Source organism: Schistocerca americana, chromosome 1, assembly GCF_021461395.2.
Source record: "Schistocerca americana isolate TAMUIC-IGC-003095 chromosome 1, iqSchAmer2.1, whole genome shotgun sequence".
Lineage (NCBI taxonomy): Eukaryota > Metazoa > Arthropoda > Insecta > Orthoptera > Acrididae > Schistocerca > Schistocerca americana.
This window is the reverse complement of record NC_060119.1, coordinates 918,664,250-918,808,428: the sequence shown is the minus strand read 5'-3', so window position 1 is coordinate 918,808,428 and position 144,179 is coordinate 918,664,250.

The following is a 144,179-nucleotide window of genomic DNA, read 5'->3' as shown; positions in this document are numbered from 1 at the left end:
TATGACTGTTATGATGCAGTCGGCCACGAATTCCTGTCCTGCGCTAACCTCTTACTTTCAGGGTATCAAAATCAAATGTTCAAATGTGTGTGAAATCTTATGGGACTCAACTGCTAAGGTCATCAGTCCCTAAGCTTACACACTACTTAACCTAAATTATCCTAAGGACAAGCACACACACCCATGCCCGAGGGAGGACTCGAATCTCCGCCGGGACCAGCGGCACAGTCTATGACAGCAGCGCCTGAGACCCCTCGGCTAATCCCGCGCGGCTTTCAGGGTATCGGTTCACCCTTTTTTTCCATCAGTCTTCTGCCTGGTTTAATGCGGCACGCAAGGAATTTCTCAATACCACTCCTGCGCTAACTTTTTCATCTAAGATTAGCACTTGCAACCTACGTCCTCAGTTATTTGCCGGATGTATTCCAATATCTGTCTTTCACTTCAGATTTAAACCTTTACAGCTCCCTCTGGTACCATGGAAGTTATTACCTGATGCCTTAAAAGATGTCCTACCATTATGTCCCTTCTTCTTGTCGTGATTTTCCATATATTCCTTTCATTGCCGATTCTGCTGAGAACCTCCTCATTTCTTATCTTACCAGTCCACCTAATTTTCAATATTCTTCCGTAGCACTTGTAACGTCACTTAGCAAAAGACATATTATGTAATAAAGAGAAAACATTGTGTGTCATGTTTTGTTCTTGTATAGAATTATGTACTGTTTTTTTTTTATTTATTTAGATAATATCTGTGTCGGCGAGTACTGAAACCGCCACAAACGATACTTATTAAATATCAAACAAAGATGAGAATAGGTGACTAGTATAAATAGTAAAAAACGAACATTAATTTCTCTGTCGTCTTCTTGGAGTTACGTGAGTAGGATAGCCTGTGACGTTATATTGTACGCTTGCGTAGCATTGTTTTGTCAAGATTGTGAGGTGGACGCCATTAGACATAGCCTTGGAAAGGTGTGTAATTAATTGATTTGTTTAAATGTTTTGAATAGAGTTGCTTAGTGAAACCTTGCATTATGATTTGTAATAAGCTTGCCTGGTATTTTATCCCATCCCTTTAAGACATTTTCAGTTATTTAAATATTATTCGTAGTGCAGAGCTGCGCTACGAACGGACGAGCCGCTGCCGCGGCGCATTCAAACTGCATTAAATGAAATCTATCATACTGCAAAGAAGCGGGCAGGTAGTAGTAAAGTAAAATTATTTCTTTCAGCTTTCGGAATTGCAGAGCAGAGCAGCAGATTTTATGATGTGTTTTACAGGTTGACGTGGGCTGCTGATAATATATTACTAACAGTGCAAAAAGATAATTTACCTTCATAACATAAAAGAAATCTTGCTGTGCGTAGTTCTGGTCTGGCAAACCTGATAGCAAAAACATCTTTTTTCTCCGATAATAGTCTCATGTTCTCGTGTTAGTCGTGGTACTTATTGGTGTATTACTGTTAACAAAAATCCACTGCAAAATTTTGATGTTGAGCAATCATTGCGTACTGTAACATCAGTATTGATAACAAAGTAATTTTCATTAACCTTTTCAATAACTATAAAGTAAGGAAGACATGTTGAACTTCATAGTGAGTTACAGTAACGAAAAAATGTTCCTTCCATAGAAAGCCAGATCCAGAAGAATAAGAACATAATATATTTTGTTTTGTTGAAAATTAATGATCCAAAGAAAGTCACAGCACAGCATCACCAAAAGGTATTTCGGGGCTCTTTTCGTAGTAACATATTTTATTTCATATATTAATTGTTACGCGAGTAATAATAAAACAAAGCAAATAATAATAGAGCCAGCGAAACACTACATCTGAAATGCTTCGATTTTTTCCCATTCTGTTTTCCAACAGTCCATCTCTCACAACCATATCTCAATACCATACTATGCTGTATTCCCAACGTACATTCTCAGCCATTTCTTCCTCAAATTAAGGGCTATGTTTGGTACTAGCAAAGTTCTCTTGGCCAGGAATTCTCTCCTTGACAATGCTACTGCTTTTTTTATCTTCCAAGATCAACCTGTGGCAGATTATTTTGCTGCCTAGGTAGCAAATTCCTTAATTTCATCTACTTTGTAATCACCAAACCTAATGTTAAGTTTTTCGCTGTATTCATTTCCGCTATGTCTCATTACTTTCGTCTTTCATCGATTTACTCTCACTCCATTTTCGGTACTCATAAGACTGTCCATTCCATTCAGCAGATCCTGAAATTCTTCACTTTCACAGAAGACAGCAATTTCATCAGCGAATATTATCATTGATATCCTTCCATCTTGAATTTTCATTCCATTCTTGAATGTTTATTTTATTTCCGTCACTGCTTCTTCAATATATAGGTGTGCCGAAAGACTGTAGCTCGGAGTATCAGGTTTCTTAATTCCAGCATTTCGTTCTTCGTCTTTCAGTCTTATTGTGACCTCTTAGTTCTAAGATTTTCTACGCCTTACACCATTTTATATTCTAGAGCGCTTCTTTTAGGTCGACAAAAGCTATCAACGTTTCTTTATTTTTCTTCAAACTTGCTTCTACACACATCAAAAAAGTTTTGCAGCACCCTGGTTGCCAGATAGACGTTGTCCCTTGGACTGTTCTGAGATGTCACTAACCCGCCCAAAGATGTAAACAATCATGCATGAGCAGCGCCTATTAGACGGAGGGGCCGGAGAGCCGATCAGTTCCAGTCATTTCACCAGCTCGTGTTGTCTGTACGCTCAATACTGCGGTTCGATCGCGTCCGCATTATTAATTTGTGCCAGGAAGCTCTCTCAACAAGGGAGGTGTCCAAGCGTCTCGGAGTGAACCAAAGCGATGTTGTTCGGACGTGGAGGAATGGAGGAGATACAGAGAGACAGGAACTGTCGATGACATGCCTCGCTCAGGCCGCCCAAGGGCTACTACTGCAGTGGATGACCGCTACCTACGGATTATGGCTCGGAGGAACCCAGACAGCAACGCCAACATCTTGAATAATGCTTCTCATGCAGCCACAGGACGTCGTATTACGACTCAAACTGTGCGCAATAGGCTGCATGATGTACAACTTCACTCCCGACGTTCATGGCGAGGCCCATCTATGCAACCACGACACCACGCAGCGCGGTACAGATGGGCCCAACAAAATGCCGAAAGGGCCGCCCAGGATTGGCATCATGTTCCCTTCACCGATGAATGTCGCATATGCCTTCAGCCAGACAATCGTCGGAGGCGTGTTTGGAGGCAACCCGGTCAGGCTGAGCGCCTTAGACACACCGTCCAGCGAGTGCAGCAAGGTGGAGGTTCCCTGATCTTTTGGGGTGGCATTATGTGCGGCCGTTGAACGCCTCTGGTGGTCATGGAAGGTGTCGTAACGGCTGTACGATACGTGAATGCCATCCTCCGACCGATAGTGCGACCATATCGGCAGCATATTGGCGAGGCATTAGTCTTCATTAACGACAATTTGCGCCCCCATCGTGCACATCTTATGAATGAATTCCTGCAGGATAACGACACCGCTCAAATACAGTGGTCAGCAAGTTCTCCAGACATGAACCCAATTAAACATGCCTGGGATATGAAACTTCCTGGCAGATTAAAACTGTGTGCCCGACCGAGACTCGAACTCGGGACCTTTGCCTTTCGCGGGCAAGTGCTCTACCATCTGAGCTACCGAAGCACGACTCACGCCCGGTACTCACAGCTTTACTTCTGCCAGTATCTCGTCTCCTACCTTTCAAACTTAACAGAACCTCTTCTGCGAACCTTGCAGAACTAGCACTCCTGAAAGAAAGGATATAGCGGAGACATGGCTTAGCCACAGCCTGGGGGATGTTTCCAGAATGAGATTTTCACTCTGCAGCGGAGTGTGCGCTGATATGAAACTTCCTGGCAGATTAAAACTGTGTGCCCGACCGAGACTCGAACTCGGGACCTTTGCCTTTCGCGGGCAAGTGCTCTACCATCTGAGCTACCGAAGCACGACTCACGCCCGGTACTCACAGCTTTACTTCTGCCAGTATCTCGTCTCCTACCTTCCAAACTTAACAGAAGCTCTTCTGCGAAACTTGCAGAACTAGCACTCCTGAAAGAAAGGATATACCGGAGACATGGCTTAGCCACAGCCTGGGGGATGTTTCCAGAATGAGATTTTCACTCTGCGGCGGAGTGTGCGCTGATATGAAACTTTCTGGCAGATGGTAGAGCACTAGCCCGCGAAAGGCAAAGGTCCCGAGTTCGAGTCTCGGTCGGGCACACAGTTTTAATCTGCCAGGAAGTTTCATATCAGCGCACACTCCGCTGCAGAGTTAAAATCTCATTCTGGAAACATCCCCCAGGCTGTGGCTAAGCCATGACTCCGCTATATCCTTTCTTTCAGGAGTGCTAGTTCTGCAAGGTTCGCAGAAGAGCTTCTGTTAAGTTTGGAAGGTAGGAGACGAGATACTGGCAGAAGTAAAGCTGTGAGTACCGGGCGTGAGTCGTGCTTCGGTAGCTCAGATGGTAGAGCACTTGCCCGCGAAAGGCAAAGGTCCCGAGTTCGAGTCTCGGTCGGGCACACAGTTTTAATCTGCCAGGAAGTTTCATATCAGCGCACACTCCGCTGCAGAGTGAAAATCTCATTCTGGAAACATCCCCCAGGCTGTGGCTAAGCCATGTCTCCGCTATATCCTTTCTTTCAGGAGTGCTAGTTCTGCAAGGTTCGCAGAAGAGGTTCTGTTAAGTTTGGAAGGTAGGAGCCGAGATACTGGCAGAAGTAAAGCTGTGAGTACCGGGCGTGAGTTGTGCTTCGGTAGCTCAGATGGTAGAGCACTTGCCCGCGAAAGGCAAAGGTCGCGAGTTCGAGTCTCGGTCGGGCACACAGTTTTAATCTGCCAGGAAGTTTCATATCAGCGCACACTCCGCTGCAGAGTGAAAATCTCATTCTGGAAACATCCCCCAGGCTGTGGCTAAGCCATGTCTCCGCTATATCCTTTCTTTCAGGAGTGCTAGTTCTGCAAGGTTCGCAGAAGAGCTTCTGTTAAGTTTTGGAAGGTAGGAGACGAGATACTGGCAGAAGTAAAGCTGTGAGTACCGGGCGTGAGTTGTGCTTCGGTAGCTCAGATGGTAGAGCACTTGCCCGCGAAAGGCAAAGGTCCCGAGTTCGAGTCTCGGTCGGGCACACAGTTTTAATCTGCCAGGAAGTTTCATATCAGCGCACACTCCGCTGCAGAGTGAAAATCTCATTCTGGAAACATCCCCCAGGCTGTGGCTAAGCCATGTCTCCGCTATATCCTTTCTTTCAGGAGTGCTAGTTCTGCAAGGTTCGCAGAAGAGCGTCTGTTAAGTTTGGAAGGTAGGAGACGAGATACTGGCAGAAGTAAAGCTGTGAGTACCGGGCGTGAGTCGTGCTTCGGTAGCTCAGATGGTAGAGCACTTGCCCGCGAAAGGCAAAGGTCCCGAGTTCGAGTCTCGGTCGGGCACACAGTTTTAATCTGCCAGGAAGTTTCATATCAGCGCACACTCCGCTGCAGAGTGAAAATCTCATTCTGGAAACATCCCCCAGGCTGTGGCTAAGCCATATCTCCGCTATATCCTTTCTTTCAGGAGTGCTAGTTCTGCAAGGTTCGCAGAAGAGCTTCTGTTAAGTTTGGAAGGTAGGAGACGAGATACTGGCAGAAGTAAAGCTGTGAGTACCGGGCGTGAGTCGTGCTTCGGTAGCTCAGATGGTAGAGCACTTGCCCGCGAAAGGCAAAGGTCCCGAGTTCGAGTCTCGGTCGGGCACACAGTTTTAATCTGCCAGGAAGTTTCATATCAGCGCACACTCCGCTGCAGAGTGAAAATCTCATTCTGGATGCCTGGGATAGATCGAAAAGGGCTGTTTATGGACGACGTGACTCACCAACCACTCTGAGGGATCTACGCCGTATCGCCGTTGACGAGTGGGACAATCTGGACCAACAGTGCCTTGATAAAATTGTGAATAGTACGCCACGACGAACACAGGCATGCATCAATACAAGAGGACGTGCTACTGGGTATTAGAGATACCGGTGTGTACAGCAATCAGGACCACCACCTCTGAAGGTCTCACTGTCTGCTGGTACAACATGCAATGTGTGGTTTTCATGATCAATAAAAAGGGCGGAAATGATGTTTATGTTGATCTCTATTCCAATTTTCTGTACAGGTCCCGGAACTCTCGGAACCAAGGTGATGCAAAACATTTTTTGATGTGTGTATGATCAAGCGCAACGTGAGAACTGGCCCTCTTGTGCCTTTACCTTTCCTAAAGCCAAACTGTTCGTGATCTATCTGATCCTCAGGTTTCTTTTCCATTCTTCTGGAAATTATTCTTGTGATCACCCTATATGCATGAGCTGTTACGGTGACTGCACGATCATTTTCTCAGTTACTTACCCATGCTGTCTTCGGAATCGTTTGGATGGTACTTTGCTGAAAGTCTAATGGTACTTTGCCAGTCTCATAGATTCTATACGCCATCTTGAATAGTCGTTTGGTATCACTTCCCTCAGTGATTTTAGACATTTCAGTGGGATGTTTTCTGTTCCTTCTACCTTAATTTATCTCAAGTCGTATAGAATTCTTTTAAATTTTGACTCTAGTGCTGGATTTCCTTTGTCATCCCTTTTCACTAAAGTTTCCTCTTCATCAGACAAGCCCTCCTGATATAGGCCTTCAGTGTACACTTTCGACCTACCCACTCTCTTTACTGCGTTTAAGTGTGAAATTCCCACTACGGTCTTAATATTATCGTCTTTGCTTTGATTTTCACCGAAAGTTTTGTTTTAACTGCTCTAAACGCTGAATCAGTTCTCCTAATGATTACTTTGTTTTCTGTTTCTTGACATCGCTCCTGCAGCCATTTCGCCTTGCCTGCCCTGTGTTTGCTCTTTGTTTAATTCCTGAGGAATTTATGTTGCATTATTCCTGCCTTCTCCTGAACATTTTTGTCCCTCCGTCTTTCATCGATCAATTGAATTAGTTCATCTGTTACCCAAGGTTTCTTCGCAGTTACGTTCCTTGAACCTAAGTTCGTCTGTACAAAATCGGTGATTGCTTTTTTTTTAGACATCTCCACTCCTCTTACTCTTACTCTTCGCAGTACGTATTCCACTTCCTTCCACATTGATTCGGTAGGAAGTTTCTGATCAAATCAAAACTAAAAAAAATCCATGCTATATTCTCTGTACCTCTCCCTAAGTACACAAATATGTTTAATGTAGCCCTTGTCGGGTCTATAGTGCTGAATAAGTTTGGATTCGAGGATCTATGAGACAAGTGAAAAGAGAAATTGATGTTTTTGCCACCCACTAACGATGAAAGAATAACTTGCAATGCGGAAAGACTTGAGGAATAGGAATGTGATATACTGCTGCTAAACATCGATGCTGAATTTGAAAAAAACTACGGGCGAACTACGTTCGAAGCATAAGATATAAATAAGGTAAAATTTCTATGAGACAAATCTTTAATGCAAAAACCAAGAAACTTTTAATTTCTACAGAGACTAGGCATATTGATAAATGTGAAGCTAAGTTGCTGCTACAGGAGAATGTGATGGACTAGAAGGGAATTCAATGAGCCAGGGAAAGACTCAGAGAAATCCAGGTTCATCTTCCATTCTGTAAATCTAAGACTCTGAAACTCCTTTATTTACATGAGTGTGTCTGTACTTAAATTGCAGAATGCCTGAGAAGATGAAACGTCTACGTTACTTGATTCTGAAACAGCTGAGTAAAACTGAACGTACTGAGCCTACTTCCTCTTTACTTTTTCTTATCATGTCATCACTGACACACAATATTCTAGCACAACGCATTCTGACTGCACAACAAAATTACAACCCGATTTCAAATAACTATTTTGAAAGAATGGCACTGACTAAAAAGAAATCTTAACAATAACCTATACATTTCATTAAGCACTTACCTCACAAAAATCTTCATTACACGAGCTACTGCAATGCAGCGAGCGTCAATACTGCGAGATAAATAAAAGATTCTAACTACTAAAGCCACTAACTACTAACAGGCATGTGGTTAGCAAAGGAAAGATTTTGTTGCAAACCAAGTTATGTGTTGTTTTTTTTTTTTACCTTAATAATGTGACATCCAGTTCAGACACGAATTGTCATTGACATCTAGTACGAAGGTATATAATCATGAATAATATTCAATCTCCAAGTCGAACATGTACAGATCTTTAGTCTACGCTAACACTTCAGACCTCTACCCTCCATCAACACTAACTTCTCACATGTAACATCCATCACTGCTGGCTGTTCACCTCCAACAGCCCAACAGTACTTTCATCACTGCTGGCGACTAACTTCCAGCTGGCCAACACTACTGGCGATTAACTTCCAACAACGAATCCAGCCAGCCACGGAGTCTCTTACAAAGAAAGCGCAGTCAGAGATCCAATGCAAAACGCTACACAGCGCTGCCAACACAGAAGCAGCCCACTTACAACTTCCATCTACCATGGTGGCGTCTACATACGCTGAGATGTCTAAAGTCATGGAACAGCGATAAGCACATATGCAAATAACGTAGTATCGTGTACACGAGATATTGTGCAGGTGTGTGTGCGTGTGTGTGTGAAATCTTATGGGACTTAACTGCTAAGGTCATCAGTCCCTAAGCTTACACACTACTTAACCTAAATTACCCTAAGGACAAACACACACACCCATGCCCGAGGGAGGAATCGAACCTCCGCTGGGACCAGTCGCACAGTCCATGACTGCAGCGCCTAAGACCGCTCGGCTAATCCCGCGCGGCTATTGTGCAGGTGCATTGGCGGAGTTGTACTCAGGTGACTCATGCGAAAATGATTCTAGTTGGAGCTAGACACACGGGACATTCCATTCCGGAAATTCAATAGTCCGAGATCCAGAGTGTTAAGAATGTGCCGAGAATACCAGATTTCAGGCAGTACGTCGCACCACAGACAACGCAGTGACTGAAGGCCTTCACTTTACGACTGAGAGCAGTGGCGTTTGCGTAAAGTTGTCAGCCCTAACAGACAAGCAACACTGCGTAAAATAACCGCAGAAATCAGTGTGGGACGCACATTCTTGACACCACTCCTGCAGCCATTTCGCCTTGCCTACCCTGTATTTGCTCTCTGTTTCGTTCCTGAGGTTCCCGGGTTCGATTACCGGCGGGGACAGGGATTTTCTCTACCTCGTGATGACTGGGTGTTGTGTAATGTCCTTAGGTTAGTTAGGTTTGAGTAGTTCTCAGTTCTAGGGGACTGATGACCATAGATGTTAAGTCCCATAGTGCTCAGAGCCATTAGAACCATTTTGAACCGTTCCTGAGGAATTTATGTTGCTTTATTCCTGTCTTTTCCTGAACATTTTTGTGTCTCCGTCTTTCATCTATCAAAGGAATTAGTTCATCTGTTACCCAAGGTTTCTTCGCAGTTACGTTCCTTGAGCCTAAGTTTGTCTGTCCAAAATCTGTGACTGCCGTTTTTAGACACCTTCACTCCTCTTAGTCTCACTCTGCGCAGTATTTATTCCACTTCCTTCCACATTGATTCGGTTTGACAGTTAGGACAGTGCTGCAATATTTGACGTTAATGGTTTATGACAGCAGACAACCTCTGTTAACAGCACACAGCCTTTAGAGCCTATCTGGACTCTTCACCTTATCCGGTGGACCCTAGACGACTGGAAAACCGTGGCCTGGTCAGATAAGTCCCAGTTTCAGTTGAAAAGAGCTAATCGTAGGTTAGAGCGTGGCGCAGACCCCAGGAAGCCATGGACTCACCTTATCAACAAGGCACCGTGCAAGCTAGTGGTTGCCCCATGATGGAGTTGGCTGTGTTTACATGGAATGGACTGGGCCCTCTGGTCCAACTGAACCGATCATTGATGGGAAATGGTTATGTTTGTCTACCTGGAGACCATTTGCAGCCATTCGTGGACTTCATATTCCCAAATAACGAGGAAAATTTTATGGATGTCAGTGCGCCATGTCATTGGGCCACAGTTGTTCGCGATTGGTTTGAAGAACATTCTGGATAATTCGTGCGAATTATTTGCCCATCCAGATCACCCGACATGAATCCCATCGAACATTCATGGGACGTAGTCGAGAGGTCAGTTGGTCAGTTCGTGCACAAAATCCTGCACCGGGTACACTTTCCCAACTGTGGACAGCTATAGCGGCAGCATGCCCCAATATTTCTGCAGTGGACTTCCAACGACTTGTGGAGTTCATGGCACGTTGAGTTGCTGCATTATACCTGGCAAAAGTGGGTCCGTCACAATATTAGGAGTATACCATGACTTCTGTCACCTCAGTGCATTATTTCCCTCAGAACTGACGGACTGAAAGAGTAATGTCTCAGAAGAAAACACGAAAACGACATGACACACAAGCCTTTATGGCAGTTTGTCTGGCACTCTCTTCTTCTTTGCCGACTGATTACACTACAGGAAGGTGTGTGCCAAAATATAAAAATTGTATATCTGAGTACCGTAACTGGTAGAGAAGTGTTTTTCTCCGGGTCTCGTTTACCAACCTTTTGTGACCTTTAAACAGACTTTTTATAGTGCCAGGTATTGCCTTCATTGATTACAAGCGAGATGGGTGTGCGCTGTACTGGCCACTACTACGCGCATGAGGTGCGAGCCAGCAATTTTCTTTGGCGTGATTGCTGCTGGCGTGTAGGCGCGCGATCGTAAAGGAACGAAAAATATCAGCGGGCCTGACTGTAAGTGCCTTGATACGGCATCCGTAACATGCAAATAAAATAAGACGAAGAACGGTTCTGAAAAGACCCGATGCCGTAACCACCGAGCTAACTCAAAACAGTCGTCACCGCTCCTTTCACTCGATTGTGAAGTACTCAACATTGTCACGCTTAGTAGTTTTTTATCACGCAATAGGATTAGTTTTATCACTTATTTGTTCACTTTTTTGTTATTCCACGACATTAGACCTCTATAACTTTGCATTCCTTAAGCTCCCAACTGAAAAAAATTGAAAACGTTTCGGAAAGGAGGGTTTCCGTTTCCTTTCACATTCAAACTTCATTTTATGACTGCGTTTGAGACTGAACTCTGCATAATGTCGTGTCACATGACGTGCGCCAGTGATCCCCAGCTGATAATTTTCAGTCTGAATCAAATTTTGAACTGATTTCCCTATAGAGTAAAACTTGAGCTCAAGATGTAAGAAATTCGAGATTTTATGAGTCTTTCAGTAGAGAGCTGTAAAAAAAAAAACCTTGACAATTTTTGGAAAAATTTAAGACTACTCAGAAGTGAAAGCAGCACTAATTTAGCATTTCGGACTGTTAAGGCATGCTCATTCACCACTTCCGTGCTACTAGATATCAAACTTAAGGAAATATCAATTGTGACGATTTTTCAGTCTTTTGTGATTGCAATGAGTTCTGAACAAAAAGTATCTATTTAGTGCCGTCTATTAGTTCCCCAGAGAAGTTGCTTGCAATTAATTCTAATTATCTACAACTGTTATTAGCGGTTATTCTAGAAGTTATTAATAAGTAAACAAGTTATCAAAATCTTTTATCGAACTTTTTGCACATTCTGATGTCGAATTGTTAAGCATTATTACCTCTCATAGTCTTCATTTCCTTCTAGACATAGTTTAACAACGAGGTTGAAAATGCTACTATCAAGTAGATACAAGAGGATTTTGTATAATAACCTTAGCAGTATTTTTATGGTAATTACATTCATTAATTTAACTATAAAGTAGAGATCTTTTTGTCGCTTTTACTAATAGTAGTTTCTTGAAACATTTTTATTCTTGCTAAGTTCGCAGACCTCAGAAAAATATGAAGCTATGTTAACAAAAAGGATTTTTCCCTTCTTCTTGCCAGGCAATGCTACTATAATCGCCTACAGTTTAAACTTTGCTGGCCGCGGTGGTCTAGCGGTTCAGGCGCTCAGTCCGCAACCGCGCGACTACTACGGTCGCAGGTTCGAATCCTGCCTCGGGCATGGATGTGTGTGATGTCCTTAGGTTAGTTAGGTTTAAGTAGTTCTAAGTTCTAGGGGACTGATGACCACAGATGTTAAGTCCCATAGTGCTCAGAGCCATTTGAACCATTTTTTTTAAACTTTCCAGCTCCTGGCGATTCTGGTTGTAACATCAGAACCCAACTTCCGCCGGCCGGAGTGACCGTGCGGTTCTAGGCACTACAGTCTAGCACCGCGCGACCGCTACGGTCGCAGGTTCGAATCCTGCCTCGGGCATGGATGTGTGTGATGTCCTTAGGTTAGTTAGGTTTAATTAGTTCTAAGTTCTAGGCGACTGATGACCTCAGAAGTTAAGTCGCATAGTGCTCAGAGCCATTTTTGATCAACTTCCTGAAGAAACTGATAACAAGTGCAAATTTTAGAATTTGAAGAAATTTGCATTTTTTACTTCAGTTCACTCAGTATATCATAACACTCAACACAGCACAGACCTTGCTGACCACTGGGGTTTCGCTTTTGAGAAGTACTTCTTGAACACAGCAGATATTGCAATCTGCCCACAAATGTTAATTTGTACGTGACAAATCATTCATTTTATGTAAACTTGTGACTTATTTCGAGACTTTCTGTAATGTTAGAGAAGAATAATCGAGACATGATGCCTCTGAGAAGGGTGACGAAGCCGCAAGTCTCTTCTCGGCTTCAATTTTGGCAAAATATTTGAGATTTCTTAATTCAGTTACTCTCGCTTGATAAAGAATACATATAACCTTGTTACTGACGTAACTGTTTTAGATAAAGATTGCAGTGGTACTTTTGCAAATACTCAAACTAAATGAGAACGAGGGTACTTATCAGAAGCGATATCTGAATCTGTTTCAAGGACACAGCCAGAGCATAGTTTCGGCAATCTTCTTTGATCGTGTCGGAGTTTGTTCAGTGATTCTAGTAATTTTTTATAATTACTGAAGAAGTCCTTTTGCGCTCTTCATTGTGCCCGATGGTAAACCAGGACCAATATCTGTATCAGTCGCAATGGAGCAGAGGCTCTAAAACAATTGTTCACGATATTCTCCAGAATGGTTTGAAGAAGAGAAAAGTGTGTGCAAAGTACACGTTGATTCTCTAGTAAAAACAATGATGCTTTGACCCCTGCCACGAACTGACTGAAACTCAAAAGGCGAAAAATTACTTTCTGCAAAAATCATCATGGGTAGTGAAATTTGGTATCAGTGCTAACCCATCACGAAACTAAATTTGTTTTACAAGATAAATAGTCTAAGATGCTCATTTCAACAATAAAGATACGTATGTGCCATTTGCTTCTGCTTTGGCACTGTCCCCGCTAGATCTTCATATTTCGCTGTGCTCTTGACGCAAACTTCTTCACGTTTCTTTCTTAATCAAAGGCATATGTTTGACCCATTCAGTTTCTTTCGTTAAATCAAGCTTTTCTCCCTTGCTCTATAAGTTTCACTTCCGACAGTCACGCAGTTTGCTACTCGGACAGTCTAAATTATCAAAACTTCTTTTACTGCAGCTTTACCAGTCTTTATTTGTGGAAGGCCGCTTCTCTCATTCATAGTTATCCTCATTCTAGCCCTTCCTTTAGTTTATTCTAAAGCCTAGTTGATTACTAAATTGTCTCTACAGCCTACCGGACAATGTTTGTGTCTTCGCGATTTACGTTTTCTTCTACACTATGAATTCTGCTCTGAATTTATCTTTCAGTGGTTTAAATGGTCCTTAAACTGTGTAATACGGTACGCCAGTTGTAAAATTTTGACGAACAACAAGTGCAGTAATTCACATAATGAGTCAACGTTTGGATGACATAATACCGTAGATAATCAAGCCAGTGTGGCAGGAGAGCTGTACAACATTTCATAGACGGACTTTCCTGACATTTGGACATGGTGTACAATCGTTCTGTGTGTTGTACACAAATGGGAGAGAGTATGTAGAACACTTGAGGCCTTAAAACCACCAATTTGACTTCTCTCTATTTGTTATTAATCCAGTATCAGAGCTTTTTGGATAAATGTAGTTGTTTAGTTTAGAGACACAAGTTCAGACAGCCTTTTCTAGAGCCGCACTGGCTGATGTGTACCACGTTTTAGTTATTGGTCCAGCCACTAATACGTGCTGTGTTTTAGTAACGTAAATGTCATTTTGAGTTTTCAACTACCTTACCACCATCTTCCGTGGCTGTAATAGATACGTGTCTACTAGGCTGAACGCTTCTATTCCTGTGAATGAACAGCTTTTACTAGGCCTATAGTCTTATATAAATGAGTATCATGCCCCATTAAGGTGGTGCACAGATACAGTAGAAACAGGATTCAGGAGATACGCCCTTAATGGACGTAACAATAAAGTTTGAATCAGCGTAATTCTGGAAACGGATAGTGTAAATCCACACTGTGGCAATTATTACAAAAAAAAAGGCTCTGAGCCCTATGGGACTTCTGAGGTCATCAGTCCCCCAGAACCTAGAACTACTTAAACCTAATAACCTAAGGACATAACACACATCCATGCCCGAGGCAGGATTAGAACCTGCGACCGTAGCGAATTATTACACATTAATTAACTTCTGGCTGTTAAAATTTTAGCTCCATGAACAAACGTCAAACTGAAGTGTACTATATTCTTTGACGTGAAAAATATTCCGAAATTCTTTCACAGAAGAATTCGAATCAAGAACAACTTCCAACACGAGTAACTTACAAGTAAATATCCTAGGTGTAACGAAGCAGCTTAAAACCAGTCACGTTCCTTTCAGAGTATGTTCATACAACAGCTGCAAGTCATATTCAACCGCTCGCTCGTAGAAAGTTCCGTACCCAAAGACTTGAAAGTTGAATGAGTCACACCAGTACCCAACAAAGGAAATAGGGAGAGTGCCACGGTTATGATGCACGAATTGGTGTGGCAGTCATTGCAACAACGGCGGTTTTCGCTGCTACAGGACCTTCTGAAGAAATTTCATACACCGACTTTCTCCTCACAGTGTGAAAATATTTTGTTGGCGCCCATCTACATAGGGAGAAATGATCAACATTATAAGATATGAGAAACCAGAACTCGCACGGGAAGATTTAAGTGTTTGCTTTTCCCGCGCGCTGTTGGAGAGTGGAACGGTAGAGAAATAGCGTTAGGTGGTTCGATGAAACCTCTGTCAGGCACTTGATTGTGAGTTGCAGAGTAATGATGAAGAAATAGATTTAGATGCATACGATTAGCATTTCAGTGCAACCGCATGAAGAAAGTAGGCGCTACGTCATGTGCATTCTGCGTATAAGGAGACATTATGCAAAAATCACATTTCGTTGTCGGTTGTGTGCTAGAAGATCATGACATGCCTCGTGTAAGAAGCAGAAATGGCCACCGGTCGCAGGATCATGACCTTTAAAGACTGTGACTGATTGCCGCCCGCTTAGCTCCGGATTCCACGTGATACGTGTGTATCGGCTTCGCTCCGTCTTCCAGTTAACTGTACTGTGTGTACTGTGCCAGACGGGACCCAGAGGGAGCTCTCGCCGCGCAAGGAAGAAGGTTTTAGGTGGTGTGAGTCGACAGGCAGTTGGCATGAGGACGTGGTCGAGAGAGGTGGCTCTCCTAGATAGCGCTTTAGTCGTAATCACGCTCTGTGTGCACCGTCCAGTACTATTTTTCCGGGAAGTGTTTTTGCTTCGTCCTGTTTGCGCTGCGCCATCGATAGCGACAGCGTGGAGTCGGGTGTGTGCGCACAAGCGGTCGGAGCCAGCTGTGGGAAATGGCCACGGTTTCATGCTTTGAGTAATACCACTTCATCTCCTTGTGTGGGAACTGGTGTTCAACGAATGATTTGCTTGTCTGTCAATTACCTTGTCCGGAGCGTGCTTTCGGAACGTTGGAATCTTATTCTACATCTGCGAAACCAGCTAACTTGCTTTATTTTGTCATGGAAACTTGTGGGTCACGCTGCTAAGTAAGATCAGTTTTGGACGTGAGTGTGATGATGTGCTAGCTGGCGTTATCACGTTGTTGTTGAACACTCGCTCACGCCACTCATTGCTCTGCCGATGGCAGAATGTTTATCTGACGGCCGTTCATTATTTATACTACTTGGCGTGGCTAATGGTGCAACATACTGTGAGTAGTGTGTACTTGTTGTAATAAGACGGTGCATTCTGTCTAAGAATTCTCGGCACGTGAAGAATTTGTTTATTGCAATGTTTACTTGCCAGAAACTAGTTGTTGAGTACTAAGTCCGTCCCCAATTACTTTATTATCACTGCTTAAAAAGAAAGAAATTTTCGTTATTTCAGATCGTTAATTTTAGTGGACTAGTGCCCCCGGTCTGAGCAACAGTATAAAAATCTACTACCACTAAACGGGCTACAGTTACCTGTCACGTTACCCAAACATGTGGTTAAGGCCTACGTGCACCTTTATCTTGGTTAAAGATTACTCTTTACAAATTGCCTTTTGAACTGGTTAACTTACGCCAGCTAGTGCTCTTCTTATGGACTTAATCTTACGCCTTTAGCTTGAGCAGCTATTTAAATATTTTACTACTGCCTGATACTTTCTTTCAGTAGCACCGAATCTGGTTGCTGTTTCACATTAAACCTCCATAATTAATTGCGGTAGACTAGGTCCGTGATTTTATTGATTGAAAGTTACTACTTTATTTATAGCCTTTTAAATCTGTTAATTCATCTAAGAGCTCCCAACTGACTTTCAGCTGTTAACTTTAGTGGGCTAGTGCTCTTAGCTCGAGTATCCATTTGCATTGTCCTAGCACAGTGCGCCGTTTGGGTTTACTGACTATTCGGTCTGATTAGTTGCGGCAAACTATGTCCGCCATTTCATTGATTAATAGTTAAAGTTTAAAAACTGTCTCTTGGCTGCTACATTAGGTGGGTCAGTAATTTTAGCCTGCCAGTCTGAGGTAGTGCTGATGATGTATACAAGTACAAAACTGTTTTCCGTCAAATTTAATTTATTGAGCACAGTATACAATCACAGAGTTAATGGTGATCCTAACAGCTATTTGAAGTGTAAGAATATACAGCCTACAGTTGCAGGTTAACTTTGTCGTGTACCTAGGTTTCAACGTTAGTAATAACGTCTTCTTCAGAACATAAAATATTATTTAAATGTTTGTCTAAAACAAGCCTGTCCTAAGTTAACTTTATAAACCTTGATGCATAACCATAACGTTTTGTCACTTCTATTAAAAACCTGTCTTAAAATGACAGCTTGCACGGGCTATTTTCGACAATAATACTTTCACTCTGTGAAAGCAGTTAAAAAGGCGGCCGCAGCTTCTTATAAAAGAAACCTGGGAAACCATGAAAAAGTAAGAAACGAATCAAGAGCACAGTTTCATCTTTAAGAGTACATGGATGTGGTTTGAGATAGTGTGATTCTCTGGAGTGCAACTGAAGAAAATCACGTATTTCGAGAACAACTGTAACATATTTTGTACATGCTGCCGACTTTACGCTCAGCGACACGAAAGAGAACTTAAGCCTAAGACTTGTGAGGCCGGGATCAAACCCAGCCCCCTCCGCGCACGGTTGGAAGCTTAGCTGCACTATCCGTCGAGGCAAGGGAGCTGGCAGGGCAGGGCAGAGTTGGGAGGCGCACCTGCGGCTGCAGAACTGCTCTTCCGATGCTGAAGTTGCGAGCCGCAAACACTCCGAAACTAGCGCGGGCGGAATATCGCGTTTCGTTGATCCTAATGGCAGAGAGGCCTGTCACTCCACGTCACACCAAGTAAACCCGACGCGACGTACAGCTGCGGCCCGCTAGGTTGAAACGCTAGTGTGACACGTTAGAGGTAGTACTCGCTTCCATGATGGCAATGTATGCATCAGAGAGACTCATCAGCACTGTAACGTTAGCTGACGTCGCGGTCGTGTACAAGAAAGTATCAATTTGTACCAATCCTAAGAAATGACAGGAATAATTTTCCACTTGGTGTAACGAACCGCAGGTCTCTTTAAATAAGGAAACAGTTAAAGAGAAACAGCCCGATAGTATCTGATTTTGCGGTTAGACTATCAGTGAACATGCTGAGCACCTCAAATACTGTCAAGCGATATTAAATGCGGCTATCACATAAAATAAGTACTAGAGAAGACGAATGGAAGACTTGGATTTGTGAGACGTGGGACTTAAGGAAGGCAGGAAATGGTGTGGACGGGGCCGAACCAGTTACCGTTGGTTGCACAGTAAACACGTACACTTCATACAAGGAAATAATTTGTTTTAAAACAATCATTTTAAAAAAAATTGACTGTAACACAAGCTACACTGACGACTGAAGGCCTTATTAAGAAGAATTCAAATTATTTGGTCGGCTGAAGGCCAGAATCAATAGGATTAATTTAAACATAATATTATTTTTAACAATTGACACAATCAGACCAAATAAAGAAGGGAGTGATCCACAGACAGTACTCCAAGGATCGACCTGAGAAAAGTCCCTACAACTACGTAAGCGGTGAGACAGGCAGTGGAGTGTTATACTCACTTAACAAAATGACAACTCAATCAGTTACAGTTTAAACGCAAGACCAACACTCTCGCAAAATCCACCTAAGGTGCGATAACCAATACCACGATAGAATAACAGTTAATATCGTCAAATGACAAGCATTTAATTACACAAGTTGGCTCCACCAAATCCTAGTACGCAGACAGAGTTAAAACCAAACTGCCTATTCAAAATCTGACTAGATGTACACGGAAACGCAAAAGACAATTCCACAAACAACTCAAACAATGCTAAAACAGTCACTGTACAACAACAAGACGAACTGCACGTAGACCTTAAGGCTAAGAACACAGAAACGGTAGAAAGGCCAGATACACTTCGTCCACTGAGACGACCGACCGAACGACCAACCATCGGTCGTTGCCAATCAAGTCAGGCAATGCAAACGTCGGAGTATAAAACCGCCAATTGACAGCTTGATGGCATGAGGTCACTTCGACGTAGTGGCGCCAGTGAACGGACTAAGAAACCGAGGGGTCACAATCCGAATACACGACGCCAACCTGTCAACGGTACAAACACGAACCGGAGCACGGCTCAATTTGTTGGAAGGCTTCTGGGAGAAAGCAACTCCTCCGTGAAGGTTATCGCATACAAGATGCTAGTGCGACCAATTCCAGAGTGCTGTTCCAGTAATTGGAGTGCTTATCGGACAGACAGGACGACAAATATCGGACAAATTCAGAGACTCGCTGCTACGTTTGCAATAGGTTGGTAAACCCCTACAAAAGCGTAACAGAAGCACTTTGGGAACTTAATTTGAAATTCTTGGAATGAAACCGATATAGCTCCCGCTAAAAGCAGTCTGGGGGCTTGGATAACCTGTATTCTAAGGTGACTGATTGACCATTAAGCATTTGTCATAATATATCTCGCGTAGGCATTGTGACAAGAAGGGAAGGGAGATCACGGCATGTACAGAGACATTTACAGAGTCATCACTCCCTCGCTCCATGTGCGAAATGGGAAAGAGGAAAGATGATACTGGTACTATGTGGCCTCCAGGACGCAATGCACAGCAGCTTGTGAAGTAAGAGGGACGTTCAGTACGTAATGAACACATTTTTTCTTGGTCAGTTTCGCCTGAAAAAGTGCCGAATTAGTCGGGTGGTATTGCGGAATATTCTCACTTCAGCTCATACAGTTTCATCAATTTCCGATAGATGATACCACTATACGTAGCCTTCAAATTGGCGTCTGTGGCGGATGTCTGTTCTAGGCAGAGTCCTGTCATTGAGTTTTTTTTGGCAAAAAATCATAGCATCACAGTTATTCATAGGCGTCTGGAGAGAGTCTGCGGAGATCTGGTAGTGAACAAAAGCACGGTGAGTCGTCGGGCGAGGCGTCCGTCATTATCACCACAACGAAGAGCAAATCTGTCCGCGTGCCGGCCTCCGCACAAATATGACTGCTGCGATGTTGGAAGGTGTTGACATTTTCATTCAAGGTGATCGACGGATTACAATCAAACACCTCGCTGCTCAACTTGACGTCTCTGTTGGTAGTACTGACACACTCGTCCACCACTGGGTCAATCAAAGGTGAATGCCCGCTCGATTTCTCGCAGCCTGACAGAAGACCACAAAGAGCATCGAAGGACCATATGTACAGAATTGCTTGCGCGTTACGAGGCTGATCGTGACAACTTTTGTCGAACATCGTCACAGGTGATGAAACAATGGTTCATCACTCCGAGCCGGAAGCAAAACGGTAATCTATGGAGTGGAGTCACACCATCTCTATTCCGAAGAAAAAGTTCAATGCTCCACCCTGAGCCAATAAAGTCGTGACGACGGTCGTCTGGATTTCTGAATTTTTAACATCAAACGAAAGTAATTTCGTATCTTAAAACGTACATTAAAAATCTCTACACAAACGTACCAGTACTCGCAATCCTAGACATAATAAAAAAATTACGTTCATTCAAAAATGACTTACCTGATGAGAAAATCACAGCTTTTATGAATTTACTTCGTATTGTAGTGAAATACAATTATTTAGAATTTAATGGAAAGCTATAACAACTAGACGGCCTTGGGGAATCCCTTCGCAGGAATCCTTCCAGATGTGTTCATTAATTCCTTAGAAGTAAAATTTTTAATTAATTTCTCAGCATCAGCTGTGGATATTCTTTCATACGCTATATACGTTAACGACATCTTAATCATTTACAAAGGACCTAACGACGGTATTGATCGACTCTTCAAAACTTTTAACGAGTTTCACGAAAATATTTCATTCACTTGTGAACTTGAAAAAGAGTTTCGGCAGTTAAACTTTCTAGGCCTCACTCTTACGATAGTAGACGACAAAATTAACTTCAATACCTTCTGTAAAGAAACCAGTTCTGATCAAATTATACCTTTCACTTCAGTACACTCACATTCTCATAAGAAAGCCTTTTCAATTAGGTACCCATAGAGCTCCCTTTCTAGTGAAAATCTCAAATCTGAAATCAGTCTGAGTCAGTGATGGCTATGACCCTTCCATAGTAGATAATATTTTTAGTACTAAAATCAATAAGAGAATCCCAACCTAGGAATTTCTAATAACGAACCTAATTAAAAAGAAAGAATTTTTCTCTATACCATTTCTGGGCCAGTTTCTTAGAAAATACAGCGCCTGCTTCAAAATAAGTGTGACTGTAGAGTAGGCTATTGTACTAATAATTCTTTAAAAATAGTATCATACATAACTTGAAACCTACGCTTTCCCCTTTGAAAAATTCTGGTGTTTATAAAATTATTTGCAACAATTGTCCCGTCTATTACATTTGGCAAACAGATAGAGCTATTTCGATAAGGTTCAAGGAACACCTTCTAGGAAGAAATGGCACCAGTGTTCATAATTCAACTTTCGCCGATCATTTATTAATCACAGGGCATACTCCTAAAAATTTAAAAGACGTCCAGATCTTGTGCTCAGCGAAAAAAGGCTTTAGGGTTAACATCTTAGAACAGCTATAAATTTTTAAACACCTATCTCTGAAGGACGGTCTCATTCTTAACGAACAGTTGCAATTACGCAAAAAAAACTTTTTCAAGGTATAGAGCCGCTAATTAAAATTGTCTGAATGGCGATACTCTCCTCAATGTGCAGTAGTCTCCTAAACTTCGTTTTTCTTTCCTATCTTATGTTCAAATGGTTCAAATGGCTCTGAGCACTGTGGGACTTAACTTCTGAGGTCATCAGTTACCTAGGACTTAGAACTTCTTAAACCTAACTATCCTAAGGACATCACACACATCCACGCCCGAGGCAGGATTCGAACCTGAGACCGTAGCAGTCGCGCGGCTCCAGACTGTAGCGTCTAGAGCCGTTCGGCCACCCCGGCCGGCTATTTTATGTTTTCTCTGTATATTACCTGAACCGTATTTTCTTTTGTAAAAGAGACTGTTCCGTTATGTTGTAACTTTCATACAATGGTTCCTATTCGTTACCAGCAATGTTTAAAATTTTCCTTGCAATGCCTCATTTGCTCTTAAGTTGTCTGTATGTCGACTTCTTCCTGTTAGACGCCACGAATGACAATTATGTTATGTTTTTACATTTTAGTTTTTATTCCTATGAAATTTCTGTTTGACGAGAGCACTTTTGCTCAGAAGTTTTAAACCATGGTCTGATTACATGTAGGTACATTCTGTTTGTACATAATTTATGGAAGTAATAGTATTAATTGTATATTATTTCAGTCCATGTCATTATATTTTTAGATATTCTTTGTAACTTTTTATTCTGATGAAGACTGCTCTAGTGCAATCAAAATCATGGTCAACTGACAAAATTTTGTGCAATCGAAGTGGCTGTACATACGTTTCTGTAATTAAATAGCGTACTGTTGCTGAATCACAGCGAATAAAATGTTTAAAATTTCAACATTTTACATTGTTGTGTACTGCTTACAGTAGCGGAACAGTACGGAGACGACGACAGTTTGCACTAATACGACAACGCGCCCTGTCGCAAACCAGCGTCTATGAGGCAATGGTTTGCGGAAAATAACATTCCTGTGATGGACCGGCCTGCCCCTAGTTCTGACCTGAACGTAATGGAACTTCTTTAGGGTGAGTTAGAGCTTCAGCTTCGTTCCAGAAACCAGTGCCTACACTACATTCTCTGGTTTCGGCTTTGAGGGACAATGGCCAGCCTCTCGACGAAATTCACGCCGTACAGGTGTAACTGAATTGCCCCTGCTGAACCCATTTTATTCCAATGCTATCGCCTACCCCCATGAACCATGGACCTTGGCGTTGGTGGGGAGGCTTGCGTGCCTCAGCGATACAGATGGCCGTACCGTAGGTGCAACCACAACGGAGGGGTATCTGTTGAGAGGCCAGACAAACGTGTGGTTCCTGAAGAGGGGCAACAGCCTTTTCAGTAGTTGCAGGGGCAACAGTCTGGATGATTGACTGATCTGGCCTTGCAACACTAACCAAAACGGCCTTGCTGTGCTGGTACTGCGAACGGCTGAAAGCAAGGGGAAACTACAGCCGTAATTTTTCCCGAGGGCATGCAGCTTTACTGTATGGTTAAATGATGATGGCGTCCTCTTGGGTGAAATATTCCGGAGGTAAAATAGTCCCCATTCGGATCTCCGGGCGGGGACTGCTCAAGAGGATGTCGTTATCAGGAGAAAGAAAACTGGCGTTCTACGGATCGGAGCGTGGAATATCAGATCCCTTAATCGGGCAGGTAGGTTAGAAAATTTAAAAAGGGAAATGGGTAGGTTGAAGTTAGATATAGTGGGAATTAGTGAAGTTCGGTGGCAGGAGGAACAAGACTTTTGGTCAGGTGAATACAGGGTTATAAATACAAAATCAAATGGGGGTAATGAGGGAGTAGGTCTAATAATGAATAAAAAAATAGGAGTGCAGGTAAGCTACTACCAACAGCATAGTGAACACATTATTGTGGCCAAGATAGACACGAAGCCCATGCCTACTACAGTAGTACAAGTTTATATGCCAACTAGCTCTGCAGATGATGAAGAAATTGATTAAATGTATGATGAGATAAAAGAAATTATTCAGGTAGTCAAGGGAGGCGAAAATTTAATAGTCATGGGTCACTGGAATTCGAGAGTAGGAAAAGGGAGAGAAGGAAACATAGTGGGTGAATATGGATTGGGGCTAAGAAATGAAAGAGGAAGCCGTCTGGTAGAATTTTGCACAGAGCATAACTTAATCATAGCTAACACTTGGTTCAAGAATCATAAAAGAAGGTTGTATACATGGAAGAATCCTGGAGATACTAGAAGGTATCACATAGATTATATAATGGTAAGACCGAGATTTAGGAACCAGGTTTTAAATTGTAAGACATTTCCAGGGGCAGATGTGGAGTCTGACCACAATCCATTGGTTATGAGCTGTAGATTAAAACTGAAGAAACTGCAAAAAGGTGGGAATTTAAGGAAATGGGACCTGGATAAACTGAAAGAACCAGAGGTTTTACAGAGTTTCAGGGAGAGCATAAGGGAACATTTAACAGGAATGGGGGAAGGAAATACAGTAGAAGAAGAATGGGTAGCTCTGAGGGATGAAATAGTGAAGGCAGCAGAGGATCAAGTAGGTAAAAAGACGAGGGCTGGTAGAAATCCTTGGGTAACAGAAGAAATATTGAATTTAATTGATGAAAAGAGAAAATACAAAAACGCAGTAAATGAAGCAGGAAAAAAGGAACACAAATGTCTCAAAAATGATATCGACAGGAAGTGCAAAATGGCTAAGCAGGCATGGCTAGAGGACAAATGCAAGGAAAATTAAAGAGACCTTTGGAGAAAAGAGAGCCACTTGTATGAATATCAAGAGCACTGATGGAAACCCAGTTCTAAGCAAAGAAGGGAAAGCAGAAAGATGGAAGGAGTATATAGAGGGTCTATACAAAGGCGATGTACTTGAGGACAATATTATGGAAATGGAAGAGGATGTAGATGAAGATGAAATGGGAGATAAGATACTGCGTGAAGAGTTTGACAGAGCACTGAAAGACCTGAGTGGAAACAAGGCCCCGGGAGCAGACAACGTCCCATTAGAACTACTGACGGCCTTGGGAGAGTCAGTCCTTACAAAACTCTACCATCTGGTGAGCAAGATGTATGAGACAGGCGAAATACCCTCATACTTCAAGAAGAATATAATAATTCCAAACCCAAAGAAAGCAGGTGTTGACAGATGTGAAAATTACCGAACAATCAGTTTAATAAGTCACGGCTGCAAAATACTAACGCGAATTCCTTGCAGACGAATGGAAAAACTAGTAGAAGCCGACCTCGTGGAAGATCAGTTTGGATTCCGCAGAAATGTTGGAACACGTGAGGCAATACTGACTCTACGACTTATCTTAGAAAATAGATTAAGGAAAGGCAAACCTAAATTTCTATCATTTGTAGACCTAGAGAAAGCTTTTGACAATGTTGACTGGAATACTCTCTTTCAAATTCTAAAGGTGGCAGGGGTAAAATACAGGGAGCGAAAGGCTATTTAAAATTTGTACAGAAACCAGATGGCAGTTATAAGAGTCGAGGGACATGAAAGGGAAGCAGTGGTTGGGAAGCGAGTAAGACAGGGTTGTAGCCTCTCCCCGATGTTGTTCAATCTGTATATTGAGCAAGCAGTAAAGGAAACAAAAGAAAAATTCGGAGTAGGTATAAAAATTCATGGAGAAGAAATAAAAACTTTGAGGTTCGCCGATGACATTGTAATTCTGTCAGAGACAGCAAAGGACTTGGAAGAGCAGTTGAATGGAATGGACAGTGTCTTGAAAGGAGGATATAAGATGAACATCAACAAAAGCAAAACAAGGATAATGGAATGTAGTCGAAATAAGTCGGGTGATGCTGAGGGAATTAGATTAGGAAATGAGATACTTAAAGTAGTAAAGGAGTTTTGCTATCTGGGGAGCAAAATAACTGATGATGGTCGAAGTAGAGAGGATATAAAATGTAGGCTGGCAATGCAAGGAAAGCGTTTCTGAAGAAGAGAAATTTGTTAACATCGAGTATAGATTGAAGTGTCAGGAAGTCGTTTCTGAAAATAGTTGTATGGAGTGTAGCCATGTATGGAAGTGAAACATGGACGATAAATAGTTTGGGCAAGAAGAGAATAGAATCTTTCGAAATGTGGTGCTACAGAAGAATGCTGAAGGTTAGATGGTTAGATCACGTAACTAATGAGGAGGTATTGAATAGAATTGGGGAGAAGAAGAGTTTGTGGCACAACTTGAGAAGAAGAAGGGACAGGTTGGTAGGACATATTCTGAGGCATCAAGGGATCACAAATTTAGTATTGGAGGGCAGCGTGGAGGGTAAAAATCGTAGAGGGAGACCAAGAGACGAATACACTAAGCAGATTCAGAAGGATGTAGGTTGCAGTAAGTACGGGGAGATGAAGAAGCTTGCACAGGAAAGAGTAGCATGGAGAGCTGCATCAAACCAGTCTCAGGACTGAAGACAACAACAACAACATCGCCATTTTTATTCGACGTACATTGCATAATGCTTGGAAAAAAGCGACACAATATTGTCTTGTGATTCATAGTTATTACGACCGATTTCGGTCGTTGACCATTATCACAGCAGGAAAAATTACTATCACACAGTGAAACGCTTCCAGTACCAAAACAATATGGCTCGATCGGTGATAAGCAGTACACTGGCTAATCAAGTAACATACGTATTTTGACTAAGATCAAGTTATTCCTCACATCTGGAGACATGTATAACATGTGATGTTGTGATTGTAATTGTTTCTAATGCAGAGATAGTCAGTAACCGGAAACGTTCGCAATATGTAAGAATCACGAGAGAGCATTATGCCATGCATTTTTCCAAGCACTATTCAGTGTCCTCCGAGTAAAGATGGCGATAACATTGGAATAAATCGAGTTTAGAGTTCTCCGTTTCAGCAGGGCAATTCAGTTACACCTCTACGGCGTCAATTTAAGCGATATGGCTCTGAGCACTATGGGACTTAACTTCTAAGGTCATCAGTTCCCTAGAACTTAGAACTATTTAAACCTAACTAACCTAAGGACATCACACACATCCATGCCCGAGGCAGGATTCGAACCTGCGACCGTAGCCGTAGCGCGGTTCCAGACTGTAGTGTCTAGAACCGCTCGGCCACCCCGGCCGGCTTTCAGCGATAGTAAGGGTATGCACGTCTCACAGTTCAAAGCGTACAGCGATGGCACCATGAGTGTATGCAAAAGTGGAGGGGGGGGGGGTGCGAAGGGGGCAGAGGTGGCGGTGTGGGGGAAGGATTGGGGGTGAGGGGGGTGGGAGAGTGAGCACTTGCCCCCTCCTAGTAGTCCGGGATGCAGACATTATTCATTACATACTCCTCACGAATTTCTGGAAACGGCTGTCTGTGATTCGACTACAACGTTTAGCATCACCAAATGCACGGAGAAGCCTTGTGGCTTTAGCAAGCACTGCATAACTTTTGTATGTTTCCTTGCAAGATTGTTAACGGTAAATTATACCGTTTTCTTGTCGTGGCGGCTGTTTCGGCTCTGTTTTCCATTCATGATGGATATTAACCGCTACAGAAATCAACAAAAATAACGTCCCCAGAGTTAGTTGTGTCAGTTTCTCGTAAATCGCTCATCATGTTCTGCCGCAAGGGACAATTCAACACCGTCCACAAAGTAAACATGGCTACTGCTGCTCTTCCCTTCCTGCACAACTTAACAGTAATTTGCCACTTGTCTGCGGACAACCTCCTCGACGACTGTTACCTTATCGTGGCGAGGAGGTTTGTGCAGTCCGCTGTGCTGGAGAGGGCGAAAGGTCTTGGCAGGACCACCCATGCTAGACAGGTCTTTCTGGCGGGAGTCAGGCGAAGAGCAGTCCACAAAAAAGGAGGCCGGTGGTGGTTCTTTGGCATAGGGAAGTCTATCCTCCTAGAGAAGACAACCTTGACTAAAAACAGGGAAGGACACCCTAAAAAGTCGGCCGCCGTGGCCGAGCGGTTCTAGGCGCTTCAGTCCGGAACCGCGTGACCGCTACGGTCGCAAGTTCGAATCCTGCCTCGGGCGTGGATGTGTGTGATATCCTTAGGTTAGTTAGGTTTAAGTAGTTCTACGTTCTAGGGGACTGATGACCTCAGATGTTAAGTCCCATAGTGTTCAGAGCCATTTGAACCACATGAATATCCTACAAAACCTAAAAGTATGGAGCCATAGCCGTAGTGGAAGCAACCACCTAAGCACAGACAACCTCAAAAGGAAAACAGATGTGTTGGGTTAGCTAAAGGTGGCAGCCCCACCACCTAGCTACCCTGGCTAAAGATCGGTATTAGGAAAATGTTGAAAGCTACATGATACGTTAGCACTACAGAAGAATAAGCACTAAAGAAGAATAACTAGAAAGGGAACTAAACACTGCAAAAATTGATATAGCTGTAATATCAGAAACAAAAAAGAAATTAAAAGGTTTTAAAGAAATTAATGGTTATGTTATGATATACAGTGCAGTAAGTAGAACTGAACGGGAAAGAGCTGGAGTTGCAGTTATGATGAAAAAAACACCAACAGAAAATGGTTGCAGTCATGTATTTTCATCAATCAATGATCGATACATATAAGGTTAAAGATGTTGTGGAAGCTGGTGAATATTACTGGTGTTTATGTGCCAGAGGAGGCAAAGAGAGAAGAAACGCATCCAACCTACGTATGCATGCAAACGGCGACTAATGGAATACCTAAAGCAGAAGACTTAATAACTGCTGGAGATTTCAATGCTACAATAGATGAATCTACTATCAAAGGAAAAGTGGAGCCACAAGGAGAACATACTAAAAACTATAATGGAGGTCAGTTAAGAGATTTTTGTGTCTTCAATCACTTAAGTATAACAAATAAACAAATAGTTTTTCCTCATAAACATATTCATAAATTTACATGGAGTGTCAGGGGTATTAGATCTGTATAGACTATGTTACTGCAAATGAGAAAGCCATCCCATTTACAGAAGACGCCAGAGTCTGCGGAGGATATGACGTTAGCCTTGACCATTTTCTGGTACTATCAAAACTAAGAATCCCACTGTATAACATTAAAAACACAATCAAAAAACAAACACTAGAGGTCTATAGAATACATTTGTTATAAGATCCAAGCATTAAGTGGTTATACAGAAAACGTTTAGATAAAATACTAAAACATGTACAAGAAAAACAGAACATTACCGGAGAGTGAAAAGAAATAGCAGGAATGATACACATAGCTTCCGGTGAAGTTTTATGGAAAAGAACGAAATACAAAAGCAAAACTAGATACCCATCTGGAATCAAGAACTAGCAGACATGATAAAACGTAAGAAACAAGCTCACCTAAATATCTACAATCAAAGAAACAGTAAGACTACATCGCGTATAAGCGACACATAGCAATGATTAAAAGAGAGATAAGAAAAATATAACAACAAAGCTGGGAACGGAAACAAACTAAAGCCTATAGGATTCTGAAACAATTTAGAAAAAGCGTGAAAGTTCAAGGTTGGAAAGACGAGATGTCTAACAGCTGGAATCTTTCCAGTTGTGAGGGATGCAACACAGCGCAACACGCAATCGTACAGAGAGAAATTTTACAGTCTGTTAGGCATGGCTTCATAATATTGAGTCAAATTGGGGAGGCGAGGGCCACCTTCGTTCAGGCCTAGGCCGTTGAGAGTCTGTTCTGCCGACCAGTTAAACAGTTGTTTTGGAACGTGTCCAACATTCATCTCCTCGAAAGCTGGCCTGAATTAAACTTCACCCAAACAAGCTTTCAAGAGACATTTGGGTCAACTTTTATTGTGTCAGTCAGCATTAAGAAGTATAAGAGATGGACATATAAGAGATGAAAGTAATACATCAGTCGATTAACATGACCAAATATCAAGTTTTGTAAGAAGTACATTTGGCATCAACGTTTTTGAGATATCCTGTTTAATGGTGGTGTCTTCGGATTTGCCAAATCCTAAACTCAGCGGGAGTCAATATTTCCGCGATCCATCTGTCCCTCATATTCAGGATATCTTTCCTGAAGATGGCTGACAGATGTATCGCGGAAATATCTAGCCATGTTGATAGTAGGACCCGGCAGCAAACCCGAGGAGACTACCGTAGTCTGCCAGGAACGGCATTTTCCTTTCTCCTACTGACTTCCGAGAAACAAGTTTTTAATCCTGGCTGCCTATGTCGTGGCGCGGCAGCCAGGCGTCACGTAGCGAGAAACCAGCGACCGTGATGCTCACGTGGCGGAGAGAAGCGTTTACCCCGAGCAGCTCCAGAATGTCCACGTCTTTGCCTCTGGTCTAACACGTTTAGAAAGTGGACTTTTTAATCCGACTCTCTCGGCCACAAATACAAACAGCTACCCCTTTCTCGAGTAAAAATGACAACAAATGGAACTGCAGTACCGCGAAAAACGACATTTTACACGGACGACAGAATATATTTCCATACTACTTTTGTTAGATTGGGATAAACAAAAGCAGGAGAAATGAAGACAGAAGGAAACGTAAGTGCATTACATCGTGCTTCAGGGAATCTGAAGCAGCACACACATATCCGTAATTAACTGACAATTTACTCTCTAAAGGAGTTTATTAAAATATGGCAGCTGTTATTGTTACAGAGACATTACGCATGCCAATTTTTTGTGAAAAAAGTGATTACAATCTGGAAATGCGATTATTAGCTTTCCAGCCAATAGAAATATTCGCACGTACACTGCATATTGAGAGTTTCCATAAGTCGCGCGGGATTCTAATGCCAGCTAAGAACATGTTCTTTGTATTCGATGCCTCTTCTATTGTATGTTTTAACTTCGTCCGAAGGCGTATAAGTGTAAGAAATACACGTACCGAATTTTTGAAAGCATTCTAAGACGAAACGAACAACTCACCAAAAGAGGAGTTATCCGAATGGGACGGAAACCGGTAGATGTGATTACAAGTACAGACAAACATTTAATTACAATTTCGGAAAAAGAGGAAGAGCTTCTCAAACTAAGCGAGTCAATACCGCGTTACTCCACCTCCAGATCTCGTTCAAGCAGTTATTCGGCTCGGCTTTGATGGATAGAGTTATAGGATGTAGTCTACTGCTGAGGGATATTGTGCCACGTCTGTCCAATTGGCGCGTCAGATAGAGTTCCGAGATGGTTAGAGGCTCCCACTCATAATGCTCCAAAGGTTGTGGAGAGATCCGGCGAGGTTATTGGCCAAGGCAGGCTTTATCAAACACGAAGACAAGCAGTAGAAGCTCTCACCGTGTGAGGGCGGGCATTATCTTGCTAAAATGTAAGCCATGAAGGGCAACAAAATGGCGCTTAGAATATCGTCGACGTACACCTGTGCTGTAAGGGTGCCGTGGATGATAACCGAATGGTTCTGCTACGAAAAGAAATGACAACCCAGACCGTCACTCCTGGTTTTTGGTGTACTGAATGGTGGACGACAGTCAGGTTGGTATTGCACTGCCGTTCTGGGCATCTCGAGACTTGTCTTCGGCCTTGAATCTCATTGACTGGAGTAGAATTGTCTTCAGTCATGAATCCCGTTTCTAATTGAGCCCCGATGGTCAGTGAAGACGAGTCTGAAGAGGCCCCAGTCAGAGGTGGGATACCAAACAGACTGTTGTCCACCAAACCACCAGACAAACAGGTGCCATCGACATCCGCGGCACCCTTACAGCACACTGATACGTAGACGATATTCTATGCCCCCTTTTGTTGCCCTTGAAGGCAAGTCATACTGAGCTTGCGCTTCAGCAAGATAATGTCCGCCTGCACATGGCGAGAGTTTCTACTGCTTCTCTTCGTACTTGCCGTATCCTTCCTTGGCCAGCAAATTCTCCGGATCTCTACCTAATTGAGAACGTTGGGAACATTATGGGCAGTGCCCTCCAACCAGCTGGAGATTTTGACGATCTGACTCATCAATTGGACGCAATTTGACACGATATCTCTTAGTAGGCTATCAAACAACTCTTTCAATCAATGCCAAGCCGAATAACTGCTTGCATAGGAACCAGACGTGGACCAAGGTGTAACTGACTTGATCAATTTGTGAAGCTCTTTCTCCTGAATGAATCATCCAATTTGTTTGAAACTGTAATTATTTGTTTGTATGTACACGTACATCACATATACCGATTTTCATCCCATTCTGATAACTCCTTTATGGTCTTTTCTTCCTCTTAGAGTGTATTAATATCAAGTTGTGTTCTACTGTAGTTGTATGACAGGAAAAGTTATATAAAAGTTTAGGCACACATGCGAAGTATCTGATAGGCATGAACAGTTGACGTTAAATAACAGAGACAGATAACAATCATGAATGCATATTGCTATTGGGTAATGGTAACCTCGTCACTGAGCGCCCATAAAAAAGGATGCAATTATTTTTGCGTCAACTGATCTGATACAGAATTTTAGTAGAACTATCAGATGCATGGAGAAACTATTATACACAGTTAATAATGCACTCCCAGGTGCAAAACCATAGCGTATGTACCGCTAAAAAACTGAGTGCAACCACTGGGAAGAGACTGGGCTGTGAAATGTGTCAGCTATCGGAAATGAAACGAATACTTGTTTGCTGTGAATAATTGGAGTAACATTCTGGTGAACTGTTTGTATTGCTGACTCCCACAGTAAAGAGAAAAACTGTTAGACTATAACATCTGATCAGTGTTATATAGCTTCAAAAATTAACTGAAGGCGTTATATATATACTTAAATCCTCGAAGTTAAGATTCCAAAGAAAGTTTATTGTGATTGCTAGTTTCAGTTACACAAGAGCCATCTTCAGATATAAAAATATAAAATTACATATACGGATGCAGCAATCTCGAATTTTCTGCATACAGAATGTGTAAATATAATAATTTGACATGACATTCATCCATAGTCAAAACGAAAGTCGTAAAACTGGAACATTGCAAAACAAAATAAGAAAGAAGCAGTTAAAATGAAAAACACGTTTTTTACATACGTCAAAATTATCCAGGGGAATAAGAATATATGTAGTGAGGCATCGTCTTACCAAAAGCATTGTCTGGTTAAAGATTAGTAGGTGACACATTTAATCTGTATTTGTGTTGTCTCATAGCAGAGATCATCGTGAGTACATTATTAAACCCATTGAGATAGTATTACAACTGACGAACAGTACAGCGACCAACTAAAAGCTTATTTGCATTAAAGTAGTAATAAAAAGTTACCATGATTTTGTTCAGATAACCAATCCAGGTTTCACGTGAGGCTTTTCAGAGGTTTCATGGACATTTCACTTTGGTACGATCCCGTGAGGTCTTGAACCCAGTCCCTCTCGAGGTCGAGCTCTTTGTCATAATTAATGCGTCGCACAGCTCAGTGTGCAGGCGAGAGGTGGTTTAAAAGGTAATGATTTGAGGGCAATATATTTCAGACAAGGTTACAATCTGAAATGGAACAGGACTAATAGCTATGTGTCCTATAATCGAACAAGAGAAGTATCCTCTGCCACGCGCTTCACAATGGTTTACAGTGTATTGATATATATGTAGATGCAGATACACGAACGTAAGATAAAATAAACTGTGGTAACTAGTGGTAGGTTGAGAACGCATTGCCTCTTTCAAAGCACTTTGCAAATACTGTGCGTCGCTTCAAGAATACACATCAGCAGAACGCTCATCGTTGACACGAGAACATATCCTTCATTACATCTCTGTAAAGCTATTAGAGAAATGTGAACAGGCGGGCAAGGTGTGTTGCTATCGATTCTGTTCTTTTAGTCCATATAATTCGGAACATAAACTGTTTTCGAGATTCCTAGAATCTCCAAAAGCTTCTCAGAAGACAAGACTACCGTATCGTAAACATAAAGATGGCGATAACCGTAAAAGAAGGCGTTTGCCGGGTCGTCAGAGCCAGCGATCGGCCGTTTAACTGCAGTAGCGTGGAGACAAGCTGAAACTTTTATTGCGCATTTTCCGACGGCGGAGCGTTGATGCAGAAGAAACACAAGGACGTTGTGTTAAATGTTTTTCCCCACGTTTATGGTGTAAAATGGAGAGTGGCAGATACTATAACGTGGAACAAGTAAGTACCATCTGAAAGTGAAATAGCGGGGCCCCTAATTTCGAATCAATGAATTTCGAAGTGTGAGTATATAGTTCAGGTGCATACTGCAGACATTGTTTTAACAACTAGCAAGAGTGCTTAGCCATCCCAAATTTGTTTGCGTTGTTTAACCTTTGTCGCTGTGCATAAAATACAGCGAATTCTGAGCCTAACATGTTTGTTTCTTCGTCAACTACAAAACGTATTTCCTTACGGAAGTATCCTGTTCGAAGGAAATAATTAATCACAGCACAAAGACATTCGAGACTAAAGAAGATCACACCAGAAATTGTGTTACACATTCCGCTGATCAGGTGCAAGACAACAAGCTATCTGAATAAGACGATTGCTGATTTACCAGATGAACGTATTCTCCAGGTGGTTGTGAGATGACACCTTATTTTGAGAGCAGTGGAGCTTATGGACAACCCCTCATCAGCGGCTGTCATCATTAAGGTGCTGTTTTCGAATACTTTGGAGCGAATTCGTCCGATATACTGTGGTAGCGTCAAAGCCTTGACATAATGTGTCATGACGCAACAAGATGGCTACTGCCAATCCGTTGGGGAGAGCCCGAAGGAGGCCGTGCAAAAGTTAAGGCACAGACAATTCTACTCCTCAGAAAGAGATTCCAGGCCGACGACGCGTCTGGAGACGACCCGGACAGCGATGGGATACCAACGTCAACGCCGCCCTCCCGACAACCAGGTTTGATGGTTTCGGGTGCTATTTTATTTCATAGCAGGACCCCTCTGGTAGTCATCTGAGGCACCCTTATAGTACCACGGTACTGCGACCGTATTTTACACCCCATTTTGTTGCCCTTCACGGCAAGCCATCCTAGGCTTTCATTTCAGCAAGATAATGCCCGCTCGCACACGGTGAGAGTTTCTACTGCTTGCCTTCGTGCTTGGCCGTCAAGTTGGCCAGCGAAGTCGCGGGAGCTCTACACATTGAGAAAGTGTGGAGTATTATGGGCAGCGTCCTACAACCAGCTTGGGATTTTGACAACATAACGCGCCAATCCGGCACGATATCCCTCAGGAGCACACTCACCAACTCAGTCAAACAATCAATGCCAAGCCGAATAACCGTTTGCACAAGAACCAGAGGAGTTGTTTCTCCTGAATAACTAATCCAATTTTTCTGAAACTGTAATCATTTGTTTGTACTTGTACATCACATCTACCGATTTTCGTCCCATTCGGACAATTTCTTCACGGTGCGTCTTTTTTTCTCTCTTAAAGTGGATGTAGGCACTGTCAGACACATACGTGTACACACACACACACATATAACACTAACACCCACGGACCAGCGCACTCGTACATATATTAGTGCGACACAATAAGTATCTATCTGAAACAATATTATTTTGAAATTTAATGTGAATGTATCCTGAACATGGCTCAGAATGAAGTTTTATTCTTGCTTTCTCCATCTGACACAATGCTTATAAGGCATAGTACAAGTACGACAGTACAAAGCAGATACACATAATCGTGAATCGTCTTCATTATGCTAGTGGTATATCATACCCTCACGATTTTGACAAGTTAATCGGAATTTATCAGTGTTAGTGGCAGAGGCTGGCCCATGTCTTACCTGTCGCCACCACTCCACTCCCATCCCTCCGCCAGCTCCCCTGTCCCCCTCCCTGCGTCGGGCTGCATTTATGTACACCTTGTAAGGTGGTCGTATCACTTTGATTTTTATATTTTACCTATGTGAACGTCAGAGAGAGAGGGAGTTACGCTACTGTTAAACAGTCTTTTATCTTGTCGTGACACAGTGTTTTCCTCTGTGCAGTCTAATACATTCCTAGTAGAAGTGTGGTAGGTGATGGACGTATTCTGTAGTGCTGTGCTGACTTGTGATTGTATGTGTTAGACGAAAAGAGATTGATTGTAAAGGACAACAATGATGAAAAAGATGTATATGTTAGAAACCGAGGAAAGTATGAATTTTGAATAACGTTATGGTATATATATTTCTTTTTAAGAGGAGAAGTTTGAGGTAAACTTTATATATGTGTGAAAACAATATTGTCCATCAGTCTAGGTGTTTGGGAAATTTTAAGTTTTGGATGTGAAGATGAAATTCACGATTCGTGAGGTGTGACATCAACAGACAATATGCAGTAATAAAGATGATGCATTTTTTATTTTTCAGTTATAGTTCTTTTCTTTTTGCGTTGTGTAGGATGGGATACTTCTATAGATATTTTTCTGCTAACATGTGTGACATTGCAAACTATATGTCTTCTTGAGTTTACATGTGATGTAACATAATAACACGCACTGCTTTAGCTTAAGGAAATTCCAGGTTGTATTTGCCTTCTATATTGATGCCATTTATTTATACGAGGGCCGTTCAGATAGTAATCTCCGGTTGATTTAAAAAAATACACCAAGTTAAATAAAAAATATTTTAATATATACATCTTACAACTACATCTTTGCACTATTTTTCTACATAGTCTCCATAGCGATTGCGGCACTTATCGTATCTCTTCACAAGCTTTGAAATTCCTTCTGCATAAAAATCACCCGCTTGTGCCTGGAGCCAGCCTGTGACCGCATCTTTGAGCTCTTCGTCGTCATCAAACCGCTGTGACCCGAGCCATTTCTTCAAATGCATGAAGAGGTGATAATCACTTGGCGCCAGGTCTGGGCTGTAAGGTGGATGGTTGATAACGTCCCACTTGAAGGACTCAAGAAGGGCCGTTGTTCTGCGAGCAGAGTGAGGACGGGCGTTATCGTGCAAAAAAACGATACCGGAAGTCAGTATACCACGGCGTTTGTTCTGTATAGCCCGTCGTAACTTTTTTATTGTTTCTCAGTACACGTCTTGATTAATGGTCGTACCACGTTCCATGAATTCAACCAACAACACCCCTTTGGCATCCCAAAACACCGTTGCCATCAGTGTTCTGGCAGAAAAATCTTGCGAGGCTTTTCTTGGTTTCGTAGGCGAATTTGAATGTGCCCACATCTTTGATTGTTCTTTTGTCTCAGGTTTCACGTACTTAATCCAGGTTTCGTCACCGGTCACGATTCTGTTTAACAATGGTTCTCCTTCGTCCTCATAACGTGACAGAAAGTCTAATGCAGAGGCCATTCTTTCAGTTTTGTGGTGGTCGGTAAGAATTTTGGGCACCCATCGTGCACAGAACTCATGGTAACCCAATCTTGCTGTCACTATCTCGTACAAGAGAGTCTTAGAAATCTGTGGAAAACCAGTAGACAACTACGACATTGAGAAACGTCGATTTTCACGAACTTTTGCATCAACCTTCTGAACGAGTTCGTCAGTCACCAATGATGGTCTACCACTCCTCTCTTCATCATGAACGTTTTCTCGTCCACTTTTAAATAAACGTACCCATTGACGGACAACTCCTTCACTCATAACTCTTGGTCCGTACACGGCACAAAGCTCACGATGAATAGCTGCTGCAGAATATCCTTTGGCTGTAAAAAACCTTATGACAGCACGCACTTCACATTTGGCGGGGTTTTCTATTGCAGCACACATTTCAAACTGCCACAAAAACTAAACTAGCGCAGGTACGACGTTCACTCGACCACGGCTTGATGCCGACTGACCTGTTGAGTGCGTGAACGCACAGATGGCGTCGCTACTCCCCCCACAACCCGCACTGTGACCAATCGGAGGTTACTTTCTGAACCGCCCTCGCACATACACTCTGTATAAATTGTTACTATAGGATGCAGCGCCATTAGTATAATAATTAAGTGTAGTACTGTTGGGAGCTCGCATAAGTCATGAAAGATGTGTAAGAAGTCATGAAAGATGTGTGAGGAGGAAGCAAAGATAAAAAGGCATGAAAGAGCAAGGAAATGGCTACAAAGATGAATGTGAGATTAAATACGAGAAATGATTAGGTAGGGCAAGTATGAGAAATCGTAAGTGGGCCAAGGATGAGAAATTAGCTAGGGCAAGGATCTGAAATGGGTAGGTAGGGCAATGGAGCTAAATAATATGAACTTATGAGAATGTATGAAACATATGACAGAAAGAAGCAAAGAGATCAAGTAAACAGTAGTATTTGTTGAAGTTTGGTGAAGTTATAGGCAAAATGATTAAAAGGGGCACAAATTAAAGGGTGAAATATGATTAGATAGCATACTAATTAATGATCATATTAGTTATAATAATAGAGTTACATTTGACTGACTGCATTAAGTATTCTTTGATGTGAAGCTTGGTTACTTCATAATCCATGTTTTTCCAAATTATATATTTGTGTTATGCTTATTTTTGTGTGTGACAACTATCCTCATGTGTCTATCTGTTGTGTGTGATCACTATCTTTATGTGTCTGCTGATGCCTTATTCGCTATACTTTTGCGTATTTCACTGATGTCCACACAAGCATATTTATTTGAATAGAGTTAGAATTTTCTGTTGGTCATTCTGTACGTACAATAATTGTCTTTTATCATGTCCATTATGTAGTCTGTTTCACACGAGTCACTTGTCCGATCTTTCTGTAATTCATTATCATAAAACCATGATGCCATTTGTTCTTACTTTTGTTTCAAGCATAGAAATAAAATCCCATTACTCCTGTATTAACAAAAGTAATTGTATATTGGAAATTTAACAAACTGTAACTGACTGAGCATTCACTACAAATAATTGAGACCTGCCAGGCCCCAAGTAATATGTCTACTGATTATATACTGGAATATTGTCTGTCACATGTCGGCATACTTAATTGATACAAGCTGCAACCGATTTTCGTAAGGAAATCTTCGATACTACAAGATGGCTTTGAAGTTATCAATGGATCTACAGTCTACTTCAAGCAGATACTACTTCATTCTACTGTTTGTATATGAGCGGAATTGTCAACTGATAACTGTACTTAGTCTCACAGAGTATGCTTCCACACAACTTCCCACAACAGTGACATAACAGCAACAAGCGGTCGTTTGTGACAAGGACACTCTTCTACCTACTTTCATTGTGCAAATTACAACTGCCGTATACGACTGTGCTTAAGAAATGTACGCCTTGTATGATATAGACATTCTCTAACCTACTTCCTGTGTGCTATAAAAAACAGTGCAGGTCACCAATAATACTGCAATACAAAATGGGCCATACTAACTTTCAAAACACCTTTGTGCCGAACGTTCGCATAGACGTCATGAAACACGATAATCTGTATGTGGTGAATTCTATTGATTAATCATTGACTTGTTCTTCAGTTTTGTAAATATTTTTTTCCTTATAGTTCTTTAACTCACGTCCTTGTAAAACTATTTTTCTCTTTAATTTGTAACATGTTTTGTATATTACTATCCATAATGTTTAGAATTTTGTTCTCATCCCTAACCTGCCTGAAATGACCATAAAAATTTCTACTGGAGTAAGTTGGAGGATGTAAGGTGGTCATGTCATTTTGATTTTTCTATATTATCGATGTGCACTCACAGACGGAGCAAGTTACGCTACCGGTACACAATCTTTGGTCTTTTAGTGTCACACTCTTTGCCTCTGCGCAGTCTGATACTTGCTTCGTTAAAGTATGGTAGGTGATGGACGTATTCTGTTATGCTGTGTTGTCTTATGATTGTATCTGTTAGACGAAGTAAGATTGACTGTAAAGGGCGGCAAGGATGAATAAGTTGTAAACATTAGAAAGCGAAGAGAATATGACTTTTGAATAACGTTCTTATTATTATTATCATTATTTCAAAAAGAAGAATTCTGAGATAAACTTTACATATGTATGAAACGATTTCATCACAATATTGTCCATCAGTCTAGGTGTTTGGGAAATTTTAAATTTTGAAAGTGAAGATGAAATTCACTACTCGTGTAGTGTGACATGGCCAGACAGTATGCAGGAAGTATAAGGAATAATAATGATGATGCTTTTGTTTGATGTTTCAATTTTTTTCTGTTAACATGTGTGACATTGCAAATTAATTGTCGTCTTGTGTTACATATGACAGAAAGGCGAGATGAGTACATATAACGCAACATAATCATGCGCATTGCTTTAGCTTAATGGATTTTGAGGTTGCATTTGCCCTTTACACATATGCCATTAATTGAGTTTCTTCATAATGCATATTCTCTTAGTAAATTGTTACTACAGGATTATTATAATAATTATATTAGCTAATGAGGAAGTATTGAATAGGATTGAGGAGAAGAGAAGTTTGTGGCACAACTTGACCAGAAGATGGGATCGGTTGGTAGGACATGTTCTGAGGCATCAAGGGATCACCAATTTAGTATAGGAGGGCAGCGTGGAGGGTAAAAATCGTAGAGGGAGACCAAGAGATGAATACACTAAGCAGATTCAGAAGGATGTAGGTTGCAGTAGGTACTGGGAGATGAAAAAGCTTGCACAGGATAGAGTAGCATGGAGAGCTGCATCAAACCAGTCTCAGGACTGAAGACCACAACAACAACAACATTAACTGTAGTACTGCAGGGAGACTTCGTAAGACATGAAAGATGTATACGAAGTCATGAAAGATGTGTAAGGAGGAAGGAAAGAGAAAAAAGTAAGAAAGGAAGTTGCACAACGTATAAATAAGCAGAGAAATGGTTACAACCTGTCTGATCCCAGTGTTATCCCATGCGAATGTGGGAAAACATTTTCGAACTGCTTACAAATTGTTTAACTGAGGTGGGACATAGGGACTAGTGCAGTATTCTCCTATTCGGGTGTGGGGAAACCCCCAAACAATCGCACCAAGGCTGGCTCCCACTCTGGTACTCGCAGTTGTCCGCTGAGCAGACTGGATCCAGAGCCGGCACGCCTCCCCATTTGGTAGAACAATGACAGAAAACGAGAAAGGTGCGAAGAACTGTAATCTGAAACGTAAGTCTAGTTATTAGATCGTAATACAACAGTCGACGTAATCGTCTTGAGAGATTCAGCAACTATTTAGATAAGTAAGATGATTCTCGTTTATTGTTCCGTCCCTGGATTGTGATTCTGAGTAGACAAGATGGGTTTCTGAAAAAACTGCTAAGATCTGAAGGTGACCTAGAGTGATCGAAACATGCAATCTAATTAAAAATGTGCAACTGAGACGAAACAATAATTGAGAATTATCTTACGAGTAAGTTTTATTTTAATTTCGTTCGCTGTTATTTAGGAGCATGTATTAATAGGAAATTATTACATGTTCATTTCAGTTATTAGATAGTAACTTAAAACTTTTTTTTCATTTCCTACACTTTCCTGTAGAAGTATATATTAAAAAAGAAATTACCGTTGTCTCCTACACACACACCTGCATTGTTGGACCGTGAAACAAGTTTATCTTCCGATTTTTCATTTCGATTGTTCTTCTGTAGAAGAATGTGGTTAACAGTATTCATGTTTCTTTTATTTGCTCCACGTATACTAAGTACAGTTCAAGTGCAGTGTTACATTTTCATAGAGCGCACTTATATCGCTCCTGCGTTATTCGGAACAACCGAACGCAGAATACGTCAACAGTTCGTAGCGCGCTCGGCTGAAACGGCAGTTGTAAAATAAAGAGGCCGTACAAAAATGAGTGGATAAATTCAGTACTATAGGTAACGTGGACAAAATAACATAGGTGACATCGAGTTGGAAACCACTTATTTCCACGCTCTGTGGTGTCAACGTGCGAGGCTATCTGCTAGGGTTACACATGGTCCTGAATGACATTAAGTAATTTACTAACAACATTTACTTTATTAAACCAGAGTTAAATTATGCTAAACAAGTTATTGATTTAATACCGTAAACAACTAACAGGTGGTTTAAGAATACAATGAACAAGGATTCTGGGTGGCAGAAGTGAGTCAAGTACTCTGGCCCTAAAAATGTGAATAACGCAATCGGAATAGATCTGACGCTGAGCAGACTTTGATTGATCAAATCTGTTGTAGTGTCAGTACATAGGCGCAGCTGAGAACAAGTGGTGATTGAGATCTGTATGCCCTGACAACGCCGGAGCGGCAGTATGTTACCCTGTTTGCTTGGTGCGGTGATGTAACTTGCAGCTGGCGAGATTTGTGCGATGGAGGTGAGACGTGAGGCAGCACCTGTGAATCGATCTCGGGCACGAAAGAAATGCAAAAATCTCACGGTCTAGCGATCAGGCAGACGGATCGGAATTTACTCCCTACCAGAGCCCTGAAATCACGGTAGATTTCAGTCTGTGAAGCACCCATTGTACCAAAGACTAATTTGGCTCACTTATACGACAGAGCAAACAAGGATACCAAACGTCAAGACTGGTAAACCAAAAACGAATAAGTGTGCCCTAAGCAAACTAGTAGTCCGAGAAGTTTGAAGTCTCACTGTCAGTACAGTAAGAACGTCACCACAGTGTCCCCAGTCATAACTACCTGCAAGTGAAGTAAGTATCAGGACAGGTCCCAAGGACCAACCGCACATGCCATAGCATCGTCCAGAAGTGCTTCCAGGCCAAAGTTCCGCACCCAAGTCCTTCGCACCTCTCCAGAGAAATTATCAGTTTTCCCACAAAGTGCACCAACGACACCACCTTCACACAGTCTTGACCCAATCACAAGGGCCTGGAGGCGCTAAATCTCCCCTCCCACACGATAGCACAAACTCATGTTGAACCAGGGCAAGAGTTACGAAACCTGCGTCTCTGGAAAAAAAGGATACCGCCAATTACTGGCTTTTTTAAGTTTTCGCAGAGGGGGAAGATGATTTTCTCCAGAGTCGTGTCACTTCCCATGGCAACAAGTGAACAGATACAGTCTTAAAGATCTTTATGTAAATCGTCTGTGCCTTGGAGCTTGTTAGTCCTAGCGATGAGGTTCCTTCAGACCATCGCCCCCAGCCCAGGCTTCAGCTGGTGCCGCAGTAGGTAGCTCAACATTGTTCTGCTGGAGACCTCTCTAGACAAGAGGCTGCCCTATCTGCCCTGTACGGCTGTGGGCATGTCCGGTAAGATTTACTGAGAGATGGACACGCCGCCAATTGCTTTCAACTTCCAACATGCTGTTTCTACGAGCTAAGAACCATAAAAATACCTCATGCTTTTAGCGCCCTACCAGGCTCCATCCACATCTGCTCAGGTTGTTAACTTTCTAGAGTCTCGCTCGAGTTGCGTCAGACTGTAATAAAATCTTTAATAATGTTCCACATGCGGAAAATAAGTGAGAGAGTCTCTGTCACAGTTTCTACAAATCAACGTCTGAAGTGACTACTATGCTAGTAGCAATGTCATCTCTCCTGGCTGAAGTCTTCAGAGTAACTGGGTGGTAATCCAGACTGGTTCATGTGTAAGTCGAGCAAGCAAAGAGAAGGTGCTCTCAAAAGAAGAATTTTCTCATAACGTGGTGATAACTCAAAATAATTATTACATTGTAACTGTGGAAAGAAGCACTAATCATAATAATTTTCTATGCTATATCGCGTTTAAGACTAATAATAATAATAATAATAATAATGACAGTAATATAGACCAACTGCAAAAATCTGAAACGTCTGACCATAAAATAATAAAAATAATAGTAATACAAGGAAACTGTACAAAATTCGGAACGACTGACCATCTGCTTCCGATTACCAGTATTCCTAAGAACGCTTTTTAACTGATATTTCATTAGTGTACATAATTTTTACATTGCAAATATGATATATCAATTTTCCTTTTACATATGGGTGACATAAATTGCTCCTGTTAACTGACTTCCTTTTTAGTATTATCCCATACAATTCCCTGCTTTGTTCTTTGTAATTCATACAACTGATTCGGTAATTACTGAGACGATCATTGCCCATCTGGCACGTTTCTGTTCGAATCATATACTTGACTCTCAGTGATATTGTGTTTGGAAGTGCCAAGGAATTTACTGCTTACCGTAATTATTAAAAGTGCAAAAAAATTATATTCATACCTTTCCTCCAATGTAAGTAGGCAGCGCAGAATCACACGTAGTTCGTTTAGTGTCTTCCTAGAAGCATTATTTTCAACTGGATTTACATAGTCTGCATTACTGATACGATTAATAACGAACAGCAGTCAGGGTATTCCTAAAATAGGTATTAAGAGTGTCATAGTTAGAAGGAACCTATCCTGCATGTTGATACTAATTTCCCTCTGCGTTCGCTTTCGTCTTTTGTGAACTTTCTGTTGGCAGCCAAAGTCGGAAGTTAAGCGAAGAAGTAACGCCGTGCTATACGAGTATTTTTCCTCGGGTGAAAGTCTTGGGCGACGCCAGTCACGAGGTCTCACCGTTACTCTTCCAATGTTTTTCACAAATTGCTGCGGGTTTTATCGAGTTGGCGTTACGGTCTTATTCATCCTTCTACGTGAGTATCTTTTCTCGCCGCTGGAGCTAGGTAATGACGTCGTTCTTCTAATCAGAAACAGGCCTGGAAGTCAGTATCATTTCTGCAGGAAACAGTAGCGCAGAGTTCATTTCCTTTTGTTCGTAGTCCTCCCTGCTAAGGATTATATTACTCTACGCTTTACAGGATAGTCCTAAAGGGATGCAATCTTATGGAGGAATGTTTCTTTTTGATTGTCGATATGGTCCTCGTTTAGTTGAGGAAGAAATTGGTCAGATATTACTGCAGCAACGTTGAGGTTCGCGAAGCACATAAAATGTGCGAGCTATGCCTAAATTAAGAATGTATTCACAGAAAAGCGTGGTAACGATGCATACAAAACAAGTCACCATAAAGGGACCGTATAAGAAATTCTAAATGACAGAAAATGTGTCAGATGCAGCCAAAAGTGGACATTCAATAGTGCCTTTACCAAAGACATGCAAACTACAAATTCTTTAACTTCACAATGTTTGTGAGAAGCCTACGTAACCAGTCTGGTCAGTCTGTTGGTAGTTTTCGGAAGTATTTAAAGATGCATCCGGGTAAAATTCGTGTTTTTGAGGAGTTGTACTTTTTTCCTATTAAGAGTATTAGGAGGGAACTTCCTGTTCTGTCATTCATTCAGTGGTCAATTTCCCTCATAACAATCAAAAAAACACGTTTGTCCCTTTTCCTTTTACATCCTTCATTCCATACCTATTAGAGCAGAGTGTTTTCTTTTCTATTTTTTTTTCACCTAAATAATCCGATAGGTTGGGAGTGGTATAGATATGCTCCCAATTGGGAATACTTGGGAGAACGTTTCCAATACTGGCATTCACCTGATAACCAATTTTGTCCATTGTTCCAGTCGAAAAATTGAATATGTATGTATCCTGGCTAGAATCCTTGGGTGCCATTGTTCTCCGGGGTGTTGCATGAGACGTTCTCGTCGATATAGTACTAGAGGGATTTCTTCATTACGGTCTTCTCTGGTGTCGTCTGAAACTCACAAAAACTGGAATGAAGTATGTTATTCCTCCACTGAGTGTGGTCAACTAGTGACGTTGTGCCCTGGTACCCATGCTGTGGACGTGCGATTCTGTGACACTGTACAGTAGCTTAAGAACTCTCTGGCTTCTGTAATGCCAGGTATGAAAAAGAGCCCAAGAGTAGTTGTGATGTGACAAAGCGTAGTTCCACCTTGAAGGATGTATGAATGCATGTAATATATCTATATGGACTATGGAAACTCCTCGATAGCGGCAGGAGTTCTCTGTACTGAGTCAGAAAGAAGGCTCTTTGGTGTCAAAGTCACATAGGTGAATCTTCCTCATAATTTTTTCATGACATAGTAAACAAGAAGTGCGACGTATAGATGATGCTGCAATCTGAAGACAAGCTACAGCTCAAGTCGTTTTAACAGCATAACAATACAGCTCATACAGCCAACAACACTTTGACTTCCTAAGATCAGTTTTTCATGAACAAATGATTACGAACCGGTTGTGATCCTCTCGGTCTTACATCTTCTTGTAGGGCTCTTGCATCCTTGTGTGTTACCTCTCATAAGAAACTGTCATGCTGTCATTTTTGAACAGGACAATTGTAGTCCATACATATGTTTCTAAGACCTGTCCCTGACATAACATATGTGGGACTAGTTCAGATATCAACTCCGTCACAGTGTCAGTATGAAGGATATCAAGACCAGTTACAACAGTTAGGACCAGTTTGCCTCAGGAGAGGATATAATGGTTTCATGATACTCTTCCCAACTGAAACGGTGCATTAGCATCCAGGCCAGAGAGTGAGCCAGTATTGAGGATCTCAAGACCTGTTATATTATGATTATTAATTTCATTAACAGTACAGAGTAACCCATCAGCTTGAAATGTAAGGTGGGTCAGATGCTTCTGAATCCAAGAGAAAACGCTTTTGATTATTACTGTCTTATTGGTATGGAGTTGTTAATGCTTTTTTGAGTATTATAAAGAACATAATATATAAAAATTTCCATATAGTTGCAACGAACTGAGTGCTCAAACATCGTTAAAATGGTTCCACATAATTTGTTTCTGCCTAGTTGATGAGAATACAATTTATACACTCCTGGAAATGCAAAAAAGAACACATTGACACCGGTGTGTCAGATCCATCATACTTGCTCCAGACACTGCGAGAGGGCTGTACAAGCAATGATCACACGCACGGCACAGCGGACACACCAGGAACCGCGGTGTTGGCCGTCGAATGGCGCTAGCTGCGCAGCATTTGTGCACCGCCGCCGTCAGTGTCAGCCACTTTGCCGTGGCATACGGAGCTCCATCGCAGTCTTTAACACTGGTAGCATGCCGCGACAGCGTGGACGTGAACCGTATGTGCAGTTGACGGACTTTGAGCGAGGGCGTATAGTGGGCATGCGGGAGGCCGGGTGGACGTACCGCCGAATTGCTCAACACGTGGGGCGTGAGGTCTCCACAGTACATCGATGTTGTCGCCAGTGGTCGGCGGAAGGTGCACGTGCCCGTCGACCTGGGACCGGACCGCAGCGACGCACGGATGCACGCCAAGACCGTAGTATCCTACGCAGTGCCGTAGGGGACCGCACCGCCACTTCCCAGCAAATTAGGGACACTGTTGCTCCTGGGGTATCGGCGAGGACCATTCGCAACCGTCTCCATGAAGCTGGGCTACGGTCCCGCACACCGTTAGGCCGTCTTCCGCTCACGCCCCAACATCGTGCAGCCCGCCTGCAGTGGTGTCGCGACAGGCGTGAATGGAGGGACGAATGGAGACGTGTCGTCTTCAGCGATGAGAGTCGCTTCTGCCTTGGTGCCAATGATGGTCGTATGCGTGTTTGGCGCCGTGCAGGTGAGCGCCACAATCAGGACTGCATACGACCGAGGCACACAGGGCCAAAACCCGGCATCATGGTGTGGGGAGCGATCTCCTACACTGGCCGTACACCACTGGTGATCGTCGAGGGGACACTGAATAGTGCACGGTACATCCAAACCGTCATCGAACCCATCGTTCTACCATTCCTAGACCGGCAAGGGAACTTGCTGTTCCAACAGGACAATGCACGTCCGCATGTATCCCGTGCCACCCAACGTGCTCTAGAAGGTGTAAGTCAACTACCCTGGCCAGCAAGATCTCCGGATCTGTCCCCCATTGAGCATGTTTGGGACTGGATGAAGCGTCGTCTCACGCGGTCTGCACGTCCAGCACGAACGCTGGTCCAACTGTGGCGCCAGGTGGAAATGGCATGGCAAGCCGTTCCACAGGACTACATCCAGCATCTCTACGATCGTCTCCATGGGAGAATAGCAGCCTGAATTGCTGCGAAAGGTGGATATACACTGTACTAGTGCCGACATTGTGCATGCTCTGTTGCCTGTGTCTATGTGCCTGTGGTTCTGTCAGTGTGATCATGTGATGTATCTGACCCCAGGAATGTGTCAATAAAGTTTCCCCTTCCTGGGACAATGAATTCACGGTGTTCTTATTTCAATTTCCAGGAGTGTATAATGCAAATTTCAAAGAAAAAAAAAAGAAATAAGTAATACAATGAGTGTGGTGAAAATACACTACTCTCACCTTGTCTTACAATTGTCTTATTAGTCTGTATGTTCAGTCTGTGAGCCCACGCACTTGCGCCGATGCATTCGATTGATACAAATATCGCAATGTGGTAGGTCCTTATCGTGTTTAATAGCTAATTTGTACTGAGTTGTGTTGAGTCTTGCTACTTTGTGCATAATTTTGGAGGCTTTTTCAATTGTCAGTTTGATATAATAGTTAAAATTCTGTTTTTCGTCAAGATGCAGTCCTAGATAACGTGTGGCTTGTTTCCTCTGTATGCTTGTATTGTCTAATTTTAGAATTGAATACCTCTGTAGTGTCCCTCTGAGAAGTAAATATACAGTTTTGTTGGGAGCGATTTTTAATTTATTTTCTTTGCAATAATTATTAATTTTTGAAGCAGTTGCGTGCCTTTTGTCTCTAGTGCTGCTCTCGAGTTGGCTGACACCACTACGAGCAGGTCATCTGCATACGCCACCACACCTCTTAACCTACCGTTCAGCGTGATCAGCAAGGGCTCGATGCGATATCTCAGAATATTGGTCTGCAGATCGAGCCCTGTGGATATCTCTTCGTTATTCTGTTGACAACCTTGTGTGTACCAGCCCTCTACTCCGCCGCTCTGCGTCTGCAGTAGTCGAGGAGGCTATTGTAGAGGGAAACTGATAGCCTCATTTCCCTTAACCTGGCGAAGAGGAACGGCCACCACAGTTTGTCATAAGTCGATTGGTATGGTGGCCACGTATTTGTCACTGATGCTATTTCTAACTGCCAGTGTTTGGTTGATGGCGTTTTCCATTGATGTACCTTCCCTGAAACCGAATTGATGAGGCGTTAGCCCGAGGAGGCATCTGTGTGGATGTAAGCGGTCACACAGGAGCCTTTCCTGTACCTTGGCGAGTGTGTTTAAGAGGCAGATCGGTCGGTACGTTTTGGAGTCTGTTGGCTCTTTGTCTTGTGATTTCCTGATTATTACTACATTAGCAGTTTTCCAGAGGTTTGGAATTCTACCTGTTAATAGTGCCTCGTTGAACATGTTAATAAGAAAATGTGTGAGTTGTGTTACTGTTTGTTTTAATGTTTCTGAAATTATTTTGTTTGGGCCTGGTGATTTTCGGTTTTTAAGCCTGCTGATTGCCGTCGTGACTTCTTCTTGTGAGAATGGTATGGTTACACTGTCACTGATGTATGGTTGCCTGATGCTCTCTCTTAGGTCAGCGTGGTGTCGCTCGTCTGTTGGTGAGAGATCTGGAAAATGTGCTGGCCAGGGTGGCAGTCGAACATTTTCTGTATCCAGAAAGGCCCGTACAGGACCTGCAACATGCTCTCGTGCATTATGCTGCTGAAATGTAGGGTTTCACAGGGATCGAATGAAGGGTAGAGCCACGGGTCGTAATACATCTTAAATGTAACGTTGTAACCTTCCCCTCACTTATCGACCTTAATGACAGTGAAAAATTAAACCGCGTGTACCTAATGGAAATTTGGGAAAAGCAATCGTCACCGAAGTTAATTTGTCGGTAAAGAGGGAGGAAAGTGTTACATCTATCGAAAGGAAAAATGCAAATGAAACTGGTGGAAATTAATTTTGAAAAGGGGTAAAGTTAATAAAGAAAGTAAATGTGCGGTCGTCACGTTAACAAATAATTGGCGCTAATTAGAGATTTGAGATTTGGGGGAAATTACGGTCGTCAGTCCTAAGGACAATTACTATAGTAACTGAAAAAGAAAGGTTATTACAAATATAATTAGCACTAGAAGCGTGGCAACTGAAGGTTAACACGTGTAGTGTGAAAACTGAAAGTTTGTCAGAAGTAATAAATTTCGCTACACTCTGGCTTAATTTAGCAAAAGAATTAATAAAACCGGAAAATGGAAAGTTAATTTAGTAACTGAAGTTAATAGTGAGCTTTCTTTCTGAAGCACATCGAAATTCAGTAAAATACGGTTAGTCTTGGACTACCTCAACAATCATTTCAAAAGCTACTTGAATCTACGCAATTTAGAAATAAGAGATTTAACTTTGAACTTGAATTAAATGATTCTGAACAATTAACAATAGTAAAATTTAGTACGTACCAAGCTGAGCTGCAGCCACAGGTAAGCTAAAATACGGTAACAAAACTCGCACTCTTAATTTGTGCTTGTGTAATGTAAATATTGTAGCCAGCTATGAATACCTTAACTGAACTTTGAAATTAAAGCAGTGAAATCGAATGATGCTGGCGTTTGAATTTCAACGACACTCGGGTTCATTCCGGAAAAGGAAGGGACCCTGCTTGGTAATGCTATTGGGACAATGAGCAACAAAGGTTCATGCTACGTTACTGTAATTTTGTGATTTGAACAGTTTGAAAAGCTGAGGTCTGCCATACAGTTCTAAAACTTTACGTGCTTCCAGTCTTCCTTGGTTGATTGAAGGTTTGAAGCCATCGATCGAGGAGGTGGCGACAGTCACTCATTGTCGGCCGTCGCTGTTGCAGAAGCTGGATGTTGGCGCGCTTCCTTCTCGACACGGTCACCAGGCGAAACGGGCTCTTGATGTGCGCCAGCTAATGCTTCCCGTCTGCGACACCGTGTCAGAAACTATCATAGCAACTCGAGCGCAATTACATGCTGTCCAACCCCGAAAGCGCGGCAACTCGCGGGAGCGTCACACAACACACCTGCTCCACTGCACTACCCCAGCCAGACTCCCTCTGCTCTGCCCGCGCTCCACGCGGTAGAGTTAACACTCCCAAAGATCCTAAACACTTGGGTTCTCCACACGACCTATCGATGTATTCGTTCGATAGCATAGTTTTCCCTAGGCCAGACCCAGCGTATAAATACAAATAATATTCACAAAACAAACCAATTATAAATCGACATAAATGCATAAATATATACAAATAGTAAAACAATTACAATATACAAAGACACAGAAATGTCATATCTTCAGGTAACAAAATAAGGAAAAAAATTTATAGTACCATAGATGGAAACAGGAGGATATGCATTTCCGGCGTTACACGTGCCCCACATTGTCTGAGGATGTTCGTGTAACCTAAACAGACTCAGAAAATGTCCCAAAAAAGTAACAGCGGAAATACATACGCTCAAAACATCAACAAAATGTAGCATTCGTCTAATTAACCATAAATCAATTTTTAGATCATAATAATTGAGTGGAGACACTCCTAATCTTATTCCACTCTGTCATCTTGCACAAATTAAAACAGGTTGACAACATATTAAAATTCATAGAAAACATAGAAAATTGTTTAGCTATTCCAAAATCATTAAAATTCGTAACACTATAAGAAATGGAATACTATTTACAAAATTAATTAGAGTGCATGGTCATAAAAACAGGTAGATCAAAATACGCAAATAAATAATTACATAGACTACACATTTTGTATAACCTTTTCATAATTAATATTCTCGTCATGAGGGCCGGGATGGTTCCTTTGAAAGGGCACGGCCGATTTCCTTCCCCATCCTTCCCTCACCCGAGCTTGCGCTCCGTCTCTAATGACCTCGTTGTCAACGGGACGTTAAACACTAAGCTCCTCCTCGTCATGAGAATCTACTTAACGCTAAAGAACAATATAATATACAGCAGATCGACAAAAACATAAATATTGACAGCAGAATTCTCTCACATCAGCTGTCCCGGAAGAGAAACAACTCCGCCTTCCGTACCCGCAAGTACAAAGAATGCCGACAGCGGCACAAGAGCCTACAGCGGCACAAGAGCCGACAGCGGCTCCGCCTCGCCAGTATTGTTGCGCCCACCTGTGCGGCACGGTTGATCTCACTCACTCTTGTAACGGCATTTCCAGAACGTCTGTTTCACTGAATTCTTTCGGAAAAGCTCACTCCCGAGTAATCTCAAGGAGTCCATTAACACTATCACAGTGGATAACTCGACACTGTCCATCATCACACGCATGTACTAGCCTGAAACTTAAAACAGCGTCTAAGTACATCGGCAATGACTAGTAAATCACACATTCATGAAATCTTACAGCTAGTTACAAAATCATATATACATTCCTTAATCTACTGTGACTCAGCTGAAAACTTAAACTAAGAGCTTGGATTTTTCAATTGGTAAATAATCACTCTCTCTTAAATCATTTAGTAAAAATTAATTACTTATTAATTACAACTTCTTTAATGTCCTCTTGGTCAGGCAAACGCATGGCAATCTAGCAAATCGTTTAAATCTTGCACTCCATATTTACATACTGTACAAATTACCCATTCTGTGGTATTAATCAATCCTAGGTTGGTACAATTTCAAGTCTACAATGTTCCGTATACCTAATAGTTTTCCAGAGCTTGGATACTCTGAGCAATAAGCATTTGTGTGAGGTATACCAATGACTTTATATGGTCCATTATAAACAAATTAAAATTTAGAGATTTCATTGTCTATCTCGCTCAATTCCTCATGAGCTTTTACAAGTGCTAAGTCTCCGATTGCAAACGTAACAAAACGCGCTTTACCGTCATGACGACGTATGCGACCATCGGTTTTTAGCTTCATTATTTCCGGCAAACTACCTTTTTTCACACCAATACTCGGTTTGTCTGGAAACACACTCTTATTCCTCATTATTACTTCATACAGGCCTCGTCTTTGTTCGTGTGTTACGTTCGACACACCGTCTACAATACTTTCCAATTCACTTTCTACACTATTGTCAATGCCGAGATTCCTCACACTACAGTAGTTCAAAGTCATACCTACATCAATAGCATCCGGCCAGTTAACAATGTGTATAGGCTGGTATTGCCTATGCACACCGTCTCCTGCCTCGTCAAAGCTAACTACTATTGTTTTATCTTGTGACGTACATGTCAAAGTTTTGCTTTCGCAATTCATCACTGCACGGTACTTTAATAGCCAATCTAACCCGATAATTACTTCCGTAGTTAAGTCTGGCACGACGACAAACTCTTGTTCAAATCGTGCCCCACATATCTCGAAGTTGACAAAAATCTGTTTTGTGACCGGTTTAGTGGCCTTCCCAGTAGCACCGATAATTTTCACTCCTGTTACTGGCATAACTGCAATGCCAGGTCTGTCTTTCAGTAACTCAAACATTTTCCCAGATACAGCACTCAATTCTGCACCGGTGTCAATCAACACGTTTAGTTGTAGGTCGTGCATATTAACAGACACTAATATCTGTCTACACTTGTCCTCGACTGTTTCTTTATTTTCCCACAGTAAATCCTTGTCTATATCCAGGTCATTCCAGAAAAAACCATCCGGCTTTGATCCTAAATCCGGCTTATCTGGCGGCCTTTTCAGCCTCTGTTCACATACAGTTTTAATTTCAACACGTTTGTCCTGAGGCTTAGTCTGTAGCTTCGCCTCCAATACCGAAACCTTTTCCTGTAACTCGTCAACTATTGAGTGTTGCTTTGCTATCAATTCACTAATTGTCACCTTCGTTGATTCCTCTTTGGTCAGATTGATCTCATCTGCCAATCTACCTGGAGGAATGTGCCCAGTAGTATCTGCAATTACTTCCTCTGGACCTGCGCAACCCACACTGCTATCGTCCGAACGTATAACGTCAGCTCTAACCTCATACACGCTGTATTCTGCGTGCTTTTCTACCAGTCGTGTCCGGCTATCACTAAAATTCCCGTAATCTTTCTCCTCAATACTTTCGCAATGTTTAAACTAGAGTTTTGCTTCGGATGGGTCGGCCACTTCTAACACTATAACTTTCGGTAAAGTCTGCCGGTCAGGGCCAGAACTTTCCGTTACTACTTCAACATCCAACTCCTGCAGGACGAAACACGACGAATCTTGCTCGTGCTCCCCATTAACATCAACTATTTCTGGTAAAGTCCGCCGGTTAGGGCCAGAACTTTCTATCCCTTCACAAACACTATCTTCCTGCGGGACGAGACGCGGCAAATCCTTCCCGCGCTCCCCATAAACACTTCTCCCGTACAGGCCCCTATAGTCTCTTAGTTCGTCGCATTAGCGACCGAACTGCCTAAACCAGACCTCATCCCTCTCTGCATCCCATCGCTCGATGACGGACGTGTTATCCGACATCTGATATTCTCTCAACAATTGCGAATCATTCTTAAACTCAATCTCCATTTCCGCTGTGGGTGTTACAGCTGCCACTTTATAATCGTTTTCCGGAACACTACTTAAATTGTTCTCACTGACAGTGAATGTATTTTCTACTGCCGTGTCTACAGCTGATCTACTACTTGTGGGCGCACTCCTTTCTCCTAACACAGGCACACTCTCCCGCCGTTGAATATTCCATACGGAATTTTCATAACGACGACACCTGGGTTTTCTCCTGTTATTGGGCCTCCAAAATTTCTCCACGCCCAGTGGACCCCTCACCGGCGCGGCTAATGGTTTCCCTGTCTCGTCCCAGCAGATCTGCTCCCCGGATGCTGCTGAGGTGGCTTATCGCACCCTCTGGCGTTATTACTATCCTGTGAAGCCCGTATCACGTTAGTATGATACTGGTTTCCGTCATTCCTGTTATTATTTGCATTGTACCGATTGTTATTACGGTCCGAACCATTATTGTTATTGCTGCCATGGTTGCGGTATGCATTATTCCCATGGTTATCGTTGTTGTGGTTGCTGTGGTACCCGTTGTTGTTACCACGGCCTCTACCACTATCGCGAGTATTGCGCCAATTGTCCTCGTCCTCAACTCTTTCCAGGAAATCATTGATTGTCCTGTAATTGCTTCCTATGTAGCGTTTTGTATCATCTGGAAGCTTCTTGTAGAGTTCCCAGACTATTTCGGATTCCGTGCGGCGATCACGCAAATATTCCAACTTGGCGGATCCAGCCCTCACAAAACTCCTTCATCGAGCCGCGCGAATTCGCAACGAAAGGCCTCCATACGACAAATTCGCGCCAGACACTTTGCTGTATTTGCTCTGACCAGTATTCAGCCAGAAACAAATTTTTAAACTCGTCAAAAGTCAGGTTGGTAATGTTGAGGTTTAAGCCCCAACGCTTGGCATCACCAGCCAACACATCAATAACCGCATTAATTTTTCTCTCATTAGTCCATGATCTGGGTAAAACTCTTTCACCATTTTTAATGAAATCCGTCGGGTGTATACCGCCTTTTTTCAAGGGGTCGAACCGCTCCTCTTTCGTTAACAATTCCGAACTATGTGCACAGATTGGCACATAGCTCTGTTTTTCGTCAAGTTTCTTTTCTAATTCCGAAACTCTCATAATTACTTGGCAAGTGGTTGTCGCAAGCGTTTCTACTTCCCTTTTTTTTTCTTCGCAGGTATTAGACTGCTTCGTCACTTTGGTATCTACTTCGGATACTAAAGCCTTTAAAGTTTCCGCCTTCTTTTGATCCTCTTTTTTCACTAATTGAATTTGTTCCGTCACCTTATTCTCGATGATCGGAGCAACTGCTTCTCCTACACTTTTCTCGATTCTGCTAATTTCGGAATAAAAACGAGTACTTATCCTCGCAACTGCCGCCTGAACGCCTATCATTTCCTGTTTAAGATTGCCGATTTCGTTATTAATCACAACAATATCTTGTTTGATTTTGTCAACTTTTGTGTTAACAACTTGAACATTGTTGTTAACAACATTAATACCTTTGTTCTGATTGTCTAGCTTCCATTCAAGTTTTTCAGACTGACTCGTGATTTCGTTAATCAAAACATTCAATAAATCAGTTAAATTCCCGGAAACTACCGGTTTTACTTCTGTAGCGGCTTCCTCTTTAATTGTCCCCCCGTATTCGTCATCAAGGGATTCACATTTGATTTTCACTTCCGATTCCGAAACATTTTCTAAAGTTTGGAATTCCATTTCTGCTCTTTGTTGCGTTTCGGCGGTCGCGTCTTTCATGCTAGCCGCTTGCTCCTGAACAATGGGTACCGCGGTACGCGTTTCCCACTGTTCGACCAATTGTTCCGTATCCAAGTCTACCAAATTTTGGTAATTGTTGCCTCCACTCATTTTAATAATTTTCAATATAAATGACAAATCTCAAATCTAATTAGGATTCCTCCCACTACTTAATCTCGCTGACGTAACGACCTGTTCGTAACCAGTACTTTGTTACGAGATTTGCACAATACAAAATTCGTATCCAGAACAACCTCAAATCTGAAGATTGTCCTGTCACCAGGTCGCCACGTGTAACCTCCCCCTCACTTATCGACCTTAATGACAGTGAAAAATTAAACCGCGTGTACCTAATGGAAATTTGGGAAAAGCAATCGTCACCGAAGTTAATTTGTCGGTAAATAGGGAGGAAAGTGTTACATCTATTGAAAGGAAAAATGCAAATGAAACTGGTGGAAATTAATTTTGAAAAGGGGTAAAGTTAATAAAGAAAGTAAATGTGCGGTCGTCACGTTAACAATTAATTGGCGCTAATTAGATATTTGAGATTTGGGGGAAATTACGGTCGTCAGTCCTAAGGACAATTACTATAGTAACTGAAAAAGAAAGGTTATTAACATATAATTAGCACTAGAAGCGTCGCAACTGAAGGTTGACACATGTAGTGTGAAAACTGAAAGTTTGTCAGAAGTAATGAATTTCGCTACACTCTGACTTAATTTAGCAAAAGAATTAATAAAACCGAAAAATCGAAAGTTAATTTAGTGACTGAAGTTAATAGTGAGCTTTCTCTCTGAAGCACATCGAAATTCAGTGAAATACGGTTAGTCTTGGACTACCTCAACAATCATTTCAAAAGCTACTTGAATCTACGCAATTTAGAAATAAGAGATTTAACTTTGAACTTGAATTAAATGATTCTGAACAATTAACAATAGTAAAATTTAGTACGTACCAAGCTGAGCTGCAGCCACAGGTAAGCTAAAATACGGTAACAAAACTCGCACTCTTAATTTGTGCTTGTGTAATGTAAATATTGTAGCCAGCTATGAATACCTAAACTGAAGTTTGAAATTAAAGCAGTGAAATCGAATGATGCTGGCGTTTGAATTTCAACGACACTCAGGTTTATTCCGGAAAAGGAAGGGACCCTGCTTGGTAATGCTATTGGGACAATGAGCAACAAAGGTTCATGCTACGTTACTGTAATTTTGTGAATTGAACAGTTTGAAAAGCTGAGGTCTGCCATACAGTTCTAAGACTTTACGTGCTTCCAGTCTTCCTTGTTGGTTGATTGAAGGTTTGAAGCCGTCGATCGAGGAGGTGGCGACAGTCACTCATTGTCGGCCGTCGCTGTTGCAGAAGCTGGATGTTGGCGCGCCTCCTTCTCGACACGGTCACCAGGCGAAACGGGCTCTTGATGTGCGCCAGCTAATGCTTCCCGTCTGCGACACCGTGTCAGAAACTATCATAGCAACTCGAGCGCAATTACATGCTGTCCAACCCCGAAAGCGCGGCAACTCGCGGGAGCGTCACACAACACACCTGCTCCACTGCACTACCCCAGCCAGACTCCCTCTGCTCTGCCCGCGCTCCACGCGGTAGAGTTAACACTCCCAAAGATCCTAAACACTTGGGTTCTCCACACGACCTATCGAAGTATTCGTTCGATAGCATAGTTTTCCCTAGGCCAGACCCAGCGTATAAATACAAATAATATTCACAAAACAAACCAATTATAAATCGACATAAATGCATAAATATATACAAATAGTAAAACAATTACAATATACAAAGACACAGAAATGTCATATCTTCAGGTAACAAAATAAGGAAAAAAATTTATAGTACCATAGATGGAAACAGGAGGATATGCATTTCCGGCGTTACAACGTCCACTGTTCAAAGTGTCGTCAATGCAAACAAGAGGTGACCGGGACGTGTAACCAATGGCACCCAAACAATCACGCCGGGTGATACGCCAGCATGGCGATGACGAATACACGCTTCCAATGTGCGTTCATCGCGATATCGCCAAAAATGGATGCGGCCATCATGATGCTGTAAACAGGACCTGGATTCAGCCGAAAAAATGACGATTTGCCATTCGTGCACCCAGGTTCGTCGTTGAGTACACCATCGCAGGCGCTGCTGTCTGTGATGCAGCGTCAAGAATAACCGCAACCATGGTCTCCGAGCTGATAGTCCATGCTGCTGCAAACGGCGTCGAACTGTTCGTGCAGATGGTTTTTGTCTTGCAAACATCCCCATCTGTTGACTCAGGGATCGAGACGTGGCTGCACGATCCGTTACATCCATGCGGATAAGATGCCTGTCATCTCGACTGCTAGTGATACGAGGCCGTTGGGATCCAGCACGGCGCTCCGTATTACCCTCCTGAACCCACCGATTCCATATTCTGCTAACAGTCATTGGATCTCGACCAACGCGAGAAGAAATGTCGCGATACGATAAACCGCAATCGCAATGGGCTACAATCCGACCTTTATCAAAGTCGGAAGCGTGATGGTACGCATTTCTCCTCCTTACAGGAGGCATCACAACAACGTTTCACCAGGCAACGTCGGTCAACTGCTGTTTGTGTATGAGACATCGGTTTGAAACCTTCCTCATGTCAGCACGTTGTAGGTGTCGCCACCGGCGCCAACCTTGTGTGAATGCTCTGAAAAGCTAATCATTTGCATGTAACAGCATCTTCTTCCTGTTGGTTAAATTTCGCGTCTGTGGCACTTCATCTTCGTGGTGTAGCAATTTTAATGGCCAGTAGTGTACCTCATCTCTGAGTTGCGTTGCTACAACCGCTGTAGCAATTGACAGAATGAATCTATGTCATCCTGTCAGTCGTCAAACGCATTCGTGCGTTTCAACTCCGCCTCGGAGTCTTTGTTATGTCCGAATCACTCTGCCGCCTCCTGAGAGTGTGGCACCGCGCGTCACGCTTGCAGCGTTCCTAGCGGGCCGGCTGAGAGCTGGAGGCGGAACGGCCGTGTGGCTGCCGCTGCCGCTGCCGCTGCTGCTGTTGCTGTTGTATCGAGAGGCGGCTGTCAGAGGCTGTTAGCCGTTGGCCCCAGCCGTGGGCGGAGGCCGGCTGTCGATAGCGGCGCGGACCTCGAGGCAGCTGACGGCCATTAAAGCCGGGGCCGCCGCAGGCGCCGCCGCACAGGTGCGATACGGCCGTCACCGCCAGCGCCGTGTCACTGGGCGGCGGGCCGGCTCGGGGAACGGCTGCACTCGCGTCTTGCGGGTCACGTTGGGAAAACTAGCACAGGTTAATTGTAGAGCCCATGTAACGGTTTCAAAAATCTGTGTAAGTAATTGGCTAAACACAACGAAGAAAAAAACACAGTACATCAAAGACAAATTCTCGAAGCACATTTGAACATGATGCTCGCAAGTTAATTTGGAAGAACCCCGACCGTAGTTGCCGAAAATGGCGGTGAACCGGACTTTGCTAAATGGTTCAAATGGTTCTGAGCACTATGGGACTTAACATCTGAGGTCATCAGTACCTAACTAACCTAAGGGCATCACACACATCCATGCCCGAGGCAGGATTCGAACCTGCGACCGTAGCCGTCTTCATGTCAGAGTAGCACACGCGATCAACTCGCAGTTTAGCACAGCATAATTATTTAAGTGTAACCGTACGATTTCTCTGTAGAGCTGCTCGATGATTTGCTGGATGGTTATAATTTAAGTGCAGATATTCACGGAGATCCAATGTACGCTGTAATTACCGCATGGCAGCGAAACTTCGTATACAGGCTAACACATGAATGCTGAATTGATTTACGCTGGAAAAAAAATTAGTTCCAATTTTGGCTACGAGGTGCAAATCTGGCACTGTATGTTGTTTGTGTGACAATATGACACCTACGCTGGCATTTTACAAGCCACAACATGCCGGTATGGATATCGAAAAGAGATACCGTGCGCTCTAAGTGAAAGTGTTTTTTATGTGAAAGTCGTGCTGCATTGAGAGAGTATCGCCGACAGAGAGGTCTGAGGAGAGGGCCGATGACAATAAATGATTTCAAGAAGATGATAATGAAATTCTAAAACACTGATGAGCTTGGTGTGACACCTGGAAAAGGAAGGCATCCTACCCCGGTGGAAATTCGTGACAAGGTTGCTGTTGCCGTAACTGACCATGCCCCAAGTACCCTGAGCAGTGCTAGTACCCCCTCCCGCCGGAGGTTCGAGTCCTCCCTCGGGCAAGAGTATGTGTTTTTTTCTTAGCATAAGTTAGTTTAAGTAGTGTGTAAGTTTAGGGACCGATGACCTCAGCAGTTTTGTCCCTTAGGAATTCACAAACATTTGAACAGTGCTACTACTCGTGCTGTGTCACGAGAGTGGTCCATCTCATGGTGAACGGTACGGGGAGTTTTGCGGCCTATTTTACAGTAGTACCCGTACAAGATCCAGACATTGCTGCAACTGACACCTCATGATCCACGGCAAAGTTCTGAATTTGCTCTTCGATTTCTGACATGGGTCGAGGTATATGACATGTGGTCAGGCAATATTCTATGGAGGGACGAGGCACATTTTACACTAAAGGATACAGTGAATACACCAGAACTACCGAATTTGGAGAATGTCAAACGGTGTTTTGTGCACGAAGAGCCATTGCTTTCGCTGTATGTAACTGTGTGGTGTGGATTCACAGACACCTTTATTTTCGGTCAGTTCTTCTTTGAAGATAATACACCCAGATGGGGTTCAAGTGAGCCACGACGTCTGCTGTAAGTAGGCTGTTTAAGTTTTTATGTTGGTAACACCACGTAGTGCTCTATATGAAAATCACTGATTCTGCTGTGTGAAGTCTGTGGCTGGTTTGCATTGTTGGAATATTTGCTATTGTACTGTTGGGCAGTTGGATGTGAACAGCGCGTAGCGTTGCGCAGTTGGAGGTGAGCCGCCAGCAGAGGTGGATGTGGGGGGAGAGATGGCAGAATTTTGAGAGCGGACGATCTGGACGTGTGTCCATCAGAAAGAGTAAATTTGTATATATATATATATATATATATATATATATATATATATATATATATATATATATAATGACTTTTGAATATATTAAGGTAAATACATTGTTTGTTATATATCAAAATCTTTCATTTGCTAACTATACCTATCAGTAGTTAGTGCCTTCAGTAGCTAGAATCTTTTATTTAGCTGGCTGTATTGGCGCTCGCTGTATTGCAGTAGTTCGAGTAACGAAGATTTTTGTGATTCATGAAAGGTATGGGTTATTGTTAGTCTGGGCCATTCTTTTGTAGGGATTATTGAAAGTCAGATTGCGTTGCGCTAAAAATATTGTGTGTCAGTTTAGTGTTGATCAGAATAAGTAAAGAGGGAAATGTCTGAGTACTTTCAGTTCTGCTCAGCTCTTTGAAAATCAAATAACGTACAGTAATTGATAAATTTTTCTAAGGGGACGTTTCACTGCACGCTATCGAGATCTCCTTGAAAAGCATGTGTTTCCTGCTTTGGAGGAGCGCAGTTGTGTGGAAACCACTGGTTGCATGCAAGATGGGGTAATACTTCATGTTGATCGCCTACTAAAAGATCTGCTTAATGCAATCTTCCGCGAACTTGTTATCTCCAGAATTCTTCCACATGGATGGCCTGCAAGATCATCTGATCTGAAGCCAGATGACTTTTGGCACTGGGGATATTAAAAGAAGGCGTTTTCCAGAGAAATGTCCGGTCTCTCGCTGATCTGAAGGCCAGTATACAGGATGACATTGCTCAGAGTCCAGTGGAACTGGTGCGAGCAACTCTTGATCACATCGTTTTACTGATGTAGCATGTCGTCGACGTCTCCGGCGTTCATACTGAACGAATTGTTTAAGCCATTGTTAATAATAAAATCAATATTATGCTTTTCTCACTTGTTTGACATTTTTTGCCCACGTCCCGTCCGTAACCCATTATGTATGGAAACATTTATATACATCTTCCTTGCGTTTAAATTACCAGACTTGCACCTGGTGGCCAAAATTGGAACCTATTTTTTTCCAGCGTAAATCGGTTTCACATTAACACATTAGAATATCTGCCAAGTTTCGCTGCTATACGGTAATTACAGATCACAATGGCTCTCTGTGAGAAGCTACACTTGCATTATAACCAGCCGGTACATGTAAAAGTGAAATAAGACCGTCGCGCAAAGACTGATGAGGTTGTTGCGCATTTCATACGACTAGGCAAATATATCTACATGTATACTTTGCCAGCCACCTTATGATGTGTGACGGAGCGTGTTTTGTGTAAAACTGTCACTTTGCCCTTTTTCCAGTCTCGAATGTAGTGCGTAAAAAACGACTGTCGGTAAGGCTGCGTGTGGGTTCGGATCTGTCCTGAGATATACGTAACAGGAACCAACATGCTGGTTAACTCTTCTAGTAACACACACTCTCGAAATTTTAATAATAAATTACATCGCCATGCGCAGCGCCTCTCTTGTAGCGCGTGCCCTTGGAGGTGGATGAGCGTTTCCACATGCGTTTAGCTCGCTGTACGTATCTGTGACGAAAGGCACTGCGTTCATTGGATCTTCTCTATTTCGTATATCAATTATATGTAGCAGAGGACACAGAATGACGATCAGTACTCAAGTAGTGGTGAAAAAGGGTTTGCTAGGCAACGTTTTTCGTTGGACGGGATACACATCTAAGTATTCTTCCGATGAATCTGCCTGGCATCTGCGTTTTTTGCAGTTAGTTTTGTTCAGTCGCTCTACTGTACGCTCTATACCACATATTTACTAGGTGTAGCTCTTTCCAGTGATTGTCAGTCTTTCTGTATTTCGCTAAAATTTTCTATCATTGGGCCTTTTTTGTATAAACAGCAACTCCAACACTGTCCACGAGGTCATTTACAAACGATACTACATCCATAAGTTCCCAAAATTTGAATTTTGCGCTCAAATGGCTACAAGTACACAGAAATTCCATGAGGTGTCTCCCAAACATCATCCCTGAATTAGTGTTCTAAGATAAATTTGAATTGAGTCGTCGGATTAACTGTTGGTGAGCATGTTTCCAATGAGATGTTATCTGAGTTTGCGATTTTGCAGTAGCTGACGTGAATTTTTGTTTTAAACCACTGTAGAACGCCTCAGATGTTGAAGCAAACTTTTGAACAGAAAGCGTAAGCTCAGACATGGGGTCCTACAGGTATAGTCCTTCCACCAGTTCCTTCCTAGACTTTGTTTCCAAGGTTTTCACTGGTAACGAAAGTACGACAGATGATTCTGACTCATAAACTAAGCAGCAATCGTCTCCCTGGAAGATTCCTTCTTTACTTCGGCAAAAAAGTATCGACAGTTCAAAGTAACGTTAAGTTCAATATTTTTATGTAGACGACATTGTTGACAAGAAGTTTGCCTCTCTGTTCAGAATACTGACATTCGAAGATGGACAAGGAGAGAATACATCCACATAAATGGTGTACGAACGACTTGTAGAAGCTGAATCGTAGAGGGTACCGAACACCATAAGAAAGAGAGTTCTACCGGCCGAGGTGACGCGATGGACTCGCATTCGGGAGGACGACGGTTCAAGCCCGCGTCTGGCCATTCTGATTTAGGTTTTCCGTGTTTTTTTCTAAATCGCTACAGGTAAATGCCGGGACGATTCATCTGAAAGGGCACGGCCAACTAACTCCCCCATCATTACCTAATCTGTTAGGTCCGATGACCGCTGTTTTGTCCCCTCCCCCAAACCAACCAACAAACCAAAGAATGTCTTCCACAATCCATTTCAAAAGTGGCAGAAACGTTGGGATCTATGTCTTCACTCCCACGTGCACTACTTCGAAGGCGATGGAACAGAAGAAGATCTAGGTAAGACAGAATAATTTTCATTAATATATTTGGGTACGTTTGAATACCAGTTCGTATTTGTGAACAGCAATGGTCGCACAACAATTCCTTGGGGTTACGTTAACATATGAAGATTTTTGTCCGTTAATAATGATATGCCGCGTTCCATATGCTAGGAACTGCTCAGCCCAATCACAAATTTCGTCTGATATTCGGTCCGTTCGTATTTTGATCATTATACGACAGCGTGGAGGTGTATCGAACCCCAGCCGGAAGTCAAGAAATTCAGGAAATTGTTAATGGAGTGCTGTATACCAAGTAACTCAGTCCACAACCATTTGTTCACACTAAAGTGTAATCCTTGAAATACAGAACAACAGCAGGTGTGCGGGAGAGAGTCTGTGTCATCCGAAATATTCATTCTAGAAACAATGGTGAGTCTTCGCAGTCTGCGTCTTTCTCTTAGATCAAACTGCACCCTTCGCATTCAACCTGTTACAAATGGTACTTCTCAATTAGAGATGAGGCATTAGGACATTTTCTCTCACTTTTCTAGTATTTATTCTGTTGAAAGACGTCCTCCGCTGTCTGTCTGTGAATCGTGTAAATTTTGATCTGTGTATTACCGTATTGAACTTTTCCTGTCGTCACAAACTGGAAATCACTCGAGGGCTTTCTTTAACGCTCTTGAAAACCCGTCTACGGAACACAGTCACGCCGACCGGAGTATCAGACCAGTGATCGTCAATTCGCTGCGCACTTTCGATGCGTGTTTGGCACACCTTCCTGTCTCACAGGCTAGCTCGCTCCACATTGCGCTACACGAGTAGGTCGAAAGAAACACATAAACAGTTGCTCTGTAGAATACAATGGAATATGTTATAATATCCTAAAATAATGGCACATAATTAAGAGAATATAAAAGTAACCTGTAGAAAGTATCGCAAACACCAGAAGCAAATACACAGATTCTGAGACCAGGAAAAATGTTTCAACTTTACGGAGGTCCGTAACTTGCACAGAAGTTTGACAGAGCTGTTAATTCAAATTCATTTAGATATAGTAGTTTTAGCATAAGAGCTGAGCCGATTCACGGTGGCCCGTTGATGCCTATGTGGTGTAGAGATAATACACACTTCAAAAAAGTTTTGCATCACCTCGGTTCCGAGAGTTCCGGAAGCTGTACAGAAAATTGGAATATAGATCAACATAAATATCATTTCCGCTCTTTTTATTGTTCATGAAAACCACACATTGTACGTTGTACCACCATACAGCGTGACCTTCAGAGGTAGTAGTCCAGATTGCTGAACACATCGGTACCTCTAATAATCAGTAGCATGTCCTCTTGCATTGGTGCATGCCTGTGTTCGTCGTGGGAGAGTATCCACAAGTTCATCGAGGCACTGTTGGTCCAAATTGTCCCACTCCCCAACGACGATTCGGCGTAGATCCCTCAGAGTAGTTGGTGGGTCACATCGTCCATAAACAGACCTTTTCAATGTATCCCAAGTATGTTCGATAGGGTTCATGTCTAGAAAACATGATGGCCACTGTAGTCGAACGATGTCATTATCCTGAAGGAAGTCATTTACAAGATGTGCACGATGCGGGCGCGAATTGTCGTCCATGAAGACGAATGTCTCGCCAATATGCGGCCGATATGGTTGCACAATTGATCGGAGGATGGCTTTCACGTATTGTACGACCGTTACGGCGCCTTCCATGACCACCAGCGGCGTACGTCGACCCCACGTAAGCGCCAGCCCAAAGCAGCAGGGAACCTCCAACTTGCTACACCCGCTGGACGTTGTGTCTAAGGCGTTCAGCCTGACCAGGTTGCCTCCAAACAAGTCTCCGATGATTGTCTGGTTGAAGGCATATGCGACACTCATCGGTGAAGAGAACGTGATGCCAATCCTGAGCGGTCCATTCTGCATGTTGTTGGGCCAATCTGTACCGCTCTGCATGGTGTCGTGGTTGCAAAGATGGACCTCGCTATGGACGTCGGGAGTGAAGTTGCGCATCATGCAGCCTATTGCGCACAGTCTGAGTCGTAAAACGACGTCCTGTGGTTGCACGAAAAGCATTATTCAAAATGGTGGCTTTGCTGTCAGTGTTCCTCCGGGCCGTAATCCGTAGGTAGCGGTCATCCACTGCAATAGTAGCCCTTGGGCTGCCTGAGTGAGGCATATCATCGACAGTTCCTGTCTCTCTGTAACTCCCCCATGTCCGAACAACATCGCTTTCGTTCACTCCGAGACTCCTGGACACTTCCCTTGTTGAGACCCCTTCTTGGGACAAAGTAACTATGCGGACGCGATCGAACCTCGGTATTGACCGTCTAGGCATGGTTGAACTACAGACAACACGAGCCGTGTACCTCCTTCCTGATGGAATGACTGAAACTGAATGGCTATCGGGGGCCCTCCGTCTAATAGGCGCTGCTCGTGCATGGTTGTTTACATCTTTGGGTGGGTTTAGTGACATCTTTCAACAGTCAAAGGGACTGTGTCTGTGATACAATATCCACAGTCAACGTCTATCTTCAGGAGTTCCGGGAACTGGGGTGATGCAAAACTTTTTTGATGTGTGTAGGTTCCCCTTAAAACCGGAAGCGGTAAACCGGCTAGGAGCTGAGTGAGGATGTATGAAGGGCCAGGGAACCTATGGAAAATTTTTTTTCTACACAGTTCTGTTTCTTAAGAATAAATAGTATTTATAGTGAAACTTAATTGGTCGATGTTCAGTTCAGGTTTCATTCGAAAATTGTTTATTTGTAACATGAAATAGAGAGATGTTGTAGTAACAATGAACATTGATTCACAAATAGCTCTAGAAAACGCCATTTTCTCAACAAAAATGTAAAATAAAAAAGTAAGTAACATCAAAAGTATAACAAACATCGCTTTAAAAATTCTCCGAATTTATATAAAGCATGTGTTTGTTATTCATAAACAACTTTCGCATTTATCAATAATAACAGATTTAAAACCTATCCACTGCGTACAAAATAACAAGAATAATTACATTTTCTTAAGTTTCTGCTTGTGAATTGTACTTGCGTCAAAAGTAATTGCTTTGGCTACATAAAAACACAGATGTTACGCGATCAGGTAACTGTTGTTACTTATATACTTCAATTTGTGTTCCTTAATGATGTAGAGTACACAATGGACTAACACAGACTGATGTGCTGTTCTAATTATGTGAAAAACAAATAACCAAACAAATAAAAGAATAGAGTCGTCGTCGGTTCCCTGTTTCTCTATTACACCTTCATTTATGTTCCTTTTTTACTTCCCTACCAGTTCCACCAACACCATCGGTAATCGTACCATTCATATCATTAATAATGTTATTTATGTAGTGTACCAATACTACCGATCCGTAGTTTTGGTAGAGCGCAACTCTACTAATAGTGTATTACCTTGTGTCTCCTCAAATGCTTGTTCTTGTAGAACATGAAATGAATAAGTGAAGACCTCTGATAATCATAATAATATTCAAAGTGATGATCCTTTGTTCTCTTGGGGAAGTGGCAGACTTCATCTATATAAGAGATGGAGTAAAGCGAAAGGCCGTCCATGGACGGTCTGCCTTGAGCGAGAAGTACTTACAACGCGCAACCTCGCCGATGTGGTATACGAGAGAGGTCGAACAAGTGTCGGTGTTTCGGTTACCAGAAGGGTTCAAGGTGTGGGCGAGGCTTAAGACCGTCTGATGCGGAAACAGCTGGGCGTCAACATCTGCTTCTTCGACTGCCGAGAGAAAGGGCTGTAAGACCTGGCGATTTCAATACTTCCACCATCATCTCTTCCTGGTTCCTTCTGTGCACTTCGATGCGCTATCTCCGTAGCTGCTGCGTCTTATTAATAGTATTCACTTTCCAGGTTTTTGACATATTACCGTAACGGTACTCGTAGCTTTCTCGTTATGCCCAAACTTTCGCGTTCTTTTTAATTTTAATTTTAAGGAAGTATCTCTCTACATTCACTTGATCTACCACCACCACCACTACCACCACCATCACCATCATCATCATCGTCATCCATTAATACTGAGTTCTGCGACTATAGAAATTTAAAATCCATTAAGATACGTTTCCCCAACTTTATTCATCTTTGAGATCCGTTATCTGCTCTTTTATTTATCAGTTTGGTGAAGAGCTTTGTAATTATTTTCACGTATAACAGCCGACTGCGATACGGCATTTTGAAATGCTCATTTCGATTTAAATTGGTATTTATCTTCTATATATACACCGATGCGAATATCCGCGGATATCCCGGTATCCTAGCGAATAAAAGTTTCCGCGGATACAAATATTCGCGGGTGTATCTGCAGATACAATGAAAATTACTTTGGGGTTAATCATTTTGAAATGCTCATTTCGATTTAAATTGGTATTTATGTGTATACACTGATGCGAATATCCGCGGATATCCCGGTATCCTAGCAAATAAAAGTTTCCGCGGATACAAATATCCGCGGGTGTATCTGCAGATACAATGATAATTACTTTGTGGTTAATACAGGGCGGGCCAAAAGCCATGAATGAGTTATAACTGAGAATAACTTTTTTATTTATTGTTAGATCATTTTGGTTCGTTGAACGGTGTGAATTTTTCCATGGTTAACCTTTCGTTCTTCTTCTGTCATAATCTGAAACAAAAGAAAGGAGGAAAGAATATCTAAAAAATATTCACAGTATTACCTCTTGTGACTTTTGGTCAAACCTATATTTAAAGGACAATGTCATTTCTGTAAGATTTTTCGTCACATCGTGTTACTTGCGCTCAGTATAGGCGACAGCATGATACAATGCTTGTTACAGTGAGAAGTGTAGCTCCCTGACACGGTTTAGCATTTAGTGAATGAACGTAGATATTATAAACGAGGTATCAGGCCAACATTTAACAATATGCAAAAGATAACAATCTGTACGTGTACAGAATATGGCAGGCCATGTTGTATTAAGATATGGTCATGATCGGCCTCTGCGTTGCTGTTTTGCGAAATGTAAATCACAAGTCTCGTCCGTAAACTGTTAAAAGGTTTTTTCATCAAAATTAATACCCATAAATAAAGAATAAAATTCTTTTGTGCCATTCTTTGATAGACAAGTAAATGAGTTTAAATTTGAGATGGCTGACACTGAAATACGTCCTGCCATTAAAACACAGCAAAACTTCAAAGACGACTGCGGACTTCAACAAACGAAAATTCAGGCCAGGCGCAAGAAAATTTTCAGAGATGTTACGCACCGTAGGGTTAAAGTGCTTTATAAACTGTAGTGACTCATGACGTGTGGAAAGACTTGTGGATGGAGGTAAAGGCATTGGCGGATGCTATGCAGATACTATTTTCTTATCCGCGCAGATTTCTATAAGACATTCTCTCCTTATATCCTCCCTTGTCATTCAGTCTCTGTGATTTGCACAAGAAGGAGAATTCAGAAACCTCTTCCGTGAGCAACTCGATTTCCTTTTCATTATATATGTAAAGAGCTTTACATTTACTGCCGCTGGGCAGTGTGAAGTCTAATTTGATTATCTTGTAATATGGTCATTCCACTACATGCCATGGAAGCTATAGATGTTCGGTTCTTTAGCATTATTTCAGCTTCACAGTACGTCAGAACTTGTGCATTACCTCACTATTTTAATGCAACTGATTTCTATTGTCTGTTAATAATTTGAAATTCACAATTTCCTTCGATAAAATATCACTCGTAAAATCTTTGTTTTGTAAATTTCATTCCAATTTCTTCACATGGTTTCAGATAATTATCTCGTCAACGTTTCGCCTATTTTTCCATACAGTTACCTATTTTTTAAAGGACTATGTTATTCAGCAATAGTTTAGGCGCGCACACTTTCAGATTTTTGATTCTATCGCTGGATCATTAGTTTAATAAGTCATGTTTTCAAAATGTTAACACGAATTATTTTCATAAGAATATGAAAAGCAGGAAGTCAAGGCAATGTTTCTATCAACTGGTGATTTGGAAAAGGCTTCCGACGATACTGACTGCAATACACCCTTTGGAAGTCTAAAATCGTCTAGGAAAAAATGCAGGCAGCGAAAGGTTATATGAAACTTGTACAGAAGCCAGACTACAACTAGAAGAATCGAAAGCTATGAAAAGGAAGCAATAGTTGTGAAGGGAGTGTAACATAGATAAATTTCAGTCTGTAAATGTAGCAAGCAGTAAATGAAAACAAGGAGAAATTTCGAAACGAAATTAAAGTTCAAGGACAAGGAAGACAAGTTTTGAGGTTTGTCGATGACACTGTAATTCTGTCAGAGACCACAAAGGACTTGAAAGATCACTTGAACGGAATGTGCAGGGCGTGAAAAGAGTATAAAATGAGCATTAACAAAAGTAAAACAACAGTAATGGAATGTAATCGAATTAAATCGGGCGATGCTGACAGAATTAAATTGTTAATGAGACACTAAAAGTAATAGTTTCGTTTTCTTCTAGGGCAGGAAAGCTACTGACCAAGGCGGAAGTAAAGAATGTATAAAATGCAGGCTGGTCATAGCACGACGAAGTTTCGTGGAGAAGAGAAATACGGTAACATCTAATGTACATTTACGTAAAATTAAAAGCAATAGCAGCCCTTGGTAGCAGAAAAATGAATCTTTTGATCCAGGTTTCGGCACTGCTAAGAGTGCCTTCATCAGAAATAAAACTCTCAAATTGGTCTATAATACAATTAGAAAATTACAGGAACGTCAAAATTTTTAATTCTAAGTACTGGCTAGTAGTACAAAAAAGAAACAGTGCATACATGTCACGTATTAAACTAAACATCAAGCGATAAAACCTTAGTCACAACATTTGTAAAACAGAATGCATAAAGCCAAGCCTCTATGGGCTGCTCACATGCGTCGAGCTACGGTAGCGTCAGACAGGCGCCCGCGTTAGCAACTGCGGACAGGTGAGCATTACACCAAGAGTGCCATCTGGTAGCGGCAAATACAAACAGGCTAGTTAACATTCAAAATGAAGACAGACAAATGTTACCATGAACATTATTTTGTACATGCAGTAAAAGGGTAATGATTTTATATGACAGCAGCAGACACGGTAACAATGTGTCTGTATAAGGGCTTATAAATACAATTTAAAGGCTGAAAACACCATTTTAGAAACAAAAAGGCAGCTGAATAACTCAGCAATCATTTGAAAAAAAATTTAGCCACAATTTAAAATCGACCTGCTCCCCTATGAAAATCTCTGGTGTCTATAAGATTTTTTGCGACACTTCCTCGTCTTACTAGATAGAAAGTGGCGACGTACCTTTACAGTCAGATGCAAAGAACATGTTTTAAAAACAATAGCACCAGCAGCCAGAATTCATCTTTTGCCGACCACCTTCTGACTACACGTCACGCACCTAAAGCTGTTCACGATATCAACATTTTGCACACTGAAAAGAAAGGGCGTACATTAGATGTCATCGAATAATCAGAAATTTTTAAACATCTTTCTCGTAATGATGGTCTCATTCTTAATGATCAGCTATACTTACGTCATACAAGCTTATTCAATGATATAAAGCCGTTACTTCGTATTTGATCTCGTGTTCCCTCGTGTAGTTACCGAAATATTTTTTCTGTTCCAGTCGACTCATAATTTTTTGTCTTTTTAAAGTTTACATTAAATGTATTTCACGTTATACCACTTTTTTCTGCTCGCTGAGTTATTCAACTCCCTTTGCATTTCTAAAATGGCGATTTCAACCTTTAAATTGTATTTATAAGCTCTTATGAAGACAAATTGCTACCGTGTCTGCTACTGTCAGATAAAATTATTACCTTTTACTTCATGTACAAAATAATGTTCATCGTAACATCCGTCTGTCTACATCTTAAATGTTAAGTAGCCTGTTTGTATTTGCGGCTACTAGATGGCACTCTTGATGTAATGTTCACTTGCCTGTAACTACTAACGTGAGCGCCTCTATCTGATGCTACCATAGCTCGACGAGAGTGAGCATTCCATAGTGGCTTGGCTTTTATATATCCTGTTTCACAAATTTTGTGAGTAAAGCTTTATCGCATGACTTTTAGTTTAATGCGTGACATGTAAGTACTGTTTCTTTTTTGTACTACTACCCAGTACTTACACTTAAAAATGTTTCTTTCCTATAATTATGTAATTATGTCATAGGCCAATTTGAGAGTCAAAAGAGTCCTTTTTTGGAACCGAGGGCAGTTTTTGCTCTTAATTTTACTTTGGGAACTGTCCGTGACCACGCAGCCATGTTCAAATCATTAATACATTTGAGTGTTAGGAAGTCTTTCCTGAAAAGATTAGTTTGTGTGCGGTTTTATTATGTGGAAGTGAAACGTGGATGACAAGCAGTGCAGAAAAGAAAAGAACAGGAGCTGCAGAAAAGCGTTAGAATACATGAGTAAACCGGACAAAGAAGAAAAGTTTCTCAACTGAATCGGAGAGAAAGAAATATATGACACAACTTGATTAAAAGAAGCGTCCAGTTCATTGGACAAATCCTGAGGCTACAAGGGAAATTTAATTTGACGAAGTGTGGATGCAAGTTATAGTACAGATATGAAGAGTTTTGCACAGGGCAGAGCAGCATGGAGAGCTGCACCAAACAATTTCAGGGTGAAGGGTACAACAACAACAACAACATTGACAATAGGCATATACGTTGTACAGAATACATGTACTGTTGTCTATGTGAATTCTACACACACATTGTCAACATTTTTACCTTGTACCATTTTTCAGAGACAGAATAACACTTAATGTTTACTAACATGACTAAAAGATGTTCAATACCAGACAACAATGCATAACACAGGTACTCTCTGAAGGCTTCTTGTTCCATGATAAAGTTTGCCTCTCTCTAATGTTGAAGTAGTCTCTTTTCTATCAGGACTTATACTTTTATCTACTGATTACCCCGTCTTTATCAAACTTGCAACGTTCTTTAGAATACAGATCAACGAGCATCATCACTTGAAGCCGAAACTTTTCCCTAGGTAGACTTCTAATATTCTCTGTGATGACAGATATATACAATATCGCTCTCAACATATTCGGCTCATGACTTGGATTTACGTAAAAGACAGCGCAGGATATTTGTCATCACAGATTCGATGATTATGCACCAATATTCATATCTAGTGTATTTGAAAATGGCTTAAGACGATAACTGTAAAATAATATTGAGAATAAACCAATAATTTGAGAATCACAGACTCATTTCAGATTATTGAAGAGATAAGCAGCCCATGCATCGGCCTCTACATATTCTGTAGTACTTTGTTTGATGTAATTAGAAACTTGCGCGATACATTCACAGGTCGCTACAGCACTACAACATGCGGTAAAAAGTTTTTGGTTTAGCCCGTACCAGCGGCCATTTGTACAGTATTTCGAACATCAGCTATGTCGTAGTACAGCATATTAAGCAAGGTTTGAACATTGAACCGGAGTTGGCAATAAGACAAATCGTACGAATCGATTAATTACTTTTGCAAGGGATTTTAATTACATTGAAATTAATGCTCAACTAATGGCACCATATGTATGCGCATCGCACGGATCATATGTGCAAAAACAGTCACCCTTAAAAAACTCCGGACTCGAGGCAGACTGATGGTTCAAATTTGGTAGACCGGTGTATCGGGCCTTGGACTAAGATAACGTTGAACCGTTTGAAAAAATCTTGTTTCGTTTTTCTGAGAGATTTTTGAAGTGCGCCACTTCTGTGATATAAACTTGTGCGAATCGCTTCAAACTCCGGACGAAACTAGATGAATGGCTAAAGTCGAAACGAAATTTCCTTTATCCAGTAGTCTTCATACGTTGTCGAGATACGATGGTTTTAAGCTGAGCTAAATGTAGCAAGTAAAATTCTTTCTTACGCGAATTGAATGCGCGGAAACGGTTTAAAATGAATCAGTACATAAAAAATACATTCTTATGATTAAATTCTAAATTCGCTTTCAAAAATCCGGCTTCATATGGATTTTTCGTTTAAAAAACACGTTTTTCATGAGGTTTTTGGCGCGCCACTTCTTTGCTTCAGACTTGTGCGAATCGGTACTAATTTTGTAAGAAGCTACACGAATACATGTAATTAATGGTCGTCCTATTGATTTGCGAAATCTGTAAGGTTTCCAAGATATAGCGGTGAAGATTTGCACGTGAGATGCGGGTAAAATCCGTTTCTACGCGAATCACACCAGCTGGGACGGTTTAAAGTGGTACATATGACAGTAAAAAATATGTTCTACGGTAATTATAACAAGCGTTTGCTAAAATCTTTCATCAGTCGTATTTCATGTCTGAAAAATCACGGGTCTGAACATGAAACTCTCTTCCACAGAAATACGTTGCATTTTAAGCGCTGCATTTGGATACAATTAAAAAACTGGTTGTTAGAGTTGATTATGGTTTCGTTGTTTATACGTTAAAAATTTTATTCGCCAATGACTAAAAATCATTGAAATATCTTTGAACTACAAAACAATGTATGTACCAAACCAGAATTATGTCCAACGAAGAATATTTCTTACAAGTCACTCGTACGTCCTGTCCTAGAATGGTGCTCAAGTGTGTCGGACCAGCACGAAATAGGACCAACAGGGGACGTTAGGGCAGCACGAATTTTCATAGAATTGTTTGATCGATGGGAGAGTATCACAGAGATTCCGAAGAAAGTGAACTGGCAGACACCTGAGGGAAGAAGCAGCTAACTTCAGAAATCCTATTTACAAAGTTTCAAGAACTGGCATTATATGATGAGTCTTGCAATATACCATAATCCTCTCCCATGGGTATCGTGAAGACGCAATTCAGCTAACTGCAGCACGCGCAGAGACCTATAACAACCATACCGCCCCGCTCCATACGTGAATGGAACTAGAAGCAGCCCTAATAAGTGGTGCAATACAACATACCCTCCACCATTAACTACACAGCTGCCCGCCACGAATTCCTTTCCTGTGCTAACCTCTTCATCTCAGAGTAGCACTTGCAACCTACGTCCCCAATTATTTGCTTGACGTATTCCAATCTCTGTCTTCCTCTACAGCTCCTTCTAGTACCATGGAAGTCATTCCCTCATGTCTTAGCAGATGTCCTATCATCCTGTCCCTTCTCCTTATCAGTGTTTTCCAAATATTCCTTTCCTCTCCGATTCTGCGTAGAACCTCCTCATTCCTTACCTTATCAGTCCACCTAATTCGTCTATAGCACCACATCACAAATGCTTCGATTCTCTTCTGTTCCGGTTTTCTCACAGTCCATGTTTCACTACCATATAATGCTGTACTCCAGACGTACATCCTCAGAAATTTCTTCCTCTAATTAAGGCCGGTATTTGATATTAGTAGACTTCTCTTGGCCAGAAATGCCTTTTTTGCCATAGCGAGTCTGCTTTTGATGTCCTCCTTGCTCCGGCCGTCATTGCTTATTTTACTGCCTAGGTAGCAGAATTCCTTAACTTCATTGACTTCGTGACCATCAATCCTGATATTAAGTTTCTCACTGTTCTCATTTCTACTACTTCTCATTACCTTCGTCTTTCTCCGATTTACTCTCAAACTATACTGTGTACTCATTAGACTGTTCATTCCGTTCAGCAGATCATTTAATTCTTCTTCACTGTCACTCAGGATAGCAATGTCATCAGCGAATCGTATCATTGATATCCTTTCACCTTGTATTTTAATTCCACTCCTGAACCTTTCTTTTATTTCCATCATTGCTTCCTCGATGTGCAGATTGAAGAGTAGGTGCGAAAGGCTACAGCCTTGTCTTACACCCTTCTTAATACGAGCACTTCGTTCTTGATCGTCCACTCTTATTATTCCCTCTTGGTTGTACATATTGTATATGACCCGTCTCTCCCTATAGCTTACCCCTACTTTTTCCAGAATCTCGAACAGCTTGCACCCTTTTATATTGTCGAACGCTTTTTCCAGGTCGACAAATCCTATGAAAGTGTCTTGATTTTTCTTTAGCCTAGCATTATTAGCCGTAACGTCAGAATTGCCTCTCTCGTTCCTTTACTTTTCCTAAAGCCAAACTGATCCTCACCTAGCGCATTCTCAATTTTCTTTTCCATTCTTCTGTATATTATTCTTGTAAGCAGCTTCGATGCATGAGCTGTTAAGCTGATTGTGCGATAATTCTCGCACTTGTCACCTCTTGCCGTCTTCGGAATTGTGTGGATGATGCTTTTCCGAAAGTCAGATGGTATATCGCCAGACTCATATATTCTACACACCAACGTGAATAGTCGTTTTGTTGCCACTTCGCCCAATGATTTTAGAAATTCTGATGGTATGTTATCTATCCCTTCTGCTTTATTTGACCGGTAGTCCTCCAAATCTCTTTTATATTCCAATTCTAATACTGGGTCCCCTATCTCTTCTAAATCGACTCCTGTTTCTTCTTTTATCACATCAGACAAATCTTCACCCTCATAGAGACTTTCAATGTATTCTTTCCACCTATCTGCTCTCTCCTTTGCATTTAACAGTGGAATTCCCGTTGCACTCTTAATGTTACCACCGTTGCTTTTAATGTCACCAAAGGTTGTTTTGACTTTCCTGTATGCTGAGTCTGTCCTTCCGACAATCAAATCTTTTTCGATGCCTTCACATTTTTCCTGCAGCCATTTGATCTTAGCTTCCCTGCACTTCCTATTTATTTCATTCCTCAGCGACTTGTATTTCTGTATTCCTGATTTTCCCGGAACATGTTTGTACTTCCTCCTTTCATCAATCAACTGAAGTATTTCTTCTGTTACCCATGGTTTCTTCGCAGCTACCTTCTTTGTACCTATGTTTTCCTTCCCAACTTCTGTGATGGCCCTTTTTAGAGATGTCCATTCCTCTTCAACTGTACTGCCTGCTGCGCTATTCCTTATTGCTGTATCTATAGCGTTAGAGAACTTCAAACGTATCTCGTCATTCCTTAGTACTTCCGTATCCCACTTCTTTGCGTATTGATTCTTCCTGACTAATGTCTTGAACTTCAGCCTACTCTTCATCACTACTAAATTGTGATCTGAGTCTATATCTGCTCCTGGGTACGCCTTACAATCCAGTATCTGATTTCGGAATCTAATTGAAATCTTCCCGTATCTCCCGGCCTTCTCCAAGTATACCTCCTCCTCTTGTGATTCTTGAACAGATATTCGCTATTACTAGCTGAAATTTGTTACAGAACTCAATTAGTCTTTCTCCTCTTTCATTCCTTGTCCCAAGCCCATATTCTCCTGTAACCTTTTCTTCTACTCCTTCCCCTACAACTGCATTCCAGTCGCCCATGACTATTAGATTTTCGTCCCCCTTTACATACTGCATTACTCTTTCAATATCCTCATACACTTTCTCTATCTGTTCATCTTCTGCTTGCGACGTCGGCATGTATACCTGAACTATCGTTGTCGGTGTTGGTCTGCTGTCGATTCTGATTAGAACAACCCGGTCACTGAACTGTTCACAGTAACACACCCTCTGCCCTACCTTCCTATTCATAACGAATCCTACACCTGTTATACCATTTTCTGCTGCTGTTGATATTACCCGATACTCATCTGACCAGAAATCCTTGTCTTCCTTCTACTTCACTTCACTGACCCCTACTATATCTAGATTTAGCCTTTGCATTTCTCTTTTCAGATTTTCTAGTTTCCCTACCACGTTCAAGCTTCTGACATTCCACGCCCCGACTCGTAGAACGTTATCCTTTCGTTGATTATTCAATCTTTTTCTCATGGTAACATGTTACGTGTCTTTAATGCAGTGGTTTCCATTGCCTGCATGTAGAACATCCTCATGTCCTTGATTATTGCTGATTCTTCCGCCTTTAGGGGCAATTTCCCACCCCTAGGACAAGCGAGTGCCCTGAACCTCTATCCGCTCCTCCACCCTCTTTGACAAGGCCGTTGGCAGAATGAGGCTGACTTCTTATCCCGGAAGTCTTCGGCCGCCAATGCTGATTATTTATCAAAATTTGGGCGGTGGCGGGGATCGAACTCGGGACCGAAGACGTTTTGGTTATGAATCAAAGATGCTACCCCTAGACCACGGGTACGAGGAAAGTATAGGAATCTTGAAAAGTGATAGCTGTAGAGGCCAGAGTTGATGACTGCATCACTTGTGCGCTCATCTTCACTTGTAGTCAATGTAAAACAGCTACATGAATAAAGGCCTTCGTTTTTGCTTTGCTGCAGAGGCCTTCTTTCCGGTTTTGTAAGAAAGGAAGATCTGCATATGAGCCACTGCATAGCATTCCTCGCATCCACTAAGATATTTACTCTAGCGTTCGGAGGGAATACAGCTTGAGAAACATTTCGGTTCCGACAAAGTCTGATTTTGAAACAGCACTCTGTCCAGCAGGAGGTCCACACAGCATACGGGCCATATCCTTGCCTTTGCCAAACTGACATCTCCCGGTGCAGAAAATCGAATGGATGGAGCGGAAAATTACTTTCTCTTCGATGGGCATTGTGAAGGCGCACGTCGAACGCGCCTGCCAGGGCGGCTCTTGTAAAAGATGCTCGTTCCTTGTACGGCAGCCTGACCGAAGATCCTTCCTCAAGACATAACATGAGAATTATTATGACACATGGTTCATTTCTTTACGTCAAGGAAATATTCTGTCATCATTACTCACTTTGCAGAGTATTCAGTGTCACATTTAATAGCATTAATTTGTACTGATATAAAGGAAGTATAACAACAGCAATGAAAGGCGAACGTACGTCAGAGTACAATCAGGTTATGCGCTCAGAGTTTTAACAAACATTATTTAGCAGGCAATGAGTATGAACCGTGCCAGGTATAACAGTTAATGTTTCCAAGTTTGATTTCTTTCTGTTGACTGCAATTGAACCGGTGACTGATGGAATACGTAAAACCTGTGATTGACGTATGATTACATGAAAGATATATAATTATTATATCAATTACAGCATTCTCCAAGACGACAAATACCGTTTATTTCACAAAATTAAATCAAAATATTATCTAATATAGTAGGGCAGTGCCAGAGCAGGAAAATAAAGCATCAGACATTACGGACTTGTATGGCTGTTAACAATACAGAAAGTATATAGTATTTACGGTTTCCTCCAAGTCTGTCCATAGTCAGAGATATGTTCTCATTCATAAGACCTCCGTAGAAAGGAGAGGAGTTAAAAAGATGACGACGGACATGTAATGTCATGCACACCATAGTTCTCAAAATCATCTGCATTTTTAAGTATCCACACAGAGACTCGCAGACGGACTTCGTGAGCGTTTACAAGTGAAGATCAAATTACTCCTTATCGGCAATGTTAGATGATTTTGACATACATTAAGGCCAGTTAGAATTTTTTCTGTGGTTCAAAAAATGTTGCTGATAATGTGGTGTCACCGCCAGACACCACACTTGCTAGGTGGTAGCCTTTAAATCGGCCGCGGTCCGTTAGTATACGTCGGACCCGCGTGTCGCCACTGTCAGTGATTGCAGACCGAGCGCCGCCACACGGCAGGTCTAGAGAGACTTCCTAGCACTCGCCCCAGTTGTACAGCCGACTTTGCTAGCGATGGTTCACTGACAAATTACGCTCTCATTTGCCGAGACGATAGTTAGCATAGCCATCAGCTGCGTCATTTGCTACGACCTAGCAAGGCGCCATTATCAATTGCTATTTATCTTGTGATGCATGTACCGTCAGACCGATGTTCACCAATTATGGATTAAAGTTAAGTATTCCAGAAGTTACGTACTATTTTTGCTACTATAAGACCTTGACCTGTTCCAGACCTCACGCCAGCCTGCGTGAGCTTAAACGCGTGCCTTTCGGCTATCTCCTAGTGGCTTGGCTGTCTTGCCAAGTCACAACAGTTAAAGTATTGGTTCATTACGTTCTCAGTTTTGCAGTCATTTACGTAATGGGAAAGAGAAAGTTGCTATACAGTGTCATAATAGGAGTAGCATTTGAACTTGAATCTCATGAGTCACTGCAGTTCCTTCAGATTGCTTAAGACCGGTCTTAGCCCGTTCTACTTACTACTTAGGTAACAGGTAACATCAGTACTCAATAATTGTTTCAGATTCAAATTAGTGAAGTGCTAGTTAAGCAAATAATGTAATGAAACGAATGAAAGTTCCCGCCAACTTATAACTGAGTGCTGAGCTGGGAATCGATAGTTTGTTTACATTTGTGAGGTGACATGGGCAGGCAGTACCCTATCTCTGGCGTCATAAGCCACGCCCCCTTGTCTATCAGTACACATCAAGAAGAAATGCCCCCCCCCCTTATCTATGACGCCATTCACAATTCAAGACGCCTCACTTCATTTCTTAGAATGATGGCGGTCATCCCAGTAATTTATAGACCATTAAAGTGAAATAGCCAATCACAATGTAGCAACAAAGCCGCCAGGCTGGCTACGTTTAGAAGGATCTGAAGTACCTCAATTTTTTGCACCATGTGCAAAAGTATTTATCAGAAAAAAATACGTAAAGAATGTATTATATAAACTCCATTGTTAAGGTTAAGCAACCCTAGCGAACGGCCATAGTTCGATCTCTGAACCACACCTGGTGTGAGGAACAATGGTCCCTCACATTTAATATTTCCACGTCTAAACTGCCCTGTAGAACACATGAGTTGTGAAAAGGGATACAATGTTAATTCACCGTATGAAATATCTGCAAAAATACGTAAACTTCATCGGCAACACGATGTTTATGTCAATGTCATCTAAAATGTCCGTCAAAACTGATGCCTAAAACATGACTGTTGACTCTCAAACTGAGTACCCCAATGCTTTTTCCCTGTCTAAATTGTTACAAAATACATGTGTTTAAAAAATAACCTGCTAAGCAGGCAGCTGGCATTTCATTTTCGGCATAAATGAGACTATATACAGAAACACTCTTGACCAAGTCTTTAACCGTACACAGCACATGTTAACTAAAATACTATGATAAACAGGCAAGTACCCAAACAAATAGGTTGTCTGAATTACTATTAGCAACTGGAACGGTGAATTAATATGTGACAACAAAAGCTTGATGCTGAACTCTCGGGTTAATTGCCGTAATGCTAATTTTATATCGGGTCTATATCTCTCCAAGACACGTTTAGCAAAGTAGGCAGTTGACACCTTATTTTAAGCCTAAATGAAAGTACGAACAGAAACGAATTTTCGAGGAAAGCTGTGACGTTTATCGATCGGAATTACAGTGCCTAAAGTCTCTAACACATGTAGAGAAGGTATTTCTCACAATTAGTTACTAAATAATACCAAGTTCCAATCGTTACGCTCCGAGATACGATTAGAGGGAAGAAGGCGTTTTGACAAAATCTTTATTTAATTGTCCACACTACTCAAACAGCATACTTCGTATCATGCAAATATAGTTCGTAATGCTTCGAATACGAGCTGTAAACAGGGCTAAAGACAGCGAGCAGTGCACAAGATTAGAAACACGCACACACACAGAGAGAGAGAGAGTGAGAGATATAGAGAGAGAGAGGAAACTCCGATACCTCGCCAATAAGGTCTTTGCACCAAAATAAAATTATTTGTCAAAATACTACAAAACATATGCTGGTTGGTCATTACAGTATGGAAGTTCAATTCCATCCTCTCATCACGATCGAAAATTCAAACTTTGCACCAAAATTAAATTGTATTATTTCTCGAAGTACGTAAGATTTCGATTACAAAGCACACATGGCATTACGAAAGTGTCTTACTTGTTCATATATATATATATGGGATAGTCGACGAGCTTAATTCACTCTCTGTGCCACACATTAAAGAAACTTAAAAATTGATTCGATAACATTAGAAAACACACAAGGGCACCGCTGTTGATCTAAGTTAAAACTTAAATCACACGTATTGACGAGAATAGTTTTATCATTGTACCAAAATAAATTTGTCAAAAACTAATCTTAGTGTGGCTATATTAGATATCAAAGGCAGCTTCTAATTATAGTGCCCCCCACGCTACGGAATTAACTTTATCATGCAGTACAAAACATTTGTCATCTTCTGCAGATAATGATAAATCTTGATCGCTTACAGCAGAAACTACCTGACACTTCCATGAAGTAGCATAGTGAACAGTGGAAATACACAGTTGTACATGTATGAAATGAGGGGTTGCTATACTTCGAATCACTTTTCAAGGTGTCCGAAGTATTAGTTACCCTATGCTAAGGTACTAACTCCAACTTGCAGTATAAAACGTTTGTGATCTTCTGCTGATAACGCGAACTTACGCTGACCCACAATGGAGACTTCATGGCACGTTGAAAGATTAGATGTATCTATCGTTGTTATTATCTTTTCACGGGCGGTTACAACTTGCAGATATTTCTCGGATTGTGCTTTCATCCCACACGTCAGCTTCCTTGCCTGTTGCTTTAGCAATTAGGATGAAACGGCTAAATCATGGTCCAGTAAACAATAATTTAAGATTGCGCAATGGAATGATGACTTGTTAGCAATCAGGTGCCTGAAAGTGACCCGGGGGTCAAATGTAACCTTCTGATACATTGCACATAGCTTAACTGGAAGTGCCTCAACGCTGAAGCTAGCTATTATGTGAACTCTATTTTTCACTTTCATTGTGCAAGCCGTAGTAGGGGAAAAGACCTAGAACTGTTCAGGACCCTCTTGCTTTAAGGATGGAAAGCTACCATATTTTACAAAGCTGTTATATTTACTACTTAAGACAAGTTAAATAATTCATATGCGCCATATAATCATAATTAGAAAAATGACAAAAGTAACAAATGGTTCCATAACACACGGAAGTTTAAGACATCTAAAAACTATTAGGAATTCTTTCACTTAAGGGGAAACTGAGGTTGCTAGGCGGCAGGTCCACAATGCAAGTACGATCGTCACGGGACTTGCTTATCAGTATGGTTGCCCTGATAGTGATAGAGCACTTCGAGGCATTTAGTTGCTCTGATTGATCAGGAGGTTATGAATTCTTCCTTCATTTGATTATTATTTCCTTGAAGTGTTTCGCTGCTGCTAGTTGCAGAGATAAACGCGTTACCATTACGTATTTTCAGAGGGCTACAGCCTGGCAGGTATTTGCCGATGGACGTGTCGTCCGAACAAAAGGCGAGTGAGGTGCGGCTCTCTCTCTCTCAAAGTGGACCTCATGCAAGGAGAGGGAGTCAATAGCTTCGCCTGACGAGAGAGGGGGAGGCTGTGAGCGGCGGCTGGCTCCATTGTCCTATAGCCGGCCAGTGCGCATAGCAAACAACAGGGATCGCAACCAACTGCATGGAGACGCCTTCCAAAACGCTTTTCACCGGAAGACTCTCTCGCTACTTGCAGACTGAATGGACCAATGCCAGGCTTCAGAGATCCGTATCTGCAGGCATTATGAAGGTTCCGTTTCCATGTAAAACCTAGACCCCTTCAGCTGGGAGGACAACAATGTGTCTCACGTCTTGTGATTTCCCGCGCACGCAGCACGCGAGCATTTTGGGTGGAAATCAGACGGTGAAGCCAGAAGATGTAACGGGACATCACTAAGTTTCTGGCGGGAAGTAACTCTATTGGGACAGCGACGTCTGCACATCTGCAGTAGGGAGAGAAACCGGGGATATTTGTTTATGTGACTGGCGTGGAAATGTGCCATCACCTGCTATTGGTTGATATACGGTTTTGCCGGTGTCCACATGGAGTAATTTTGGAGAGCAAGGCGCACAGCGACAGGAGTTTTTGGGAATAGCCGGTGACAAGAAGCCCAGGCAAAGGGTCGCAAGTGAGAAGCCGAGGCAAAGAGTCGGTGGTGAGAAGCTAAGGTGGAGAGTAGGTGCCTATGGCAGAGTCCAGTGTTCGTCAAGGAGCGCAGGCGGCCTTTGTCGCACATCTGCAGCTGATTACAGTACTGAACACGGAGTCCACATGAGACAACCGTATGTGGTAAATACACCTGTAGACCCGGAATTCAGAGAATTCTGCAGTTTCGCTTATTAAGCTCACCAAAGCATGTTTACGATTTAGTGGCAGCAGCCGATCAATTTTTGCGCGTACTGCAGCCAGTAACTTTTGCAATCCAGAATCACCATCTCACGGAGTAAAGTCATTCAGATAATGTTACCATAAAGTACTTTTCTGCCCTTCTCAGGTCCTGGACCTCTCTGTATGTAGACAGCGATGCTGATTTGAGAAACTGCTTCTCTCTGTCTAGAAGTAGTGGGGGAGAAAATTTATTATGTTTGAAAACGCCCAACCCACTTTCCCATCTGTTAGGGCTTGTTTCCCTCTCTGGCTACCGGCTATGATAGTTTTCAGATATCTATGCAGTCATTCAGTGACAGTCACACATGGAATTAGGATACTGGAAATTAAAATAGCGCCCATAGAAATAATGAAATAAAAGCACCTAGCTCCATTTTTCCCCAGATACTTAACTGAAGTCTTAAGAGGGTAAGCATTTACCATGACAGACTCAATACGGTGCAGCAAATATGATGCACAAGTGCCTAATTTAGTTCAAAAATGTTCAAATGTGTGTGAAATATTGTGGGACTTAACTGCTAAGGTCATCAGTCGCTAAGCTTACACACTACTTAACCTAAAGTATCCTAAGGACAAACACGCACACACCCATGCCCGAGGGAGGACTCGAACCTCCGCCGGGACCAGCCGCACAGTCCATGACTGCAGCGGCTAATCCCGCGCGGCCCTAATTTAGTCATATATATATTATGAAACGAACTGGTGAGCACATTTCAACTTCACCTTCCATCTTAGCCATACTGAAGCAAAATTGTTACAAATGCCCCATGCATCACCAGCAAAATGGTAACAAAATGCTGCATGTTATAGCAAAAATGTAACAAATGGCTGCATATGTCGATATCTTATAGCCAAACTGCAAAAAAGTGTCACATACGTTGTCATGATACAGCAAAATTGTAACAAATTTCTCCATACATCACTACGTTACAGCAATACTGGAACAAATTCTTCATACAACCTCATTTTGTATCAAATTTGTGACAAATTATCCCACACATCGACATTTTACAGCAAAAATATAATAAATTGCCCCATGCATCATTATGTTACAGCTAAAATGTAATCATGGTCACATCGCCAAGGTGCGGCAAAAGTGTACCAAATTGCCCAACACTTTGCTAATATATGGTGGACACTATGGGGGCAATAATGTTCAATTGATAGGATAACAGGTTACACCCCAGATACTATACTACCAAGTGGGGTAGGGGCAGTGGTTATCACATTGGACTGCCCGCAGCTCGTGGTCGTGCGGTAGTGTTCTCGCTTCCCACGCCCGGGTTCCCGGGTTCGATTCCCGGCGGGGTCAGGGATTTTCTCTGCCTCGTGATGGCTGGGTGTTGTGTGATGTCCTTAGGTTAGTTAGGTTTAAGTAGTTCTAAGTTCTAGGCGACTGATGACCATAGATGTTAAGTCCCGTAGTGCTCAGAGCCATTTGAGCCATCACATTGGACTCGCATGCAGCGGGACAACCGCTCACATCCTCATACGGTCATCCTGATTTAGATTTTTCCTGAGTTCCCTAAATCACTTAAGGCAAAAGTCAGGATGGTTCCTTTGAAAGGAAGCGGCTGCTTTCCTTCCCCATCCTCGTCTAATCCGAGCTTGTGTTCCGTTTCTAATGACCTCGTTATCGATGGAACATAGACATCAATCTCCTCCCTAGATACTATTCAGGGGGCGATGATGGTCAGTTGACATACAATGACTACCAGTACCCCAAATGCAATTGCGGGGGAGGGCAACGATTGTCAGTTTATAAGGCGACTGCCATTCTGGGACAATTATGGTCAGTTGAGGTGACTGTCACTAATCCAAATATTGGGACAATAGCGGTCAGTTGATGTGTGGTGATTACCATTGCCACAAATACAAGTGAGTCAATGACAAACAGTTTACATGGTGACTGCCATTACCCTGAATGTTAAAGGGGCAGTTACGTTCAGTAGACAAGGTGGCCACTATTGGTTGGGACGATGATGGTCTGTTGACACGGTGACTAGCATTACCCTGAACACACGGGGATACTATTTGTACTATCATGTGACAGTGGATGTCAGTTACTGTATCTCAAATAGTGCTGCAACACCAGAAACCGGACAGTGTGCAGGTGCAGCGCATGTCAGTTACTGGATCTTAAAATTGTTTTGTAACACCCGCAGCTGAAAGTGTGTATCTGCAGTGGTTGTCAGATGTAGAAGATTCAGCAACTGGATCTTAAAACTTCGAACGGGACAGACTGAAATTTCAAAAAGTGTCACAACGCATTTCATTCACACAAACTGTCATAACAGAGTGGAACCGATTGGACTGACAAAGAGAATTTGTTTAACGCATTTCATTTACAGAAGCTCTCCAGCATACCTTGTGTGACCAACACTCCAACAAGAAAAAGGAACTCTCGGAAAAATAATTTAGTCATAGCCTATGAGATGGTTTCTAGAATGACACTTTCAGTATGTCAGTATGCAGTGGAGCGTGTGCTGTTCCGAAACATGCTGGTACATTAACACGTAATTAAAGGACTGTTCATCGTTCGTAGCTAATAGGCTACTCTCATTTAAAAATATATACTTTCTCTTGCGTATAATTCTGTCATTTGTTTCTTCATGCTTCTTTTAGCTGTGGCTTCAGCAATGCAATAGAAGATACAAGATTCCTGGTTTTAATGAATGGTGGCAATATCTATTGTCATGGAAGGTACGTATTCAGTAATTCTTCCAGAAGTCAAATGCAGTAGTTTTAAAGGCGTTTCAGGTTCCAGGTTCAACTTCAGAAGCCCCATCTTAAATTAATATTTAGTAAGTAATTAGTAGCAGTAACCTCCATTTAAATTTTATTAGAATACCCTAACGTGTCCTACAACATAAATAATGGATAAACTTAAGGCAATATTAATCTACTTCAAACTTTCATTAACATGACTGCGTTATTCGCCTAGTTATTATTGCAAGAATGTTGCTCACTGTCATGTGTGATTTTTTTATGATGGTTAAATCCATTCCTTAATTCCATTCTTGAGATGCCATGAAACGCCAACATTGACAATTTTTTCATTTTTCTGTACAACTTAATTGCTGTGTACAAGACGGAGGGGATCACTGAACACCTCCAGTAATACCTCTGTATGCAGGGACGACGAATGGCAACAGCTTCGAGATTCCTTTTGCTACCAAAAGCCGTGTCAGAGAATAGATTCTGCATATAGCGGTATTTTGACTTGTAACGCTCATTTTGAATGACGAACGAGATACAGTATGGTTTCTCGCTGTCGCAGCTCTGAGGTGCTATTCTGTTGTCTCACTACTTGTCGTCATTCTTTAAAACCAGAAATCTTGTATCTTGCTACATGCAAACGGAGGCTTCTATCAGGTTGGCATTCTCGTTATGAGGAGGAGGAGGGGGAGATTAGTGTTTAAATTCCCGTCGACAACGAGGTCATTAGATACGGAGCACAAGCTCGGATTAGGACGCGGGTTTCAACTTTCATTCTCCCGAATATTCTCGTTATGATTTTGGTGGCTTCTGGCAAGTATTTTTGCATCAGCAGAAATGGGCCAAATATACAGAGTGGTCCATTGATAGTGACCGGGCCAAATATCTCACGAAATAAGCATCAAACGAAAAAACTACAAAGAACGAAACTCGTCTGGCTTGAAGGGGGAAACCAGATGGCGCTATGGTTGGCCCGTTAGATGGCGCTGCCATAGGTCAAACGGATACCAACTGCGTTTTTTTTAAATAGGAACCCCCATTTTTATTACATATTCGTGTAGTACATAAAGAAATATGAATATTTTAGTTGGACCACTTTTTTCGCTTTGTGATAGATGGCGCTGTAATAGTCACAAACATATAGTACATGGTATCACGTAACATTCCGCCAGTGTGGACGGTATTTGCTTCGTGATACATTACCCGTGTTAAAAATGTTTCAAATGGCTCTGAGCACTATGGGACTCAACTGCTGAGGTCATTAGTCCCCTAGAACTTAGAACTAGTTAAACCTAACTAACCTAAGGACATCACAACCATTCATGCCCGAGGCAGGATTCGAACCTGCGACCGTAGCGGTCTTGCGGTTCCACACTGCAGCGCCTTTAACCGCACGGCCACTTCGGCCGGCTTACCCGTGTTACAATGGACCGTTTACCAATTGCGGAAAAGGTCGATATCGTGTTGACGTATGGCTGTTGTGATCAAAATGCCCAACGGGCGTGTGCTATGTATGCTATTTGGTATCCTGGACGACATCATCCAAGTGTCCGGACCGTTCGCCGGATAGTTACATTATTTAAGGAAACAGGAAGAGTTCAGCCACACGTGAAACGTCATCCACGACCTGCAACAAATGATGATGCCCAAACAGGTGTTTTAGCTGCTGTCGCGGCTAATCCGCACGTCAGTACCAGACAAATTGCGCGAGAATCGGGAGTCTCAAAAACGCCGGTGTTGAGAATGCTACATCAACATCGACTGCACCAGTACCATATTTCTATGCACCAGGAGTTGCATGGCGACGACTTTGAACGTCGTGTACAGTTCTGCCACTGGGCACAAGAGAAATTACGGGACGATGGCAGATTTTTTGTACGCATTCAATTTAGCGACGGAGCGTCATTCACCAACAGCGGTAACGTAAACCGGCATAAAAATGGTTCAAATGGCTCTGAGCACTATGGGACTTAACTTCTGAGGTCATCAGTCCCCTAGAACTACTTAAACCTAACTAACCTAAGGACATCACACACATCCATGCCCGAGGCAGGATTCGAACCTGCGACCGTAGCGGTCGCGCGGTTCCACACTGTAGCGCCTAGAACCGCACGGCCACCTCGGCCGGAAAACCGGCATAATATGCACTATTGGGCAAAGCAAAATCCACGATGGCTGCGACAAGTGGAACATCAGCGACCTTGGCGGGTTAATGTATGGTGCGGCATTATGGGAGGAAGGATAATTAGCCGCCATTTTATCGATGGCAGTCTAAATGGTGCAATGTATGCTGATTTCCTACGTAATGTTCTACCCATGTTACTACAAGATGTTTCGCTGGATGGCAGAATGGCGACGTACTTCCAAAATGATGGATATCCGGCACATAGCTCACGTGCGGTTGAAGCGGTATTGAATAGCATATTTCATGGCAGGTGGATTGGTCATCGAAGCACCATATCATGGCCCGCACGTTCACCGGATCTGACGTACCCGGATTTCTTTCTGTGGAGAAAGGTGAAGGATATTTGCTATCGTCATCCACCGACAACGCCTGACAACATGCGTCAGCGCATTGTCAATGCATGTGCGAACGTTACGGAAGGCGAACTATTCGCTGTTGAGAGGAATGTCTTTACACGTATTGCCAAATGCATTGAGGTTGACGGACATGATTTTGAGCATTTATTGCATTAATGTGGTATTTACAGGTAATCGCTCTGTAACAGTATGCGTTCTCAGAACTGATAAGTTCAGAAAGGTACATGTATCACATTGGAACAACAGAAATGAAATGTTCAAAGGTACCTACGTTCTGTACTTCAATTTAAAAAATCTACACGTTACCAACTGTTCGTCTAAGATTGTCAGCCATATTGAGATTTTCACTCTGCAGCGGAATGTGCGCTGATATGAAACTTCCTGGCAGATTAAAACTGTGAGCTCGACCGAGACTCGAACTCGGGACCCTTGCCTTTCGAGGGCAAGTGCTCTACCATCTGAGCTACCGAAGCACGACTCACGGTCGGTCCTCACAGCTTTACTTCTGCCAATATCAAGCTGTGAGGACCGGGCGTGAGTCGTGCTTCGGTAGCTCAGATGGTAGAGCACTTGCCCGCGAAAGGCAAAGGTCCCGAGTTCGAGTCTCGGTCGGTCACACAGTTCTAATCTGGCAGGAAGTTTCATTGTCAGCCATATGTTTGTGACTATTACAGCGCTATCACAAAGCGAAAAAAGTGGTCCAACTAAAACATTCATATTTTTTTCTTTCTACACGAATATGTAATAAAAAATGGGGATTCCCACTTTAAAAAAACGCAGTTGATATTTCGTCTGACCTATGGCAGCGCCATCTAGCGGGCCAACCATAGCGCCATCTTGTTTCCCCCTTCAATCTAGACGAGTTTCGTTCTTTGTAGTTTTTTCGTTTGACGCTTATTTCGTGAGATATCTGGCCCTGTCACGATCAATGGACCACGCTGTGTAAGAGACTCATTGGAACGTCAAATATAAGGTCAACAGCTTGGTTCTTACACCTAACAATTATCGGGTTGATGCTACAAAACGGTATGTATTCTGTATGTCACTATGTTTGTGTGTGTGTGTGTGTGTGTGTGTGTGTGTGTGTGTTTGTTGCCAGCCTTAGGATAGGAATCTGCAGCTGCAGGCTACCCCCCCCCCCCCCGTTCCCCCCCCCCCCTCCTCCGCGACACACACACGCATACTCTGCCAGATTTCCACAGCCACTTACCGTCGTGAACAAGCCCATGGAACTTGCTCTTATCCGGCAGCTTTCTGTAGTCGTAAATGCCCCTGTTACGCTAATTTATGTTGACATTTTTCACTAATAAGCTGCTTGTAATACACCGCATTCACGATGGTATCTCATTTAACAACGCTACCGAATTCTTCAGTCTAGTAATACGTGTTACAGAATTCTACTGCAGCGACCAACCAGCCATTCAGTGACAATACTGATAACATCGTCATACCTTGCATGAGCCTAGGAGAGTTATTATTCATTTCGGTGTAAGAAGGGGTTCAGAAAATAGCATGCAAACACGCTCGCAAGCAAAAATAAAGACTGATGCTACCAACTAAGTGAGTTTGAATGTCGATCAGAAATAAGCGGAGCCTGTGAAACGAGACAGTTTTACTGTTAAGTACACAAGAACTTCAGGAATAAATTGCTCCGGTGAGGAGACAGACAGCTATCTCAGTCAATAAAAGGCAACACGACACCGTAGTAATTAAATCTGTATTCGAAAGGATTATTTGACGTGGGTTCACAACTTAGAACAGTTTGGAAAAACAAGAAACGTATGGAATTTCGACGGTTCAGTGCAATAATTAAGTAGTTATACGACAATTACCATTATTTATTATGTCCGCCCGGTAGCTGAATGGTCAGCGTAGCTGAATGGTCAGCGTGACGGATTGTCAATCCTCTGGGCCCGGGTTCGATTCCTGCTGGGTCGGAGAATTTTCTCCGCCCAGGGAATGGGTGTTGTGCTGTCCTCATAATCATCCTATCATCCTCATCGACTGCAGGTCGCCGAAGCGACCCTTGTCCACCTTGCCTCCGCTACCGCACTACCTGATCCATCTCCCACAAAGAAAGGAAAAAAAGGGGAAAAAAAGGAAAAAATAAAAAAAAGTGGCGAGAAATTGAAAGACCGGCACCCAGCGATCGGTCTGCCCGACTGGGGACCCTAGCCATACGATTAAATAAATAAAACGCAACTAAAAATTAATAAGAAACGAGTAATAATCAGCAATTGTTCGTAGAGAATGTTGCTTGTCCTTCCCTCTATCTCATTATCACGCATCTCCTTCTCGCCGATATCTACGTCTCTACATGCCGTGTCATACCTGTGATGAGTACAGTGATTTTATCTCCGATAAGGAGCTCTCGTTCTATTTTAGTAACTCCAATAATCCCTGGGAACGGATGTGGCACCTGTGGACGACCAAAAGCAGACATTTCCCATCTTTCTCAAGCATGCCCAACGGCCACGAGGTTTCAGGCGCCATGTCACGGACTACGCGGCTCCTTCCTGCCGAGGGTTCGAGTCCTCTCTTGGGCAAGGGTGTGTGTGTTGTTCTTAGCGTAGGTTAGTTTAAGTTAGTTAGCAGTAATGTGTAAGTCTCGGGACCGATGTCGTTAGCAGTTTGGTCCCTTAGGAATTCACACATATTTGAACAAAATGCTCAATGCAGTTCATTTATAGGGTGGATATCATTAAACTTTCACTATTTGAACAAGTGTAGACGGAAAACTATTTGCTGTATGGGTACCATACTTCATAGGAATGATGGTCAGGCTGTACACTGCAGGATTTGCGTTGTTAGTGCTTTTAGTGTCATGACTTGTAACCTCCCCACAGAAATTTTAAATGACAGAAATAATAAATGAATGGTAGCCAAGCGTAACCTCCCTGCATGAAATGTACTGACTATGACAATTAAATGCTTGACTCGCAATCTGACTCAACGTGCAAGCTCCCACAAAAATAATGAGAGACAATTTAATGCTAATGAAACTTCAGTCACAATGTAAATTCAATTAGACCGAAATATCAGTCTTTGGCCCTGTGCAAAAAAAATCAGAATTAATTCCTTACCTCATTGAAACTGCATGTCAAATTTCTGCTCTCATTGTTGGCCACGGCTTGGAGGAAATGCATCGCAAGTAATATTTTTTTTTTTTTTAAATTTAACTGAAACTTTTCTTTAAAGAAATGGAAGGAAATCGTTCGTTCAATTAAATAGTTCTTTTGTTAAAAAAATTGCTTTGAAATCAAAATTATTATTGAGGCACTTGTTGAAAATTAATTACAATAAATAAACTTTACATTATCTGATGTGCGCAATGCAGCTTGGTTACCTTAATTAACAATATACCTCATTCAGCATCTTGACCAGAGACCCATGTCGACGCCTGCGACTGCGTCCCGCTCGCGACCGTACTCGACTACTAGTGCTAACAGACTGCCATTCGCAACTGAACTCGACTACTGCTACCGACAGAGAGCAACAGACAACTGCACTGGCCTACTGCTACCGACAGACTACTGCTCGCAACACTCGCGCGGTCAAGCGCAGACTAGGAATGACAAATAGCTCTCTGGTCAGAGACTCTGCAATGCCTCGCCATCGCCGCCACACAACATACGTGTTTCATAACCCTCCACTGGGGGGACAAAAATTTGGCAGCGATGGTGAGTCATTTGGACTTGCCACCGCAAGAATTTTTTTTTTTTGACTAATTAACTTTACAGTTACAGCATATATACAGATATAGTACATGAATTAAATGTGGTGCACATGCACCGAGTACAAAACATTAGACAATGACAAAAAATGTATACAATGAGTACAGAGCGTATCAGCAAATCAGAAAATGTATATACAATATAAAAGACAAGAGTGCACATATACTGTACTTCAGAACAAATTATAAAAATGTCTTTAGCATTTTCACAACAAATAAACATAATGGCAAAAAAATCATGTCGACAAGTGACATAAGTGCACATGCACTGCAGTTCAGAACATATCAGCAAATGAGGAAATATATATACAATAAGTAACAAATGACATAAGTGCATACGCACGGAAGTATTGAACATATCAGGAAATCACAAAATGTATACAGAATGAGTACAAATCATATTGAAAAATGAGAAAAGTGCACAGGCACTGAAGTTCAGTAGAAAGCATATTAACACATGACATAAGTGCACATGTACTGTAGTTTAGAACATATCATCAAATCAAAAAAATGTATAGGTCATGAATATAAATGATGTTAGCAAAAAATGATCTTCACTATGTGACAAGAATTAGGATGGAAAGGGAAGGATTGCATCATGGTTGTAGCACTTTAGATTGCACATAGCTGCTCTGAAAGTCCATATCTTTCCACAGAAGTACAACACCAAGTGACACAATTTGAAGTTCTTTTTCCATTAGTATTTATCAGCGTAGCCAAGACACTGAAATGTCGTAGTAATCTTCCATGTTATCATTTTGGCAGTACATCAGGTACACCAAACAGTGGGACCATAATAACGTCTTCATCGCTCACGGTGGTGGACAGCATGTCGTGTCAACACCACGCTCTTACAAGGCACACCAACGTAGAATTAGTGCAAAAACCAAATATAGTGCTCCATGATCATGAGGATGGACAAATGGATATTGCAGTAATTCAGGGTAGTTAGCTCATAAGGTGAAGGACATTAAGTCACATAATAGGCTTCATTGAGAATCACAGTAGTAGTTTGCGGCATTCATAGCCCAGTTACTGAACATTTCTGTACCAAGTATGTAGTATTACAGAATAATGTTCATAAAATTAAATTATTGGCATTATGGGTAATCGTATTACAATAAACAGTGGCAGTCCTTGGCCAGTTACAAAGCATATTTAGTATGACAGAATAATGTTCATCAGAAGTCTTCATTGAAAAGGAGAGTCAATTATTGGCCTAGCATTAACATAATACATTGAGTGATACAAATTATTGGCACTCATTGGCCATTTACCAAAACATGAAAAGTCATCATTGAAAACAAGAGCTGATTCATTTAGTTACATTAATTATCGGCACTCAGTGGCCAGTTATAGAACATGAAAAGTCATAATTGAAAACAGGAGCTAATTAATGGCATAATTATTAATATAATTCATTTAGTGACATTAATTATTGGCACTCATTGGCCAGTTACCAAAACATGAAAGGTCATAATTCATTTAATTAGATTAATTATTGGCACTCAGTGGCCAGTAAGTATTGAATAGTATAAAACATTGTTCATCATTCAGTATTATTCAGAACTCTCTTAAATGAGTAGCATTATTTGAAACTGGCGATACACACCATTAAGAAGTCATGATTAAAAATCAGTTAATTACAGTCATAGCATTAATAATCATGGGCATTATAAGTAGTCTCATTACAATAAACAGTGGCAGTTATTTGCCAGTTACAAAGCATTATTTTATATTTTTTTTTTTGTATCATTAAGACGTCATTACTGAAGTGACATACTATTCAGAGCTGATCAGTATTATTCAGAATTCTCTTAAACTAGTAGCATTATTCGGGACTGGTAATACATTTTTTTTTGTTTCTGTGCTAGTAATACATTGCGTTGGGATCAATAATTAATTGCTGAGGCATAACAATATTTGCTTTTGACCTATTGCTGCAAATGAGGGTAGGTAACGTCATTCGTCGTGAGTCAGCTGTAGCAAGGCTATGTAACAAGGCAGTATATATGATCACATTTATAAATTATAGACACAAATGGGTAAAATATAAAATTGCAAGTACTAGAACAGGTATAATAAGTAACAAGTTTAGTAAGTATCATGAAAAGCTTCTCCTGAAAAAATACAAAATGGATTATTGAGCTGAAAGAAGAAACGCAGACTATGATGAAAAGTAGTGAACATCGAATTAACAGGTAGTGAAATGTGTATAAAAAATGTGTTCCATAGCTGTCCTTTCCAAAACCTTCAGTCATCATACCATACGATATAAAACATACTGTCAAAACAAACTGCAACAAATACTTAAATAACTACATAGCATAAATACATAAACTTCAACATCATCCTCATCTGTAAAGAAAAACTTCATTATCCATATTATCTTAACTTCATTATTATCATCACCTGTAAAGAAAAACTTCATTATTCATAGTAGCATATTCTTCATCATTACTCTTCATCAGTATTCATTATCATCTGCAAAAATCACTTCATTATTCATCACATAACTATTCCTTATCTCTAGCATATTTCATCACTTAAAACTAAGATGTGTAGTTCTGTCTGACAGCCTGCATCAATCGCCTTGTATTCTGAAAGAAAAAATTAGTTAAGACTGCTATTCTACGATGAGTATAGTATGTTCTTGTTAATGCTTGTTAATCCTGATCCATTTACTCTTCCTCATAAAGTTATTGCATCTTCTTTCGTTTATTTCGTAGGTGAAATTCCCATTTCTGTTTAATTTATTTCCTTTACACGTTATTTCTTTCTGAAAATGATGAACAAAGATTAATGTCTTGCATTTAAATCATATACCCACTAAATAATGACTGGTTAATGGTGACACAATTAAGCATACAGCATAACATGACAGAAAACGTAATATGTCAAAAGCATAGACAGTGTTCAAAGGCAAAAATGTACACAGAATATCACAATGCAGCAGCAAAAAATGTAAAACAGTCACGATCTTGAGAAGTCATAAGGCAAAAAATGTCAAAGTCAACTGGTGTGTGTTATATCTTAACTATTTCACAGTGCATACAAACAAAACATGAAAACAATTGTACATACATAAAAAATGGAAACATGTGCACGGTCTGATGTGTAACGACAAGAAAAGCGATCTGCTAACCTTACCTTGCCGGGCACTTGCCAAGAAAAAATACTATAATCATCAATAATTGTTCACATAAATATCTGGAAAATGTATTACAGTGTGATAAATCCTAAAGTATGTTCATTCAATAAACGGTTTAACATTGGAGATATGGTAATTGCCTTTCGATTTTTTGGTTCTCAAAGTTTCGACGTGTACAACATTGGGGTGAGGAATACTGCGAATCCGATATGGACCCGCGTATAGAAGTTCAAATTTACTGCACTTACCTTTTAATTTGCTGGATAAATAGTGTGTACGTACTAATATCTTCTGTCCAATGTGAAAGTCTCGGCGTGTACAAACCTGTTTTTGCTGTCTTCTCCGGCGCTCTGCGGCACGTTTGATGTTGTTCAGCGCAATGTCAATTATTTCGTGGTGTCTTAGTCGACGACAGGTAGGGAAGTATACTAATTCTTTAATTTTGTTTGGTGGTTCAACGTTTTTCAGTATAACAGACGGAGATAGAATAGTGGATTCATTTGGAATGGAATTAATTACATCTTGGAATCAGAATATGTGTGTATCCCAATTAATGTGTCTTTTGTGGCAGTATATTCTACACAGTTTACCAATTTCTTTCATTAATCTTTCACAGGGGTTCGAAGAAGCATGGTACTTGGATATATAGATCGGAGAAATTTTTCTAGCTCGTAACATACGTGTCCATGTAGCAGAACGAAATTGTGATCCATTATCAGAAATTACTTTCAACACATGCCCTACATGAAATAGAAAATGTTTTACAAATGCTTTCGAAACAGTTTTAGCTGTAGCTTTGGTAACGGAGTGAAAGTAACAAATTTTGAAGTGAGCTCAACAGCGACAAAGATGTAACAAAAACCTCTATTAGTTCTCGGAATTGGACCAAAAATGTCTTCTGCGGCCATATGTCTTAATTTAACAGGTATAATGGGATATAATGGAGGAATATGTGAAGTGGTGTCTGACTTAGCTTTCTGGCAAATTTTACATGACGCTAAAACTCGTCGTATACGTTTTTCCATGTTGCTAAAATAACAGTTCTGTCTCAGTATAAGAAAACATTTTATTGCTCCGTAATGTGCGTAGCTTAAATGAGTATACCGGATTAATTTGTTAACAAGTTCGTCAGGAATGCATAATAACCAATTGTTGCTGTCTGGATGAGAGCGGTGAAACAGAATGTCATTGCGTACAGTGTAATGGTGTCTAATCGCAACATTATTCTTATCTTGCCAAAGGTGTTTAATTTCTTTCCACACATTGTCTTTACTTTGCTCTTTTGCTATGTCCTGTAATGACGACGAAATAAAATTTTCAAATGCAACTTGTTGAATGTACATAACGCTTAAATTTGCTTTACAGAAGTTGGTTGCGATGTCATGCTGATTGTTGCTGAGAGAACGGGATAGTGTGTCTGCTATAACATTTTGTGTGCCGGGAATGTGGACTATTGTAAAATTAAATTCTTGTAAATAAAGTTTCCATCTACTTAACCTGTCTTGCGTAAATTTAGCTGAAAGTAAGAATTGTATCGCTCTGTGGTCTGTGTAAACGGTGGTATGTCTGCCATAAAGAAAATGCCTAAATCTCGTAAAAGCCCATACAACGCATAATGTTTCAAGTTCTGTAACAGAATAATTTCGCTCAGCAGGTGACAGAATGCGACTTGCAAATGCGATGTTTTTAATTACTGTTGAACCATCTTCTTCAATTTCCTGGAAAATGTGTACGCCTAAAGCGGTGTTAAAAAGGGAAGGTAATCGTCGCCATGGTAGCATTAATCGTTGTTGTTGCTGTTGTTGTTGTTGTTGCAACGAAGAGTGTCGCAGCTCTCACGACAGTGTAACCCCCCCACAGAAATTTTAAATGACAGAAATAATAAATGAATGGTAGCCAAGCGTAACCTTCCTGCATGAAATGTACTGACTATGACAATTAAATGTTTGACCCGCAATCTGACTCAACGTGCAAGCTCCCACAAAAATAATGAGAGGCAATTTAATGCTAATGAAACTTCAGTCACAATGTAAATTCAATTAGACCGAAATATCAGTCTTTGGCCCTGTGCAAAAAAAATCAGAATTAATTTCTTACCTCATTGAAACTGCATGTCAAATTTCTGCTCTCATTGTTGGCCACGGCTTGGAGGAAATGCATCGCAAGTAATATTTTTTTTTTTTTTTTGAAATTTAACTAAAACTTTTCTTTAAAGGAAATGGAAGGAAATCGTTCGTTCAATTAAATAGTTCTTTTGTTAAAAAAAATTGCTTTGAAATCAGAATTATTATTGGGGCACTTGTTGAAAATTAATTACAATAAATAAACTCTACATTATCTGATGTGCGCAATGCAGCTTGGTTACCTTAATTAACAATATACCTCATTCAGCATCTTGACCAGAGACCCATGTCGACGCCTGCGACTGCGTCCCGCTCGCGACCGTACTCGACTACTAGTGCTAACAGACTGCCATTCGCAACTGAACTCGACTACTGCTACCGACAGAGAGCAACAGACAACTGCACTGGCCTACTGCTACCGACAGACTACTGCTCGCAACACTCGCGCGGTTAAGCGCAGACTAGGAATGACAAATAGCTCTCTGGTCAGAGACTCTGCAATGCGTCGCCATCGCCGCCACACAACATACGTGTTTCAGACTTACCGTCAAACGCCGATACTGGTACGGCGACGTAGGGCTGAGACACAACCATCAGTGTGCATTACAATCGCAGATCGTCAACATGGGTCTGGATAAGGTGAGTAGGGGTTAAAGAGCGTGATTTAGAAATTAGAATTACTTCGAAATTTCGGAATTTCTCCTGGGAGAGGTGGACGGCTAACTGCACCACGAATTGTTGAAGACGTTACTGCTGCAATGGCTGAGAATGCTAGACGTAATGGGCGATCTTCAGGCAGTGCACTGGCTGTGTCACGACAGCTGAACATTCTGTGATTCACCGTTCGAGTAGTGCTGAGAACAGTTGTGAAACGGTGTCTCTAGTGCAATTCCAGGCTGTTGTAGATGGAGCTGGTCATCACAATGAACAACGTTTGTAATCTGGAACATAATACACAATTAACGAATGCTACCCTCTGACGTGGGAGTTAAATGGTTTTTTAATACACAATTAATGAATGTCACCCTTTGATGTGGAAGTTAAAACGGTTTTTTTTCAGTGGCTTATTTCTCTTCGGCATGTCCTGACAAATGTTTCTACAAAATTTCCATGTCATTGTCATTTTTCTTGGAGACCGTCTCAAGTAGGACATGTTTAATTATTAATACTCGTTTAAGAGGAACAAGACGACGAATAACTATCCGATATCGGGTAACAACTTGACAGGCTATTTCACTTAATTAAGCTAAACAACCACTCGGGACGGACGAAGTATAACACTGGACTCGGTATTTATGCGAAATGAGGAATGTCACATTGTTTGTTTGTTATGAGGCTGGTTTCGCTGAGATGGATGGCGTCCTTCCAGCTGACACGTGTCTCACATCCTGTCAGCCTGTCACATGCCGTGAGCCGTGGCGGACGTCCATCAACTACTGACTGATGCCCGCTGTACCACTGTAAAGGCCACGTCGCAGTATTTAAAAACAAATTCTGCAGTATATGCTTTTTATTTATTGGGTCATGACAGCGCCGGATATCGACCGACTGACGGACCGATGCAGATTCTGTATTCTGCACTCGTGTAGTTGCTCGTCCATTAAGCAAAATCGATCCAAATGCTAAGTGTTCTATTCTGAATAATTTCTTCTCTTCATCATTGTGGGAACTGTCTTAATATGATGAACCGAAGTTCCATCCTGATTGCGGCTGCCTGCGCACATGGTACGATACACCTAGTTGTGTGTTCTCCAAGAGAGAGAACCGCCACGCCACACCCTCTGTATGTATGGGAACGTGGGTTGTCTCCCAGCACCAGTTTGCTTTTACAGTCGATGTCCAGATAGACTTCACAGTGGATGTTTTGAATTAATACAGAAACCAGTCGCTTTATACTGCTTTGAGAAAGAAATTAGAGAACAATGTTTTTTCATAATCTGTGTAAGTCATGCGTGACACAGTGCTGCTTTTTAATTTCGTATTTATTCCGACCTGAGGCGCCTTGCCACGGTTCGCGCGGCTCCCCCCGTCGGAGGTTCGTGTCCTCCCTTGGCGGTGGGTGTGTTTGTTGTCCTTGGCGTAAGATATTTTAAGTTAGATTAAGTAGTGTGTAAGACTAGCGACTATGACCCCAGCAGTTTGGCCCCATCGGAACTTACCACAAATTTCCAAAATATTCCGACCTGTTTCCGTCTTGAGCCATCATCCAGGAAAAATGAAAAAAGCTCTCACTAGTCGTACATGATACAAGATTTCCATCCTTACTGCAGGCACAACTACTTGTGAAGAAGATGAAATAAGATAAAAGAAGATCCTCTCTTTTTGTGGGCGTCCTGCAGCTGTCGCCGAATCCCACATCTCTGTCGCTAAATGCTTCTATCTCGCCTTTCTTCCTCATCTTCTTCCATTCCTCTTCCCTCGATCGCTCCTCAGACACCACTTAACCATACTTTCCGTGGTCTTCCTCTTGTTTTCCTTTCCAGGACATTACCGTGAAACTCTCTTGAGCCATCTGCTTTCATCCATTCTTTTGACAAGCCCAAACCATCACAGCTGTCTTTCTTTTAATGTATCCGTGATACTATAATGAGTCTGCGTCCTTTCTCTTATTTCCTCATTTCTTACGTGGTCAAACAAATAGGGAAATTCTACTGGCCCTTCTCAAGTGGTCCATTTTTAAGGCTCTAAGTCTCGTTTTGTTTCTTTCTGTCAGTTCCCAGCACTCACTCCTACAGGTTGTTATTGGTTCCACGATAGATTTAAGTTAGTTTTAACCTTTAAGCTCATTTCTGTGGACCAAAATACAGGGTTTAATGTTTGGGTAGCCTCCCTTCCCTGCTTGATCCGTTGTCGGATATCTATCACATCTTCCGACACGTGACTGGATACAACTCAGGTACTTAAACTCTTTACACACTTTAATAAGATGTCTGTCAATGTTCAGGATACTTCCTTCTTCTCCGCAACATAGATATTCTGTCTTATCAATATTAATTTTCAGATCCCACTTTTTCAAAAAATTGTTCAAATGGCTCTAAGCACTATGGGACTTAACATCTGAGGCCATCATTCCCCTAGACTTAGAACTACTTAAACCTAACTAGCCTAAGGACATCACACACATCCACTCCCGAGGATGGCTTCGAACCTGCGACCGTAGGATCCCACTTTTTATAGTCCCTCAACAACTTCTTGAGCATGTAAGATATATCGTCTTCATCGTTTGCTACAACGGCATAGAAAAGTGTGTACATACACAGGTTCCCTACTTCAATCCACATGGGTGGATTGGGTGGGTTTTGAGTTGTGTGTGGATAGTTCAGCCATCCAACATTTTCCCGCAAAAGGCTAGTCCCGATCCGTTACCCAATTCTAATTTTCCGCTGCACTGTGAAAATTTACTTAGGAAAGAGTTTACGCCCCATCTCTAACGTGTTCTTCCTTTACTGGACGTTGAACGCCGATGTCTATTTCCGACGTAGCAGATTTTATCAGTAGTACATAAAAGCCTATTTCATAATGCACAGTTTTTGGCATTAAATGCTGAGCGACTTCACGTGAAATAGCGAACGTGTGATTTAAAATGTCTTTTTCTCCTACCGTTCTTTTCACGGTGATACTAGGTTGTTTTTTGTGTGTAGCTTACCATTGCTTGCGTGCCTCCGTATTACCATTCTCCCAACATAATTACTTGACCTAAAATAGAGTAAAAATGGCCTACAAGATACGCCTGCGAATGTATGTATGTACCACATCCAATCACACGTTTAAAGGTCATTAATTTTATGACATTACTTTATTAGCGACACCTTTCGAGCAGCTACTCTTTCTCATCAGGCATCAAAGTATGCAAAACACTTAAATACTGTTTACTCTACTTTTATTATTAGGTAGATTATCGCTAATTTGTTGCAGTGCCAGCATCTTAACTACGTTCAAGTGCCTCCCTACCGAGAAATCTATGGTGTATTTCTTGCCAAAAGAAGTGGTCTCATATAGGCTAAATGTTTACGGAGATACTATGCTGGTGGCTTACTGCATTATACTTTTCCATTTTATTCTTGATCATTAGAGTATTTATTATCTTATTAGTAAAGGTACTCACCCTTTTTTTCGCAAAACTTTAACGCACTTTTCAACGTCAAAAACTTTACATTTACAGTACAATGTACTAATACACTATAACTCGACGTACAGGTGCTTCTTACGGAAGATTGTACGTTTGCGTTCCTTGATGCATCGGGATGAGCACTAGTGAATCGAAATAGGTCGTTAATAAATTAATGTCATAAAGCTGCTAATCCGTAAATACTGTGACTGTTTGTTGTGCGTGCATATGTACTTCATTATAACACAGTAACGAAAAACTAATCTTCCAATATCATCAATGATTATTTGATATTTGTGTCCTCGTGTTTTAATTGTTTGTGTGTTGCGTTTCTGAGGCACAAATGTGGAATTAGCCCTGAATGTGTTCAGACGGTTATGCCAAAAATGGGTTAGATCCGGGTATCGTGTGTTCCTGAGTGTCGTGGTCTAGTGTGATGTGCTACAAAAATGGGTCCAAAAGAATTGTAAATGTTAAGTTGGATATTACATTAACAGAAAATTTCATCTTAATTAGTAGTGTTTATTAGGATGTCTCAAATGAACATCGTTCAAAATGCACCCAACAAACGTAAAATCTATTCCCATATTGTAAAAAAGCAGGCTCATCCCCCACAAAGGACAGTAGAGAAAGCTCAGCAGTTTCCACGTGTTAGCTACCAGCTAACCTGTCCACGTCGTCACCATTACCGTGCATCTGCAAGCTCGGCCAGTGACGTGGAGGCGACAGGCCGCAATCTTCGCTCTTGGAGAAACCGGGAAGCTCATACCTCGCATGTCCCGCCAAGAAATGTCCGAAAGAGGAAATGCTGCGTGCAGCCGCTTGTGAACAACTCCAAGCGGCATTTCAATAGAATGTGCGTTATGCAGTCCGCCACGTGTTTGTGTCTCGCTTGCCAGAGAAAGAGTTTTCCTGCGTCATGTGGAAATTTCATCACCCAGCTCTGAGAGGCTGCTTTTTCATCCGATACGTGCTATTCAACTTCACCGTTGGTACTAACGTTCGCTTTGCCTGTTTACAAGCACACACGAGGAAGATATGGATGAATGACAGCTGCAAAGAAATGGAGAAACTAGAAAAGGAAGGACAATATGAAATGATGTATAGATTAACTACGGTTCTAGTCTTTGAAGCAAAGAAACGCAGGACAAGCATGGAAATAGAAATAAATGACGTTACTATGGTTCATGAACCGGAGGAAGTGTGAAAAGATGGCGAGAATATGCGGCCTATCAAAAACCAAACGATAGTGAATTAGGAGGCGAGAGGTCTTGAAGAGCACAAAGAATGCTGCATCTTGGAAGGAGAAGTAGAAAGGGCTTTAAGAGATATGAAGAATCATACAAGCTAGTGGAATTGATGGATTACCTGGAGTTTCTTAAGAGCCTTGGGAGTAGTTGTGCGAAAGAGTTAGCATATTATAAAATACATGAAGAAGGTAATGGCCGGATGACTTTTCTCGGCAGTAAGGATACCGATTAAGAAGGAAGGGAATGTCAAGAAATGTGAGGATTTTAGAACTATAAGTATGATTTCTCATGCAACAAAAGTTTTACCGATGGTGATGAATAGAAGACTTCACGAAAGATTGAATTTAGAAGAGGGAAAGGTACAAGAGATGTAGTTGGATTGGTGACAATTATAGGTGAGAGATACACTGAAAGAGGAAGAGAAGTTTATACTGTTTTCATTGACTTGGAGGGAGATTTTCATTGAGTAAGGTGGAATAAATTAACGAACATTCTAAGGAAGAATGGTGTCGACTGAAGGGACAGAAGGCTGATTAAAAACATATACCTGCAAAAGAAAATAGGAGTACAGATTGGGAATGAGATAACAGAGGAAAGCACAGTTGGGATGGGAGTAAGTCTCTCCCTGTTCAACATGTATTTGGAGCACATTATTCAAAAATGTTTAAAACAAAGAGAGGGGTGCAGGTTAGTGGTAGGACGATAAAATGAAATGGATTTGCGCATGATATGGTGTTACTGGCAGATTGCGAATGAGCTATGACTGGAATGTTAAAAGAATTAAATAAGACATATTAGGAATTCAGTATGAGATTTAATAAGAAAAACACAAAGTGTATGGTGATAAGTGCAAGAAAAGTAAGAACAATCGTAAAGCTAAGAAAAGAAGGTATAGATCAAGTTATTGCTTTTAGATACCTGGGAAACATTATTACGGACGACGTTAGATGTCATAAAGAAGCGAAGACACGCATAGCAATTGCCAAGTACGCATTTAGCAAGAAAAGGAGGCCTCTATATGGGTGTAAGGACAGGGACCTGAGGAAGAGAATCGCGAAGTGCTTCATATGGAGCGTGGCGTTATACGAAGTTGAGACTTGGTTACTGAGGAAAGAGAAGAAAGAAGAATAGCATTTGAGATGTAGATTCGGAGGAGATGTTGAGAAGAGTAGGGGGAGGGAGAGAAATTTTGAAGGTAATCAGGGAGAAGAAACACAGTTGGCTTGGACACTGGATGAGAATAGATTCTATGGAAGAAAAAGGAGAGGATGCAGAAGCTACCAGAAGATGGATAGCATAGGAATAGGAACAGTTTTGAGAAAACGAAGAGGGTAGGAAATAATAGTACTGCATGAAGAGCTACATGGGAAGATCTGACCTAGAGCGGAACACTGATGATGATGATTACAAGCACATTGTGATATTGTGAAACAGGCTTAATAATAATACACTACAGCGCCACAGGAATGGTTACGTCAAGTGTGAAGGTGGGACGAGAGCAATTGAGAATTCATAGGGATATAATCGTTGGCGCTAGATTGGTAATAAAACAATTGATTAAAGGTTGCACCCCAAAAGGTTTTAATTAACAAATGAACATAAGACATTAAATATAGTGAGATTTGAAATGTCCGCCTTAGTTGTGGTTGGATTGTGGGTTGCTTTGGGCGGAGGGACCAAACAGCGAGGTCATCGGTCCCATCGGATTAGGGAAGGAAGTCGGCCGTGCCATTTCAAAGAAACCATCTCGGCATTTGCCTGAAGTGATTTAGAGAAATCATGGAAAACCTAAATCAGTATGGCCGCACGCGGGTTTAAGCCGTCGTCCTCTATTGTGACTTCGTTTTATTATAAACACGACCGGTTTCGGGAAAATTATTTCCCATCTTCAGGTGTATAAATTTAGTAGTCAGCTGCAAGGTGGTGGCACGACACATTGCACTGTGGTGGAACAGGCAAACGTGACGGTGTGGTATCATAGATTTAATTACACGTTTGTCAGTTAACGTTTTATTGTCAGACGCTTATTTTGGCATATGCAGTAATTTTCATTAATAATTACGAATACTGCGTTTTAACTATTGAATTTACGGTACTGGTTACTCATGTACCCCAGTATGCTGTGTGCTCTACTACCTCGGTCATTTGTTTAAAAATACTACGCATCTAGGACTTCTCCAGCAGCTAATTACGAAGCTACATATATAGATTTTGACGTTGCCGCCTACGTCAGAATATTGTATGATACGTATGGGTGGTATGCATGGTTACTGATCAAGTTAATATTTTTATTTTTCTTGTGTAACAGTATACCTGCTGTAGATTTTGCTTCAGCTGATTGAACTTAGTAAGTCACATCGCTGCTTTTCTGTTTGAAACAGATCTGAAGATGGCAATGGCTGAAACTGATAACTGTTAATTGTATTATTTGTATGATAAAGATGCATTTTTATAAATGAAGACAATAAAATGTGGTTTACGATATCGTATAATGGTAGCGTGACAGATGTCTCATGTCAAATGATTCAAATGGCTCTAAGCACTATGTGAGTTAACATCTGAGGTCATCAGTCCCCTAGACTTAGAACCTCTTAAACCTAACTAACCTAAGGACATCACACATATCCATGCTCGAGGCAGGATTCGAACCTGTGACCGTAGCAACAGCGCGGTTCCGGACTGAAGCGCCTAGAACCGCTCGACCAGAACGGCCGGCTCTTCCAGAATGAAGTGTGCGACCGGGGAATGTCACGAAAACATTCTCGACCATAACGCTCCCTCTTCCGGTCTGCATCCTTCCGACGATTGTTGTGTGGCATTTGGTTTCAGACGTTTTCTGCTGGTGGAGCATGAAAGGTGATTCATCTAAAAACGCCACCTCTCGACACTGAGTAAACGTCCAAGTACGGTATTGATGTGCAAATTCCAGCCTTCGTTGCCGATTAACAGCAGTCAGCCGCTAGTCCCTGCAGCTGTTTCCTATGAGTGTTACTATACGTTGACGTCGAACAGAAGTGGTGGTCACGTTAGTGTGACTGGACCGCGTATACTGGACTGTAATTTTAGTGCTGTTTACTTTCAAGTGTAATTCTCTCTATGATAACACAGTTCCCCGTCATCGGCAGATGATAATTTTTGTGTAAATTACAGCTGAGTTCGTAGCACATTATTATTATTATTATTATTATTATTATTATTAGTCGCAAATCTCCCAGAGTGGAAGAACCTAGGTTCAGGTGGCTCATTTTCCGTTCTTCTTGTTCCTCTGGTTCTTTTTATTTGCCCACCAGTTTTTCATTGTTTCGGGAATTTAGCTCTTTTTTCTTCGCTCCATTTTGTTCCGGTCCTTCGGGCTTTTGTCTCTGGTGTAGCCTCCCATCTTTCTACTTTTATTCTAAAATTGTTCCTTACGTCTATTTCTTCTTTGGTGACTTGGCTAATTCCAAGTCTTTTTTAACATTTTGGATCCATTCTCCTCTACGTATTTTACTATTCTTTTTGTTAGTCTGTGTTCGGGAAGCCCCATTATGTGGCCATAGAATCTGAGGCGTCTTTTCCTCATGTCTGGCTCTATGTTAGAATATTCTTCAATTTTGGACGTTTTCTGTAGTTTGTATCCATTCTCGGTCCATCTTGGGCCCAAAATTTTCCTAATTACTTTTCTCTCTTCTCTTTTCTTTATCAGTTTTCCTGTTTAGTGCCAAGGTTTCACTGGCATATGACACTGATGGTTTAATTACTGTTTTGTAATGCCTAATTTTGGCATTTAAAGATAAGCATTTTTTACTATAGAGGTTTTTCACTGATCCTTAACTTCACGAGCTTTTTGTATTCTTTCTTATTGTGCATATTTTAAGAGCTAATTTCTCCTAGACATTTAAATTGTGATACTCTGTTAATTTCTCCATAGTTGGTTTGTAATTTGAAAATTTCTAAATTTGTTGTTCTAAACAGTCTTTTCAAATGATACCTGCAGGCCGACTTTCTCTGCGCATTCTTTTAGAGTTTCTACCTGTTTTATATCTATCTCACAAGAATCTGCCATTATTTTGAGATCTTGTTCCTAATGAAATCGGTTTCCAGCAATTTTCTTCTTCAAGTTCCTTTTCCCATTCTTCCATGACTGTCTAGAACTACATTGAAGAACAAAGGCTTCAAGCCATCATTTGGTCCAACCCCAGTTTTTATCTCGCATGGTTTCGAAATTTTTCCCATAAATTTCACTTTGGATGTTGTATTTGTTAATGTCTGCTGAATGATTTTCTGTATTTCCCGATCCAACCCTTTTTCTCCAAGAAACCTGAGTAGTGTGGGTCTATGGATTGAGTCATAGGCCTTTTTGAAGTAGACAAACACATATTCTGTAGGCTCGCCTCGCATCTTCCTTATTCTTGTGATTAATTTTAGGTTTAAAATTTGCTCTGGACACAATCTGTTTGGCCTGAAACCGGCTTCGAAATCTGAGATTTTGGGTTTTACCAATTTGTGCTCTTTCAAGATTACAAGCTGATAATATCTTATATGTGACAGGGAGTAGAGAAATTCCTCTGTAATTATTCACATCATGTTTGTCCGCTCTTTTATGTAATGGGTGTATTAAGGCACACTTCCAAACTTCTGGGATTTCTTCCGTGACCCATATATTTTGAATAATTCTTACTATCTCCTTTCTTGAATTAGGCCCAGACTTTTGAGAAATTCGGCTACAATTCCATCCTCCCCAGAGGCTTACCTATTTTTTAGTTTCGTTATGTGTTTGGTAAGTTCTCCTTCTCCTCTTACTCCTCCTCCTCCTCCTCATCCTTCTTCTTCTTCTTATTATTATTATTACTATTACAACTTCTACTGTTATCACTATTACTTACTTAAATCTTATTACATCAGGTGCTGAAATTTTCTGTTGTGTGTGGCCATAACGCCCTCATTCTATATGAGTGAGTCTGTTACAGCAGTTCTTTTTAATCAGCCACTATGGATTTCATTAATTTTAACCGTTTCTTATTATCCTTCTCTTACACACGCCCTTCAGTCTTTGACGATGTTGTTTTCTTCTTTTTCCAGTCCAGCTTGCACTAGCCTTCTTTTCAGGTTTATTCTGGAAAAGCTGCATAATTTTCTAACTTTTCTTGATCTTTTGTTGAAGGCCACTTACATATAGAAAGGTGAATTAAACGATAAATTATAATTTTTGTCATAGAGCAGCCAATGTGGGGCCGGGAGAGATTGTAGTTGCGTGGAGTGTCTCAGACCAAAACGGAGATTCGTCAACGCATCTTGTGTCTTTGCTGTTACCATGAACTATTCAAGTAGTGACCCACATTACCACTGTGGCATTTCCGGTTGGTCTTAGACGCGGGCGCCGTTGAAGAACGTATTACGAGGGCTACTCGGAAAGTAAGGAACGATAGGTCGCGAAATGGAAACCACAGTGAAAATCAAAACTGTTTTATTTGCAACAGTTAGCTACAGCTTCCAGCTACTTATCTCCATAGTCGCCGATCCGACTTGGACGTTTGTCGTAGCGTTGTACCAACTTTTCAATACCCTCGTTATAGAAGGCAACCGCCAGTGCTTTCCGCCAGCTCTCTAATCTGGCCTACAGCTCGTTGTCTGTGCCAAAATGTTGTCTTCATAGCGAATGGTTCATGTGAGTAGAGATGAAACTCAGAGGGAGACAATTACTGGCTGTATTGTGGGTAATCAAACATTTCCAATTGAAAACAATGGAGGAGCATCTTCATTGCCACTGCAGAATGCGGCTCAGAATTGTCTTGAAGACGAGAACGCATGACAGTTATGTAAGGTTGGCTGCATAGCTTCAGGCGAAATTTCTCACCAGGCTCTCGTACTTGACGGGAGACACTGTTGTTCTACGTATTTTTGTGTGTTCTCTGTGTGCTCAGAACTAAAAAGAACGACGTAACGCGATCGACGGGCATACTAGAGAGCTGCCCAACACAACTGTGCAAAACTTGATCGGATTTTCACTTTGGTTTCCATTTCGCAACCATTACTTTTCGAATAACCCTCGTAGTTTCTCCATTGTTTCCCTGAGAAATATTACGCTTCCTCTTCCGAAAACCAAATGGCGAAGTTGCTTCCAAAACAGGGGTAGTGTTCAAAGAAATTTATCCACAAAAATGTTATGGGTCACTTGCTGCTGAAGATACAGCACTGAACATGTGCTTAGCGGTAGGGAAGAAGAACGACTATTTCGTTATGTACACGATGACTTGAATATCTGGGTGTATACTCAGGTAGTTTGACAGACCATATCTCTAAAGTAGGTATCGCGTGATGGAAGAGAGGTATGGGCAACACCAGTAGTGCCGACTGCCGTCTTCGGCCTCCAGCCCTTACGGCTGCAGTCAACGCAAACGTCCCCTACATCTCTGGCCATAGTGGCTGTACTTAGCAAGACAACACGTCATAACAGCGTTTTAGGAAGTCCCTGCAGACAGTAACTGCTCGCAGAACGACCGTAGCGGCCGGTTCTTGCTTTCTACTATGCGTTATCCTTTCGTATTTAATGTCTCGCCAACGTCGAGATCATTAGAAATGGTGAGTGGCATTTAGAAGTGGTCTCGTATGTGTTTACAGTTTATCGATGTACCTGAATGAGTGTTGGTAAATTTTTTCTTCCAGAGTAAACAGCTTTTCGATGAGTTGTTGCTGTTCTACATATATTAAAATACACTGAATAATCAAAAGAAAATAATCACACACCTATTAGTGGCCATTAATATGGGTCTGTCCTATCTTCGCCTTCATGGTGACTTAAGCCTCGTGAGGACATCCGTCCCGTAGTTGCTCTCAATCTGGCCCATGGAAGAAATTTGTGGGAGAGAGGTAGCGAGGTGAAACTTTCTGAGACAGTTGTTGTAAAAAGACGTAAGTAAAGAAACAGTTTCATGAAGCGTAAATAAATGTAAACTCCTGATGACGGGGTGGACATAAAATTAATTTCCTCTCGAAAATACGTGTTTTGAAGCATAATTTGTTGGCGTGGCGTGTATGAAAAGGGATGCCATTCATATCGGCCTAAATGTTGAAGTCGCGGACGCTACAGTTATAGACTTCGCGCACCAGGAGCGGAGCTGTCGCGTCCCGTAACGAAGCGGCCAGAGATCTTAAAGAAGTGTGTGAATCAGGCCCGCAGGACACCACAGCTTGCCCATGTCTGGCCTAAACTTTGTCGGGACACCTTCAATGAGGTCTGAATTGTCTGCGGAGGAATACCAGCCCGTTCTTCCTCAAAACCCGGAATCAGAGAAGGATGATGGGGTCTGGAAGCGAGGTTGGTGTTCTAGCTCATCCCTTAGGTGTTACACGGGTTTCGGGAATGTTTTTGTCCACAAACCATTGCCTCACAGACGTTGCTTTACGACAGAATGGACTGTCATGCCGATACATGCATTAAATTCACCCTGAAAAGGGGAAGTGCTAGTGCGGTTTAGATATATGCCAAGCAAAAACGCGTGACATCACCAATGACCGTGAATGCACGGTATCATTAACATGGCCGAGGCAGGAAATTTAAAAAAAAGTGCAAGATGGCAAAGATAGGAATTTAAAAAAATGCAACATGGCATCCAAAAAAACACAGTGCAGTGTTTTACCACAGATTAAAATGAAACAGCTGATCAATATGTAGCTACACTGTTGGAAAGTGTTAAGGTATTTGTTAAACATTACAGCATTTCCACCTCAGAGATCATTAAGCTTCATCTGAATTGCGTAAAGTGATGCCGTTCGTAATATATTCACACATACCTGTACACACGAAAACCTGCATTTCACGCCATGTTCGGAAGTGCCTAAATGAGTTTTATAATTTATGAAAAGAGGTAAGCGTCTAAATGTGTAAACTGGTATCGTGTTAAAAGTATTCGAAAGATCATAATTTTTGCACCATGCTCAAAACTGCGAAAATATTGACAGGTCTGATATAACCTACACTATTTTCACGCCAAAAAACAGTAAGCACAAACATATATCTCTTTACCCCCCCCCTCCTCCCCCCCCCCCCCCCTCTCTCTCTCTCTCTCTCTCTCTCTCTCTCTCTCTCTCTCTCTCTCTCTGTCTCCCCTTGTGTGTCTGTTTTCATATTTCTCTGAAAAAGTGTTTATGTCAAATACTGTACTGTGTTGTAGTAAATTTGATCTCACATCTGTAAATTTCATTGGAAACTATATAAGAGAACAAAAATAAAACATTCTAGACTAAGATAGTTAAAACCATTGTTCACCTATGCAATTTAATTAACTAATTAGAAATACATATCTGCCAAAGATGAGTTTTAACTATTATTCCAGAAAACTTCAAAATGCTGAATTAAATCAGCCTCTGCTTTATGCTTCTCTTTCTTGTTGCCAGCTGTTGACAGTACTAATGTACCGTCAAGTTTAATATATCCGCAACTAAATTGTTATGAAATACATGATGCTTGTCAAACATCACAACATTATTTCCACGTCTAAAATGTCTGAAAAAATACGTCAGCAACAGAAAAATGCAATCATCAAGTCTGACCAAGCCCATAACTACGCAAAACAAATGTTGACAAAAATACTATGTTAATAAGGTAATAAGGTAAGGCGTGTAAATAGCCGGCCTGAATCATTCTCAACAAGTGGAAGAATGCAGTTAATATGTTACACGTAAAGTATTACTGTGGGTCTCACAAATTAATTGCTACAATGCTAATTCCGCATCTAAATTGTTCAAAAACTGTTCAAAACACATGTAGCATGCTAAGCAGGCAGTCGACATTTCTTCCTAGACCTGAATGACAGTGTGAACAAAAACACACCTGAACGATCTCTATTTTTTGGAAATGACTATAACATAAACCAACTACATACATATATATATATATATATATATATATATATATATATATATATATATATATATATATAGGGTGTTTCAAAAATGACCAGTATATTTGAAACGGCAATAAAAACTAAACGAGCAGCGATAGAAATACACCGTTTGTTGCAATATGCTTGGGACAACAGTACATTTTCAGGCGGACAAACTTTCGAAATTACAGTAGTTACAATTTTCAACAACAGATGGCGCTGCAAGTGATGTGAAAGATATAGAAGACAACGCAGTCTGTGGGTGCGCCATTCTGTACGTCGTCTTTCTGCTGTAAGCGTGTGCTGTTCACAACGTGCAAGTGTGCTGTGGACAACATGGTTTATTCCTTAGAAGAGAGAATTTTTCTGGTGTTGGAATTCCACCGCCTAGAACACAGTGTTGTTGCAACAAGACGAAGTTTTCAACGGAGGTTTAATGTAACCAAAGGACCGAAAAGCGATACAATAAAGGATCTGTTTGAAAAATTTCAACGGACTGGGAACGTGACGGATGAACGTGCTGGAAAGGTAGGGCGACCACGCACGGCAACCACAGAGGGCAACGCGCAGCTAGTGCAGCAGGTGATCCAACAGCGGCCTCGGGTTTCCGTTCGCCGTGTTGCAGCTGCGGTCCAAATGATGCCAACGTCCACGTATCGTCTCATGCGACAGAATTTACACCTCTATCCATACAAAATTCAAATGCGGCAACCCCTCAGCGCCGCTACCATTGCTGCACGAGAGACATTCGCTAACGATATAGTGCACAGGATTGATGACGGCGATATGCATGTGGGGCATGTGGGTAGCATTTGGTTTACTGACGAAGCTTATTTTTACCCGGACGGCTTCGTCAATAAACAGAACTGGCGCATACGGGAAACCGAAAAGCCCCATGTTGCAGTCCCATCGTCCCTGCATCCTCAAAAAGTACTGGTCTGGGCCGCCATTTCTTCCAAAGAATCATTGGCCCATTTTTCAGATCCGAAACGATTACTGCATCTCGCTATCTGGACATTCTTCGTGAATTTGTGGCGGTACAAACTGCCTTAGACGACACTGCGAACACCTCGTGGTTTATGCAAGATGGTGCCTGGCCACATCGCACGGCCGACGTCTTTAATTTCCTGAATGAATATTTCGATGATCGTGTGATTGCTTTGGGCTATCCGAAACATACAGGAAGCGGCGTGGATTGGCCTCCCTATTCGCCAGACATGAACCCCTGTGACTTCTTTCTGTGGGGACACGTGAAAGATCAGGTGTACCGCCAGAATCCAGAAACAATTGAACAGCTGAAGCAGTACATCTCATCTGCATGTGAAGCCATTCCGCCAGACACGTTGTCAAAGGTTTCGGGTAATTTCATTCAGAGACTACGCCATATTATTGCTACGCATGGTGGATATGTGGAAAATAACTTTACTATAGAGTTTCCCAGACCGCAGCGCCATCTGTTGTTGACAATTGTAACTACTGTAATTTCGAAAGTTTGTCTGCCTGAAAATGTACTGTTGTCCCAAGCATATTGCAACAAACGGTGTATTTCTATCGCTGCTCGTTTAGTTTGTATTGCCGTTTCAAATATACCGGTCATTTTTTAAACACCCTGTATATATATATATATATATATATATAGAGAGAGAGAGAGAGAGAGAGAGAGAGAGAGAAAGAGGGAGAGAGAATGCTTACGTCAAGGATCATTATTTTCTTATGTAAAGTGTCCATCAAGATCTGTAAAGCGTGTACTTCCAGTACTTCTGTGTCTAAAACGTATGTCAAAAATTGTAGAAATTTTTCAGAAACGCTTTAACTCACCAAGCATCATTCTAGGAAGGAAAAGATAACGTATTCTATTTTACTGTAGAAAATATAATCGATGATCCTGAGAGGCTGGTATTTCTTTTTAATACATTCAATCCAGGCATACCCAAGCATACGTACAAAAATGAACTTCCGAAAGAGTCTGTGACATTTACCAATCGGAACTGGAATACCAAGGCTCTCTAAAATGTTTACAGACCATAATCAGCTACTAAATAATCCCAAAATCATCGTAATGATCCAAAATACGAGATGTATAAATACACAGCTTAGCTAAACAGAAACGAACTGACGAAGCTCCAACGTATGGAGGGAAGAAGGCGTTTTGATGAGATGCATCACTTAAAATTATGAGCAAGGAGACCTTTATAACGCATTTAATACGGATATAGACATGACCAAGGACAAAGATGGACAGAGTTCCACACTCGGAGATGAAAAGACGATATCTCGAAAATAAGGTCCTGGCACCAAAGTAAATTATTGATCAAATAATGAAAGATCATCAAAATGCACACGTAGCTTATTATAATAAACAAAAAAGTCCGTGTTCTGCCCCTACACAGACGCAACGGGCCCGATCATCTGCTATGTCATCCCCTGTAAACGGCGTACGGAGGGGCCATGTGGTCATTACACCACTCTCCCAGTCGTCGTCATGTTTCTTAATCTTGGACCGCTACTAATCGGCCGAGTAGCTCCTCAGCTGGTCTCACGAGGTTGTGCACACCTTACCAGTAGTCCCACCAAAGAAAAATCCTTGCTAGCACCGGGAATCGAACCTAAGGGCCCTGCGTGGCAGTCAGGCGTGCTGATCACACAGCTACAGAGGCTCGCAGTTACTGCACTTCACAAGTGCAATTACCGTTCTCTGGATGCAAACGAAAATTCAAACTTTGCACCACAATAAAATCATATTATTCCTCAAAACACGTAAGATTTCGGGTGCAAAAACACGTGCGTGAGTACTGTCGTTACTTAATTGTTCTGTAACATTAAAAAATTAACTAATTCAATACTTCTCAACATGGCGATTGCATACTGATTTTCTCCTTGATTTTAACGTATGGTAAAATACTGTGCTCTAATTGGCTGTTTGATTATAACGGAGTCTTTTTTTTAATTCCTCAACAGTGCCATCTTACATTTTTTTTCAATTTTCTGCCTGTGTCATCTACGGTTTTGAATTAACCACTACCATCATTTTGATGACATCATGTGCGCCGGGTCATTGATGACGTCATGCATTTCCCCTGGAATGTCCCCAACTGGAAAGGCATTCGCATTTTTCAAAATCATTTACCTGAAAAGTGAAGCCCTATAGCCATGCTGCTCACATCCTTCTGCCCATAGCGTTTACTTGAGTGCAGTAAGGGGACGACACGCTCACGTAGAACACCCCCATACTGTAACACTACCACCTCCATACTTCACTGGTGGCACTACACGTAATGCCAGGTAATTTTCTCTAAGCATCTGAGGAAACCAAACCGCACCATTGGTTTACCACAAGGTAAAATTCATCGTCCCAGATCACTCGTTTCCAGTAATTCTGTGGCGTCGCTCTTTGTGTCAGCTCAAATGTCGGTTAGCTCTGACTACATAAAATGTGGCTTATGAACTACTCGGCCGTTGTACCCTATTCTTTTTAACTCCCTACGCAGTCATTGTACTACCTGGACTGGTGGTAGCACTTTTTAACTCAGGAGTGATAACTTCCGCTGATTTCATGCTGTTTTTTACAACCACCTTCCATAACGCTGGACGACTCCTGTCCTTCAGCACGTGAGGTCTTTCTAGTCTTGGTTTGCCTGTGGTTATTCCTCCGCATTTCGACTGCAGAATCATATTACCTACATTCAACTTGGGAAGCACTTGAACGGTTGTAATGTCCCTGATGTATACATTACTCAGCTGACTTCCAATAAGTAGTCCGACCCATTGTGCTGTTACTGCTTCTCAGCTGACGACACAATACTTCCAGCCTCCATTTATGCTGGCCGGTCCATCTCTCGCATTACATAGGGGTGTTGGAGTATTAGATCATAGAGTATATACGGTATGTTCAGCATCTTTGACACCCCCGCTACATACTGTATTTCAATAATGTCGGCGTCTAGAACTTTTCCCGTCTAATGGTGCCTTCACTGCCAAATAATGGGATAAAGTAGGCAACTTATCCCTTCTTGATGTATGTTTTCTATGTACATTTTAACGGACAACCTGTCACAGCTAAAATAAAACTTCAGAAAGATCTCGTCAGGGAATGGCAACGGACATAGAACCATCTCAGTAATGGAAGAAGTGTGGACTGAACCTTGCCAAATGAGCAGGAAAGGCAAAACAGTACCACACATATGAATCCATCAAGTTTATTACATATCAACTTTTTAAGTGGTGTGCCGATTTTCGGCACGATTGTGTTCCGGCCGTGAGTGTTGAGGTCGATATTGGCCTCGCCAGAGACACTGGGGCGCTGAGTTAGCGGCGAGTGGCCCTCTGGCGACGAGGAATGGAGGATTAGACTGTACCGAAAGAGAAGGACAGAATGGCAGAGTGTAGGGGTCCGCATGGTCCAAATTGTGAATTAATAATTTTGGCACTCTGTGGTTGTGGACTGATGGAGAAACCCCGACGCTTGGGAATTCAACTCTGCTGTGGAACGATAAGTCGTGGGCTCTGCAGTTGTATGGAGGCAACGGCGACCTGTGGCCGATGTCGTATGTGGGTGTTTTGCCACGGCAGATAAACAAGAGAGCGTGGGCCCAACACGCTGTGCTTTAGCATGTTCGCCCACAATAAGGGCACCATGATATTGGAGAAGAAAGTAGTGGACTACGGTGCGTGTATTAATCTTCAGTGACTTCTGCAGTGTAAGTTTGCTTAGCTGCGTGGCGATTGAGCAGTAACTGTCACTTTTCAAAGGAACTGACCAGTATGTAAAAGTCGTGGCCAATGCCGGATGGGCATTGTCATAAAGTTATTATATTTCTTATTTGTGAACATAATTTTATCAGGATTACTCAGTGGATAGATTTGAAATTCAGTTTTGCGCTGCAGTTCATCCGGTATAAATACTGGAATTTACTATATCTACTAACTGTGAGTTTTGTATATGTTTTTATATCTGCGTGTTAAGTGAAAGTTAATTTTGAAGTTTGAAAGGTACCTTTCTACCATTACGATTCTTTAAGTTTTTATTTGGAAGTGATGTTGTTTGCTACTGTTATTGATTGAGAATTTATTACCCAAAGGAACAGTTATTTAATCAGTCTTTTATGAAGTGTTTTAAGACTTGTTGTTGTTGGTGAACTATTACTAATAAATTACGTAAATTAGTAATGATCTGTAAGTAGTTATTGTAGGCACCTATCTCCATTAGCCAATCAACCACGGCCAGTTGGGAATGGGCATTTATGTAACATTAGGAGGTTGAAACCGGTTGACGGCAAAATAAATAATCCGATTGTGACTGTCATTTTGAATAACTGATTATAAGTAAATTAATCGCTGTTATCTCCACACAACTGTGTTGTCTAAAAAAATAGAGGCTATTTACTAAGTTGTGGCAACGCCAATCCTGTTGTTTGTTGTTATTGTTGAAGTGTCTAGTCGCCCCTAAATTAAATAATAATTCTGCACAGTGGGCGTGATTCTTTGAAATGTCATACCCTATCAGATTAAAGGGAATAGACAGAATAGTATCGAGAAGGTAAAACAGCAGACCAAATACTGAACGCCGCGAATGCCAAATTTAAAAAGCCGACCGCGGTGGACAAGCGGTTATAGGCGCTTCAGTCCGGAACCGCGCGACCACTACGGTCGCAGGTTCGAATCCTGCCTCGGACATGTATGTGTGTGATGTCCTTAGGTTAGTTAGGTTTAAGTAGTTCTAAGTTCTAGGAGGCTGATAACGTCAGATATTAAGCCCCATAGTACTCAGAGCCATTTGAACCATTTGAACCAAATTTAAAAATTACACACTGCCTACGAAAAATAGAAATAAAGTACTGCGGGGAAAAGTGAAACGAAGTACTTCATCAAGGTCATTGGAAACTTACGGGCCTGCAATACAAATGACAGATGCTGTGCGTATAAGTCTTGTCGCGTCTTGTCGTGGCCCGCGCGGCTCCCTCCGTCGGAGGTTCGAGTCCTCCCTCGGGCATGGGTGTGTATGTTGTCCATAGCGTAAGTTAGTTTAAGTTAGATTAAGTAGTGTGTGAGATTAGGGACCGATGACGTCAGCAGTTTGGTCCCACAAGATTTTACCACAAATTTCCTTTTTTTTGCACGTATAAGTGACACGGGAGATCGCAACTACAACTAGAAGAAGGGAGACACAGACAGCAGAAGAAACGCACTGCAGTCTTTAACTAACCAGCAGGGCTGGTACGAGAGCCACACTAGAGGATACTTCTGCAGTAGAGGCGCACCAGTAGACAAAACACTAATAAGGAGACATCGTCTTCTACAGATACTTTGTGTCCTATGTTCTGATGATTTCACCCTCATATGGCGAAAGGTGGGACGGCGTAATGCACCCGGGAATACTGTCAATCTTGATCTTTTTGGTTGTCCAGGTGTTATGGTGCGGTGATGTATAATGTTGCTTGGACGTACTGATCTTCAGCTGTTTGAACACGGTACATTCACCGATCAACGTTACTGTGACTTTGTACTCCTTCGAGATGTGCGCCTTTTACGGATGCATTTGGCCTTGACTTCATACACTCCTGGAAATGGAAAAAAGAACACATTGACACCGGTGTGTCAGACCCACCATACTTGCTCCGGACACTGCGAGAGGGCTGTACAAGCAATGATCATACGCACGGCACAGCAGACACACCAGGAACCGCGGTGTTGGACGTCGAATGGCGCTAGCTGCGCAGCATTTGTGCACCGCCGCCGTCAGTGTCAGCCAGTTTGCCGTGGCATACGGAGCTCCATCGCAGTCTTTAACACTGGTAGCATGCCGCGACAGCGTGGACGTGAACCGTATGTGCAGTTGACGGACTTTGAGCGAGGGCGTATAGTGGGCATGCGGGAGGCCGGGTGGACGTACCGCCGAATTGCTCAACACGTGGGGCGTGAGGTCTCCACAGTACATCGATGTTGTCGCCAGTGGTCGGCGGAAGGTGCACGTGCCCGTCGACCTGGGACCGGACCGCAGCGACGCACGGATGCACGCCAAGACCGTAGGATCCTACGCAGTGCCGTAGGGGACCGCACCGCCACTTCCCAGCAAATTAGGGACACTGTTGCTCCTGGGGTATCGGCGAGGACCATTCGCAACCGTCTCCATGAAGCTGGGCTACGGTCCCGCACACCGTTGGGCCGTCTTCCGCTCACGCCCCAACATCGTGCAGCCCGCCTCCAGTGGTGTCGCGACAGGCGTGAATGGAGGGACGAATGGAGAGGTGTCGTCTTCAGCGATGAGAGTCGCTTCTGCCTTGGTGCCAATGATGGTCGTATGCGTGTTTGGCGCCGTGCAGATGAGCGCCACAATCAGGACTGCATACGACCGAGGCACACAGGGCCAACACCCGGCATCATGGTGTGGGGAGCGATCTCCTACACTGGCCGTACACCACTGGTGATCGTCGAGGGGACACTGAATAGTGCACGGTACATCCAAACCGTCATCGAACCCATCGTTCTACCATTCCTAGACCGGCAAGGGAACGTGTTGTTCCAACAGGACAATGCACGTCCGCATGTATCCCGTGCCACCCAACGTGCTCTAGAAGGTGTACGTCAACTACCCTGGCCAGCAAGATCGCCGGATCTGTCCCCCATTGAGCATGTTTGGGACTGGATGAAGCGTCGTCTCACGCGGTCTGCACGTCCAGCACGAACGCTGGTCCAACTAAGGCGCCAGGTGGAAATGGCATGGCAAGCCGGTCCACAGGACTACATCCAGCATTGCATGGGGGCTTAATTAAATATGATTCAAAATATTTTTAGTTTTTTAGTAGCTGTCTGTCCGATTACGCTATGTCTCGTAAACGGTTGGCCCTGACTAGTATTATTACGCAATCTGACTGCTTAGAACAACAACAAAGAATGAAATGAAAATTTTCGTTAACACAATTAATTAATTAAGTCCCCAGCAACTATAAAACCTACGAAACCAATAAGCACAAGAGTAACTGTTCTGTGTGTGGGAGTGTGACTCAACGTACACATCTGGCACGGTTCTTCTTCAACAAGACAAGGAATTTTAAATACCATTTATACTGAAGTAACTAAAGGAAATAAAAATACCATAATTACTCAAGAAAACCAGAATTACGCTCTAATACAAGAACACAAGCCAGATGCTTTGTTGACTGAACCTGTCATGACGCATTATTTAAAACATGGAAATAATGAAAAAACACGCAATATTTTACCTTCATATATATTGACGAAAAGCACTCTGATCGTTACAATATCTTCATTAGAATAACATCTGCTATCTCTCCCATCAAGTAACTGGATAAAACATGGAACAAGCACTCCTAACTACAACATCTCGACAAGCCGTGCCCACTAGCACATCTCAACACGAACTGACTACTACGAGCTCTGCCCACGCACTGACTACTACGAGTTCTCTCAACAGGCACTGACTTCTACGAGCTCTCGACAAGCAGTGGCCATCACAACTTCTCGGCAAGAACTGACTGCCGCTACCTCTCAATAATCACTGCCAGTGGAGGCGGCGGAACAATACTCTCTGGCGCGATCTCTGGCGCTGTGGCTCAGTGTAGCCACCTTTCAGCATCTCTACGATCGTCTCCATGGGAGAATAGCAGCCTGCATTGCTGCGAAAGGTGGATATACACTGTACTAGTGCCGACATTGTGCATGCTCTGTTGCCTGTGTCTATGTGCCTGTGGTTCTGTCAGTGTGATCATGTGATGTATCTGACCCCAGGAATGTGTCAATAAAGTTTCCCCTTCCTGGGACAATGAATTCACGGTGTTCTTATTTCAATTTCAGGAGTGTATTTGCGGAGGACAATGCGCAACTGCATCGAAAAGTGCAAGTGGAGGAGCTCTTGCAACGACATGATATTCAGCGAATGGACTGACCTGGCCACTCCCGCAATTTAAATCCGATAGAGCACGTGTGAGATGTGTTGGGGGGACGTTTTGCTGCACGTCCACTTGCGGCGACAATTCAGCAGTTGTCAACCACAATGGTGGATGAATCAAACGCTCTACCACAAGAACACGCCACCAACCTAGTGACTAGTCTCGGAGCTTGGTGCAGAGCATGAATTGCCATCCGTGGTAATCAAACACCCTATTAAGTACCAAGTACCGCCTTTTGGAATGTCCAGTGGACCATGAAATCACGGTGACTAGTCTAAGTATCGTCTTTGAATAAAACTGTCATTCCTGTTCTTCTTATTAAGTATTTCTGTCAGTTACCTTCTATACTATACTGTAGCTGTTCTTTCAACGTAAAAGCTCCAGAAGCCATGCAGAGCTCAGGCCAAGTCTGGTGACTCTGCGATATGCAGATGATTGGCACAGAACCGCCGTAAATGAGCTGACAAAGGGTAACAGCTTGTCTTGTTCCAGAGTATCTGAATTTTAAGTAAATTAGCGTCAATTTCAAAAGTATGTGAACGATAGGAATTTTGCGTAAATTAGTGTTATATCCAAAGTACCCAACTGTGAATGCTTCAATAACGCTCAATTGTTTATCGTAGCGAGCAATCACAATATACATGTAGATTAATGTACAGCTGATACTTGATGAAGTAATGCTTGATGTTTCCATAAACCATTTTAGAAATTATTAGGCGGTCACTATACTCGCCAGTGCATTTGACTTGACTTGGTGTAATATGACACACATGCTGGTTCGTTTGTGCAGGCTGACAAGCCTCGGCCAGTTTGAATTCGCTGACAAAGCGTTTTTGCTTGTCCAAACATGCTGCAATTCAGTCCTGGCTTATTTGCCTAAGAAAGCACACGTCCATTTTTCCCGAGTCGGTGATATATGACATACTGGATTTTGCGAAAGCACTAATTCGCTAAATAAACAAAAACACAGATAATAAAGCGAGCCAGGCACTAGCAGAAGTAAGATGTTTAATGCTGTTATCCTCTGTGCATGTCTCATTGAAACATTTTGCACATCGGAATACTGTGACATTTCCATTTTGTAGTGTGTTGTTGATGAAGAGGACTGCTACAGACAGTTCAGTAATATGAGTCATCTACGAAATGTGTTACAAACAATAATGATAGCCTAAAACATGTTTGTGTGGATTCAGCTTTTGAAAATGAAATATGTGCTATCGTAATAGCCAATAATTATAGGTTGAATAAGGTAATGTACAGTTAGCTGTTTTCAGAATTCAGCTCACATTTCTGGTAATCACAAATGGTTAACTCCTTAACGGAGGACTGTTTCACACCCTTTTGCTCTCTGCATAATGAATCCTGATAAACTCTTGGGGGGGCGTACATTTCAGCTCCTAGATGGATAAATTCAGTAATAGGTTCACGGTTCGACTCGTTTTTCAACAATCCAGCCTCCTTTTTACTTGAAAGTGGAATGTTATGTTTGTTATTTTCAGGAAAAACTGAAGTAACAAAGCACACAGTTTTGCATGCTTTGTTGAAAGCTTGTTTAGTATACCCATAATGAAAGTCTATAAAATGGTTCTTTGAAATATCTAAAATGGCCATTCATACTACTGTTGCCTTACAAAAGACTACATCAAGTACATTTAATTCAATATCAACCAAAGTTTAGTTAAAAACCACGCTCATTTGCAAATTAAGTCATGCAATCAATGCATATGCTCCGTATGTACGTTATCATGGTGTCACTAGTTTTACATCTTTCATTTTTCGTACATTTTGAGTAGTTATATCGGACACATTTTTATTCGTAAGTCAGATAAAACAAATTCCTCTTTAGGATAAATATGGTTTGATACTAGACGATGAGCTGAGTACTGTTGCGTGGGATCTTAGCTGTCTGCGATACAGTTGGTTTAGCACTAGTGCACTGTAAATTAAAAACAAGTTTAAATGTTACAATACATCTTTACACTCTATAAGTTTTTCTTTACAATGTCTTTCTCATCCCATTAAACAAATTTCCGACATGCGTGTATGTCATTCAGTCCTAACGCTCTGCACTTTTTTCTGTTCAACCGCACAAGTTAGCTTTATCAGCTCAAGATGAAAAGCATTTCATACTTGTACATGAAGTGAATACCTTAGTTCAGGTTCTTTATCACCTGTAAAATGATGACTCCTTTTAATTTTTATGCATGAAAATGTGATTCTACTGCAAGAAAAAGTCAAATGTGATTTTTGATTTTTGCATATATGTAAAACAGTAAAAATATCAAGTGTGACTTGTAAGTGATTTATTACGTAAAAAAAAAAGATCAATTTTTTTTATTTCTTCTGAAAGTTCCTTCAGTTTAATAGGAGGCTGACCGTTAATCCGACACGTGATAATGTTGATAAAAAATCATCAATTCTGAAACACTTGAGCTAGCTTGTGCGAAATGATACTAAACACACTTAAAGTTTCTCACTGAAAAAGTGAAAGACAAAAACAATGAAATTTAGATTATGAAACTTGTGGAAATAATGTAATATAATTGGATACTTTTAAATATGACTGGCTTTGATATAAAACATATAACGTGCTTTCATTTGATGTAAAAAAATATTTTTTCCATCAGCACCCTCTTGCCTTGTTCTCGGTTTTGAGCTGACTCTCCCACTGACCGCTAAATGCTACTTGTAAACACTTAGGATGTAATATCATGGAGTGCACATGTTGCTCACGGATCGATTTTGTTGTATGAAGCAGTTCATGCGTTTGGCACCAATTTGTCTACCTAATAATGGTTAATAACAAGGTACGTATACAATGATGTAAGTACTTGTTAATCAACATGCATACGGAATGTATTTTTCTGTGCCATATTTAAGGTGTTTGGTTTCAGAATAGGAGAGTCAGCCTGAAATTGGTAACCACTGCAGCATCAAACTGTATATTCATGCAACTGAGAAGGACTAAATAAAAATTTAGCAAGTATGCTAAACAAAGTGTGCCAGAACGGTGTAGAGATTTATTTCTCTCCCAGAAATTGTAACTGTTGATGAATACTCACTGAACTTTTTCTTTAATAACTCGTCGACCCCTAAGGAAATAAAATTCTTGCCATTACTTGTATTTTTGCGAAAATGACATCTGCAGAATGCTAGACAGCTTGCACACATTCTGCTCTTCATAAGAAAGGAACATACTTACCAATAAATAACGTCGCGATCATACTGAGGAGGGAAGAGGAAGGAATGTTACTTTCTAAAATTCTCGTGTACTTCGAGGACTCTAGAAAGAACGTGCGTGCTCACCTGAACAAAAGAAAGCAAAGACTTGTGGTCGAAACAAACCGCTTCAGTAATCACTCTAAGGGACTTCCAGTAACTGCTGATAGCCTAAATCTATTTTTACATAAATAAGTACCACTTAGTGTGTTGTGAGGGACACAAGCAGCTCATTTTTGGATGGGGAACCCAAGTTGGGATATGCGAAGTTGATGCCTTGTGGAACGCCAAAGTTTCTTCGAACTGTGTCTGTTATCCAAATCAGTAATGCAAACCATTAGCCATAAGTGTAAGTTGGTGACACTGACTGCACCTGAGAACACTTAGTACCTTAAGTGGGACGGTAAACTGATAATTTTTCTCAAGGAAACCGTGAAAGATCACTGCAGTTTGAGGCTGATTCTATAATAGAGTAAAATTATACTTTTATGTCATACTGTAGTATTCGCAAGTAGCTTAACAGAAATCGCGTGTATATTGGCATGAGCGAGCAGAGAGAGAGCTTTCCATATTCGCGAACAATCATTCACTATCCACATGTACTCTGGTGTTTGCATCAGACGCCAAGGTCAGGGAGACAAAAGACTGTCGAGCTGAGCACAATGTGTGACCACTTGTCAAGTGGGATATCTCAGGCTCGGATGAAAGGACTTAGCGGAAAAGGATGTACACTCTCGTCGAGAGAGTTACATCGTGAGCCCTGCCTCTGTTAGACCTCGCTGCCGCCACCGCTGTTGTCAGAGTAGCTCGGGTGATACGTTGCTTGAGCGAGAGAGCGAAAATTAGTTTTATAACTTTGATCAGTTTATGCCTCTTCTCAGTTAAGCTAGTGGAATCAGTTCCATACTCAGTTCTTGAAACTGATAATTAAAATCTCTTGACTGGGGTTTTCTCAGAGTCCACGTGGCCTTCACCTAATAGTCAGATTTAATATTGCCTGACTCATTAATTTCATAAATGCTTTGTCGCTTTTCCGCACTTGCAGTGTTTAGTTAATTACCGTGACATGACTGTGGTTCGCATTTCTTGCCGTGTTCCTTTGTGGGGGTTCACACGCTCTTTTTGTGGTCGCTTCTCGGCCACGTCGTATTTCTTAACTGTTTGGGAATTTGTTACGTTGAACTCAGAGGTCTGCTCCTAACTTGCGGGAGAGGAAATTCTTCGTAAATCCGAGACTTTGCGTGCCATGTGGTAAGTAGTGTGCCTTAAGTCGTTTGTATTATCAAGTAATGAGTACTGAGGCCAGAATGTGTGTGGCCCTTTCTTATGGTATCGGTAATTATTGTTGCGTGAGTCAGCATCAAAGTGCTTTTATTTTTAAAACTGAAACAAATGAACCCTCGGTCACAATTTTTTAGTCTTATTAACCAGCTTTCAACACTTCTAAAGTGCCTTCATCCGAATTTAGACATTTAAAGTGGTCTATAACATAATTACACATTTATGGGAAATTTTTTTTGTTTAAAAAAGTGTAAGTACTGACTAACAATACAAGACAGAGACTTACATGTCACGTATAAAATAAATAACAGGCGAGAAGGGCTTTAGTCACAAAATATTTAAAAAGAATGTGTGAAGGCGAGTCTCTAAGGGCTGCTCATACCTGTACAGCCCTAACGGAAAGGTCCGGAAAACTTGTCTTGTTTCCATTCATCGGACTGTTCATAGTAATACCCGGTTATGATGATTTAATAAAATTAATATTTTAAACATGTGAGCGCAGTAACCGTATATGCAGTTATAAAAAAATGTAGTAGTCAGCCAACCGGTTGCACACAATTTTTTAAAAAACACATTAACCAGTTTCGATGGTTCAGAATGTTAAAAGTTACATGAAATCACATAACAACTTTAAAATTTCAGCAACAGTGCTCTCGTTTGACGAGAATCCAGAGGTGGACCTAACACGCTACTGAGCAGGTGGATACAATGTTTTGCCTCATCAAAGCGTGTTATTAAATACTCTGTAGACGACAGTCACAGTCACAGATGATAAATCAACATCGACATCCATGAATTCGATTGCAGCCCGAGACACTTGAGGCTATAGGAAACACAGAAAAGAGAAAATGCTTTCCGTCTACATAGTGCTTTAGTGTGTCTCAATCAATAACGCCCAAAACTTTATTTTTTACGTAGAGGATATAGAGAATCGCAACAACATGCCGGTTTGGAACGACAATGACGGATGTAAGGAGGTTAGGCCACATTTAAGCGATTTTCCTTCACAATATTTGTGGACAGAAAAGGACCGATGATCCTGGTAGCAGGTGTCGTGTCTGCGGGTGGGTCCCGATTGCGCTCGAAAAGGTTTACTGCTTGCCCAGCTGCGTGAGAGCAGGTTCAACATTACTTCAGCAAACAGGTCGACTGCGCGTGCTGAGTTATGTTATAAACAGGTCGGCGGCGCGCGAGTGTTTTATTTCCTACTTGGTGACGTATGCACTGAACTGTTGGTAGTACTGTTATCATTAGTCACTTTCTCCGAGTGTGTAAAGTGGCGAGCTGTGCGCGCCAGCTGCTACTCCCGGCATGTGACTAGTAATCTAAAGATGGACTGTGACTTCCTGTGGAGCACATGGCGAGTGAAAGAGGCCGTAAGTTGATCAATGTTGGAAGAAATGAATTACGTAAAGACAGACAAACAAAATGTGGAGCAGCTTGGAGGTTCACAGTAAAAACATGCAAGTCACGTATCTACTTTATTAACGAGTCTTCAGCCTACTCTCTATTTACAATAAAGTCACTCACAGCCATGAAGCCGGCCGCTGTGACCGAGCGATTCCAGGCGCTTCAGTCTGGAACCGCGCTGCTACTACGGTCGCAGGTTCGAATCCTGCCTCGGGCATGGATGTGTGTGATGTCGTTAGGTTAGTTAGGTTTAAGTAGTTCTAAGTTCTAGGGGACTGATGACCTCAGATGTGAAGTCCCATAGTGCTCAGAGCCATTTAAACCATTTTGAACTACATGTGCAGCAGCAATCTGAGCAGCAGTTGGCACCAACGAAGCGTGACAAATCGACTACTTGAACGATAGCTCCGAGCCTTACGCACTGTAGCGTACATTCCATTGTCCCCAAAGCCCGCATCTCGTGGTCGTGCGGTAGCGTTCTCGCTTCCCACGCACGGTTTCCCGGGTTTGATTCCCGGCGGGGTCAGGGATTTTCTCTGCCTCGTGATGGCTGGGTGTTGTGTGCTGTCCTTAGGTTAGTTAGGTTTAAGTAATTCTAAGTTCTAGGGGACTGATGACCATAGCTGTTAAGTCCCATAGTGTTCAGAGCCATTTTGAACCATTGTCCCCAAACCACCGCCATTTGCACTTCAGTGGTGTCAAGCGAGAGCTCACTGGAGTGCAGGTTCAAATGGCTCTGAGCACTATGCGACTTGGCTTCTGAGGTCATCACTCCCCTAGAACTTAGAACTATTTAAACCTAACGAACCTAAGGACATCACACACATCCATGCCCGAGGCCGGATTCAAACCTGCGACCGTAGCTGTCGCTCGGTTCCAGACTGTAGCGCCTAAAACCGCACGACCACTCCGGCCGGCTGGAGTGCAGGGTTGAGGTCTGTTGTGTTCCTTGAGTTAAGGTCTTGGGTGCGATTTCTTGTGACAACAGAAGCACTCTCGTGGTTATCCAACGCAACTGCCTACAAATTACGTCAGTCTGTTGATTCGACCTGTTGTGCTGCCATTCATGGGGCGTTTTCCAACAGAGTAATGCTCGCCCACATATCGCTGTAGTAACGAAACATGCTCAACAGAGTGTCAACATGTTGCCTTGGGCCGCTCGATCACCAGATCAAATGGTTCAAATGGCTCTGACCACTATGGGACTCAACTTCTGAGGTCATTAGTCCCCTAGAACTTAGAACTACTTAAACCTAACTAACCTAAGGACATCACACACACATCCATGCCCGAGGCAGGATCCGAACCCGCGGCCGTAGCGGTCTCGCGGTTCCAGACTGCAGCGCCTAGAACCGCACGGCCACTTCGGCCGGCTGATGACCAGATCAATCGCCAATCGATCGCATACGGGGCATCATCGGACGAAACATCCAGCGTCATCCATAAACAGTATAACCGTTCCTGTATTGGCCGGTCATCTGCAAACAGGCATGGAACTCCGTCCCACAAACTGACGCACGGCACCGTACAACGCACTGCATTCACGTTTGCATGCTTGGATGCAACATTCTGGTGGCTCCGCCGGTTATTAACGGACCAGCATTTCACATTTTCAGTGACTTACGTCGCTCTTACATTAACCTGTGATCTCGTAATGTTAATCAATTAAATATGATACCTAGACAAATGTATTCGATGAATTTCATTACTCTATATTAATTATTTTCTGGTGTCGTGATTTTTTTTCGGTCATTACTATCGTTAAAACTCAGACAACCACTACATTAAAATGAGTGATTCACATGGACCTCAACGATATAAAAATAAATGTGAAAAGCATTTGCAACACTACAAGAATTGAATTTAAAGTACAGAAATGGAATTATGACACGTGTCAATTTTCTTTAAAAAGTGTTTCCCGTTATTATCATTAGAAATAAAGCTACTTTCCGTGTCTCTTTAAGTTTCTTGATGAGTGCCCCATTGCGGGAGTGAGTATCTTATCATGCATTTTCAGCTATACCTGTAAGAGGTTTTGCTTAGCAGCCATAGAGAGTCTTCAGCCTCGGAAAATGTGAAAGGAAATGCCAACTTGTTTTTCCTTCGATCGCGCTATAGACTTGAGTCTGGCTACCACGCGCAGTTGACCTATTTATAAAAGCGATGGAGCGCGCAGTTGACCACTTCAAAGGCAAGTAAAGTTTTGGGCCAGCGCGCATTCGGGATCACCAGCCTGCTGCAGCCGTATGAAAGTAATAGTCGCAGTCAGCTCAAGGGAGGTATTGGCCCCGTGATTACGACACAGGAGTCCGATTCGGGACGAACTGGAAACATTTTGGAGATCACTTTAATCTGTTCGATACATCGAGCTCTCACGATAGGCTTGCGCCTGGCCTGCTAATTCATCTACTGAAGTCGGAGCTCGTAATTTAAAATCCGCTCTGTAAGAACAGAGGCTCAGCACGGCCACATTTTAATACAGCTAGCCTGCCTGCCACATCCTTGATATGTTTCGTAAGTTACAGTTTTCTGTTGTAAGTACTGAATTTGGATAGTTCTTCAGCTTGTCAGCAACACTGGGATGCAAGTAGAGTAGTTGCCAGTTGTGACATATTGCATACTGTCAAATGTTAGTTTGCTTTTTTTCATGCCCAAATGAATAGTTGTTTACTTCTCAAATTTCTTTATTTCCTCGTAGTCTACATGTTCCTTCTTGGGTACAATTCAGGGGAAATTTTCCTCACCTCTTTTCATTTACTGCAGTGCCTCTATTTCTGCCTGAAATGTGTGTTTCGGCCGCATAAACACGCTCTGGTTTGATGACTGTGTCGTGGTGTCTCAGTTTCGTGCATTTTTCAGTTGCCTTTTTATAGAGATATATTTTCTTAAGACAGAAGGTTCTTTGCATTTTGTGGCAGCGAATTTCGTAATTATTTTTTTGCGGGCAAGTCTCTTGAATGTTTTCCCCTAAATACTTGAACTGAAAAGGTGACTCTATTGCTCATATTTAGTTTTTGGGAATTTTGTGTCAGGTTGTTGCAAGATATGAATGAGGGACGTTCCGAAAATACATTTCTTCATTGTTTTTCATACGGAAACTTGATTGCGAAAAACAAGTACACCATGACATCATGATCTATACACCCTGAACTAGGTTTCTACATAGTCGCACCGACATAGAGACAATTGTCGCAGCGTGCAACCAGTTCAAGAAATCACTCTCGTAGAACTAGGTGCCTTGCGATTCACAGTGTCCTGTACCGTAGCGATGTTTTCATTCGTGGACGCTGAGGGACGTTGACTTCGACCTACATTCTGCGCACTCTGCATTCCTTCTTTGAACATGCAGCAACAGCGACCAACCATTCGACAAGACATGGTCTCTTCACCATTCACTGTCTGTAGGCATTCATTTATAACGAATACACTAGTCGTAAGTGCCCATTCGTACCGGATAACAGCACGCACGTTCTTTGGCATCCACACTGTCAGTACACGCCCGCCTGCCATCGTGATGTGTACTCGAATAACCTCGGGGACGTCAGACGGCTGCTGCTCTCTCTTCTTCGGCGCCCTGCGCATGCGACATTCCTTCTCGGCTGACGGCCATTCCCCTCGTTGACTCCACGTCACCTGTGTCACCTGGTGTAGCGTCTTCTTCCTCAAGAAGAATGACGAAGCTTACTTCCGCAGTGTCCATCGTATTTTTTTTTTTCATATAATATTTAGAGACCAACTCCTTCTGTAGTTTCTTTAATAATGCCTGTTTATTTTTATGCTGTGTGAATAAACTGACGTGGAATCACAGGTTATCTGACAAAGCTAAGGAGTCTATCTTAACTTTTATGTCTCTCTCCTGTTGTAGTTTCAATATACAGGGTGTTACAAAAAGGTACGGCCAAACTTTCAGGAAACATTCCTCACACACAAAGAAAGAAAATATGTTATGTGGACATGTGTCCGGAAACGCTTACTTTCCATGTTACAGCTCATTTTACTACTTCTCTTCAAATCACATTAATCATGGAATGGAAACACACAGCAACAGAACGTACCAGCGTGACTTCAAACACTTTGTTACAGGAACTGTTGAAAATGTCGTCCGTTAGCGAGGATACATGCATCCACCCTCCGTCGCATGGAATCCCTGATGCGCTGATGCAGCCCTGGAGAACGGCGTATTGTATCACAGCCGTCCACAATACGAGCACGAAGAGTCTCTACATTTGGTACCGCGGTCGCGTAGACAAGAGCTTTCAAATGCCCCCATAAATGAAAGTAAAGAGGGTTGAGGTCAGGAGAGCGTGGAGGCCATGGAATTGGTCCGCCTCTACCAATCCATCGGTCACCGAATCTATTGTTGAGAAGCGTACGAACACTTTGACTGAAATCTCCATCGTGCACGAACCACATGTTGTGTCGTACTTGTAAAGCCACATGTTCTAGGAGCACAGGTAGAGTATCCCGCATGAAATCATGGCGGTGAATCGAGGAAGTACAGTACATACTGACGAAACTAAAATGAGCTCTAACATGGAAATTAAGCGTTTCCGGACACATGTCCACATAACATCTTTTCTTTATTTGTGTGTGAGGAATGTTTCCTGAAAGTTTGGCCGTACCTTTTTGTAACACCCTGTATTCCCAAATTTTTTCAGTGAATTCTACCTCAGATTTTGTGTCACTTCCTGTTTCACTTTTAACCGCAATGGTTTTTGGAGCCAAATCTCGTGCTTTCAAAATGGAAGACAGACTTACGGTCCATCGAGTGAATAATTGTTATTGTTATCGATCTACGCAGCCCAGATAGCCGAAAATCGTAGTACATCTACATCTACATTTATACTCTGCAAGCCACCCAACGGTGTGTGGCGGAGGGCACTTTACGTGCCACTGTCATTACCTCCCTTTCCTGTTCCAGTCGCGTATGGTTCGCGGGAAGAACGACTGCCGCAAAGCCTCCGTGCGCGCTCTAATCTCTCTAATTTTACGTTCGTGATCTCCTCGGGAGGTATAAGAAGGGGGAAGCAATATATTCGATACCTCATCCAGAAACGCACGCTCTCGAAACCTAGACAGCAAGCAGAGCGCCTCTCTGGCAGAGTCTGCCACTTGAGTTTGCTAAACATTTCCGTAACGCTATCACGCTTACCAAATAACCCTGTGACGAAACGCGCCGCTCTTCTTTAGATCTTCTCTATCTCCTCTGACAACCCGACCTGGTACGGATCCCACACTGATGAGCAATACTCAAGTATAGGTCGAACGAGTGTTTTGTAAGTCACCTCTTTTGTTGATGGGCTGCATTTTCTAAGGACTCTCCCAGTGAATCTCAACCTGGCACCCTCCCTACCAACAATTAATTTTATATGATCATTCCACTTCAAATCGTTTCGCACGCATACTCCCAGATATTTTCCTGAAGTAACTGCTACCAGTGTTTGTTCCGCTATCATATAATCATACAATAAAGGATCCTTCTTTCTATGTTATCGCAATACATTACATTGGTCTATGTTAAGGGTCAGTTGCGACTCCCTGCACCAAGTGCCTATCAGCATCAAGTAATATATCTACAGAGATCTGCATCGGCGTGGGCTTTTATCCACGGAGTACCGGATATCCTCGGATATTTTTCCGGATATTAGCATCAGCGCAGACCTCTACTCGTAATCATCATTAATCGGATAAGGATAGTGCGATTTGATTCTTACGCGAAGAGCGCGGTGGCCGTTTGTCTTTCGTGTCCGTCGCCAATCAGAGCGCGTGCTCCGCCTGTAATGGCTGCGATTTGCTTCCTCCTGGCGCCAGCCCGGCTGCGGACTTTTTCCGCGATACGGGCGCGAAAGCGGCCCCGCCCTGTTTTACGCGGCGGCTGCGACAAGACAAGACAAGACCAGACAGCGTGCGCTTTCACTGTGCACCGCCGCCGCCGCCACGCTCGGCTGGCCTGTCCGCGGCCCCGTGCCTATGTCTGCTGTCGCTGCACATTTCGGCGACCACGCCTGGCTGAGCCGCGCAGCGCAGGAGTGGGGGCCGGGCTGGCGGACCGCCTCGTAAAAAACGCGCGGCTTTCTTCCTCCTGGGTGGGGCAGCAGACCCGCCTGCGGAAAACTTCTTCTGGTTACTGGCAGGACACACACGACATGACTTCCGCTTATCCTTACAGGCTCCACATCTGACAGATCAGACGTAGTAAACGACACAAAGACAGACACTGACTCTGACTCAGTGTCAGACACAGGAAGTGAAGACGGGATACACATTGTAAGACGTCGTGGTCTCCTGACCTTCATTGCTTACATATTCCGCCCTCACAATCATATTCCGCACATCAAGACGCTTCATTCGAACCCGAACTCGATAGGATAAAGTCAATGTTGTACGAATTCATGTAAACGATATGCAAATAACAAGTGCGCGCCAGGGTTGAAATACTCGAGGCTGGCGTACGCACATACATTCCAGACACGACGGTCACAGGAGCTTTTAGTTCGAGAGAAGCAGACCACACACCGGGAGGCCGGTCCCTTCAGAGGACGAGTCAACCTCGGCCGCCCGTGGAGCAGACAGTGTGTGTCCGAGTGAAAGGGGGAACGACCCCGTGTTCGGCTTAAAAGCAAATTCCGCTACATTGTGTGGCAGCGTCCAACCTATGCATTCTATACACATAGCGCGCAATTTCAGAGATTTTCACAGGTAGACAGCAAACGCCAAACGCCGATACTACGGATTTCCAGATTGGTCGCCTTAAACGAAACGTCATTCTCCCGTTTTAGAAGAGCAATGTTGATTGGCAGACGATATTTCTGACGCCTTGGGCTGAAGGAGTAATGGAAGAGACCAGAAGATATACCCCTTCACGTCTGGCTTGGAGAGGCACCGTTCCGTTGTCGCTCTTTGAGCGAGGAACAAGTCTCTCCTCAGTACTTCACCTCTGTCGAGAGCGAATCGAAGTGCGACTCTGTATTGAGTCCTTGTGATTAAGCATTTTTCACTGTGTTGGCCGACACATTTATTGTGCGGTGTGAACGGACAGAGTTATAGTTAAACGCCTGCGAGCGAATTTTTGAGTGGCATTGCGGTGGACTGGTTATCTGACCGGTGTAACACGCCAATAGTTAGACTAGGGGCGAATAGGAATCCTTGACTTCATCAAGGCATAGGGAGAGTTTGATTGGCGAAGGTCAATCCAGATAGAACGAGAGTTATCTTATTTATCAGCAGCGAGCGGCGCAGACAGCAGTCATCGCAGCTTACAGTATTGTGCGCTACAGCTATTGCGAGCCCCATATTTCCTCCACAACACTACACTTCGATAAAAATGGTTCAAATGGCTCTGAGCACTATGGGACTTAACTTCTGAGTTCATCAGTCCCCTAGAACTCAGAACTACTTAAACCTAACTAACCTAAGGACATCACACACATCCGTGCCCGAGGCAGGATTCGAACCTGCGACCGTAGCGGTCACGCGGTTCCAGACTGAAGCGCCTAGAACCGCTCGGCCACTCCGGCCGGCCACAGTACACTTCACTGCATTTCACACGCGACAGCCTCGACCGTACCTAGCAACGTTCTAAAAGATAATTATTCAAGTTGAGTAGGCGCGCCTCACAGCCATTCTGCCAAGTCAATAACAATCTTAGATTTTATATAGAAATTTCATTAGCGAATTCCGAAAAGAACCAGGATATAACTTGTTCAATTCATAACTAAAAGTGCCATTGTGATTTCTCAGAATTTTTGCAAAATAAATAATAATTTTCGTTAGTTTCATTTTTTTCTTACACTAACTAGCCCTACTCCAGTACCCAGTATCCCACTAGTTACATAAGAAATTTTGTGAATTTGTGTGTCATTTCCTTACAGCGGACGACTCCAGAAGATATTTACTGCAGAAAGTTTTTCAGGCATTTCTCTTTAGAACGTTAGGAGCGTCTGTCTGACTTCTGTAGTAGTGTGGCGGTGGAAATTGCATCTTGCAGGAGCCACAGAGTAAAGGGTACATCTCAGATTAATCCGTTGCGCAGAATAACAGAATAGCAGATCAACCCCACACGCTCACAACATACACACATAGCAAAGGTACGTTAAGGTTTTCAGACACTAAATAGAATTAATCTGAAAATGTAACTATCTATGTCGGTGGTTGTTATACAATTTCATAACATGTAACACTAACTGAAGCTGTGACGTTTCTTCTTCTTTCGCTGCATCAGATGTGACTGCCTCGAAGTCTTACCGAGCTCTCGCACCTGCTACTGACTATGATATATTAAATCAACTCCCAATCTCCACTGTTACCTGAAGTTCGGAAACATTTTGTGAACTAATTAGTCAATATATTATTAATTATTACCGGAGTTAAGACAACACATGTAACAGACTTGCAGCAAACATGTATAAAGTATAAAGGTAAGAACTCTCACAACATATTATTGTCACCTCTTATTTCTCCCATTAAATACAATTTTTAATTTTAACTTAAAATACAGGGTGCGTAAAAAAAATGGATACACACTTTGAAGAGTCATAGAAAATTTATTTCCCGTTCTACAATGTTAAATTTCTGGAAATGGAAAGCTTAAAGTCCAATTGGAAAAATAAATGTACTTTTCAAATGTGATTAATGTTCAAACTGGTGGCCATCAATATATTTCTGAGTACCAGTCACCACTGATTCCCTACATCGTATCAAAGTGTCCAATGAGATTTCTCCGCACCCCGCCAGAATCTCATTCCAAATTGTGTCCAGGTTACGTGGTTTACGTTTGTACATCTCATCTTTTACTGTGCCCCATAAGAAGAAATCCAGCGACGTGAGGTCTGGAGAGCGTGCACGAAACTCGATTGGTCCCCTGCGTCCTATCCACTGGCCTGGCACATTGTGATCCAGGTATGCTCGTACGTCCCTATGACCGTGCGGCGGGGTGCCATCTTGTTGGAAATAAAACTCATCATTACCGTATAATGCACGAATGGCAGGGAATATGTAGTCAGCAAGCATTGTTAGGTACGTTTCTCCAGTAACAGGACCTTCAAAGCGGAAAGGCCCAATGAGTCCCCTTGCAGACAAACCACACCACACATTTACACCAGGGAAATTCACAGCCTTTTCAACTGTAATGTGAGGATTATCTTCAGCCCAGTACACACAATTGTACCTATTGACAGTTCCATTGAGTTTGAATTGGGCTTCATCCGGCCAAAGTACGCTACCCATAAATCCCGGTTCACGTCTCACGCTTCAAAGCTCAAACGCACGTCCGCCATGTTGCAGTTACTTCCTTGCCACTGCTGCCACCTATTGAAGAAACATAACATTACTTTCTCACAGATATTTAACCTTGTAGAACGGGAGATAAATTGTCTATGACAGTTCAAAGTGTGTATACATTTTTTTGACGCACCCTGTACATTCACAACCTAGTATGTGTCTTATTAAGTATCGTTTTCAATGTTAGCAGAAAATGTGAATAGAATTGTAAATACTTATTTATAACTTTTTATATTCTATTATTTTTCACTAAATTTGTATGACATAGCACGTAAAATCACTAAATGTACGATCTGATACATAATAGTCAGCAGGTCTTTATTGAGAAATAAATAAATAAATAAACTACCTCCCATCTGTAGGTGACAGGTATAAGTTGTCTGGTTTACATTTGAGATTTAATATATATGAATGGGCAGTCAAACGAAAACCGAACACCTCCCTGATAGCCGGCCACTGTGGTCGAGCGGTTTCAGGCTCTTCAGTCCGGAACCACGCTGCTGCTACGGTCGCAGGCTCGAATCCTGCCTCGGGCATGGATGTGTGTGATGTCTTTAGGTTAGTTAGGTTTAAGTAGTTCTAAGTTCTAGGGGACTGATGACCACAGATGTTAAGTCCCATAGTTCTCAGAGCCATTTGAACCATTTTTGAACGGGCAGTCCTATGAAGACACTCTGCAGAAACTTCAACGAGCGATAAAGTCGAAACACCCAGGAATACTGTCGGAGGGAATCATCCGGTAACGCGATAACGTCCCCCTCTCCTCCCCCTCCTACCCCCTACCCCCGCCCCCTATGGGATGAAGGTACCCTTCAATGATTTGGTTGGGAAACATTGCAACATCCTCCGTAAATCCCGGAGGATCTCTCACCGGGTAATATTCACATTTTCGGCAAACTTACGAAATACATGCGTGGACGTCGGTTTCTGTCGAACGAGGAAGTGCAAGAGTGAGTGCGGTTTTGGATCCGTCAGCGGCCGACCGCTTTCTACGAAACAGGAATGGACCGTCTTGTCTCCAATTGGCGATGAACGTCTTAACGTCTGTGGTGATTACTTTTCGGCCGGCCAGGGTGACCGAGCGGATATAGGCGCTACAGTCTGGAACCGCGCGACCGCTCCGGTCGCAGGTTCGAATCCTGCCGCGGGCATGGATGTGTGTGTGATGTCCTTAGGTTAGTTAGGTTTAAGTAGTTCTAAGTTCTAGGGGACTGATGACCTTCGAAGTTAAGTCCCATAGTGCTCAGAGCCATTTTTTTAATTACTTTTCAACTGAACTATTCCATAGCCCTGCTGTGGTGGGTGTTCGGTTTTCATTGACTGCCCTCCTTATACTTCGCATTTACAAACGCGTAATTACTTCACCAGCAGTGACATTGTTAAGAATAGAGCAGTACATCAAACTAACGCACGAAGGAAACGGCTTTTGTAAACAGTAAGTACCTTGGCCGAAAGGATATAGTTTGAAACTTCCTGGCAGATTAAAACTTTGTGCCGGACCGAGACTCGAACTCGGGACCTTTGCCTTTCGCGGGCAAGTGCTCTACCAACTGAGCTACCCAAGCACGACTCACGCCCCGTCCTCACAGCTTTACTTCTGCCAGTACCTCGTCTCCTACCTTCCAAACTTTACAGAAGCTCTCCTGCGAACCTTGCAGAACTAGCACTCCTGAAAGAAAGGATACTGCGGAGACATGGCTTAGCCACAGCCTGGGGGATGTTTCCAGAATGAGATTTTCACTCTGCAGCGGAGTGTGCGCTGTTATGAAACTTCCTGGCAGATTAAAACTGTGTGCCGGACCGAGACTCGAACTCGGGCAAGTGCTCAACCAATTGAGCTACCCAAGCACGACTCACGCCCCGTCCTCACAGCTTTACTTCTACCAATACCTTGTCTCCTACCTTCCAAACTTTACAGAAGCTCTCCTGCGAACCATGCAGAACTAGCACTCCTGAAAGAATTATGGATCTAGTTTGTTTCCAAACAGGACACAAAGTGAGTGCCGTTGAAGAAAGAGATCATTAGAGGCGGAACACAAGACCGGATTACTAAAGGAGGGGACAGGAACCCTTTCAAAGGAATCACCAAGGTATTTGTCTTAAGTGATTTTGGGATACCTTGGGAAACCTAACTCCTTATAGCCGAATGGAGATATGAATCGTCGCCCTCCCGAATGCTAGTCCAGTGACGTACCATCGACATTCAAACTGATGTGCAGGAGGATACTTTAAGAAATGTGTCATACATGTCCTGCCACGCCAAGACCATTGCTCAAAAAGAACAGGGTATTGTCAGAAGAGAGTACATCTTCCTGATATCCTGGAGACACAGTTCCGCTGGAGTGTGGAGAACAAGTGCATCACAGTGTGAGAGTGAAATGACGTGCCAGCTGGAAACGTGCTCCAAACTTGTAGTGCACGTAGCAGTACGATTACAGTGGGGAAAACGTCTGAACTGTGCTTAGATTCACTGTGAAATTTTGGCGGTATATGGACCAGATGCAGTGTAGCGTCCCGTCGTAGCGAGATGGTGGCAACAATTTGATCAATGCCGCACAGATGTGGGTGATGCCGTTCGGAAAGAAAGACGATCAATATCGACCACAGACGACAATTTCCAGGCAGTCGAGGAATTTACTCTCAGTAACTTCAGATTTTTCGACATGGAGGACCTTCACACAATGGTTCTCGAATGGCTCCGAGACCAACGAGCGGAATTATGTAGTCGATGAATTGAACATTAGCAGAACGTCCGAACCGTTGTTTACAAAGACTTGGTGGCTAAGTACAAAAATAAGGTCAAGTATTTTTGTCGTTTTGAATCGTAATGCAGCAACAAACGAAAGTCACTTGACCGACTGTAATAATGTGTAGCTTATTTTTTTTAAGTCTTTGGTATTTTCACTGCACTACCGATAGAGAGATAATTGACGATGTGAAATTAAATTAAATTACTTTGTAACAAATCACCAGACACCACATGTTTCTTATAACGAAATACTCAGAAAAGCATCCCTTAACAACTTTTTATACAGGGTGTCCCAGCAGAAATAGTCAGTATTCAGGGATATTAGAGAAACGGTCATTAAATGCAAATAAGTCTAGTAAATATGGGCTCTAAAAGCATACCTTAATAGCTACGAGCGCTTCTTCATTGGAGCAGATGTGTTTCATTGAAGTGAAGACGAACAAGTGCTCATAGCTCTCAAGGTATTCTCCAGCCTATGTTTACGGGAGAATCTTTTTCTTTTTGACCCATACTACCACCTTCCAAAATACAGAAAGCAAAGAACTTGCAGTAGAAGTGATTTGTTTCACAGTATCGAAGATGAAAAAGAGTTCATAGCTACTAAGGTATTCAATAGCCTATGTTTACAAGTCATTTTTTTCTTGTACGTTCACCTCCCAACGTAGGGTAAGCAAATAGATTGCAGTAGAAGAGATCTGTTTCACAGTATCAAAAATGATAAAAAATACTCATAGTTATTTTAGAGCTCATGCTTTCCTGACGTTCTTGCTTTCAGTTATCGTTTCTGTCATATCCCTGAATACTGAGTATTTCTTCTGAGTCACCCTGCATATTGACTCTTATGAGGGACACCGGGTGTATACTGGGCGTAAAAAAACTACTTACATAGCAATTTAGAGCTTTTAGAAGAGATAAAAAGGAACACTTTTTACATTGCATGGCAGAAATGTCACACATGAGCCATTTTCCCTCTAACAGTCCATGAAGGTTTCGAGTCTATTGACATTCAGGGACATATGGTTCTAAGGTTGATGCCGAAAATGTGGTCCGTTTACATCAATGTGCAACTCGTCTCTGCGTACTAATGACTGTCTAGCACGCTTAGAAAACCGGATGTTCCATGAATAATGTTTGCATTTCAGCTACACGAGCAGTCAGCTCTTCCAGTGTGTCTGTCGGTGCCTCGTACACCGAACACTTCATCTTCCCACACAAAAAGGAACCCGTGTAGGAGCTCATCAAAATCTCTAAAACAATATTCATCACGCGGCAGTGTGAACACCGTCTTTCAACATTACTACCCGCAAAAATTTTGTACCCATGCATAGTTTTTTTTTTTTTTTTTTTTTTACACTTTATGTATTTTTGACGGACAGCCGCGTAATCCTGACGTAAAGCGTCGCCAGAAATAACTAGACACTGTCGAAACACATGATTTTGAATGATCAAGCAGAAAATCGTGGTCCCAGTTACCTAAATGGTGCGTGGACATCGAATAACATGCAATTACAAGCGCGTAAAACTGAATGTGGGACCTGCTCACATCGTTCCAACATCTAAACCATCTGTTTCCCGCTCTCACGCCTTGTAAATGAAGCGAGAACTGAGAACCATGATGGTAGGATGTTCACGTCATAGTGTTTGTTTATTCTCATGTACCCCTGAAGGCATTTCAACGGCGTTACAAGACATTAAATCAGATAAAGCTCAAGGTCTTGATAGGGTACACCCAGCATTATTTCTGCACTGTAGTAGATATGCTAAGACATGGCTAGCCCAATGTTTCTCTAATATTCAGCAAACAGGACCCATTCCACGACTTATGAAGCAAACGAAGATCATTGTTAGCTTAAAATCAAATAAACGCAACAACAAAGATATCGTCCCACTGCCCTTCTGCGTATGATGTACAAATTACTTGAGAGGCTGCCGTATAACAGAATACCTGTGTTCGAGACACTTGGAAAGATTCCTACCGAACACGCTAAATTCCGACCAGAACGTAGCTTTGCGGACAAAATACCTCATCAAAGTATACATAGAAGCTTGCTTCCAGAAGCAACTGTAGAGCTCTGCTGTATTCATTCATCTTCCTGCAACTTACGACACTGTACGGAGGCAGGGTGCTGGCTATCAGATGCTCCATCTGATAGCGCAACTTCTTAACAATTTGCTAACAGACCGGCCATTTCCAGTAATTATAGGATATGCCACTAGTAACCTAAAGACCCTTAACAGCGGCCTGCCTCAAGTCTCAGTCATAACGCCGCTACTATTTCAAATATGCCAGCCAACTCACCACAGAACGTTCGGTTATAGTTAAAGACCTAAGTAGAATGAGACGATATCTTTCGCAAACAGGAACCCTAACAAAACTGAATCCGTCTGTCTTCATCGAGTAATATCCTAGCCAACCTTGAACTGGATATATTTTTGGTGAGTAAGCACCTTGCACATAACAAATATTCACTATACCTATAAGCTATACTTCAGGGAACGCTGGCATTTAAACAACATTTAATAAAGACTGCAGCTAAATTGAGGTCAGAAAATAATTTTCTCCGAAAGTTATGTCGTAGAACATTGGGTTCTGTAGTCTCGACCTCACTATCAGTTGCCCTCGACTTATCTACTCAGCTGCAGAATACTGCTCCTGTGTACGGATAAACAGCTGCAACACGAATGTGGTACATACTCAGCTAAACCAAACAGTGCGGCCTGTTACTGGTACACTTAAGCCCACTCCAGAATTATGTCTACCAGCTCTGAGCATCATTCCATCACCAAACTGAGAGAAAGAATGTTCTTCTGAGGTAATATAAGAAAATCTGCAACTACACAAGAATGGTGTAACACTCCATCAGAGCTCCATACCTTACTCAAACTCAACAATAAACTGTGGAATGTCGATCTGACCCGTAGGACATTCAGTACACTCAACAGGATCCGAACTATCGGAGAGCGGTGATCTATTATGCAGGTAGTGAAAGACTACGACTCCGGACTGCATAGGTGGCTTTCCAAGTCAGACTGCTAGACATATTATTGAAGAGTGTCTTCGAAATTCGTACCCCGAAGACCACTCGGACTTCTTGAACACTAGATATGATCAATTATGTAAATAATATGTCCGTAAATTTGTAATTATGCATATGTTTTATTTGTATTTATAAAATGATATCTAACTACCATACCATTAATAATACACTACTGGCCATTAATATTGCTACACCAAGAAGAAATGCAAATGATAAACGGGTATTCATTGGACAAATATATTATACTAGAACTGACATGTGATTACATTTTCACGCAATTTGGGTGCATAGATCCTGAGACATTAGTACCCAGAACAACCACCTCTGGCCGTAATAACGGCCTTAATACGCCTGGGCATAGAATCAAACAGAGCTTGGATGGCGTGTACAGGTACAGCTGCCCATGCAGCTTCAACACGATACCACAGTTCATCACGAGTAGTGACTGGCGTATTGCGACGAGGGAATTGCTCGGCCACCATTGACCAGACGTTGTCAATTGGTGAGAGATATGGAGAATGTGCTGGCCGGAGCAGCAGTCGAACATTTTCTGTATCCAGGCACGTACGGGACCTGCAACATGCGGTCGTGCGTTATGCTGCTGTAGGGTTTCGCAGGTATCGAATGAAGGGTAGAGCCACAGGTCGTAACACATCTGAAATGTAACGTCCACTGTTCAAAGTGCCGTCAACGCTAACAAGAGGTGACCGAGACGTGTAACCAATGGCACCCCATACCATCACGCCGGGTGATACGCCAGTATGGCGATGACGAATACACGCTTCCAATGCGCGTTCACCGAGATGTCGCCAAACACGGATGCGACCATCATGATGCTGTAAACAGAACCTGGATTCATCCGAAAAATGACGTTTTGCCATTCGTGCACCCAGGTTCGTCGTTGAGTACACCATCGCAGGCGCTCCTGTCTGTGATGCAGCGTCAAGGGTAACCGCAGCCATGGTCTCCGAGCTGATAGTCCATGCTGCTGCAAACGTAGTCGAACTGTTCGTACAGGTGGTTGTTGTCTTCCAAACGTCCCCGTCTTTTGACTCAGGGATCGAGGCGTGGCTGCACGATCCGTTACAGCCATGCGGGTAAGATGCCTGTCATCTCGACTGCTAGTGATACGAGGCCGTTGGGATCCAGCATGGCGTTCCGTACTACCCTCTTGAACCCATCGATTCCATATTCTGCTAACAGTCATTGGATCTCGACCAACGCGAGCAGCAACATCGCGATACGATAAACCGCAAACGCGATAGGCTACATTCCGACGTTTATCAAAGTCGGTAACGTTATGGTACGCATTTCTCCTCCTTACACGAGGCATCACAACAACGTTTCACCAGGCAACGCCGGTCAACTGCTGTTTGTGTATGAGAAATCGGTTGGAAACTTTCCTCATATCAGCACGTTGTAGGTGCCGCCACCGGTGCCAACCTTGCGTGAATGCTCTGACAAGCTAATCATTTGCATATCACAGCATCTTCTTCCTGTCGGTTAAATTTCGCGTCTGTAGCACGTCATCTTCGCGGTGTAGCAATTTTAATGGCCAGTAGTGTAATTATTTGCGTATGGACGCTGCTGTATCAAGCACTGACATTAGATGTGTTTTCCTGACTGTCTACATGGCTCTCATTCTCTCTCCTTGTGCTATTTTTACGTATCAGCCCAAATGGTTCTTGTCGTTTTGATGCTGATTCTCGGGCTGTACTACCCTACAGTTTTCCTTTTGATTGAACAGATTTCTGTCTTGTACGTCCACTGCTTCTATCTTCCCTTTCTCGAGGTCCTTTCCACCTTCCAAAAGTTTTTGTCCATACATTGTAACAGCCAAAATCACTGTGCCTGAGACGATGTTTTCCGGAAACACTATTAATATTTTCTAGAGAATATGCATCTGCAGACGACTGCAGAACTATTCTAGCCGGCTCTAACGCACATTTGGCTAAAGGATCGCGAAGACCAATGAAATTAAGGCTCCTACGGAGGTATGTAGACAGTCCCTCGCTCCAGTTGCGAGTGGGACAGGAAAAGAAATGACTACTAGTGGTACACGGTATCGTCCGTCATACCAGCACAGTGGATTGCAGTATATGTATGGAGATGGCTTTCTTTTCAACTTCTTGCATCCATACCATATTCTCTAATCTTGTGTTGTCATACTAATGTTTTTCTCCTGGTACATTGTACATCCGAAGATGACAGCTGGCGCCTGTCTAAACCGCTCATTGAGGGAACAAAAATATTACAGCACACAATCTTCGTGCCAAATAGTCTCATTTACCAAATATCAGAGCTCTCCTATCAAAATATGCAACTTACATTGTTCAAATGAAATATACTTTGGAATGCAGCGATCTGGAATGAATGACATGGTATCACGTTCAGCACCTTTACGAACTATTGTTATTTTAGCTCATCTGGTACAAAGGATCGTTGTGATTAATGTATCGTTGACAGAGCGGTGGGTACAGACGGTGCGCTGCGC